Source organism: Alosa alosa, chromosome 13 (genome assembly GCF_017589495.1).
Source record: "Alosa alosa isolate M-15738 ecotype Scorff River chromosome 13, AALO_Geno_1.1, whole genome shotgun sequence".
In the NCBI taxonomy this organism is placed as follows: Eukaryota; Metazoa; Chordata; class Actinopteri; order Clupeiformes; family Clupeidae; genus Alosa; species Alosa alosa.
Genome location: NC_063201.1, coordinates 27,378,318 through 27,522,496, shown reverse-complemented (window position 1 = coordinate 27,522,496; position 144,179 = coordinate 27,378,318). Strand labels below are relative to the sequence as shown.

At 42.0% G+C, this 144,179-nt stretch overlaps 5 protein-coding genes and 2 long non-coding RNA genes across 9 annotated transcripts; 5 read left to right on the top strand and 2 right to left on the bottom strand.

The window, feature by feature from the left end:
• Positions 1-4,943: 4,943 nt before the first annotated feature.
• On the top strand, positions 4,944-13,594 carry LOC125306033 (C-type lectin domain family 4 member A-like). The gene is made up of 8 exons (XM_048261170.1): positions 4,944-5,360; positions 5,910-6,029; positions 9,650-9,766; positions 9,857-9,891; positions 10,000-10,180; positions 10,292-10,452; positions 11,159-11,274; positions 13,310-13,594. The coding sequence occupies exons 1-8, from the start codon at positions 5,294-5,296 to the stop codon at positions 13,446-13,448; spliced, it is 936 nt and encodes a 311-aa protein (XP_048117127.1). The 5' UTR covers positions 4,944-5,293; the 3' UTR covers positions 13,449-13,594.
• Positions 13,595-18,888: 5,294 nt separating this feature from the next.
• On the top strand, positions 18,889-24,467 carry LOC125306524. Its single transcript, XM_048261938.1, has 4 exons — positions 18,889-19,177; positions 23,438-23,554; positions 23,637-23,912; positions 24,454-24,467. Exons 1-4 carry the CDS (start codon positions 18,934-18,936, stop codon positions 24,465-24,467), a joined length of 651 nt encoding a protein of 216 aa, XP_048117895.1. The 5' UTR covers positions 18,889-18,933.
• A 23,913-nt stretch (positions 24,468-48,380) lies between these two features.
• gpatch4 (G patch domain containing 4) lies at positions 48,381-53,470 on the bottom strand. The gene is given in 8 exon segments (XM_048262077.1): positions 48,381-50,234; positions 50,237-50,470; positions 50,729-50,779; positions 50,873-50,985; positions 52,400-52,513; positions 52,680-52,772; positions 53,013-53,086; positions 53,197-53,470. Coding segments are annotated over 8 exon segments (1,488 nt in total). The 5' UTR covers positions 53,276-53,470; the 3' UTR covers positions 48,381-49,504.
• Positions 53,471-53,481: 11 nt separating this feature from the next.
• On the top strand, positions 53,482-55,491 carry LOC125306610. Its single transcript, XR_007195578.1, has 2 exons — positions 53,482-53,724; positions 54,638-55,491. It is a non-coding gene; the product is annotated as an uncharacterized LOC125306610 (long non-coding RNA).
• Positions 55,492-56,182: 691 nt separating this feature from the next.
• On the top strand, positions 56,183-90,903 carry pear1 (platelet endothelial aggregation receptor 1). 3 transcript variants are annotated; one of them, XM_048261544.1, is made up of 23 exons: positions 56,183-56,441; positions 75,382-75,492; positions 75,769-75,870; positions 76,179-76,279; positions 76,719-76,811; positions 79,194-79,440; positions 80,127-80,232; positions 80,450-80,586; positions 81,069-81,281; positions 83,187-83,361; positions 83,679-83,799; positions 84,507-84,670; positions 85,537-85,639; positions 85,810-85,956; positions 86,260-86,391; positions 86,570-86,698; positions 87,022-87,147; positions 87,323-87,532; positions 88,039-88,148; positions 88,649-88,775; positions 88,884-88,946; positions 89,569-89,808; positions 90,298-90,903. In XM_048261544.1, exons 2-23 carry the CDS (start codon positions 75,386-75,388, stop codon positions 90,438-90,440), a joined length of 3,096 nt encoding a protein of 1,031 aa, XP_048117501.1. In that variant the 5' UTR covers positions 56,183-56,441; positions 75,382-75,385; the 3' UTR covers positions 90,441-90,903. The 3 variants fall into 3 exon arrangements, with proteins under 3 accessions (XP_048117501.1, XP_048117503.1, XP_048117502.1); XM_048261546.1 differs by lacking the exon at positions 56,183-56,441 and adding an exon at positions 67,249-67,295; XM_048261545.1 differs by lacking the exon at positions 56,183-56,441 and adding an exon at positions 70,681-70,750.
• Positions 90,904-98,358: 7,455 nt separating this feature from the next.
• On the top strand, positions 98,359-100,203 carry LOC125306276. The gene is made up of 5 exons (XR_007195533.1): positions 98,359-98,469; positions 99,255-99,371; positions 99,505-99,604; positions 99,848-99,923; positions 100,047-100,203. It is a non-coding gene; the product is annotated as an uncharacterized LOC125306276 (long non-coding RNA).
• A 3,499-nt stretch (positions 100,204-103,702) lies between these two features.
• On the bottom strand, positions 103,703-130,410 carry lmna (lamin A). Its single transcript, XM_048261385.1, has 13 exons — positions 129,673-130,410; positions 128,270-128,651; positions 112,737-112,893; positions 111,940-112,065; positions 110,498-110,668; positions 110,049-110,174; positions 109,208-109,428; positions 108,226-108,511; positions 107,518-107,625; positions 107,290-107,409; positions 106,907-106,966; positions 106,338-106,538; positions 103,703-105,883 (listed from the first exon to the last, which is right to left on the bottom strand). The coding sequence occupies exons 2-13, from the start codon at positions 128,617-128,619 to the stop codon at positions 105,848-105,850; spliced, it is 1,962 nt and encodes a 653-aa protein (XP_048117342.1). The 5' UTR covers positions 128,620-128,651; positions 129,673-130,410; the 3' UTR covers positions 103,703-105,847.
• Positions 130,411-144,179: the final 13,769 nt, after the last annotated feature.

The following is a 144,179-nucleotide window of genomic DNA, read 5'->3' as shown; positions in this document are numbered from 1 at the left end:
TGTGTGTGTGTGTGTGTGTGTTTGTGTGTGGGTGGGTGTGTGTGTGTGTGCGTGCATGTGCTTGTGTGTTTGCCTGTTTATGTGCCTGTGTGTGTGCATGTGCATGCATGCGTATATATGTCTACTGTGTGAGTCATACGTAGGATTACTGTGAATGTATGTGTGTGCGTGTGTATCTGTTTATGCACATGTGTGCATTTGGAATGGGTTTACATGACTCCTGGAGGCAAACATACGCAAAAAATTGGTCATCCTAGGCCCTACGGTTCTCAAGATATTCATAGAAAACTGTGTCTGTCCTACCCTCCTTTCGGGGGGTCCAGTCCAGCGGGGGGGCTACAGATCAAAACGAAAAGCGATGGTTCCATGCTATCCATGTGGGGTTACATGCCCACCAAGTTTTGTGTACCCCAGTCTTTCAGTGTCCCGGGAATCCTTGTTGGTGTACGGTCACTAAATGTACACATAAATTATTTTATTGTAAGGCCCCCCATGAACGAAAGTCCATGAAACTTGGCATGCATTCGGAGGGTGTCATAATGATCCTACACTTTCAATTTCGTGCAGTTTTGACCATGTCAGCCAGAGATATTGTGATGAAAACACCTAATGTTTTGCTTTTTAATTTTTAACTAGGTGGCGCTATACATGAAATAAGTGGTAATGGGATAGGTTGACATGCCCCCTTAAGACCAACATACAAAAAAAAGGTGGACCTCCTAGGCCCTACAGTTCTTGAGATATTCACAGAAAACTGTCTCGCTTCGCTGCGCGGCGGTCATAATAATACAAGCAAACAAAACAGTAAAGATGTACCGCATAGCAGTACAAATATGACCGCCGCTCAGTCCTGTACATCCTCTCCGCGAAAAATAAATCACGCTTGTCAATTTGTCTCCATCTCCTACTCCTTCCCCTACTCTTACAACTTTTGTGTTTTATGTGAGTACCTGTGTGTGTGTGTGTGCATGCGTGTGAGTGTATGCGTGCCTGTATGTGTCTGTGCGTGTGTGAGTGAAAGCATGTGTGTCTATTAGAGTGTGGCTACCCGACCCGAGCCCGACGGGACCCGACAGGTCAGGTCGGGTTCGGACAAATATTTAGAAATTGTAGTCGGGTTCGGGTTCGGACACATGGGGGCGATATGCATTGGAAGCTTTACATTTAAATTTCCTTATTATGTTGGGTAACCAACAGGTCTGCTTTACATGCAAACGTTTGTTTTTTGGGAATAAAGTATAATGTAAAAAAGACCTAATAGCTTTCTTCCTGTGTGCAAGATTTGTTTATCGTGACAACGCATTTTAGGCATGCCGCCTGAAATGCACACGCGTTGTCACGACAACATAAACAAATGGTTATGCACATTTCGCACATATGCACAGTCTTGGGTGACGTTAAAAAAAGTTGTTAGCCTATCAGGAGATTTTAAGATTATTTGCGTTGCATAGGCTACTATGGTACTGTGGCTACTGTGGTAAAGACATAGGCTACCGGTAGGCTATAAGGTCGTCTCGTTCACTGGATGAGGATTTCCTCGAGTTGCCCCAATTAACGTCGATGCTGCATATGGATCAGTGACAGAGGCACTGTAGTTTCAAGGACTGTTGCAGTTTATTTCAAGACTTTTTGTCAACGGTAAGACAAGAATTCTATTTCAATAGGCTATGCTTGCTTGGGCCTCTTGTGTTAATGTGCACTGTGTGACCTGCCCGTTTAATGGGCTAAAAAGACAGGCTATCCACAAACGTGAACGTTTAATCACTAGCATGGGAATAACTGAGGCATCATCTGCGTCGGGCTCGGGTCGGGTTCGGACATAAAAATAAAAATGCCTGTCGGGTTCGGACGCAACTTTGTCGGACGCGGGCCGGGTTCGGACAGAAATTTGCGTCCCAATCCGCACTCTAGTGTCTATGCGTGTGGATGTGTGTGAGTGTGTGTGTGCATGCGTGTGTGTGTGTATGTATGTCAAATTGTCTCCATGTCCTAAAGAGCCTGACCAATATGGGGTTTTGAAGGCCAATAGCGATTTCAATATTTTAGTTTTTCAATCGATAAAAAGATCGCTAATTTTAAGTATTTCCGTCAAAAACACGTGAGATCAGTGTTGTAGTGACTTAATTTCAAGATGGCGCCGACCGGCAAACGACTCAAGGTATTGTCTGTATACAGTGTTTTTTAAGAAATCTACATTTACCATCAATGCCTTGTTTTATATGTTAGGACCATCACTATACTACCAAAGACGTGTCGGGCTACTTTGAGCTTTGTAAATGGTTTAAAATGAGCTATCTTTTTACCATGAGAAATGCCCTATCGCTACCAGTGTTAGCCCTTTGGAAGCATCGGTTAAAACAGACTAGTTTACAACGCATCAGATTAGCATTGTTTTGCTCCCCAACGAACGCTCAAACTCCTTATCATGCTAAGCATATCAAAAATCCATTTTACACCCGATTTCCCCTTTAACTAAAAGCTCTCATATACAGGTATGTTTTCAGGTCTTTTTAAAAGGTGTTTACAGAATTTGCCTGTTTGATGTACAGAAGCAGGGTGTTCCATAGCTTAGGTGCATAATGGATAAAAGCAGCTTCTCTTGTTGAGTGTCATAACAAAAATGTAGCCTAATGAGTAACATTCTCAGAGGGCTGTGTGTCCTACAGAGAAAGTACATGTTTCAGCTGAGGATGACATGATAAGATCCAGATCATGAGATTGGGGCAGCCGTGGCCTACTGGTTAGCGCATAGACTGTATATATAGAACTGGACAGTGTGCCGTCTGTTAAGAGTGATGCGAGCGTTAGTCCAGAGCCCCCTGGTGGCTGGCTGCAGTACAAAGTGTAACTCCGCCCATCCCCATGTATTTCAATGGCCAAGTAGCCAACTTTCCGTGTCACTTTTCTCACCTAAAACTATTTTTGTATCAACAACTTTTTATTCGAAAAAAATGTTTTCAAGATGCTTCAATACACACAATTTTTTCTTTTCTCGCTGAAATTATTTTTTTAATGTTATATTAACAAATCTAAAAGGGCGTGTTTACACCTATGATTGACAGCTGGCTGGCTGCAGACACGACGCTTTGTCCATTATGTTTTACCGTCTAGGCTGCAGACACTACCACGCCATCGCTCATTTATTTTAACGACACCTGATTTCGACACATAATCTAACCTAAATAAGTGATGCTGTTATTATCATTAGGCTATATCTTATCACAGTCTGACTAAATACATATTGATAGTCATACATTGTGTAGTTGTTTGTAAGAGACATTGTTGTTAGTCGTTACAGATTCTTTATGAAAAAAGATATGTGCTGTTCTTTCGTAGATGCTAAGTATATTAGCTCATAGCATGCTACATCATGCTAGCATTAGCCAGTTGATAGGTAAAGTAAAAGGGCTCTGCTATGACGTATAGTGACGTTAGCCATAGTCCCCATAATTTACAGTCCTACTTGTTTTAAATGGTTTAACGTAACCAGTGATTGCCGCCATCATCGTTGCAACTTCATTTGAATACACTTTGTCACTGGAGAAGGCGATGTTAAGTTTCATTAACGTTAACTCTTGCTTAGTTTTGCGAATGGCAATAAATGCCACCTAACCTGCTAGGTCGACAACCTCGGTATGCCCATTTATGAATCAGCCCGACAAATAACTTATGTTTTAGTGAACACATTATTGGACCATAGCTTAACGTGAGGTAGGATTCAAAGTTACAAATGGACAATTTGCTTAGTATGCTCATAACAGCGGTATCTGAAAATGCTGAGTTAAGGTATCGTTGTTGCGATTGCACTGCTGGAGAAGCATTTTGCATTGGTACGATTTGATCAGGTATTGCCAGTGATGTGTAAATCCTCCCATAGACGTACCCCATTTCAAAATAATACGTCTAAATTGAAAACTGTGACAACTCATTGATAGGCTCTCTCAATATGTCTGTAATCGTATGCCTCTACCACAGGCTTGCTAGTCTTTCACCAGAGAAGGTGCTCCATTATAAATCAAAAATGTAATACTGCAGCCTTCATGTCAGCTGTAAAAATATGAGAACATGGACCTACTACATCAGGATACTCTGTAAACATTTTACACATAATCAGGAAGCTACTTTGCTGTTCAGTGTCTGATGTGTTTAAAGTGGTACTACATTTAAAGAAACATTTTTATTATTTGTTTCAAGTGCATAAGAAAATACCACATTATGATGATGATGGTTATGGTTACCCTTAACAAATACAAAACAATATAATACTTAAAACAGGGATCAATCAATATTGTTGAATAATGAAATAAACAATGAGGGGGGAAAGCAATAATAAATAATAATGCCCATTCAATCAATAATATAATATCAAAAACATGGTAAGACTACATTAAGGAGAATATCAATAATAAAAAATGTAAAATTAATCAACAGCCTATAATGAAAATAAAACAGTACTACTGCATACAAACCATAATGTATAAGAAGTGCTTGAAAGACCAAAAACTATCACAAGAACGAAGAGCACTGGGTAACTCATTCCACCAACATGGAACCACTGAGGAAAAGAGTTTTGAATTTGACCTAGCGTTTAAGACTGAAGCTCATCAGAAGACCGCAGTGGGCGGTTGGGGATGTATATCTTGATCATTGAATTAAAATAACAAGGAGCAGATCCAGTCAGTGTCCTATAGGCTAAAGTGAGAGATTTAAATTTAATTCTGGCTACTGTAGGGAGCCAATGGAGAGTAACTAGGAGAGGAGTTACGATGTGTCCTCTTTGGCTGATTGAAGACCAGTCATGTTACAGCATTCTGAATGATATATCACACAAAAGAAATAAAAAAAAAACATTAGTGTGTGCTTCACCTCACTGTGTGTTTACTGTGTGCTGAGTGTGTTTCACTAATTCACGGATTGGGATAAATGCAGAGACCAAATTTCCCTCACAGGATCAAAAGAGTATACAGTATATACTTATACTATACTATACTAGAACAATGGAATAGTATTTGTCCATATATTTCATGAAATGCTGAATGGTAGATGCTGAATGGTAAATGTATGGAGGGGCGAAGTTAAATTATCTGTACAAATTTAATGAAATAACGCATTACTGAACCTTTGCACAAATCTAAGAAAAACAGACAGAGGGGAAACTCTCTTGTGACTCTTTTCAGACATCCTCTGATGCAAACAGATTTCCAGTATGTTGACACTTTTCTAATGTTCACATGGTTTAACTGCAATATGCTGTACTCTCATGTAACACTCTTTGACCTGCCAATGTCTGAGAATGATGGAAGAGGAGGTTTGCTACTCCAATGTGCTTTTCATCAAATCTAAAGAAGCCAAGCCAAGAGGTATGTCTTCTTCTCTGTTAGGTTTTGCTTAAAATCCACTGTAAAATGTCTGTAGCTTAACCAAATTGAGAAAGTGAAGAAATATATTTTCTATTTTTGTTCTATTATTACACTTCTATTAACATACATGTATTGGCCTCGATAATAAGTTAGATAAGTAGACTTCACACTGCCACAACTTTAAACCATTCAGGTTTTTGTCAGTGTCTGGTCAATTTGAAGACCATTACAGAAATCTACTTTGAAATATATTTCTAATTGCTAAACTGTTGCAGTCATGTTCATATATTCCAACGGTAGGCATAACAGACTTGAAACCTAAAGGAATGGTTTTCAAAAAGTTAGACTGGCTAACCACCGGCCAGGACTGTAGAACTAGCTGACCACGGGCCAACATTTATATTGCCATAAATTCAGAACTATGCAGACAAAGATCACCTAAACCACCTGCCTGAACAGAAACTTTAGGGGAATGTAATGTTAAAGAAATGTGTTTGTTCAAAATGAACTCATCTGTTTTCCACAACACAAATATTTTTGTATCTGAAGACGAACAGGATGCAGAACAAACTGTGTATGCAGAAGTCAAGAAAAAAGAAGTTCAAGCAGAGCCCAGCCCCATACCCAGTCCCAGCCCAGCCCCAGCTCCATACCCAGCCCCAGTAGCAGGTGAGATACACCACAGATCTCTGACAGTGAGAATTGTGGGCTTTGGCTTATTAGTGTATCTTTGATCATACATAAATGTATTATTATTGGGGGCCAAGCAGCGATACTGCGAAGGCACCCGTTGTGTTTTTATGTTTTCTTCCCTATTATTACGCTTCTGTCATTGAAGTTAATGGCAGTCCATAAAACATATTACCGTCTGGTAAAACGTTGTGAAATTTGGTACACTAATTAGTTTCATGCCGGCACCTCGAGCGCCACCAACAGGCCAAAGTTGGACGTGTGTTCACGGACGTAACTTTTGACCCGTTGACCCGATTATCAAAATGAGGTATCGTTGGAATCCTTGGACCAAGCCGAGTTCAACGCACCCTGTATTTTTGACTATGTTTAAATCACATCAAGTGTGATCATATCTCAATCGATCTTTTATTTTTGATGTGAAACTGAGGACCGCAAGTTCCATCCAGTTCATTCTAATGCGTGCATGCAAGGGCAGGGTGGGGAGGGACGGTCAGGGGCTATTATTGGAGGGCGGGCAGGCTGGCTGGGGGAGGGGGCGGCAACACTCAGCCCTGGTTCAGCCCCACAAAATCAGTTATGTTTTGATGTGAAACTTGACCTTGTAACTCAGCCAATCTTGGGTTGTTTGGCATGGAACTCGCTGTGATTGCTTAATGCTATACCAGTGTTTCCCATACATTGACTAATCTGTGGCAGGGCGCTATGAAATCAAAATCGACCGCCATAGATTAATATTCTATGTTATATTTAATTTAATTTAAATTAAATTAAATTAAATTAAATTAAATTAAATTAAAGATCAAATCCTTGCGTTGCCATTGAGCTGCGCTTTTTACACACACAGCCTTTCCTTACTCCGCCCCGCTCTCTCTCGTAGCCTGCTGCCCCTCCTCTGCATGTGCATTTAACAAAATATTCACGATTGTTGAAGGATTGTTGTTGCCACCTAGATCATTGCATAGAAGACGTCTGGCTAAATTGCTATCAAATCCGCTTAGCATCGTGACCATGCTGCGCAAATTTGTTCAAAACTGCTGCATTGAAGTTAACTCTGCTGCATTGAAGTTAAGGTCTTATCACAACATAGTAGGCTACATTGAAGAGACTAAACTAAGTTAAGTTATGCAATCAAGCAGTATCTCAAAGTTAACGTTAGAATACTGTTTGGATTTCGAATTTAGCATGCTTAGCCTACTTACAGCTGCTTGTCAATTTCTTTGTGAAGGGCTCATTTTATTGACTCTTGACACTGAATGTTTACAAAATCCCGATGTAAATGGAAAAGTGTTTTCCAAAATTCAAAAGTGCTTGTCCCAAGGAGAAGTACGAACCTTTATATTAACTATGTAGAAAACATTATGAATTGCATCCACACATCAGCAGCCTTTTAACTGTGTTACTCGTCAGGTCTTAAAGTGACAGGCACTCAATTAGACCTATACACTACCAAGACGATCTTAATACCCCCCCCCCCCCCCCCCACCCGTTGTCCAAGTCAGCCCGCCACAAATTGAATCCAATACTGGCCATAGGTCTGATGCCATTGAGGCCATAGGCCTATGCCCAGGCTTAATCCTATACACGCACTGTCGTAATTTTCACCATTCTTCAATATTAGGGGCAAGGCCACTTGGCCTTCAGTTGGGCATATTTGGTGGGGGGCACAAAGGCCACATGTCAGGGCACCAAGGCCAAAGTTAACTATACAGTGGCAGGCTATAAAAATGATCAAAGTTGTATTTAGCCTATTCACTGCAGTAGACCTGCATCACTGTATGAAACATTACACAAACATGAAACATGACATATTACATATAATTGTAAATCATCTGATCATCTAATAAAAACAGATATCTAGGCTATATATACAATTTATTTTATATTTGGCCTGCTATGAAATCATGTATTGAACAATTTAAATGTAGCACAGCTCAGCTTTAAGAAACTCAAATAGCCTAGATGCATGCTTAGCATTTTTTGATCATTAAGGCTACTTTCACAAACTCTTAGTCAGCTGTCCTCTGATTTATCAATATCTAGGCGATATTTGTAACATTTATTTTGTATTTGGCCCGTTATGAAATCATGTGGAACAATTTAAACACATTGTAAAACTTAAAGCCCAAATGTGGAGACATCCGTGCATGTTGAAATTTACTGCAAATTCAACTGGATTACTCTGAAACGGCTAACTGTACAGGGGACTGCTTTACACCTTTGTGTTCGGTAAGGTCTGCTGTTTATTCTGATATATGGTTTGTCATGTGTTAAAAGAAGAGATCATGGACGCAAAACCTTCAGTAGAATGTATGATTAAATTGAATTATATTATTTACTTTTCTCGCGAACCGTTCAACACAGCAATTATCGGCTAACATCGTTTAAAAGCTGAGAAAAAGCTCTTTCATGTGATACTTGTGATGTCTGTGTGATGAATAGGCTACTTCGGGAGTAGTTCAACTGAGAAGAATGGGTGAATTTGGACGCACTTTCTTGCGCTGTCACTTTCTCCACTGCGTAAAAGACTAAATTAATTTGCGCTGTGAATGCTAAGATTATGACAGGCCACAGGCTAAATAAAAATCGCTATCAGTAGGACACAAAGCAGAATATTGAAAGAAGGGGGCACCAAGGCCACCATGGCCTGTAAACCTATGATTTTCAAAGGGGCTCACGGCCAACGCAAGGGGCTACGACGGCCATGGCCGTCATGGCCGCCGTGAAATTCCTACCCTGCCTATGCCTATCATCTAAAAGTTTGGGACAACCAAAGCAGCAGTGCAATGTATTTAGAGTGTTGTGAGCAAATCCTTATTGTTAGTAAGTTACCATAACTGTGTTTTACTCAGCAAATCGCGACATAAACTCATTGGTTTATTTTTTCTTTTCTGTCCCTTTTTCGCGGGTTGGGCAGTAAAGTTATAATGCGCATAAGGTATGTATGTTGACCTAATTTGAGTCAGAGCCGCTTGTAAAGTAAAGGTAGGCCTATTTCTGTCCTTTCCAAACTGCGTTAAGATAGTGTGTTTAGCAACCAGAATTTAAAAAAAATCCCGGGAGAGAAATTGTAAACCTACAGCCAGGTAGAAACGTAACCTATACAGCCAGTGTTGAAAAGTTAGACGCTTTATGCAGTAGGCTATTTGATAAGGGATGACATGGGTAGGTTGACGTGATTAAGAGGGGGTTTCTGTTCCAGTTTATGTAAAGGTTTTTCTTATAGGCTCAATAAGGAGAGGCTAGCCTACATTTACCAAAAGCGCAAATTTGGTAAATAAGGTTGGGTATCATTTTTTATTTTTTTTTGGCTGGGGGGGTTGGGCCACGTATGGTGCGTACTATGGAATACAACCCTAGCTGCGCCCCTGTGCTTGGCCCCCCTCATTGCTGCTTGCAGCTATATTTATTCATATTATTATTATTATTATTATTATTATCATTATTATTATTGTCGTCGTTGTCATCATCATCATCATCATCATCTACTACTACCATTCTGTAGCAAAAGAAAATCTTCCCCTGTCCAGACACGTGTGGATAATGTCCATGACTCTGACTGGCCTTCAGAGGCCCATAATGACAGGCCAATGTTTTAGTCTCTACAGCAGATGACCCGTCTCTGCCTGGCCCTCACCGATACCGCTGTGCTGTGGTGGTCCTTTGCCTGCTGACTGCTGTCCTCCTCTCTGCCCTGGTGGCTTCACTTGTTTACTGTGAGTGTTTAAGTCCCAATGGGTTTCTCAGAATGAACAAAATGTGTCAGCGTCAGTACAATTTACATCTTGTTGTCCTTCTCTTCTCAGATCAGGGATATGTGTCTGAATATAACACACTCTTGGTGAGAGAGCTGCATCAGCTCAAAGACAATCACTTCTCTTTAATGACAGAGCTTACACTTGTACAAATGTACTATTCTAACCTGAGCAATTACAATGAAATGTTACAGACACGTTATGAAAACACAAGCGCTGCAAACCAGCATCTGCATTTAGAAATGTCTCAACTACAACAGGAGAAGAAATCACTGATGATGGAGTGGAACCATCTCAATCAGACCCTTGAGGTCATTTTCCATTTCAGTGATTTTCCAGTTGATGATTACTGTCCTATTAAAGATAATTCAACAGGTATACAGGAAGAAAGGCATCTTTGATCACACACTTCTTTATTTCACGTCTCTCTAGTATGGTTCAATGTGATGAATTCATGCAACTTTTGTTTGTCCTTTTAAACCACAGAAAGGAAGTGTAGTGAACATTGCAAAAAAGGATGGGTGTACTATCAATCAAGTTGTTACTTTTTCCACTACTCGTCCTACTGGAAAAACTGGGCAGAGAGTAAAACTGACTGCACTAACAGGGTGTCTTTTCTGGTGACAATAGACACATCAGAGGAACAGGTGAGACACAATAGAAAATAAGTTATTCTTGGAAATTAATTTAAAAGAGTAAGTCCAAGAGTTTAAACATGTGGTCTTAAAGACTGTAAATCTCTTAGTTCCAACAAAATGTATTTGGGATTCACTTGTTCTTGCTCATATGTATCTACACAAATGTGTCAGGTAGATGTTTCAGTTCCAACCATTCTGGAACCAGTTTATATTTAAGCAATAAACCCTGAGAGGCCGTAGATTCCAGTGATTTTAGGACAGCTAAGGGTCGTTGTTAGACACAACGTGAAGTGTTGATCCCGCCTTGGCTGTTCTAAAATCACTGGAACCTACGGACTCGAGTGGCTTATTGGTTGCCAAGCAACGTTGAGATGCAGCAACTCTAACTTTTGTATCAATTCATAGTATGATGCTGATAATGGAACCCTTTCAAGAGAGTTCCATTGTCAGCATCATAGTTGGCCCTACAAGGCTTCCGTTTTAACATTCCATATGTCATCTTAATGCAGAGGAAGTAGATTGGGAATCAAATAGAACGTTCAAGCATTGTTTTTGTTTACCTTATTGAAAGGGTCTATACTGAAATGTGGTCAAAGTGAAGGGTTGCACTGGGTTGTACAACGGCATCGACCGCTATTCAGCCAATCATAATAAGGACCGGAACTATCTGTTTTAGATGTATATCTGTCATTTATCTCATATTGTTGTGCTGTAGGCCTTCATCAATAATCACACAACGTATTACTATGATGAATGGCATGGATACTGGATTGGACTGAGCAAAATCCAAGGCCAATGGCAGTGGGTGAATGGCAGTGACCTCACTGGAGGGTAAGTCATAGGACAGTGGTGCTCTCTGAAGTGTGAGTTCCTTATTCAGATTCTGAAACAGTAAATAAGATCAGTGTTGAACAATTCATGTAAAAACTGATAATCAAAGATGGCTATCATTAGTTTGGTATAATTTTCAGGCCTGTCTATAACTTTTACAACATGTTTTAAAGGAGAATTCCGGTGTGATATTGACCTAAAGTGTATTAAAACATGATACCGAGTGTGAACGTATGTCTCATAGCCCATCTCGGCTTGTCCCCTGCACTCCAAAATCTGGCTTAGTTAGCCGATGCTACCAACAGCTTTTTCAATAGTGGTGCTTTTCGCATCGGCTAGCCATGCAAATAAATCACTGTTTTACACCCATTTACAAGGCTCAATGTATCTCCACACTTCACTGGTAGACTTCGAGGCCCCTGACATTTAAAACGAGACATTGAGAACTTTGAAAAGCACTGGTAGTTTACTTACAAGACGATTTATACAGACAGTATCTTCACAAAGTTTAGCGTTTGCAACCATCTTGAATTTAGTAATTCAAGATGGCTGCAAAACAACCATCTTGAATTTAAAGTTCTCAAAGAAAAAGTACTGAAACTCAGTACTTAAGTAAAAGTACAAATACACAGAGAAATATTTACTTTAGTAAAAGTAAAAGTACCACAATGACAACCCTACTTAAGTAAAAAAGTAAAAGTACCTGCTTTTAAATGTACTTTAAGTATTAAAAGTAAAAGTATTTGCATAATGATTTATTCTCTTAATATCTATATTCTAAAAGGAAAAATCAGTATGGGCTGTGGCATTTTAATCTAGTTAGTTTCTAAGCTAGTTTTAGGTTATACTCACTAGATAGTTTTTAAGTTAATGCAATTGTGCTTTTACCATCTGTGGCCCATTACATTCTGACCTACAATTCTAGAGACTGTAATTCTGGTTATCTACTAGGGTGATCTGCTGAGTAATATCATTAAGCAAAACACGAGGTGGATCGTAATGCCAATTATGCTGATTGAACAGAAAAGTTGCTGAGAAAGGTGTCTTTATGATTAAATTCAGTTTTACTTGGCGCAGACGATAGATATTGAATGAGCGCTGACGTTACGCCACAATTGTAGGCTATGCATCTTTATTTAATCACACACAATTAAGGAATATTTCCTAATCTGGAAAATGTTACGCCTTTTCCGCCACCGGTTCATTAATAGTCTACCATTCATTTGTGCCGCAAAATGATCAGACGCAGACAGAAGCATGGGCATAGCCTGTAACCGCTGATCCGCGGATAGCAATCTCATCGGAGAGGAGGCCCTAACGCTGCAGATAACAGACAGAGAAAGGCACAGAACACAGTTGCATGTACAGTGTAGCCATGGGTCTGGTGAATATAGCCTACCGAATGCAGATGGCTACAAGCTCACGCTTGCCTGGTCTAGACTAGAAGCTTATGTTTCTAAGAATGCACGTAAGCCCAGAATCTTTGGTAGCAACCCCGGTAAAACAAACGGTTTGTCAGAGAGAAAGAAAAACTGATCATAAAATGTATCGTAAAAGTAACGATGGTGTTGTAGAAATGTAGCGGAGTAAAAGTACAGATAATTGCTGTAAAATGTAACGGCTAAAAGTCAAAAGTATGCACTATAAATTTTACTTAAGTAAAGTACAAATACGTGGAAAATTTACTTAAGTACAGTAACGAAGTATTTGTACTTCGTTACATTCCACCACTGGTTCTCAATGTCTCGTTTTAAATGTCAGGGCCCTCGGAAGTCTATCAATGAAGTGTGGAGATACATTGAGCCTCGTAAATGGGTGTAAAACAGTGATTTATTTGCATGGCTAGCCCGATGCCGAAGCACCACTATTGAAAAAGCTGTTGGTAGCATCGGCTAACTAGCGCCAGATTTTGGAGTGCAGGGGACAAGCCGAGATGGGCTATGAGACATACGTTCACACTCGGTATCATGTTTCAATACACTTTAGGTCAATATCACACTGGAATTCTCCTTTAATTGATTGCTCATTTCCTCAGATACTGGATTAGTAATGGGAGTGAACACTGTGCATTGGCAATTCCTAGCACTGATCCTTTGAAGAGCTGGAGAGATGCCAACTGTAAAATGAAAAACAGATGGATCTGTGAGATGGAAGCTGCTACATGGCCTGACTGATTTTCAACGTGTTGCTGATTAGGATTCTGTAAACACTCAGCAGGATCATGTGTTGTCTTTGTGTGTGTCTCTCTTACACTGATTACAAGTTGATACTGTACCACACTTTCATACACGTCATACTAAAAGCCTAATGTTAACACCTATCTCTCCATTGGTCTTGTGTGTGCTTGCCAGACACCCACATTCCATTACTTGTGCTCAGTTCAGCATATTTGACTTCTTCCTTGCAAAGCGTTCTACCATTAACATTACATCTTTTAAAGGGAATCGCTCAATACTGTACAGTAGACAATGCAATCACTCTCCATATACAACACCATGTCTGGTCTCAAAGCAATCACGACAATACACAGTGGAACTCCAGGAGTTTCCAATACCATGCTTTGCCCCATTTCCTGTATTGCTTGTATTCGCCCAATGGCCACTTTTCTCTAACCTGACTCTCGCCAGATGAATTTCGTTCCGCCTAGCTCGGCCTAGCTCCACTCCATCCATCTGGGAACGTTTCCGTTGAGAGTGATTCTGGCACCAGATTGTATAGTAGAGCCAATAAGGACGCAGGGCGGGAGTTTCATAGATGTGACGTTGCGTAGAAGCGACTGTGAGACTGTTCTCAGCGTCACGGGTTGGCTTCCGATGTGAGTGGTTGAAGAAGCACGTCAATAGATGACGGACAAGTGGCTTATCCAATCATACGCAAGGATTTTTGATAAGGCCCAGCCTTCTGAAACACCACTCCAATGGATCGATCCCAGATGGATGAGTGGAGCTAGGCAGAACAAAATTCATCTGGCAAGAGTCAGGTTAACTTTTCTCTCCTTATTGCACAAACAAGATCTTGATGACCCAGATCTGTGGACTGTGACAGTCATCTGCTGGTCTCAGCATATTTTAACTCCTCAACAAATCTGGTCATTGATAACTCCAACATTCCCTTTCCATACAATTCTGCAGTACTTAGACAATGTGGCACGCCAAGCCATTTCCTAACTACATTATTAACAATTCTCTCAAATATTCCTGAGACCATCAATGCAAAACTTATTCCACCAGTTTTCCCCTCCTTATAGATACACCTGTACTTTTGCTAGGTTTCACTTTCATCCATGCCCATTTCAGACAGCCAACGGGTACATGGGACTGCTGTCGTAAGCAGGGGCGTAGCACAAGATCCTGGGCCCCTGCATAGGCAGTCCTGATGGGACCCCATGTTCCTCAACCCGGATGAAATAAAATATATTCCAGACTTTTTAAGGGCCCTCTCTCACCTTGGGCCCCTATAATCAGTAGTGGTTTTATACCCAGTCCGACGCCCATGGTCGTAAGTGTCATCATGTCATCCATATGGGTTCAGGTGGGAGGTAACCAGGTGCCTTCCTGCAGTCTTTCATCTCCAACAACCCATATTGATGCCCCACTTCCTGTGCCATGGTGAAAACCAGTAGTGAAATGGTACATCCAGCCATGATGCCAACCTGCAGATGCTGCCAGGATGTGGTATAGCCACTACTTGTGTTAAAGCACAATTGGATGTCCTCAAAAACTAAAGCCCATATATACACTATATGTAGTATATACTGTGACGGATACTGGCAGGTCTTAGACCCCGCCCTGTTTGGTGTGCCTGTGCTCTCTACCGCTCTCTCTTTCTCTATTCCTGTTGAGCAGGTGTTGGTGTTCAGGTGTAACTGATTGGCAGGACAATAAATCTCCTGCGTCTACAACAGCCAGCCTGGCTTCCTCCTCCTGGCATTTGGCTTTCGATGTCCTTCGTGGTTAAACCCCTAGACTGATTTTGCATGACACTTTTGGTTTCCTTCCATTATAGAGGGAGAGCAGCTTCACAGAAGAACTTCTGACGGCAAATTTGAGGAAAAGTTGGTAAACCACCCTTCTTACCTAATTTGAGGGTGCTGATTCTGAATATTTTGTTTACCAAGCTCAATTCTGAGTTCTAAGCCGCATAATCAGCATTTTAACATAAAATAGCGATTATTTTTGCTTATTTTTCCCTAAATTGGGTTGATTTCAAAAGTAATCACTAAAACCAAATAAAAGTGTTCTCTAAATACATGTTGGAGCATTAAAGAAGCCATACTATAGTTTATGAACGTATTTAATAAACTACAGTACATATGAAAGATAGCGGGGATAAGCCTAATGCAGAACTACATCTAGCGTCAGCAACAACCGTCAAGTAAAAAACATTTTACTTCTAGTAACACTGGATTTGGTATGTGTGCTTGCCTCTATACTAGAGCTTGATAATGTGCTCTTCTAATATGCCATTGTAATATGCTAATATGCCAGCTTCTAATATGCTTAGCAGCATCAGTTGTTGGTGATTATGACTTCGATACAATACCTGTCATAAATATCTGGATACTCGATACTGAAGCGATATCGAAATCCTAAAATATCTGGAAAAGAAAGGAGGCAGGCCTCCTCTAAGTGTATTGAGTCATTTGTGTTGAATTTGGTGCTTCTAAACTTCCTACATAATTATTATTTTTGTAGTCAGTCAGGAGTGAAAACGTAATTTTCAATTTTAGATAACCGGTTAATAATGGTATTTATCATTCTGATTAACCTTTGTTTGAATATTATTCAAAACTCCATAGGCTTGGAAAGTCACCTGCCCACACAGTGTTCCCCAGACCCCTTATAAGATGAATTTAGTCAGATGTTATGAATCGGTATCTTCCCAGCATAATTGGCTAGAACTACTAGTTGATATTAATATCCAACACTATGTATGTAGTCTAAATTACTGAAACAATTTGTGAAATAAGATACCAGAGACACTAGGCAAATATTTAGGCCTGTCATGCTGGTAGCACCATACATAAGTTAGGCTATTACAAGGCTTAAAGCTATTATTAGGTCTTATAATATTATAAGACCTAATATTATATAGGTATTATAATATTATGATATCAAATAATGTTTTTGCTCAGAACGAACCTAAATGGAAATCAGTCCCCCTCAGTCCCTGATCTTTAGTGCCAAATTATGTTTTGCCATTCACAATTTAGGCTACTCACTCACTCACAAAGTGGTGAATAATGAAGTACATGTTTACTGTATTAAAGTACCTTTATAAATATACTATTAAGAAACGACCTCAAACACGAGTGAACAAGCAACATGTTCTTGAGGACACAAACTCCTGTGCTGGCCTCAGCTTGTTGGTTCATCTACCAGCAAATGATTGAAATCTATCCCCCAATGGAACTGGACGATTTAACTGGAATCTAAGCAATTCACTCATGAACAAAGCTTCATATGTGATGTGCTTTGACATCATCAAACGTCTAGTCTAGCCTACTCTGAGTAGGGTTTGTTTGAAAATAGTAGGCATGCCCTTATTATCTGACCTGACCATCGTCGAAAAATTCGATGAGACAGTCTTGCGGATGTAAATGACGTAGACTAACAGTGAGGTTGTTGCCGGGTTAACTGATTTATGGACTGACTATGGGTCAAACTTACCACTTCATTGTAGGCCTACAGACTTGACACATAGTTGCATGCACTGTGCAATCTGCTGCCAATGGTGAAATTTCGCGGGGGTCACTGCGCTGATGGTGATGGGTGAAACCATTGTGAGGGAGCGGGGGATTCTAAATCGGCGATTTCTGTTTGAGAGGAGTTTGGTGCGGGTTTCACACCTTCTCACAGTCCAACATGTATGAACATAAAATATACTTAAAAAAATATTATCTGATTTATAAATGGGGTGGCAACAGGGGTGGCAGTTGCCACCCTTTGCCACCCCGTAGATCCGCGCATGTGAGCATCTATTACCAGTGTTGAATGAGCAGTTTTTGCAGTGATCACTACCAGAGAATGTCTAATAAAGGGAGAACTGCCACTCTCAGAAAACTTCCGGTTTCTGAACTGGTAGCAGTTCCTCCTGTGGTTCCACATGAGGGCGCTCGTCCACGAGTGCAGAATACATGGAGGTCTATGGAGCTGTACCCCTCAAAATCCACTTTTCTCAGGTTATACTTTTTTTTCCAAGTAATTTGAATATTGTATTCGAAAGGGGAGGCAAAGAAAATACACTTGGTTGAGTATTATATTTTTTAAAGTCACTTAATTGTTCTAAAAAGCCTTTCAAACGTGTCAATGACGTCATTCATTAGCACAATGCTAGCGTGTTATGGGCAACAACGACCCAACCTGTAAGAAATCAAAAGGACATAAGTACTCGTTCATTTAACTTTTGACTTATAACCCATGTTGAAGTTATACAAACTACAATCAAATCTGAGATTTGTCAAGACAATCAGGTGAAAGAGACAAATTTAGCCGTCTAGCTCCATTGACTCCCATTCATTCTGCACTCATGGCGATCGCCCCCAGTGGAACTCTGGTGGAACTGCAACCAAAATTCAGTACAATGGGACTTAATACGGAGTGGCCAGGCTCTCCGTAGACAGGCTCTGTCACTACTGAACATTCCACATTGCTAGACAGCACTTGAGTGAGGATGACTTATTTCCACTTCACAAATAACCTGCAATAGCTACAGTATAGGGACATTAATACAAGGATACAATGAAGTTTATTGTCACATGCATATAGTTCCTGGAAGTAAGAAATGCAGTGAAATTATGTAATGCAGTGAAATTATGTAAAATAATAAAATAATCAGTTCATAGCTGAGGATTTGTCCTAGGTCCACTTCCCTTTCAGCATCATATGCAGTAATGATGCACTGGAGAATGTTTGTTTTTGTTACACTATAAAGGATATCTTGTCTAAATTAATTTTTATTTTTATTTGCAAATAATGCAATCTCCATCACTCTTCAGCAACCCTCAAACATGCACACTCTTCCATTTTTTTGCATGGCTGGGATTTGAATGATAGGAAAGAGCACCAGTGAGATTTTTTAACTAGGCAAGCACAGTCGCCTTTACAGTAAAAAAAAATACAGTGTAAATCCTCTGTAAAGACTGACAACTGTTCATAATAGTTAGTGACAAAGTACTTTCTACAGAAAAATGAGCAGTCACCTACTATTCTATCAATTTATTATCAAGGAATCTATTTTGCTTCTAAACGTCATACTGAATTTTAGCTATTATTTAAATTTATATTTTAATTTTAGCTTATTTTCATTTGCTACTTGAGGGTCATTGGGGTAATTCGTGTCCTGTTCCACAACATATCTGATACATAAAGAGTATATTAATGCCTTATTTTTTGCAATTCCTATGATATCTGATGGCAAAACCAAAAAGTATGTGAATTATGCTAATTATGGTAATTAGCAAGCTTAAAACTCAAAATTGAGCTTGGTAAACAAAATATTTGAATTCAGCACCCTCAAATTGTGTGAAATAGCTCCTTTACCGACTTTTCCTCAAATTAGCCAACATGACTTTTTCTGAACGTTTGTTAGCTATCTGCTCTCCCTCTATCAGGAGAGGTGTCTTTAGAAGGGGAACCATCAATAAGCCGACCACAAACCATGGCCTGGTACCCGGTCGCAATCACTCCACTCGTCCACCAGAACCAGCCCACTGGCCATACCCACACCACCACTTCAGTTGGATCAAACTCGGAAAGTGGCCTGCTGACCACAATCAGTGGAGTAGACCCAACAGCACAGGCACCACGCCCGTTGGCTGAAGAGTTGGCAAAGGATCCAGAGCACCGAATACAGCCTGAAACCATGTCCTGTCCGCCAAGCTCCCCTAATATGAGTCCAACAGGTAAGGCAGTAAGGCGGTGACAAAGATCCACCAGGGGGCAGCCCCCAGTAAGGTATGGGTACCCATAAACAGTGGTCGGGACAACCACCAGAAAAGTGGGGGGGAAATGTCACAGGTGACTTAGTTCCTTGTTGCCATATTAGCAAAGACATTAGGGCCTTATTGTGTGCAGTGTATGATGTGTTGTGTTTAGTGTGTGTGTAAGCATATTTTTCCACCCTGATTTGTAGTGATTGTTTCACTGTGTGCATCAATTGTAGTGGGTTTTCTTGTTACTATTGATTTTCTTCTGCCCTATTGACTTTTGGACATCTGATCACGAACAAACCTGGCAACATACTTCCTGTTTTTCCCCATGACCATATTTGGACTGTCTCCTCCCCTGCTATTGTGACTTAAGTGTTCCAATTGAACTCCAACTCCAATTGCTCCACCTCTCTGCCCATATTTGGACCATACTTCCTGTCATTGACTGTTCATAGATAATTGCCTCCACATGCTTGCAATTAGCAGTTAATGGCCTAATACTGGCCATGCCCTGGTTAAGGGGTATAAAAGCCCGTTTCTGTGAGGAGAAGAGGAGGCTCTGCTGGCTCAAGAGTCCCACTTGGTTGCACTGTAGCTGAATGCCACGCTCGCTATGGCAGCTTAAAGGGCCGGCCGCGTGCGTGCGTCGCGTCGCGGCGCGTCGCGTCGCGCGCGTCGCGTCGTCGCGTCGCGTCGCGTCGCGTCGCGTCGCGTCGCGTCGCGTCGCGGCGCGTCGCGTCGTGCCCTTGAACCTCACTCAACACTCGCTATTATTGTCTCCTCTGCCCCTCCACCTCGTGGTCCCCGAGTCCAACGCACCCACGACAACTGCCGTGACCCCCTGGACGTGCCCACTTGACTACTTGGAGAGAGGACAGCCGGAGTGAGCTACAGAGGAGCCACTCCCACCATTGTAATTTGCTGCCGCTAGGGGCGCGTCTAGATTTCTAGGCTAATTTTACAGTGTTTGTAAGTCTTAATAAAGTGTATTTTTGTATGAAACTTGGCTGTCTGTTGGGTTTCTGCTGCTGGGCCAGTGCAATTGATGATTCAACCGTTGGCCACTAGGTGACAAAAGACACCACCACTGAATTGATTAAAGAATTCTCATTCTATTATTCTCTTTATTATTTCGTTACATCTAAGAAATCTCTTTGCTCTGAGTAAAACATTACTGTGTGAATTAACTTATCTTTTCCTCCAAAAATCTTAATGTAGCCCCTTGTTTTAATGTTACCATTTACTTTGAGGTCACCAGGTCCCATTGTCTGAAAAACACCCAAAACTAATACATTTCTATAGCTATTCTCCACTTTGGGGGTGGTGTTTTGGTGGTTGAAATTTTCACCCCATCCCAAAATTGATCACTTAGTCATCATGGATCACTATTCTCCAAACATGCACAACTCAGCTTAACCTTTATAAGGGCACACCTGGACAATAAATTTAGCTTTCGCTGGATTTTTTTGACCCAGGGACATTGCCTGAATGACACCATGTCCATTTCAATTGTGGGGGTGAGAAAATTATTATAGGGGGACCTGGTGACTTTCTCAAAGTAAACAGTAACACTAAAACAAGAGGCTACATTAAGATTAGGAGGAAAAGATCAGGCAGTGCCGAGAGACCTGCCCCATTAGTAAATAAGTTTGTTAGTAAGTATAGATACTCTTTTGATCCCGTGAGGGAATTTTGGTCTCCCAATCCGTGAATTAGTGAAGCACACAGAGCACACAGTGAGATGAAGCACACAATGAGCACACAGTGAGGTGGAGCACACAGTGAGGTGAAGCACACACTAACCCGGAGCAGTGAGCTGTCTGCTACAGCGGCGCTCGGGGATCAGTGAGGGGTTAGGTGCCTTACTCAAGGGCACTTCAGCCGTGGATGTGGGCATGGGAGAGCCCACATTTTTTCTACTGGTCGGGGATCGAACTGGCAAGCCCGAAGCTTGTCAAATTAAAAGATAGCTAGGCTATCTTAAAAAAAGTTGCATTGTTTGCATAATAAAATGTAATAAGGTAATCCCCAACAATGTAACTGTAATCTGATTACACATTTTTTTTATTGTAATCTGGGCTGATTATAGTTACTTGATTTTTGTAATCTGATTACGTAATCCAGATTACATGCAATCCGTTACTACCCAACCCTGCTGACAGGGGATGTCCTCAGGCTGCTGAGGGCCAGAGACAAAGCCTACAGAGCTGGGGATGAAGCTGGCATGAGAACAGCGAGAGCCAACCTGTCCCGTGGCATCAAGGAAGCAAAAAAGGAATACACTCACAAGATAACCACCCACTTCAAAGACAGCAGGAACGCACAAAGCCTATGGCAGGGCATTCAGGCCCTCACAGACTACAAGCCCGCGCCACAGAGCTGTGAGAGCAACATCCCTCTGCTCAACAATCTGAACCGCTTCTTTGCTCGCTTTGAAGCACAAAACAGCACTTGCCCACAGAAGACCCCTCCCCCTCCACACGAGCAGCCCCTGTGCCTCTCTGCCGACAGCGTGAAGAGGACACTTGCTGCTATCAACACCCGTAAGGCAACAGGCCCAGACAACATCCCTGGTCGTGCGCTGAAGGACTGTGCTGAGGAGCTTAAGGATGTCTTCACAGACATCTTTAACACTTCCCTGAAGCAAGTCATCGTCCCATCATGTTTCAAAGCTGCCACCATCATACCTGTGCCGAAGAAAACTGCTCCATCCTGCTTCAATGACTACCGCCCCGTGGCACTGACACCCATCATCATGAAGTGCTTTGAGCGGCTTGTCATGCCACACATCAAATCCACTCCCCCCTCCCCCACCCTGGACCCCTTCCAGTTTGCATACCGAGCCACGTTTGCATACCGAACGGTCCACAGAGGATGCAATCTGCTCTGCCCTCCATCCAGCCCTCACCCACCTGGAAAAAAGAGACTCATATGTGAGATTGCTGTTTATAGACTTCAGTTCTGCATTCAACACCATAATACCACAACAACTCATCTGCAAACTTAACAAACTGGGACTCAGTACCTACCTCTGCAACTGGTTACTGGACTTCCTCTGTCAGAGGCCTCAAGTAGTACGTGTTGGCAACAATATCTCAGCATCACACTGAACACGGGGGCCCCCCAATGCTGCGTGCTCAGTCCGCTGCTCTTCACCCTGCTGACGCATGACTGCACTGCAACCTACAGCAACAATCACTCTTCTTCCTGCAAAAACTCAGGCGAGCAAGTGCTCCACCAGCCATCATGACCACATTCTACCGAGGCACCATTGAGAGCATCCTCTCCAGCTGTATCGCTGTGTGGGGCGGAAGCTGCACTGAATACAACAGGAAAGCCCTGCAGCGCATAGTGAACACAGCTGGAAGGATTATTTGTGCTTCACTCCCCTCCCTGAAGGACATTTACACCACCCACCTCACCCGCAAGGTGACCACAATTGTGAGTGATGCAAGTCACCCCGCTCACAATTTGTTTGATCTACTGCCCTCTGGGAAGAGGTACAGAAGCCTGTGCTCCCGCACCACCAGACTCACCAACAGCTGAACTCTCTCCCCCCTCCACCCTTAGCTACATAACATCCTGGACTTTGGACCCACAATGGCTGACTTGCACTACTCCACTTGCACTACTCCACTTGTACACTTGCACACTTTGCAACTTGTTGTTGTTGTCCTGTTGTCCTGAAAACACAACACACTTCTGCTGCTCTTACATAACTTGCACCACTATGCCACTTGCTTACTTAGGTCAAACAGAACTACCTCAGCCATTTATTGGCCTGACTTTGCACTATTATATTGACTGTCTATGCACAATTGCACAATTTCAACCCAATTTTACTGCTCTTCTTTCTTCATTGTATGTGCCTTCTTATTTACTTTTTATTGTTTACTTGAATGTTATGTTTGTCTGTGGACTTAATTGGTAAAATATGTGAGAAACGTAATTTCGATCTCTTTGTACGTCTTGGCATGTGAAGAAATTGACAATAAAGCAGACTTTGGCGAAGGACGACTGTCCTGCTTTTAGAGACTCTTAATTGTCGAACTTTAATAAATTCTTTGTTTTAAACTATTCCGTGGGCCTCTGAATCTTATTGGTGGGTGTGGTCTGCTCCTCAGGGTAGTAGGTTGTGGTGGTCGCTCAATAGCGCCCCCGCCTTGGTCACACCTGTACAGACATGTGTGGAGGATAATGTATGTGGCCCATGATGACATGCCAGATCTGTAGTCTCCACAGCAGATGACCCGTCTCTGCCTGGCCCTCACCGATATCGCTGTGCCGTGGTGGTCCTTGGCCTGCTGACTGCTCTCCTCCTCTCTGCACTGGTGGCTTCACTTGTTTATTGTGAGTGTTCAAGTCCCTCACAATATCCTCGGAATAAACAAAATGTGTGTCACCACATTTCTTTCTGTCTTTCTCTTCTCAGATCATGGCTATGTGTCTAACACTATCGACAACAGATATATCACCTTAATGATCCACAATGCCAACCTGAGCAACTTCAATAAAATTGTACAGGCTCGTTATGACAACGCAAGTGCTGCAAACCAGCATCTGCATTCAGAAATGGTTTTACTGCAGGAGGAAAAGAAAACACTAACGATGGAAAGAGACCATCTCAATCGGACCCTTGAGTTTATTTTCCATTTCAGTGTTTTTCCAGTTGATGATTACTGTCCTGTCACAGATAATTCAACACAAGGTATACAAGAAGAAAGCCATCTTTTATAACACCCAACATACCAATATGCTTCAGTGGGATCAATTTCTTCAACCTTTCTTTGTCCTTCCTTTGACAGAAAGAAAGTGTGAATATTGCAAAGCAGGATGGGTATACTATCAATCAAGCTGTTATCTATTCATCTACTTAAGTGTTCAGCACTGGAAAACTTGGGACCAAAGTAAAACTGACTGCACTAACAGGGGGTCTCATCTGGTGACCATAGTAGAAGTAGAAGTTATTCTTGAAATTAAAATGTTTGTGTAGACTATACCGGTCACACACACACACACACACAAATGAACAATATTTAGCTTATGCTTTTATCCAAATCCTTATACAGAGAATAGCAGCAGTTGGACATTGGAAAAACCGTTGGGTTCCGGGTTCCTTATTCCTAATTCCTTATTACAAAATGACAAATATTTCTGGGCAGATGTTTCAATTCCAGTCAGCTCCTATACAGTCTATGTATTTCACCAGTAATTCTCTCATTTGTCTCATATCATATGGTGTGCTGTAGGCCTTCATCAGTAATCACACAGCATATACTTTGTATACATTGGGTTTATCTGCATTTGAACATATTTCTCTACACAAATATTTCTGGCCAGATGTTTCAATTCCAATTCCGGTACAGTCTAAATATGTATTTCACCAGTAATCATTTGTCTCATATGTTGTGCTGTAGGCCTTCATTAATAATCACACAACGTATTACTTTGACAAATGGCATGGATAGTGGGTTGGACTGAGAAAAATCCAAGGCCAATGGCAGTGGGTGGATGGCAGTGACCTCACTGGAGGAGGGTGAGTCATAATGCAGTGAGACAGACGTGTAAAAGTGTTGTTCACTCAGACTTAAAACGAGACCCTCGCATGTTCAGCAACACGAGCCCAAAGTGCTTTCATCAAACAATCAATTCAGCCACTTCAGAATACATAAAATCTAAGAGTGAATTCTGGATGAGTCCCACAGGTAATTGGGATGGTTCACATAACCAAGTATTTATCTGATGATTTACTTCAAAAATGTCAGACCAGCCCTCCTGGTCCTCCTGCACAATCTGAATCCGGTTGCTGGAGTTTCATTTCACTTCCCTAAAACAGAAACAGTTTCATATTAAAGAAGTGAGTTTGACAAATAAAAATAAAAATCAATCCATTCAGTAGCAAGTCGATTCATTACAATGGTCTAAAGCTGTTGTTCTCAACTGGTGTGTCGTGAGGCAAAGTGAGGGGCGCCATGGAATTTTGAGGAACACAATCTGTTTTGGGCTCATGAAATAGGCTAGAGTGGTATTTTTTAAAAACATCAATGGCACAGCTTAGTAATAAATTTAGCGGTTTCACGTATTCAGAGATTTACATCTTTTTCTTAATCTGGTCTTACTTTGATTTCCTGATATGAAACGGACGTCCATTTCACCAAAATAGTTTACTGCCGGTTGTTGGGATATGTTGTGATAGCTAAATTTGCCGATTTTTCACCTGCCTGCTCTAGCAACATAAAACACCCAACGATAATGCCCAGCAACCAATTTAAGGAGTGAGGACTCATTGACTCTCTGAGTGAGGATTTTGGTTTGACCTTTGGTGTGCCTTGGCCCAAAAAGGTTGAGAACCTCTTTTCTAAAGTTTCCACTCTGTTGGCCTGCAGCTGTTTAAGAAAAGAAAACCTGTTTCCCACATAAGTCAGACAGAATAATAAAGAGATGCCAACGTTATTTTACTTAAGGCCACAGCTCAATCAAGCCATTGTGTATCAACTTCAACAAATTTCAAGTATCCTGAAAAAGGCATTGTATACTGAATTAGAACTAACTAAATTAGTGGATTTCTTCCTAGAAATGTATTTCTCAGGAACACAGAAAACCAGTGCTCAACCATTAAGATGACAAAAAGCCTGTTATACAGTTAAATAATACAGTTAAAGTCTGCCAGACAAATTGGTCAAGCTCTGCTTAACTTCCTCTCACTCACTGCATCTGTATGATGTACAACAGAATCTATTGCATATGCTTGCATATTTTATACATTTTGTATACTAGTTTTGTAAATATCAGTGTTGAACAAAATAGCCAGAAAAACCCCATGCTACTGCGGTGTATGGTGCAGAATATACCTTTGATTTCAACGCTAATGTCACATCTGTTTTTATAGCCCAGTATGTGCAAAATGCTTCATGTCAGATGTTTTAGACAACTTCACTAGCTCAAAATAGAGAAGTTCAGAACTAGCACTGTTTTGTTTTTTGATGTTACCCAAAATCGCTTAGAGCACCTTTGATTATTGTATGCATCAACGCCCACTTACCTGAACTACATAATGGGGGGGAATAACAGAGTTCTGCCGGCATCCAATTTGTCTGATGAACAGCAGATTTGGGCTTTCTCTTTAACTCTTTTCACAGTTGTAAGCCTATTATTAGCTCAATGCAAGGAACATTTAAGATTCTTTAACTTGCAAGATTTGAGAAATGGAAGTTGTTTGCTACTCCAATGAGTGTTTCATCAAATCTGAAAAATCAGAGCCAAGAGGTGAATTCCTCATTCAGCTACTTCTATTAAGTTTTGCATCAGTGGTTTTACTTGAAATGTATTGTAGTATTATCTGGGGTTCAATCCATGAGAGTGAGAGAATGAGAGATCGACAGTTTGTTATTTGATTATATTAAACTATTGATGTCATTACATTCATTAATATTTGTTTTTTAGTGGGTGGTCAATTGAAAAACATTAATGTATCTCCTATAGTCACCATTACAGCAAACTACTTTTTTTCAAATCTGTAATTTGTATCTTTTGAACTGTAACAAAACCTTTGTGGTCATGTTAGTATTTTCCTGTGTCATAAAATGGGTATATAGTGTTTCAATCACTCAGATGTGTAGAGAATGGATTTCAGATACTGTGCCTCAAAGACCACATTAACTGCCTGTCGGTGGAATGGGGATAACTTTAGGAGAGTGTTTAAAATGCTAAATCTAAACAGGCTTATCTTCTCCCCATGACATGACATTTTATTTTTGAAGAGGAACTAAATGCAGAAGACAATGTGTATGCGGAAGTAAAAGAAAATGAAGTGAAAGCAGAGCCCAGCCCAGCAACAGGTGAGTTCCACAACAGCTGCCTCTCTTAGGCCTTCTCCAGAGAACCGGTTCCGTTCTGGTTCACACACTCCAGATGTTGAACCGTTTGGAGCATTTTGACCAAAGATAAATTGGTTCGAAACCTGAAAAGTTGGTTCGGAGCTGGAAGCAGAAAATGCTTGTTTTTACCTGTGAACCGAAGTGGATGCGTCATTCGACAGGGCAGTTATGCACGCTACACCCTTTTGCTGATGACGCATCCTTGGTCCGGTTCTAAACTGGTGGAAATGCAGGCTGGTTCACTAGATAGAACCAAGGTTCTATGAATTCTGAACGTTTAAGAACCAGCTCTCTGTTGGTCGAAAAACGCCCTCTGATGAGAGTGAGAGTTCTTAGCTTCTATATGTATAAACAACTTCAAGTAAATGTAAGAGTCCTTGTACAGACGTGTGTGGAGGATAATGTATGACTTTGAGTGGCCCTCAATGGCCCATAATGACATGCCGGATCTGTAGTCTCCACAGCAGATGACCTGTCTCTGCCTGGTCCTCACCGATATCGCTGTGCTGTGGTGGTCCTTGGCCTGCTGACTGCTCTCCTCCTCTCTGCCCTGGTGGCTTCACTTGTTTATTGTGTTCAAATCCCAATTAGTTTATCCTCAGAATAAACAAAATGTACCAGCGTCACCACATTTGACATGTTTTTGTGTTTCTCCTCTCAGATCAGGGCTATGTGTCTGAGTCTAACCCACTCTTGGTGAGAGAGCTGCATCAGGTCAAAGATAAATACACCAACTTAATGACCCACTATGTCAACCTGAGCAACTTCAATAAAATTGTACAGGCTCATTATGACAACGCAAGTGCTGCAAACCAGCATCTGCATTCAGAAATTGTTTTACTGCAGGAGGAAAAGAAAACACTGATGAGGGATCGGGACCATCTCAATCAGACCCTTGAAGTCATTTTCAGAGGTGGACGAAGTACACAAGTCCTTTAAGTGAAAGCATAGATACACCATGTCAAATATTACTTCAAGTGAGAAGTTGCTAAGTCAGATTTTTACTAAATTGAAGTACACAAGTACTTGCTTTAAAAAAAAACTAGTGTTACAAAACCTGATAACTCAATTATGATTAGATTATTTATCGTTTAATAATGTAGGCTAGAGATCTAGCTATGTGGTGAATGTCAGGTTATCGTCTAATTTCTCGACTTTTCTGACTCGCTTTGAATCGCCTTTGACTAGTCAGACTGGCAGCCTATAGGTTTGTTTTAGGACATGTACAGGCATGCTCAAACATGTCCTTAAACAACCCTTAACGTTCGTTTTTAAAACTGTGCAACTCACCGAGTGGTTAGTGGTGTTCGTTGATTTTCCAAAACAAGTAGTGTAGCGAAATACAGTTTCTGTTGTGTTTTATTTGGCATTTTGTAAAATCCCATTGATTTCTGTTGGAAGACTCATTGCACGTTGATATTACTGCGCCACCTTTTATGCTTCAGGCTCAAATATTAAGCGGAAGTTTATATGTGGTTGTGAGGTGTCTGAAAAAATAGTTCCACAATAGCAAATAAGACGGCTGGAAATCATACATTGCGCCGCTATATTTGATTTTAATAATGAACGAGCACCACTAACCACTCGGTGAGTTGCACTGTTCTGAAAACGAACGTTAAAGGGACACCAGGCAAGCCTGATGCTTTTTCTCTACGAAACTCCCCCTTCGCTCAGTCTGAAGCTCTTTTCCTTTTCTTTGCATCTTCCGTCAAGGGTTTTCGCTGCTTTTTCGCAAGCGGGATATTCTTCTTACAGGCAGTAGGGGCGGGCGAGAGAGTCTTCATTCGCCCTGTAATGAGTCATTTAACCATATACCGACTTACGAAGATGATTAATTAACACGAAAACGTTGCCTGGTGTCCCTTTAAGGGTTGTTTTAGGATATGTTTGAGCATGCCTGTAGGCAGCCACTCTGACTAGTCAAAGGCGATTCAAAACGAGTCAGAAAAGTCGAGACAGGACCAATCGTCAAAATTTCAGTGTCCACCACTCTAGTTCATCCAAAACCACGGTTGTCAAACTGGGGTACGTGGACTGATTTCAGGGGGTACGCGAAAAAATATCTAAGTCATATGCCTTTTCAAACGTTTTCTCTATCCCACATTGGTAACTTAACTTCCGCATTTGCACTGCCCATTAAAAGCGTATTTTCTCCGCATTAACAAAATATTCGAGAGTGGAGACAGAGAGGGTAAAACGAGGGTAGCACCCGATGCGCAATGGACGCACTGTATTATTCATAGGGAAGCGCTCATGTCAAGGCAGCTTAGTTGAGAAGCCCCTGGCTGCAGCTTGCAGATCGAGGCTGGGCTCAATGTGGGGCGGAGCGCAACGTTGAGCTCAGCCCACCTTCAGCACGTCTTCTGAGAAGCCCCTGGCTGCAGCTTGCAGATCGGGGCTGGGCTCAATGTGGGGCGGAGTGCCACAACGTTGAGCTCAGCCCACCTTCAGCACGTCTTCTCACGTTGACCATGTCCGTAGGGCCTACCTGGTTTCCTACAAGTTATTATGACCGCCGCGCAGCGAAGCGGCGGTCATATAGGTTTAGTCAGTTTTTTTTTTTTTTTTTCTTTTTCGCATGTCCAAATTTCCGTCAAGGATTCCCGGGACACTGAAAGACCGGGATATGGATAGCATGGAACAATCGTTTTTCGTTTTGATCTGTAGCCCCCCCGCTGGACTGCACCCCCCGAAAGGAGGGTAGGGCAGACACAGTTTTCTGTGAATATCTCGAGAACCGTAAGGTTTAGGAGGACCATTTTTTTTTGTATGTTGATATCAAGGGGCCATGTCAACCCATTCCATAACCACTCATTTCATGTATAGCACCACCTAGTTAAACACAAAAAAGTAAAAATGAGGTGTTGTAATCGCAGGTATCTGTGACCTAACATAGTCAAAACTGCACGAAATTGGAAGTGTAGGATCATTATGACACCCTCTGAATGCACGCCAAGTTTAGGTGGAATTCCGTTCATGGGGGCCACACAATAAATTAATTTATGTTACTATACACCAACTGGCCTGTAGGTGGCCGGAGACAGTTTTCTGTGAATATCTCGAGAACCGTAGGGCCTAGGAGGTCCACCTTTTTTTTGTATGTTGGTCTTAAGGGGGCATGTCAACCCATCCCATTACCACTTATTTCATGTATAGCGCCACCTAGTTAAAAATTAAGCAAAAAAGCAAAAAATTAGGTGTTTTCATCACAATATCTCTGGCTGACATGGTCAAAACTGCACGAAATTGAAAGTGTAGGATCATTATGACACCCTCCGAATGCATGTCAAGTTTTGTGAACTTTCGTTCATGGGGGGCCTTACAATAAAATTATTTATGTGTACATTTAGTGACCGTACACCAACAAGGATTCCCAGGACATTGAAAGACCGGGGTACACGAAACTTGGTGGGCATGTAACCCCACATGGATAGCATGGAACCATCGTTTTTTGCTTTGATCTGTAGCCCTCCCGCTGTACTGGACCCCCCGAAAGGAGGGTAGGGCAGACACAGTTTTCTGTGAATATCTTGAGAACCGTAGGGTTCAATGACCAATTTTTTTCTGTATGTTTGCCTCCAGGGGTCATGTTAACCCATTCCATGTGCACACATGTGCATAAACAGATACACACGCACACACATACATTCACAGTAATCATAATTATGACACATACTCACACAGTAGACATATGTATGCGCATGCATGCACATGCACAAACACACATACGCAGGCAAACACACAAGCACGCACACACACACACACACACACACACACACAACACATAAACATGTACATCGCACACATGCACACAATTCAAGAATGTCTCAGAATTATGAACAGGCAAGATGGGGTGGGGTTGTATAAAATTAATTTTACATGTGAAATCTATGAACTAATCATGTTTTGGTACTTGTTGTCTAGCAGATACCAGTGAGAATTGAGTGTGGATAATGCAATTTAGTGAGACAGTTAGAATCATATAGGCCTTTCAGCGGATCTACATGGAGGATGTTATGTGGAAGAATTTGTTGTCACCTTCATAACCACAGCCAATTCAGCCAAGTTCAAATTGAACTATTGAAAAAAATAACTTCTGGAGTGAAAGATAGTCTATATTGCATTTAAAGAATCAAATGTGACCCTGAAGGCGAAACCAGTCGCTTTGGTAAAATGAAAAAAATTAAGCTGAACGTGAACGGCCATAAACTAAGCTTTCCAACGATAGGCTATATATATCAAGGGCATTGCTAAAAGTATCGCTAAGATAACCGCATCCAAAGTTGGCATGGTTCTCCTGTCACAATACACCAGAAAAGGAGATAATCACCGGTTTAAGTAAATTGTGACGTGTGATAGTGTGAGGGCACAGCTATTATTAGCCTTACGGTAGCGTGACTTTGAAGCGGATGACTGACTATGCCGTTTCAACCGTGCAATGAGTTTTTTTCAGCCCCCTAGTAAAGTTAATACCCGGGACGGTCATAAGGTGTCACTATAGAATATAATTAATGTATTTCGGGGGAAGTAAGGGAAGAGGAAGTTCTGTGTACACAGATTGTGTATACTTTTAAAATGCGCTACGTCAATGGAAAACCTCTCCTGGTCGCCAGGATATTTCTAAAAGTTTGTGCTTTTGACAGTTCGTGCCCTGAAAGGCAAGTCTTTCACATTCATATTCGGTTACATCTGCCAAGAACGATAGAGAGCTGACACGTTGAGTAACGAGTAATGAGTAGCCTAATGAGTAAATTAGCTCTACCGTGAAAACCTTACAGCGGCGTGGACAAAGGGGAATGACTGCTATGTTGAATCTTCACCTAAATAAAGTCAGGGTTTAACAGTCAAAACATATGTATTCTGTCAAATTTGTTCACAATATAAAAGTGTAGGCTTCTGTCGAATTATGTGAAAAGGTAAAATTTGACATTTTACCCGTACGTTTCGTGGACTTTCTCAAAATAGCACCGTGCGTAAAGCGACTGGTTTCGCCTTGCAGGGTCACAAATGTGGTTAAAAGTAACAAGTACTTCATTCTCATATTTCAAATATAGCGGAGTCAAAAGTACAGTAATTGTCTTTCAAATGTAGCGGAGTGAAAGTCACAAGTTTCCAAAAATATTAATAAAGTACAGATACTCAAAAATCATACTTAAGTACAGTAATCAAGTAAATATACTTAATTACTGTCCATCCAGTTCAGTGTTTTTCCAGTTGATTATTACTGCCCTGTCACAGATAATGCAACACAAGGTACACAGAAATAAAGGCATCGTTCATAACAAGCCTCTCTTATGTGGTTCAGTGTGATCAATCTGTTCAACTTTTCTTTGTCTTTTTATACAGAAAGAAAGTGTGAATATTGCAAAGCAGGATGGGTATACTATCAATCAAGCTGTTACCTATTCTACTATCGTGAGAACTGGAAAACTTGGGGCCACAGTAAAACTGACTGTACTAACAGGGGGTCTCATCTGGTGATCATAGACACAGCTGAGGAACAGGTAAGGTAGAAAAGAAGCTATTCTGTCACACACAGAGAGACACACACACACAATGAACAATATTTTGCTTGTGCTTTTATCAAAATCAGTATACAGAGACAGCAGCAGTTGTAAATTGACTGGGTTGGCTGCTTAGTCTTCTTTTAAAGACTCAAAATTCCTTACCACAAAAACAAATTTGGGTTTATCTGCACTTGAACATATTTCACTACACAAATATTTCTGGGCAGATGTTTCAATTCCAATTCCAATACAGTCTAAATAAATATTTCACCAGTATCATTGTGCTGTAGGCCTTCATCAATAAACACACAGCGTCGTACTATGACATATGGCATGGATACTGGATTGGACTGAGCAAAATCCAAGGCCAATGGCAGTGGGTGGATGGAAGTGACCTAACTGGAGGGTGAGTTCTAATGCAGGGACATGTGGTGCACACACAGATGTGTAAAAGTGTCGTTCACTCAGACTTGAAATGAGACCCCCGCATGTTCAGCAACATGTGAGCCCAAAGTGCTTTCAATCAAACAATCAATTCATCCACTTCAGAATACATACAATCATAAGAGGGAATTCTGGATGAGTCCCACAGGTAATTGGGATGGTTCACATAACCAAGTATTTATCTGATGATTTACTTCAAAAATGTCAGACCAGCCCTCCTGGTCCTCCTGCACAATCTGAATCCGGTTGCTGGAGTTTCATTTCACTTCCTTAACATGGCTATCTAGAAAGGGACGAGGGAATGTAGTCAGCTGACAGCTCTTTTGTTTTCAGCCTAGTCACTGATGTTTACTGCATACTTCATTTACTCTTTCAGGAACTGGATTAGTATGGGGATCAACAAACCTTGTGTGACATCAATGCCTAGCACTGACCCCTCCAAGAGTTGGACGGCCAACGAGTGTGCGATGACACAGATGGATCTGTGAAATGGAAGCTGCTTTAAAGCCTGAGTGAATTCAAAGATGCTGCTTAGGAATCTAAACATTTGCAAAAATAATGTATAGTGATTTAAAACATCTGTAAAGACGATGTGAGTTTTTTGTGCATAAATCTATAATCAACTTGTTTCTGTTTATATTTCATATTAAAGAGGTGAGTTTGACAGATCAAAATAAAAATCAATCCATTCAACAGCAAGTCGATTTATTTCAATGGTCTAAAGCCGTGGTTCTCAACTGGTGTTTCGTGAGGCAGTAAAGGGTGCCGTGGAATTTTGAGGAACACAATCTGTTTTGGGCTCATGAAATAGGCTAGAGTGGTATTTTTTAAAAACATCAATGGCACAGCTTAGTAATAAATTTAGCGGTTTCACGTATTCAGAGATTTACATCTTTTTCTTAATCTGGTCTTACTTTGATTTCCTGATGTGAAACGGAGATTCAATTCGTCAAAATAATTTACTGCTGGTTGTTAGGATATGTTGTGATTGCCTGCCTGCTCTAGCAACAAAAAAAATGTCTAACAACCAACAATAATGTCTACCAATTTCAGAGCCGGACAGTAACGGAGTACATTTACTTGAGTACAATTTTGAGGGATCTGTACTTTACTCGAGTATCATTTTTGGGGAGTACTCATGACTTTACTCAAGTACATTTGAGAGGCAAATATTGTACTCTTTACTCCACTACATTTCTATCCATAACCGTGAGTTTCCTTCTAAAAAAAAGGAAAAAAGAAAAATCTCGGAAATCCTCAATTTGTTGTTTCCCTCTCAAACGTGATTGGATTGTGCAGGCGCCACTGATTGGGACAGCCTATCAGCAATCACCTTCAACTTTCCACCAAAGTCAACTCCATGGTCAGATTTAGATAAGAGATGAAACCATGGACGAAACAATGGATGAAGACGCAGCAGGTCCATCCCGGGAATGTGCCAACCTGTGGCCACACCTCGCCAGACTATTTCAATTTTCTGAACAAGTTAATGATAGTTTTAGCTTCAAGTGTGTCTGTATTTTAAATACATGTATTAGAAATACTGCCCATCCCTGGCAACATGGTAAAAAGATGAAAATGACTTGATTTTACTTTCAATTCCTTTTACATTCTCCAAGGTATTAACATTAACATTTTTCATAACTCCATGTAGGTTGTTTCTGTAAATGTAAGCACTGTGGCAGTAGTAATGCAATATTTAGAAAATGTAGGCTACTCTTGTACTCTTACAAGGATACAAGGAAGTTTATTGTCACATGCATATAGTTACTGGAAGTAAGAAATGCAGTGAAATTATGTCTGGTGTCAGCCTATTTGTGCATTAATGGGGGGAGGATTGGGATTGGGTGGGGGGCACCAACAAGGAGCACCCAAGAGCAACAGGGGCAAGGAAAAACTCCCTTACCAAGGAAGAAACCTTGAGCAGATCCACGGCTCAAGGGGCTAACCCAACTGCCAGGGGTCTTGGTGTGTGTGTTGGGGGGATGACAGGGGAGATGGGATAGTGTGCTGTGTATGTGGGGAGAGGGCAGTGTGCAATATGTGTGTTTGAGAAGCTTCCTCCTGAGACAATGTGCTGTGTATTGGGGCAGTGTGCTGTAAGTATGTTGGGGATGTGTGTTGGAGAAGCTTCCTGATGAATAATGTGCTGTGTATGTATGGGGGGGGGGGCAGGGACTTACTATTGCAAGCAGAGTACTGTATGTAATGTATGTGAGTGATGACAGTGAAGATGTGTGTGTGGGCGGGAGGGGAGTGGAGCAGTGACTGTGTGTGTGTGTGTGTGTAGTGTGTGTGTGTGGGTAGGTGGGGGCAGTGTGCTGTAAGTATGTAGAGGATGTGTGTTGGAGAAGATCCTGAAGACAATGTGCTGTGTATGTGGGGGTGGGCAGTGTGCAGCAAGTATGTAGAGGAGGCTTACTGTAGCAAGCAGTGTGCTGTATGTATGTGAAGTGATGACAGTGATGATGTAAGTGTGTGTGTGTTGGGGGGCAACAAGACTGGCTAGGCAATCAAGGACATGGGTAGATGGAGGAGAAATCAAAAATAATAAATAAAAAGTGTGCAAAAGTTGGAGAAAGTGTGTGTGTGTGTGTGTGTGTGTGTGTGTGTGTGTGTGTGTGTGTGTGTTTTGGCGTGTGATGAAATAAGAAAAATAAATAAAAGGTCTGTAGCATAGGGAGAGGGATGTAAAAGTGCTAAAAGTCTTGTAGGTGTGTGTGTGTGTGTGTGTGTGTGGGGTCATGAGTGCTGAGGGAGGAATGAGTGCAAAGTCAGTATAGTGTGAGTTCAGAGTTCGGATGGCCTGGGGATAAAAACTTCTCCTGAGTCTCTCAGTTCTGGCTTTGTGACTACATAGGCGTCTTCTTGATTTCAGCGGTAGGAATAATCCATTGTTAGGATGAGAAGAGTCCTTCTTGAGTCCTTGTATCTTTTGGGCTCTTAGGAGTACTCTGAAGGCCATGCAACTTGGAAAAGGCGACCAGGAGGACATTCGAAGCGGCCGGTGCCAGCTGGTATACAGGAGTCCTGAATCATGGCTTCTTCACAAGCAATGGCGAGATAAGTTGGCCACCAAGGTTTTCCAAGACGTTTTGGGAATTATAGTGGATGAGGTTCATCTCACGTACAAATGGTAAGTACGTTTTATCGATAAAGTAAATATTCAACAAATCTGAACTGAATGATGTTGGGGAGCCTACGTTACAACAAACGGCTCTGATGTTATATAGTTTTATAGGGTCTGATGTTGCATTACAGCAGTGACATCACAGAATAATTAACTAATGGATAGTTTGATCAGACCTAAAAAAATTGTTGTAGAATGGGTTGTGCTATTTCTGTATTCCTTGATGTTGTCACATTGGTTATGTTTTTACATTTAAATGTATGCTGATGTCTAGAGGGGAAAGGCTGCTAGAGGAGAGAAGGCCTTCAGAGAGAGTTTTGCCAGGCTGGGAGAACTGTGATCCATCATAAAACAGGGTGAATATGGAAGTTGTGAGACCCATGCGCATGATCCTATATCCAGCCTAGTATAATAGAAAAGAACACTAAGGCTTATATGTAAATATATGTCAAGGCTTATATGTGGCTGGTCAGTGGCGTGCACAGACATTTTGGGGGCAGGTGCTCAGGAGGGGGGAGGGGGGGCACTTTTTAGCGCACGTGGAACACTTAATTATAAAAAAAAATTACACGCACATGTTGAATGAAATTTGACTTGTGCTGCAATTAGTAAATTAATATACCATTAAGACAATAAAGAGACCAACATGTGTTAATTTATGTTGCCTAATAAAACCTATACAACAGAAAACGTTCGTCTTAACACATAGATTTACAATTGCAAACTCTACCGAAATTATTTGTAGCCTAGGCCTATGTGGTCGTCCTCACGTTATCTGTCATTGACTTGGGCTACAGCGTAAAAGTTTATCAGGTGACCAGTCGGCTAAAAATGCTTAGTTGTTTGATGCTGTATGAGACATTTTCCTGCACAACAAAATTTTTACACGTTGGGCTTAGAGGGCAAACTGTACGATTTTACTTGATCTGTAAGACAATAAAGAGACTAAACAGTACGAAAAGGAGTTATAGTGGGCTGTTGTCTGTTGTTGGCTGTTGACTGTTGTCATTACATGAATGCAGATGCAGATGGGCATTTTTCACAGGTAATGGGAACTTCCCGTTTCTTCTGTCACAAATGAATGTGTTAATACATGTTGCCTAACAAAACATATACAACAGAAAACGTTCTTCTTAACACATACATTTGCAAAATCTACCGAAATTATTTGTATGTGGTCGTCACGTTATCTGTCATTGATTTGGGCTACAGCGTAAAACTTTATCTAGCTTCATCTAACTAGTTTATCAGGTGACCAGTCGGCAAAAATGCTTGTTTGGTGCTGAATGAGACATTTTACTGCACAACAAAATTATTACATTTTGGGCTTAGAGGGCAAACTGTAAGATTTTGCTTGATCTGTATGTTACCTGGCTGATGGGGCACGGGAGAAGCAGCCTGTCAGCGACCATGCCTGCTAGCTGAAGACGCTTACTGAACTGCTATGGTGCTGCGCATCTGGCGTGCCCTGCGCGCGACCGCGCGAGTTCACGTGACAAAGGAAGAGAGATGGGCTGGTCGGGTGTGCGCAAGGAGGTGGCTCATTTCGGTGCATTGTTTCAGTCGTTTTTAATGTCTCAGGTTTTCAAAAGATCATTTCAAAACCGACCTCAGTAAAATCTTCATAATATTAATAATTGAAAAAAAAAAAAAAAAAATCAAAAGGGCATTTTCGTTGATAAAGGGCAAAATTCCTAGTGCTTTAGCACCACCTAGCGTCTATGTATGCACGTCTATGTGGCTGGTGCAATAACCACTGAATACTTATTTGTTATCAATATCACCCCTCTCCTCAAGAAAGGTTCCAACTTGTTTACCTGCCTTTCTCTGATAAACACATGGTGCTGTGCTAAAATTAACTCAATTCTTTACTGACAATGGCTTCGGTTGATACACCAAGAACAATGATTTTCTATCATTAACTAAAAATCTGTTTTGTTACATTTCTGAACTCTTATCAATACAATAATCTATAATGCCAATGTATTTTAGGTGTTAATGCACTTGTCTTTGTCCTCCAGGTCCACCTATTCTGGCCTTGACAGCAACAGTGGACCTGGATTCCAGAGCAATTATCAAAAGACAGTTGCATTTGGAGAATGCCACTCAGGTTACCATAAGTCCAAACAGAACGAATATTCGGCTTGGACTGACTACAGTGTCTTCAGATACTATGGACTGTCTGAAGTGGGTTGTGAGGAAACTCAAAGAGAACGACCCGAGAATGTCGCCAGTAATAATCTACTGCCGTACACTGACGACTTGCGGAAAGGTCTTCTGTCACCTAAAAGAGGAACTTGGTGAGGACTGCTGGGTTGATAGGGATCCAGAACACAGGGTAGGAAATATGCTTATCGGTATGTTTCATAGCCAAACATTTGCCCATCACAAGAGTAGAGTACTCGCTTCATTAGGCGGTGATGGTGCTTGCAGAGTGGTTGTAGCCACCACAGCTCTTGGAATGGGACTGAATTTTCCAAACATATCCCATGTCGTAATGTAGTATGTCTTACCTGAGGATATGGAGGCCCTTGTACAGGAGGTTGGCAGGGCTGGGCAAGATGGGTCTCCGTCACATGCCATTATTTACACATTAAAGCAGCAAACCCAAATGGATGAGGGTGTGAAAACATTGTTAAAAGAGGGCACCACTAGCTGCCTTAGGAAGGTGTTATACTCCCACTTTGAGCACCACACTGAAAGTGTTCTACCAGGACATTTGTGCTGCTCATACTGCCACTCAGTTTGTTTGTACAGCTCTGCTGGTTGTGACAGGGCAATACCTGAATATGAACTGTCTCAACACGACGTTTTATGCCACAGTGAAAAGCAGGGAAGTTACAGAGGATCAAAAAGAGTTGATTAGAGATCTTTGGTACAGGTACAAGGTCAGCTTAGTCCAGAACATTCATCTGTACACTAACAGCACAGATTGCACTGGTTTTTAGTAACGAGCTGATCGGCTGTGTACTTGAGCGCAGTGCAGAAATATTTGATCTTACTTTCATAATGGAGAACTTATCCGTGTTTAGTAAAAGGATATATACTTTTTATACTTTTTTGATCCCGTGAGGAAAATTTGGTCTCTGCATTTAACCCAATCGGTGAATTAGTGAAACACACTGCACACAGTGAACACACAGTGAGGTGAAGCACACACTAATCCCGGCGCAGTGAGCTGCCTGCTTTAACGGCGGCGCTCGGGGAGCAGTGAGGGGTTAGGTGCTTTGCTCAAGGGCACTACAGCCGCGGCCCACTTAGAATCTGGGTTTTCACTTCTGAGGAGTTCAGACTGATGCCTAAAAGCAGTATATACATTTGTAAATAGTTGTACATACCACTGACTTATTTTTGAAATTACTGCCTGAATGCTCCCCAAACGTATGTCACATCACTGCATATAAATAAAGTCTGAGTTTGATATATTTGCAATTCTTGTCAAAGTGTTGTTTTTTTTTTTCACATTTCCACCTGTAAGAAATCAATTTCTCTAGTTCTTTGTTTTTATGGCAGGCCAGACGGTTTGGCGCCAGGTGAGGTGTGAAACTAGCCTGACGAGCCAGACCCCCGCTAGGGTGCCAGTCCTCACTGGGATAGGAATTTGATTTTGCCACATTTAATAAAAACAACGGAATCAGAAATGAGCATTAATACTTGTGGTGTGAACCCAGCCTAATTCATGCACAACACAACAGTAAAACTGCACACACTCTAACAGCTGGGGTTGTTATTAAAAGCGGCTACTTGAGCTTCCCGACAGAAGATGCTCCTCTAGTACTGTCCTAGGGTGGCCGTATACGTCCGGATTTAGGCCGGACAGTCAGGATTTTAAACGCCCTGTCCGGCGTCCGGCGCAACCTCACTCCTTTTTGGAGTTGCGCGGGGCTTAGATTCTTTGCTAGGACGCAGCATAGCATTTCTCAAATGCAGAGACTGTTGGTCAAATTATGCCCGGTGCTTTTTTTGCTGCGCAATTTATGAAGGAACCACTGACCGACATAAAAAATAAAACAAACGTTTTCGCAATCAGAAGGAAATACACGTTAAGTTGATCTGTTTGCATTTCTCCAGCGTGTGTTACTGTCTGACCTAGCATACTCAACAGGGAAGTGAATACCCTGATCTGTCTGCAGCTTGCTTGCCAGCCTTATCCAGTACTTCACAGAAGTTGTGAAATATAACCGTATATTCCGTTTTTTGAATGTCGGCGACTGGCTACATAAAGAAAACGCATCTGTCCATGCGAGGCACATAGTAAATGATATAAAGTAGGCATATTAAAATATTGAATATACCTTAGTCTACCTTTGAAAAAAATATTGAAGGGAATCTAATCCAGTACACGTCTTTGGCAAGTAGCCTAGGCTACTACAGACACAGGTGAAGAACAGTCAGTCTCAACCAGTAGCACAACCAGATATGTACAGCCAGCTTCAAAAGCAACCAGCCCAGACCCTAAAATTCCCCAAAAACCTGTATTTGGTAACTTCTGTAGACACCCAAAATGGGGTGGGATGATTGGGAGCACTGGGGTGTCAGGTGGGACTATAAAAAAAGGTTACATTTTGGAGGGCCCCTTAGGAGGGCCCCTTAGCCGGATTTTGCTTAGGGGCCCATGGAGGTCTGAACCGGCACTGGTTGTAGCAAAGCTCCACTTTAACCTGGAAGAGTTGACCCTAGAGGTGTTGTCTTCTGAGCTGCTGCAGAGGGTGAAGGTGGTTTGATGTGTGAAGTTATGAAGATACTGTGTTGCAGCAAAGACCATAAAAGGAGATTCTGAGCGTGACATCCTTCCTGGTTCTTGATAATAACATAAGCACAGAAGTCAACATCCATGGAAATGTTTGTGCAGATAATACTGAGAGCCACAAAGGTAGGGAACTATTTTATGGTTTAAAAAAGTTAATGTTTATTTTTATCTTGAAACATGTACACTTGATACATTATTTGGAAAACAATGAGCTGAAAAGCAGTTCGGCTAACCAATGTCGTCTCTATTGCAGGAAAAAAATTGCGAGCAGCCTGATACCCAAATTAAATGCTCGGCGGGCCAGATTAAAGTGTTTGGTGGCGGGCCGCAGTTTGCCCACCCCTGTGATAGACTGTTGTCTATCAGCTAGTTCCTCCTCTTCAGTTCCTCTTCAGATAAAATGAACTGGGCAGAGATGGGAAGTAACGAAGTAAAAATACTTTGTTACTGTACTCAAGTAGATTTTTCAGGTATTTTTACTTTACTTTACTTTATTTACTATTTACTATTTTACTCCTTACATTTTAACCACGAAATATTAACCTTACACCTGTAAACTTTTTTTACTTTTTACTCCTTACATTTTAAAATATAGTTTACTTGACACTCATTTTATGCAAGAATATCAGTGTGGAAATGTAATTTGTTACTGTTTTTTAGATGTTAAGCTATAAAACTCCTTGTAACAACCTTTTAACTTCAACAAAAGAATATTAACACGAAACTCCTTACATTTTACAAAACTGGCTTGTTACTTTAATTTTAAATAATTTCAGTGGAGTTACCTTTATTATTTTTCACGTCATCAATAGCGGATGGGAATATAGGCTAGGCCTATAAAAACTAACAGGTTAAGGTTATAAACTAATTTTACAGTGTAGCACAAACTTCAGCAATTCAAATATAGTTTACTTGATTGTTTACTTTTCTACCTCAAAATGAAGTAACACTCATTTTATGCAAGTATTCTCAACAAAAGACAAAACCTGAATTCTACTTACTAGAACATTTTAAGTAAGTAAAACTGTTATGTTTTACAGTGTGGAAATGTAATTTGTTACTGTTTTAAGTTACAAGTTGTGTGTTCAATGCAATCATACATCTGATTCTGTGAAGCTTCATTGTTTAACACTACCCTTAAATTATGTAGGCTATATGAATTTCTTTGAATTTCATTGAATTTCAATTCTACTTCCTTTAATTCAAATTCGAATTGTAATTCTACATCCTGTTTTTGACCCTAATTCGAATTCAATTCAAATTCAAGAATTGAATTGGAATTTAGGAGTCATTTTCAATTCAATTCTTCAATAGTGCACAAGCCTCGTGTGGGGTGTAATGTTGTGTGTGTTGGTGGGGAAAGAAGGGATAGTGTATAAGAACTAATTCCCTTTAATGTCTTTCAGTAACCTATAGGTTATATAGGCCTACTTGTGCATGGATATGACTTGACGTTTTGTAGCCTAAATTTCCTAAATGTCAGTCTACAATCTTTTATCTTTACCAGGAGAACCCTTCCGAGATAGAACCCTTTCGACACACTACTTTCGAGATCAACCACCACTCCTGCCATAGGCCTAGACCTCTGAAGTTCGCCTACAAAAAAGCAGCCATCTTTGACATCCGGTATGTGGTGATTTTTCCTATGGGAAAATAACATGGGGATTTTGAATTATCGCATCTTTTAAACTCTCGCGGGGATGAGAAAAAATCTGAAATGCAGACGTTTTCCTGAACACACTTTTGTCCTCTGCCTTCAAGTGGATACTGTGATCGTAAAGCGGCACACTTAGATTATTGCTACCCCAGAGCTAACTTGCAATGCAACTTGCCATAGGTAGTTAGCTTCAATTAACAACTGGATCTCTTATATGGACAAAGATGGCCGTTTTGGTTCTTTTTTGTACACTGATAAAAATATTGATCCTGATCTACTTAAAAAAGGAAAGGCAACTTTTTGCATCAGATTAATATGTAGTTAAAGCAAGGCTGGTCTTTGTATAGGCTACTTAATTTCTTGTGTGTAAGAAATGAGTTTTGTAAGTAAAGTCAAAATTAATTTATCAAGTAAATTCAACTTAATCTTTCAAGTAAAGTCAACTTTGTTTTGTAAATGACTGAACCTAATTTTATGAGTAAATTCTACTTAATTAAACTAAGTTGACTTTACTTGCAAAGTTAAGTAGACTTTACTTCCAAAACTCATGTCTTACATTCAAGAAATTAAGTAGCCTATACAAAGACTAGCCTTGCATTATATATAATCATCTGATGCAAAAGTTGCCTTACCTTTTTAAGTAGATCAGGCACAATATTTTGTATCATGTTGGTCTACTTAAAAACTTAAGTATGTGTCATCTATGTGTTTGAAAAGACAATCCTCTTATCACATGTCAAGATATGCTGCCGTGGAGTAGTGTAGACCATACTGATAAAAAGACAGGAGCTGCAATGATTAGTTGATTGATCAATTAGTTGCTAACAACTACATAATTTTCACTGGTCTTCCCAAAAACATCTAAAGAATCACTCATACAGAACTCTGTAGACTTTTAACTAAGACCAAGAAGATGTTGGCTGAACTGCACTGGCTCCCTGTTTCCCATAGAATTTATTTTAAGGTTATGTTAATTACTTACAAAGCTCTGAATGGCATAGCACCTTCATATATCTCTGAGCTTTTAATATCTTATCAACCACTAAAGAAACTTAGATCATCCAATTCTAATCTTTTAATTGTACCCAAAGTGCTCCACAAGCAAAGTGGATCATCCATTAGTTCAATTAGTTGATCAAGATCTGAATATGAAATATATGAAATATGAAATATATTGAATCAGACCAATTGGGTGGAATCTCCGTGAGGAATCTGGTCGGCAACAACTGTATGTTTAGGTTTGTTCTGTAGGTAGGTTAGGTTGCTGTTTTTCCTCCTAAATCTCTTGGCTAAAATAGACATTTTCTTCAGAATAATTACGAGTGGATAGCCTATTTATGATGACTTTTTGAAGAGGCCAAAAGCCAAAACACAAAGTTATCAGACTAAACAAAACAGAAACTTTCCTGTTCTCATACAGCAAGCGTCTGAATGAGGAAGACAAACATCAACATTTTTATCCAAACTTTAATGCGCAGCCTACACATTTGACTTTCAAAATCATATTTCTAGGTCGTTTTACAGTAAGATATGTCTATGAGGGATAGATAAGAGGTACAGAAATGTGTTTGTGGTGAAATTAGAAAATGCATTATTTTGTCATTATTCGACCCTCTCTGCATTCAAATCGCTATATATCTCAAAATGGATTTCCGCGACACTAAACTCATTTCATCGTGGCACGTCTCATATGTTAATGCACACAAAATCCCAAATAGCTCACTTCCTGTTGGTCGTGGCTAATGCATTGTACATATGACAGTTGTTGATATACACACCTACCAAAATTAGCTGAAAGTACATGCCAACCACGGGATGAGTCACATAAAGGGGCGAGTCCCTGGACCACGCCCAGGGCCAAGCCTTTGTCCCTGAGTAGCGGGCACAATGACTGACATGTGTACCAAATTTCATTTCTCAACCATGGAAACCTCCTCAAAAAAGGCAAAGTCAGGCCCCTGAAAAAAAGAATAATAATCCTTACAAAGACAATAGGGCTTCGCACCTCGGTGCGCAAGGCCTTCCTGGTCCTGCACCGTCGGTGCTCAGGCCCAAAAAATGAACTTCAAGATGGTCTATCGCATAATTGCATTTAAAGAATCAAATGTTGTTAACAGTAACGGGTACTTCATGCTCATATTTCAAATGTAGCGGAGTCAAAAGTACAGTATTTGTCTTTCAAATGTAGTGAAGTAAAAGTCACAAGTTTCCAAAAATATTAATACTGAAGTAAATTATAGATACTCAAAAATCATACTTAAGTACAGTAATCAAGTAAATGTACTTAGTTACTATCCATCTCTGGTCATTTTCCAGTTCAGTGTTTCTCCAGTTGATGATTACTGTCCTGTCACAGATAATGCAACACAATGTACACAGAAATAAAGGCATCGTTCATAACAAGCCTCTCTAATGTGGTTCAGTGTGATCAATCTGTTCAACTTTTTTTGTCTTTTTAAACAGAAAAGAAAGTGTGAATATTGCAAAGCAGGATGGGTATATTATCAATCAAGCTGTTACCTATTCTACTATTGTGAGAACTGGAAAACTTGGGGCCAAAGTAAAACTGATTGCACTAACAGGGGGTCTCATCTGGTGATCATAGACACAGCAGAGGAACAGGTAAGATAGAAAAGAAGCTATTCTGTCACACACACACACACACACACACACAAAATGAACAATATTTTGCTTATGATTTTATCAAAATCAGTAGAGACAGCAGAAGTTGTAAATTGACTGGGTTGGCTGCTTAGTCTTCTTTTAAAGACTCAAAATTCCTTACCACAAAAACAAATATGTCTTTATCTGCACTTGAACATATTTCTCTACACGAATATTTCTGGGCAGATGTTTCAATTCCAATTCGGTACAGTCTAAATATGTATTTCACCAGTAATCATTTGTCTCATATGTTGTGCTGTAGGCCTTCATTAATAATCACACAACATATTACCTTGACAAATGGCATGGATACTGGATTGGACTGAGCAAAATCTAAGGCCAATGGCAGTGGGTGGATGGCAGTGACCTCACTGGAGGGTGAGTCATAATGCAGTGAGATGTGGTGCACACACAGACGTGTAAAAGTGTTGTTCACTCAGACTTGAAATGAGACCCCCGCATTTTCATGTGAACTCAAAGTGCTTTCATTAAACAATCAATTCATCCACGTCAGAATACATAAAATCATAAGAGTGAATTCTGGATGGCTCACATAACCAAGCATTTATCTGATGATTTACTTCAGACCAGGCGGAGGGTCACCCTCCTGGTTCTCCTGCACAATCTGGATCCGGTTGTTTGAGTTTGGTTTCACTTCCTTAACATGGCAACATCTAGATAGGAACAAGGGAATGTAGTCACATGACTGCTGTTTTGTTTTCAGAGTAGTCACTGATGTTTACTGCATATTTAACCAATAATTTATTCTTTCAGGAACTGGATTAGTATGGGGAGTGATTGTGTGACATCATTGCCTAGCACCAGGGCCGGCCCGAGGCATAAGCGAACTAAGCGGCTGCTTGGGGCCCCCAATCGAGTTTCTTTTACATAATAAATAACATAAACAAGTGACATCAATGAATGAATAAACGAAACAATTAATAATTCAAAACAAGAAAATTCTGATTTCATGATCAATATGCCTGCCTACCTCTACTGTGTCTGCCAGCCTTTGAGTCAGCGCATAAACTAGACACCTCGGTGCATAGACAATTCGTGCAGACACTGCATCAAGTTCAAAAATCGGAAGAGATGGTAATGTTAAGAAAAGTCACAAAAAAGGACGTATCCCTCTGGTGCCAAAAACAGAAAGAAGAAAGAAGAAAATGACAGAGGAGAAAAACGAGCAAGATACAGGTATGTTTGCATGATTATTTACAGTAGGCTATGTTTTGTGCTTTAGGTAGCTAGCTAGCTGTCATGATCTAATATAAGCCATCACCAGAGCTAAATCCCTGCCATCAACAGAGAAATGTCTCCCATTAATATATATTTATCTAGGTGTATTTCAGATGTCAAGGATATTGGGATTGTTTTGGATGTTCAATCAAGCATGTACCCTAGCCATAGGTGGGCTTATGTTGTAAATTAAAGTTAGCTAGCTGACTGAAGTGGACATTAGCACTACAGTAGCTACATGAAAACAGACTGAAGGCAAATTTACCACAGAGGGATTGTTTCTGATTTCGCACCTGAAAGTGTTGATAGTTTATTACTGTTCTATAATATGTGACATAGTGGTAAGTCTGATAGCAACAGCAGGCTAAGCCCAGGCTCCCAGTCCCAACCCACTGACTAGCGCGACTCTGGGCATCGGTAACGTTCCAGCTTCATAGGCAAAGATGGAACAGTACGTGCGTTCTGCTCTAAGATCTTTGGTGAGAGATGGTAGTGTTTGAGAAAATATACCATGTTTGGTGGGGAGATTTCTGTGATGGAAATAAACTTACATTTGATTAAGATAGTGGCAAGTGATGTGGCGGTGCTACCTAATATTTAGGCTGCAGTAGATCACCATGTTAAGCGTTACTTTTGATTATGCCTCATTTGCCAATAGAATATGAATTGTTACATGTGGAATTGCTTGTTGATGAGTGTAAGTAATGATAGCAAAATAAACTCATTCTGCTCGATCAAATATGCACTTATGCAATATTTTTTTTTTTTTTCAGAGACACTGTTGAAGTACTTTGGAGCACATCTCTACCACTACTTAACTCTACCTCATCAAGTGTCTGCCTCCACGGCTGATGACACAGAAGGTGAGGTTTTCTTGATGGCAAATGGTTACATAGCCTGTTAATATGACATGACACATTTAACATAGTTTTTGTTTTATTTATTTATGTATTTATTTAATCATTGCAGGTTAGTCCACTGCAGAGCTGCAGATACCTGAAAAGCCAGGAACGAAGTAGGAATAAGTATCTATTCTTTGGGACATTTTATTTTGTCATTATTATTAATGTTTGTCTATTTTGGTTTTATTTTGTAGTTGAAGATTGATCATTTAATGCACATTTGTTGGTTGTTCTGCAAATCTGTTGAAAAAACAAGTCATTAAGCGGATGTACTTGTTTACAACAAATACAAATGCTGTTGTATTTTGTTATGTCAATTCAACTTCAGTAAACCACCCTTAGTGCTTCACTTTGAATATGAATGTTTCAAATAAATCTGTGATTTTAGTACCCTCTAAGATTAAAAGGTGACAGGGTTGGTGTAAATAACTAATACATTGGTTTACCAAGCACATGGGGCCAGAAGTGTAGAGCGGAGCCCCAAAACATTTTTGGCATGTCAGCAAGGATGGATTACTGAATGAGCCTACCAAGTCCTTATGCATCTGTGTCCAGGGGGACAGTAGTTCATAATCAGTCACTGTATTAACACATAACCTCACTGTATTAATTTACAATATGACATTATAGTGTGAAGTTGTCAATTATCACCAAGCACAGGTGACTCTGCGTTGTGGGAGGGGGCCCCCAAATCAAATTCTGCTTAGGGCCCCCAAAAGGCTCGGGCCGGCACTGCCTAGCACTGACCCCTCCAAGAGTTGGATGGCCTTTGAGTGTTCGATGAAACACAGATGGATCTGTGAAATGGAAGCTGCTATATAGCCTGAGTGAATTCAAAGATGCTGTTGCTTAGGAATCTAAACATTTGCAAAAATAATGTGTAGTGATTTAAAACATCTGTAAAGATGATGTGAGTTGTTTGTGCAAAATTCTATAACCAACTTGTTTCTGTGCATATTTCATACTAAAGAAGTGAGTTTGACAGATCAAAATAAAAATCAATCCATTCAATAGCAAATTGATTTATTTCAATGGTCTAAAGCCGTGGTTCTCAACTGATGTGTCGTGAGGTAAAGTGAGGGGCGCTGTGGAATTTTGAGGAACACAATCTGTTTTTAAAACATCAATGGCACAGCTTAGTAAGTTGAAATGGTTTTACACATTCAGAGATTTACATCTTTTTTCTGGTCTTACTTTGATTTCATAATGTGAAGCGGAGATCCATTTCGCCCGATAATTTACTGCTGGTTGTTAGGATATGTTGTGATTGCCTGCTTACTCTAGCAATAAAAAAATGTCTAACAACCAACAATAATGTCTAACAACCAATTTAAGGAGTGAGGACTATTTGACTCTCTGAGTGAGGATTTTGGTACGATCATTGGTGTGCCTTGGTCCTAAAAACATTGAGAACCTCTGTTGTAAAGTTTCCACCCTGTTGGCCTGCAGCTCTTTAAGAAAAGAAATGCTGTTTCTCACATAAGTCAGACAGAATAATAAAGAGATGTCAACATTATTTTACTTAAGGCCACAGCTAAATCAAGCCATTTTGTACCAGTATCAACACATGTCAAGTATCCTGGAAAAGGCATTGTACACTGAATTAGAACTAAAATAGTGGACTTCTTCCTATGATTATATTTCTCAGGAACACCAAAAACCAGTGCTTCTATCAGTTCTGACAAATTACTAGAATTCATCATGATTTCACAAATCAATACATGGATCAACTCATAGGAGTGCAGAAGCTTGACGTAACGTCATGTTGTAGTAATGTGGTGTTGTCCAGAGGCCGTTTTCAAATCGAGAACACATTCAATATATTTATAACATCTTAATATCTGGGCATAAGCAGAAAATATCATGACTGTCCAACAAAGGCATTAAAAATAGTTTTCAATTAATCGTTCACCAAATAATACCTAGCAACACTAAGGCACTTCATTGAGAGCAGTCCAGTCATCTGTACAATTTATGAGCGATAATCCATTAAATAGTCCATGACTGACACCTCCCCTCAATACCATAAAAGGCCTTGATGGAGGCCACTAATTGGTGCAAATGCACTGCACTGTGGCTACAATAAGAACAAGGGCTATTTATCAGAAATCAGCAGTCACTTGCAAGATTTTATCTTTCCTCTTTCCCTTTTTTTCCCCTTTTTTTACTATTAGTGGAGTCGCCATGAGGAAATCCATGTTCATTTTCACTGTCCGTTTTTCTTTTCTTCGCTTTGCTCTTCCTATTTGTTTTCTCTTCTCCTTCCTTGACGTCTGGAACCTGCTCTCTGGGTTCGTTTTGTGTCCCTTCCTCATAGAGTGAGGGAACATCCTCTTTGGTCTTCAAGGATTTCTTCTGCTTCTTCTTCTTATTATTATTTTTTGAGTCCACATCTATGCATAGTTGCAGATCTACAGTACATTGTTCCTCAACTTCTGCAATGACCTCGCAGCTTTCTTCACACTCATGTGTTGCGTCTGTATGGTGTCCATTTGCAGCAGCATCTCCTACCCCTGATAAGTTCTTCTTTGAGCGCTTCTTCTTCAAAGCCTTTTTAAGTTCACCATCTGCGTCTACAGGCTGATCAGCTATGGCCTCTTCTGTTGACGCAACATTGATGGCGTCTCTGAAGTCCTCCTGGCACTCGTTCTTGTTTGATTCCTCCATTTCCTGGTTGCTGGGCTGCTGCTTCTTCTTCTTCTTCTTCTTTGACTGGGTGTCGTCAGTGTTCTGGTCCTCCAGAGAAGCTTCCACAGGGGTTTTTGCTGCATCTGTGTCTCCTCGCTCTTTGGAACTTTTCTTCTTTTTCTTCTTCTGTCTCCTGCCATAGTCAGTGACCTCAGAGGCATCTATATCTCCATCTGTAACACCGTTCTGGATCTCTTCAGTCTCAATGCTCTTTTGCTTGTCTTTCTTGCGCTTGGCCTTTTAGTGACACTGTCTACATTGCTGGGGCTCTGGGTAGCTGGGGCAGTAGTAGCTTCAGTGCAAGGGCCCACTGATGATTCCTTCTTGCCGTACTTGGCCATAAACTCCCGCTCTTGCTGCTCCAGTCTCGCTAGTTTGGCACTCATGGTGAGCCCGTGTCTGGCTCCCCTGTGGAAAGTTGTGGAGATGTGAGCAAAAGCACATACCTGGCCTTAGATGACAAACTGTCTTGATAATTTAAACCTTCTTATTTCACAATAATCTTGTAAAGTAAAAGTTTGATGTATGACCATTACAAGATTTTCACACAGCACAACACTCAGCACCATCGATAGAACCTTCCACTAGGCCAATACACAACTGGTAGAGTAACTATCAACTTGCCATTGTCTTGGTTGGAACACAAATGTCATAGTGCAAACTTACTTGTGAGCAGTCCTTCCTCCACAAACTTTTAGCAGTTCAGCATCAGACAAGCTATGAAATTGGAGGGAGAGAGAGAGCCATTAAGAGGGGTTTGTTCCAACAGAGTCTCACAATGATGCTGTCCCCACAGGGTCTAATTCTTACTTGGTGGCAGAGGAGAGGTCGAGTTTCTGGTCTTCGTCCTCAGAGTCACTGCTATCATCTGAACTTGATGCTTTTTGCTCAGGCTGCTCTTGTCCACACAGAAGAGTAGCTGACTAAGAGACAAACACAACAATAATAATACATTACATTGTGTACTAGTAAATATCAGGATGCCAGTACATATACTGCCATTACAAAAACCTTGGCTGTGGTAGTGTAGTGGTTAAGGAGCTGGGCTAGTGTGCAGTAGCCTGAAAGTTGTTGGTTCAATTCCCAGCTTCCACCGTTGTGCCCTTGAGCAAGGCACTTAACCCCAAGTTGCTCCTGGGACAATGTAATCCCTTGTATTATAGCTGACATATGTAAGTCACTTTTGTCAAAAAGTGTCTGCTAAATGTAATGTAATGTAATGTAATGTAAAAACGGTCCATACGCTGAACAAAATTTCAGTAGGGTAGGAAGGCAGGGTAAGTGATGCTGGAAAACGTTGCTTTAAGGGGTTTTTTTTATTAGCAGACACTTTTTTCCAAAGCAGCGTATGTTATATTCAACCCAAACAAAGACCAAACAAAACACATTAGAGAGGTAGCTCACTCCTCCCTTCAGTGCTCTCCCAAGAAACTCCACACTCCACTCCAAACAGTGTTCTGCTATTGTCTGGGGGTCCGGCCGCCCCCACTTTGCTTGTTTCAAGTTGCCCTGGCTCTGAGAGGGGCAGTTTTTTTAGTGTTTTCACACTGCAAAAACTACTTATCTAATAAAATCTAACCAAGTGCGTTTTTTGTTGTAATTTGTTGTGCGTTGAGTAAATGTCTTGATAAGACTCCTTAAAATAAGTCAAAGTCTTCTTAAATGAAGTCAAAAAGATCTTTCACAAGAGTTCTAGTAAGTCTCTTTATATTAAAAACAATACCAGATAGATTATTTGATCATATACTTTAAAGGCACACTATGCAGGTTTTTTAGCTTAATATGCAAGTTTTTTAGCTTAATTTACCTTCATTTAACAGCTTCAGAGTCATTGGAATGGTTATATGACTTTTTTCGGATTGAATGGTGGCCGTCTCGCTTCCCCCTAGCGCCTATGAGCGGAAAAACCACCCTTGCAACTGTGGGCCGGCGGGCCGACGGCCTCAGTGTCAGGAAGTATAACGAGTGTAACAAATTGCTTTACTGCATTCAAATACACATACACACCAGGCACCGGCTAGAAAAAGGTAGCGATGGAGTTTCTCAGACATTCGTCATGACAGAGCCAGCGAAAAAGAAGCAAAAACCAAGAAAACAGTAAGGACATGGCCAATACTGCATAGTTTACCTTTAAGATAAATAACACTTGGCTAGATTTTATTTTTTGCAGTGCAGAGAATGGATAGCTAGTGGATTGCGAATAGATATTAGATATTCTATGATGTAACTTAAACAGCACCTTACTTGTCACCAACAACAAAGACATCAATATCAAATCAAGTCCATTAACTGTCAACTTTCTTCCAGCAGTCCTTTTGACAATCACTGTTGCTTTACCTTGACAAAGCAACCATACTGCATGCCTTTGGTCAGCTTGGCTTTGAGTGGGCGTTTGTTGGAGATCATCCCATTCTCTTCTTCATCATTAACTTTCTTCATCGAAATCCCATCCTGGTCCATATTCAAAACAAAACACAAGGTATGGGAAATTCTCAAAGACGGATATTGCAGGTAATTAAAACCACTTTCCAGTAAAAGGTGGACATACAAAATGATGTAGGGCCTACAATGAATTAAAATTCAGAAGTAGTGGGAGATGCACTCTCTAAATACATACCTGACCATCTTCAACTGACAAATTTGAAGAAGCTTTATTGAAGACATGGTCCCACCAATTGAAGGTAAACTGTTCACCGAGCTTATGACCAACCTGAAAAGATTGGATAAGTGACATCACCCAATTTTTTTACCCAATTGTTTCTAACCACATTACTGTCTGTAATTATTCGATCAAGCTATTTAATCTGGTGAATTAGTATGTCAGCCCTGAAATTCTTTACAAGTATCGTTACCCAAGAATTTAGACACATACCCTGTTAAATGATATTGTTGTGCATTTGTATGTCGCTTTGGACAAAAGCGTCTGTCAAATCCCATAACCATAACATACCCCTCCTTTGTCGCATTTCACTTTGACTTTGATTGGTTCAGACCTTCCATCTTCGTGGCGTCCCAAACCTTTCCCTACAAGGTAAACAAGAGAACAGATTGTGTACATGCATACATACAAACATTATTGAAGAAATTATCTGAGATAATCCTATCTTTAGCTAGGGTATGCTATCCGGTGATACCTGGTTGCCAACCATGGCGAAGCATTTGCTGCTCTGCAAACGTCAGTCCACGGCTTTTCTCCGATATTGCTTCTGCCATGTTTTAAAAATCGCACGTGTCCTTGTGATTAAATAGTGAAATAACACACTAAAATCCAAAACCTGTCAATCTAACGCATCACGATAAAGGTACATGTATGATCCATGTGTACATAGAACTTCAGTATTCAAGACACGAGTTAGCTACGGAAGCAGACATGACACCGGATATGTCGTCACCGTAACAAACAAGTCCCTCCCCAAATCCAGTTAAACAGCACATCTCTGTTTATTAGTGTTTTTGAAAGAAGAGCATTTACTACTTGTCTTTATAGATAGGCCTACCGGCCTGCTGTAACTTTTTAAAAACACTGTTTTCCCAGTAGAGCTATTAGTAGGCCTGTTAAATGTTATCGTGTTGGACTAGCCTATTGTAGCCTAGACCTATCCAATGAACAGACAGAGGAACTGCATCAATTTCAGATGAGCAAATAATTGACTTTTATTACAGTAAAATTAAACGTCTTGACATCAACTGCATGACTGCTTATTTGCCACTAGATGCCATTGTATCAAAACTGGCAACCTTTAGTTGCCTCCCAATTTGCTGAGGGGGCAAAACGGAGAAACCTAACCTGTCTTTGTAAGCTGTCTTTTAATACACGATTTCACTTAATTTAAAAAAAATGCCTTTGTCATTTGCCAAAACTAGATGTCATTTATAATGGGTATCAAAATGTTCTGCCTAAAAATTAGCCCCTGAGTTCAAATTTTAGTAGTTAAATTGGTCTGTTTTTGCCAGCTGAACACTGCATGACTGCTTATTTGCCACTAGATGTCATTGTATCTTCAAAAGTGCACACTAGTGCTCTCAAAAAGTGCACTAGCCATATATTATATTGGGTATAGGCCTACCTACGCGTAACGAATGTTCTCAATTTCCAAATAGCCTAGGTCTAGTCTACTAGGTCTAGTCTAGTCTAATAAACTTCCTTGTATCCTTGTATCCTTGTATCCTTGTCTAGATTAGCCTAGACTGCATTTCTGCAGCTATGCCAGCATGTTAATTAGCCTAACTGGAGAGAGACCTGGCTGAACTATTTTGTTTAGTTATTATTTAGGCAGTTCTAGTGTGTGCATAAACATGTCTGTGGATCTTCAGTGTGCATAGGGGAGGGTGACACCCTTAGATAGTGTGACCTGGGGGAGGTGTGAACAGTGTTCTGGTACCTGGGGGGGGGGGGGAGTTAGGTGAAAATGCAGTGTGTGTTTGTGTGTGTGTGTGTGTGTGTGTGTAAAAGAGAGAGCAGGGGGAGGTGTGACCTGAGTACACACATTTATATCATTTGTATAAGTTGTTGGGAAGGGTTTTCATATACTTTAGTGGGTCTGAGCCTAACTTCCACCTGTACAATTGTTTCAGTGACAGCGATGAAGACTGGGCTCCGCCAAGCAAAAAAACAAGAGCTGAGGATCCTGTGTCTGTCTGAGGAAGAGGAGCCGGTGGCCGAGACCAGTGGGACAAGAAAAGGAAAGGGTGCTGCAAGAAGCAGGGGGAGAGGCAGAGGAAGAGGGAGAGGCCAAGGCAGTGGAAGAGGGTGCTCCCGCAGGAGACAGGAGAGCGGAGACGCAGAACCATGGCTTATGTTAATTAGCCTAACTGGAGAGAGACCTGGCTTAGTCTACCATTCATGAGGTCGCTGAACCGAAATTCGTGCTGGCCGATTGACATTAGGCCTGGGTGAAGACTATGAAAATAGATTAATATTACAGGATCTCTAGGCTTACTGGACGGAAACCATGTTTTCTTCAGGGGTGTCAAACTCATTAGCCTAGGTAGCCTAGGTAATTTTTTGGGATGTGACCTCGTGGAGGGCCGTCATTGTCATGGTCATTTTATTTTTTCTTCACGGGTGTCAGACTGTTATTTGATGATATCACTTATGGGCAATAATTAAGTACAAATAATGCACTGCTGTCATATACTGCTCTTTCTTTCTTTAAATACCCTACTTCCATGTTAGTTTTCCCCCTTCTTCCTTCCTGAGGATGGTTTGTAGTGCTAGGTTTATTTTTAAGTCATCATATCATAGAGATGTTGCTTATAACATATTGGATATCTTTTTTCTAATTTTCTCTTCCTACCCAAAACATCTGGGGGCCGTATGAAACCTGCTGGTGGGCCTGATCTGGCCCCCAGGCCTTATGTTTGACACCCCTGCTCCCCTTAAAATGAGCTGTATATCCTAAATAAAATACTGTCATTTCTCTGTGCAATTCTGGCCTATTATGCATCCTCATGTCATGAGGTGAATTATATTTCATGTCTGTGTGCCATACAATCTACCAAGCGCACAGTATTAAGCCGCTTAACTAGAAACTAGCAGGGGTCTAGTTTCCTCAAGTTGTTGTAGGTTTAGGCTACTCAAGACACACATGTCGTAGGTTTAGGCTAGCCTATAGAAAACACAATGCCTGAACCCGGTCCTGGCAGAAAAAAAAAAACGCTTAGACCTATCCCGTTAACAGCGCTTGTTTATCTGGAAACCATTCTACCTCTGTCACGTATTTCATCAACAAGGCTACCCATGCCACAAGTTACAGTCATCACACATAAGTCATGTGCATGGCCGCATGGGTTTGTTAGAATGAAATCTGCATGTTTCTAAACCGGTATACCCCGGGCAGTTTTGAGTGCGCTTTGATGATGGTTATGCAATGGATTTTTTTTATGACGATTATTGCTCTATCATTCCAAGTTATTTTTAATGTTTGCCACGGAGCAATGCAATTAATTAGCATGCTTATTTTTTGTTTGTTTAATAGTATGATCTAGCCTATGCAAGGGACGGGGGTTCTCTATCAGTGGTCACTTTCAAGGCTAGCGTAACCGAAGGAAGTCTGATGTGAAAACGGAGAAAACTTGCATAGGCAAAGGGGAGGAGGCGTTCTACCCAAACATCTTTCCTGTCACAATTTTACTTCCCCTTGAAACAGGGAGAGCGCTGCCAAAGTTAGAAAGCTTATACGTGAAAGGCTTCTCTGAGCCTTTGTATGTTCATTTTTGATGATGACGTTCGGAATGTCTTTGGATTGTGTTTTTTATTAATTGCTATAAGTCGCGCTTAACAGCAACAGTAAAGACGTCGTTCTGGAAATTTCATTGGAGTGAGGAAACAATAGAATACAGTTACGGAGAGTAATCAGTAAAGCAGATGCTCCTTGAGGTAAGGGACTTTTTTTTCTGGGACTATCATTTCGAAAACTATTCCTTCTTCTTCTTCTTCTTCTTTTTAGTTGGAAGGATCACGATCGTTAGCTACATATCATAAACATGACCGCACTTTACTTTTCCGAGACATTGCGCATACAGCTGTCCCTCAGTATAGACCTTTTTGTTTGTATTTCTTAGTCTTAAAATGAGATGCATATCCTAAATAAAATACTGTCATTTTTTCTGTGCCATTCTGGCATAATGCATCCTCATGTCATGAGGTGATTTATATGCCATGTCTGTGTGCCACCAAGCGCGCAGTATTAAGCTGCTTAAAAGAGACGCCATTAAGTGATGGTCAGTGTCAATGTCTGGATGTGCCAGGTCATTCCAATCAGCTATCAATTTGAGTGTCTTGGACACCATTAAATTTATTGGAATGACAGGGCATTGGTGCACGTTGGCCTATTGTTGTGCGTCAGGGATGGATAGCCTCCACATCTTCTCAATATATTGTAAAGGTGTTTTCATGGGCAATTAACTGACCTTCAGGTTTTGGAAGGGCCAGCATATTTGGTAGATTAGACATACTTGTGTCAGGAAAGTGACAAGGAGTTTTAACCATGTGACAGTTTTCTGAGTGAGTCACTGTAATCCTGTTTGTGAAAGTCAGCCCCAATCTAAAATCTGGAACTAAACCAGTTTGTCACAGTGTGCATTTGCAGTTTCTGAGTTGGTTAATCTTCAGAGAAACATCAGAACTATATTGTGGACCTCTCTGACTGACTGTATAGGGCTGTGGTGTGTGTTATAGAGGAAAGGTTTGTAGGCCTACTTCATTTTCATGTTTTAATGTAAAAACGTTATACAATTTGTCCCCTTGGAATTATATGGCTCTATGCTGCATTTTTGTCAAAATGGAGTGATTAACATATTTATTCTGTGACAACTTCAGTGTTTCTTGAAGTTGTATGCATTTTTGGACATTATATCTAAATACTTGTTCTTATCAATATAACTCTATGGAATTCTAAAACTCAATATCTCAGAACTGCTACTAGAATGCAGAACCTTATAATTTCAAGGGGACAAATTATTTGTAATATCAATACCAAGGACTCTTGAGTTATAAATAATACATAGAACTCAAATTGTTTCGGTTCATATGTTCTTTTTATGAGGTACACAGTGCACAGCCAGATTGTTTTTACGTGTTAACCTGAGTGGTAAATGCTTTTAAGGGGAACTGATAATGGACAGCCTAAAACGTTCTAAAGAGTGGGCCTTCCTAAGCCGTGTCATAAATGATGCTTTCGGGTGCGCTGCTAACACTTCTCAGTCCTTGAAATATTTTTGGCTCTGTCAAGCCACACAATTATGTATGTCAGTAGGGTAGGCTTGTGAATGAACTTGTCTGGGAAATTAGATCTCATCATTGGCAGCACATAAAACAGCGGTGGTCTTGGAAGGAAGGGATAACTTAAGTGCTTCACTCACATAGTGAGCAGTTCTCACCTAAAAGCACCTTGCTGTTGTGCTCACCAGAAAAGGGTCCCGTGTGTATCCTGTGATGGCTTCTCTATTGTCTTTAAGATGTATTGAACCTTTGATCCATGACAGATCCTGATCTTTAATAGTTATGGCATGGCCCCTATATTGTTCTCTGTGTGTAGTCAGCATATTCTCATAGGTAGGCTACTGATCGAATTTTCTCTCCTTTAAGAAATGGGAATTGTCCTCTTGGGACATGTAACTCATGGACATTAAAGTGACATTGATTTTTATCTTAGGCAAACAGCAAACAGGCAAACAGAGTCTATTTTACCTCATGCCCCAGGCTGAGGAGCCAGCAGCCTGAAAACGTTATTCTGTGGTGTACTTAACAGACGAGGGGCAGTATTTAATATTCCTGCCACGTGCTTATATAAGTCTTTGAAACACATGTGTGCGGCAGCCACGCAGATAATTTAGAGCAGATCCGGCTGGAGTCAGGCTGTGGGGTTTGGGGGTTTTGATTTTCTCCTCTTTCTCATCTCTTTCTCTTCTCTTCTCTCTCTCTCTCACTCTCTCTCTAGCTGCCTCTCTCATTGTTCCACTCGGTCTCTCACTCTCTGGAGTTAGGTCGCAGGGTTTAGGGTTTCTCTCTCCTTACTCTCTCCCTTCTGTCTCTGTCTCTCTCCCCCTCTCTCTTTCTCTCTCGGTCCTCCCTCTCTCTGCGCCACAGTAGATTCTGGCACGACCCGTGCTCAAATAAGCGTTTACAAAGTCAGTGTGGCGAGAGGAGAAGAGGAGAGTGGTGGGATTGGGGGATCGGAGGGGCCAGAGTGACCGCACAGTACTTGTGCTGTGGCGAGGGTCTTTCCTGCCGTTTGCTTGTGTTTTCTCATTGGATTGCATTTTGCGGGGTGCACTGGAGACATCTGCAATTAAAATGTGTGCGCACGGGTGCCGCCAAGTCCTGACTGTGCCCCGCACACTCTCTTTACTGGAACACTGAGAAACCTTATATTTTTGTGTGGTAAAAAACAATGTCTATCTCATTTTTGTTTTTCATTTCAGGGAATAACAGTCAGCACAAGATTAGTAGTTTTTGCTCTTGTTTTCTTAACAGAGTGACCAAAGCCGAATTGGCAGAGGTCTTTTTATGTTGCCTTGGAGATGGGTGATGAAGTCATTTTCGACATCAATACTGCATGATACTCCCCCTTAGCACAGTTGCACCTTGACACTTCAATGCTAAATCATGAAGCATTTTTTTGCTCTCTCTCAATACTATCCTCCCTTAGTCTCAGATGTTTCCATTTTCCAGACCAGGAAATAAAAAAGTGAGAGTCAGCCGGTGTGTGAGCGGAAACAGAGAGTGGAAAAGTCTCATCGTCTCGTTTCCAAAACAATAGACAAGATTGAAGATGGAAAATGAGTAAATACACACGATCCCAGTAGAGTTGTAGCTGGCATATTTGGCTATAAAATGTGTGTGTGTGTGTGCGTGTGCGTGCATTTGTATGTGTGTTGTGTTTAACCTGGCTGCATACAGATGGATTTCCACCTTGCTGCTGTTTACTGCTCAGAGGAAAAGGACAATGGGATGCAGACCTGGCTTCTCTGTCAAGATGTTTCCTATTGGCTCCCTATTGTGTGTTCCAGGAGGGCCTCGGGTGCAGCATGCCAGGGCCCGAGAGGGGAGGAAGAAATGAGAAGTGCAGTTGTTTTTGTCGAGACTAGGTCATTGCAGATCTGCTGTGGTCATTAGAGAAAGGCATAGACTCATAGGTTTGTTGTATTACCCTATTGGTAATACGTTTATAGCGTCATTAAGTTGTGTAGTAGCATAATTAAACTGTGCATTCAAAAAGAAATTAGGATATATTCATGATATACTGTATACAATTTAGTTTAATTGCAATATATTGATTTTCTGGGCTTAATAGTTTGCTTGTTATAAAGATACGGGGATTCGGTATAGTTCACTAAGTGAAGCCCAGTAGCTCAAAATGGTTTGTAGTGAGAAGTGAAAACCTTTTCTTGAGAAGTGTCTTCAGCAGGGAAGTATCCATTCTTCTATTTACTTTTCCTCTTTGGTCGGGGTCGGGGGGGGGGGGTCGTCCAAACAGGACAGGTTCCTGACCATTCTTCTTCTCTCTGCCTGCTTCTGTGTTTTGCCCAGGACATCCTTTGTGTGGCATCTGGCTGGCAGTGCTGTTGCCCCCTACTCTGCCTTCCTGTTATTTCTGTCTGTGAGAGGCTGTCCACAGGCTAGGGGGCTCTAGGAAAGCAACTTGTTGCACACACAGGAACAGCTTTTAAGCTATTTTTTCTTTCACTGAAGTAACTGACCTCTGAGTGCAGTCTGAGCAAAGTTGCATCACAACTGATACTGGTTGGGGCTAAAAACTATACATTCAGACTCCTGTTTATGTTATGGAAACTCTTGTTTCCGTAGCTACGCACCGTGGACAATGACAACACAATGTGGTAGCACCTCTGTTCTCTGCAAAGTGAACTCATGACCCTGGTGTGTCCAGTTATGTAACTGCAATTGAGGTGCACACGTTCATCCTTATTCTCTATATAGTGCATAATGATCTGGCTGGAGTTGGAGCTCTATTGGAGTCAACGGGGCCGTTTGGAACCTTTTCGAGAAGTCACCTTCTTCAGGTTAGACAAAGTGCACCAAGTGTTTTGTTTAAGAATTTTCCAAGGTCAGGGGGAGCGATGTCCTCCTTTTCTTTCCAGATGTGTTGATTAAAGCCACATCTGGTGATATTTTTTTTTTTGCCGTGTGTCAAAAAATGTTTTATAAAAAAAAAGCGCATTGCATTAATACGCTACAGATTTCCTGCTCACCCTCCAGAAAAGCAGCACACCGTAGGATGCCAGGCCAGTAAATCAGCGGGGTTTAACACGGGAAGAATTTACGGGCCGGGAATGGGATGGAGACTCTATAAAGTCAGAGAGGGGACTGATACTGTGTGGTACCAGAGGTACTCCCCATGCCCCCAAGAAGGGCTCACCCTCGTTCACCCTCAAAAACCATCCAGTGATAAATGACACACTTAAAAGGCTTATCGAGGATGAGACATCCTAATCAAATTGAGTACATGCCAAATGCTGTTTTTGGCACGAAAGAAATTAACCCGTCAATCTTAAAGATATGCGAAGTGAAGTGAAGTGTATGTGCAGAAATGCTTTAAGAGGGCAGTTTCAGCTTTCATATGCCCTCTGTGTCCATGGGTGAAACAATGCTTTGTGTTGTCCTTTGTTTCTGTGGGGTTTGGCTATCCATTTGTAAGGCCTCTTGGCTTCAAAAATGGGTTAGTTTCTAAGGTAGATTCCCATGGGAGACACCTATTGCTATACAGCAAACAGGAAGCATGGCATAGACATAGGGCCAATAAAAAAGCAATAACACAAAAAAACAAACAAATAAAAACACATTCAAGCATGACAAACAGCCTAAATGAGTTTTGGGCTGTATTAAGGGCTGCTAATAAACTTACCAGCCAAGAGAGTGTTTTTCATTCAAACCAGATGTTTCCACTAGATTTTTTTTTTTTTTCCCCCAACTTGTGCTCTCTCTTCTATAGCGTGTTCGTGGCATGCCAACGCCTATAATGCAAAAAGTCTCATCACTTGTCCATCATTTGAGGCCAGTGATATGCCTGTCGGCTTACAGAGGAGCTGGGGTTTGCATGCAGGCACGCTGCATGCGCCGAGAGCGAGCCATGTGTTCTGAGTCCACACCCAGCCTCCCGAGTGGTCTCCGCAGAAAGTGAAATTTGCTGGGGAGCTGTTGAGCTCAGAGGCACTTGCATCGTCCGTACCACATTTGGGTCGACCTGCGGCCATTTCCCAATCCCACCTCACCTCTCTTTCCCACTTGCTCTTCACTGTCCTATTTGAACAAAGGCAAAATGACAAAAATATATTTTGCAAAGCTTTTCAAACTTGGAATGAGGGGGATATTCAGACCACCCCCTATTCACACACACACACACACACACACACACACACACACACACACACACACACACTTTTGTGTAGGTCCCTCTGTCCCCACCCACAGTGTTCAGCTGGTTTTCTTTGTAGACGTTTCTGTGCAAAGCTTGGAGGAGTAACTGAGCAGGGTAGAGAGAGACATGTTTGCAGCAGTAGTATCGCATCTATAACTTTTCATATGCTCATGTTTTAAATGCATCGATTGCTTGACTAAACTGCTTTTGGTTTGTCAACACATTTTCTGTTGGCATCTACTCATGGGAACCTATAGAAACATAACCTATGTAATATAAAGTGTTGACTCAGCATTGTGCTCCATGGTCGGATGAACGCTGCATCGTATGCTTTGCTATTGAGAGGGAGAGCTTGAGTTCTAATTGAATGCATCTCCAGGACAACTTCCATGACCTCATTCAGCTCTTGTGTATTTTGGTGGAGCTCAGAGAGGGAATCAAGTCTCCAATCGGTCATACTTGGCAGCGGCTGGTTATGTCTCTCCAGCATTTGGAGTTTTTTTCTACATTTCTGGCCTGACCTGGTAAAGATGCCAAGAAAAGATCCAATAGCTCTCTACGGTGTTTGACTGAGTTTGTAGTTTGCTCCATGACCCTGTAGATCTATGTCAAGGGGAGGGGTGTCCATACACTCTTGTGTATTTTGGTGGAGCTCAGAGAGGGAATCAAGTCTCCAATCGGTCATACTTGGCAGCGGCTGGTTATGTCTCTCCAGCATTTGGAGTTTTTTTCTACATTTCTGGCCTGACCTGGTAAAGATGCCAAGAAAAGATCCAATAGCTCTCTACGGTGTTTGACTGAGTTTGTAGTTTGCTCCATGACCCTGTAGATCTATGTCAAGGGGAGGGGTGTCCAGGCCTGCGTTGAAGGAGACATATGGCACCCATGGATATAGTACATTTTTCAACTTAACAAGCAGCACTTTCACAGACAAAAAAAGGACAAAAAAGGCCTCACATCTGGTCTGTTTTGACATTCCAGGTGGTTGAAGTCTCCACAAATATAAGGTCCTTTAAACCAGACACTGAATTTACAGTCTGTCATAATCATACTATAGTCTAGCTACCATATTTGGACAAACAGGGAGCTTTTGATGTCATATACTTTCCCCAGAGGCACATGGGGACTGCCTAAATTTTACTGGCTGTCCAGTTTGTTTTGGATTGTGTTGTCATTGTGAAATGAGTCATAAATGATAAGCCAAGAAGCGTTCTGTGGTGAGTGACCTCAGCCTGCCACGACAGCGTGACTCAGGGACGCGTGTGAATTTACTAGTCCGATAAGAGAGAGCTCGCCCCTTGGGCTTCCTGTTCCCTTCCTCCCTCTACTCCCTCTTCTCCTCTTCCTCCTCCAGTGGCTTCTGGGCGGACCGGTGCGCAGGAAGAGGAGACGTGGAAGTGTGTCCGTTCTGATAAGCATCTGATGATTCAGGCCCGTAGCTCAGTGACTGTTGCCATTGGCATTTCAGTGGAATTTTTCTAGATTACATTATTATGTACGGTAGTCCAAGAAACTCTTGTATTTTAAGTCATTTGTCTGAAACAGAATATACTGCAGTTCTGAGGCTCTGCGTTGCAGTTCGCTGAGAGTTGGCCGTGTTAGCTTAAGGGCTTTCACCTCTGCACTTATTTTACTGCCTAAATATGTGGCCAAGTAAGGTCTGGTGTGCAGAGGAACTCATTTCAAGTCACTTCATCTGCCTATAGTAGGTGAGCATCTTACTGTTGTGGCTGTAGAGGTGAACACTGCAGAGGAAGGCAAAGGCTGTAGGGCCTCTGGTGTCAGCTGTGCTGGTCTCTCCTGAACGCCTGGGGTCTCCAGTAGCTTTTCATCATCAGCACCATGCATCACATCAGGGCTCTGCTCAATCAGATTATCATGACGTGGCAAAATGTGTCGTTACAATGATCTCATGAAGTCATGTCGGAAATATAATATTATGCTGACGTTATACTCAAGCTCTGAGGCACTTCACTAACATGTGTCACAGCATCTTGGTTCTTCAGAATCTTGCCATCATAAATGCCTGTCCTTTCCTCAGAGTAACTGCCCTGAAATGAAGACATTTCTTTAAGATATACAGGAAGGTTTGAGTCAGCCTATCACTTAATTCGACAACCAAATCAGAAAAAGTTGGGATGTTGTGTAAAATGCAAATAAAAACAGAATGTGATAATACACAAGTCTTGTAAACCCATATTTATCAGCAAAAAGGACATAGACAACATATCAAATGTTGAAAATTTTGACTATTTCATGGAAAATATATGATCATTTTGAATTTCATGCCAGCAACATGTCTAAAAAAAAGTTGGGACAGGAAATGTTTACCTCTGTAAATGTTTAGGAACTGAGAAGACCAGTTGCTAAAGTTTTGTGGATTAGATATTGTCCCATTCCTGCCTGATATGGGATTTCAGTTGCTCTACAGTATGAGTTATTCTTAATCATGTTTTTCATGATGCATCTAATTTGACAGATCTGGACTGCAGACAGGCCATTTTAGCATCTGTACTTTTCCTCTATGGAGAAATACTGTTTAAATATGTGCATAATTAATGTTGTCATTGTTTTGAAATATTCAATGTCTTCCCTGAAAAAAAAACATTGTCTGGATGACAGTATATGTTGCTCAAAACCTGTATACATCATTCAGAATTGATTGTGCTTTGCCAGATGTGCAAGATGCCAATGCTGTAGGCACTGATGCACCTCCACACTGTCATAGATGTTGGGTCTCGAAGTGAGCACTTAAACAAGTTGGATAGGTTGGATACTTGGTTAGGCCCTCTCCTCTTTAGCCCAGATGAGTCCATGATTTCCAAAAAGAATTGCACATTTTGATTGGTCTAACCACAGGACATTCCATGTTACCTGAATCCATTTTAAACAAGCTCAGACCCAGATAAGACAGTGGTATTTCTGTATCATATCTAAATACAATTTTGGCTGTTGCATGGTTAAGTTTACACTAGCATTTCTGAATTGAGTATCAAACTGTACCCATAGACAATGGTTATCAGAGGTTTTCCTGAGCCCATACAATGACTTTCTTTACAGTCTGGTTTTAATGCAGTGACATCTGAGGTCCAAAAGACCACGTCTATGCAATATTTTTCAGCTCTATCCTTAGTTTGCAAAGATTTCTCTGGATTCTCTCAATATTTTAATGATATTGTGTACTGTAGATGATTAACTCCCCAAATACTTCACAATTTCATGTTAAGAAGCATTAAAATTACATTGTTTTCACCATTTGTCCACACAGGTTTACACAGAGTGATGAATACCCCTACATCTTTATTTAAGAGACTCTGGCTCTCTGGGATGTTATTTTTCATACCCAATCATTTTGCCAGTTACCATAATTAGTTGTGAAACATTCCTCCTTTTGTTTTCTTTATCATTAACAACCTTTCCAGCATTATGTTACCCCAGTCCCAACTTTTTTTAAATGTGTTGCTGCTATCAAATTCAAAATGAACATATATTTTCCATGAAATAGTCAAATTTGTAACTTTCAACATTTGATATGTTGGCTGTGTCCTTTTGGCAACTAAATATGAGTTTATGATATTTGCAGATTATTATATTCTGTTTTATTTTTCGCATTTTACACAATGTCCCAACTTTTTCTGATTTGGGGTTGTACAATTCACCAAAATAGACAAAAAGCAGAAAACCTTTTGATATATATATTTTTAAACAACTTGCCACAATCATACCTGAGGTCAGAACCCTGGTGTTCTGTTGAGTGCAGTCATTAAGGCAACCTTAGGGTGCGTTTGTCTCAAGATTGCCTTTCTCCTCTGGTGTGTTATTTGAAGCTACATCCTCAGTAGCGCCAACGCCAGTGTCAGTATGGTTTATGTCTTTCCCAATAGATGTGCCTTTGAAGTTGCTGCAGAAGTCAATCGAACACCGGTGCAAGCTAGCTTGATTGACCTAATATGATGATGATTATAGTGTGATCTAATATAATGATACAATGGCCAAAAGAAAGTCTATGATAGGAACTGAATTGATTTTCAGTTAATATCTGAAAAAGTATAAATTGCACAAAAATGGAACCGGAGCATTGCTTTGCACCCTCTGTAATAAGAAGTCAATGAATAACAATATAGTGCATTGCTTTGCATGCACTGTAATTACTTTGAGATAATATTGACTGAGTCATTAAATTACAACCCTTTCTTCTGTGATTCAAATGCTTGCCAGTCACCACAGAGTTCTTTTGCCTTTGCACACAAAAGACTTAAGTTATGCGATCCCTCCACTTAAATGTAATTTGCATGAAGTCTGAAGAATGACCAGAGAGGATGAAAAACATTTACAATGTTAGTCTATTCCAGACCATCTGAACTGGACTTTATGTAGGCTATCAAACCCGATGGCATGGTTCATGGCACTGATATTGTAGACTGTAACGAGCCTCAGTTGTTCGGCTTCTCTATACCTCTATGCTCTTCTGATTTCCTACAATGCATTGGTGTGATACAGCTTCCATGGACTCCCTTTGAGTCCAGACCTATACATCACCATCTTCAGCTTCAGCATCCATCAACCCGCACTGTAAACAGACAGAAAGCCTATATTTTTCTGGTGAAAGTTTTTTTGGGGGGGAAAAAAGAATGTCCTATGTGCCCGTGCTTGTTGGTGTCCGCAGAAATTACGACACATGTAATTATGGTCATGTCCTCCTTAGAGGCTCAAACCTCACTTGGGCCACCCCACTACATGTGCACGCCTTGTACAGTAAGCCTGGTTGTGTGACGAATGAGGTTATGAAAGCAGAGGTGTTCTTGCGGTGAGTGCATGGGTATATGTGCATGTGTGTATGTGCATGTGTGTCTGGTTTGCTACTTTGTGTGTCCGTGTCTGCGGCTCTTCAGGGTACGACCCACGTGCACGGGTGTGTGTGGGTGGGTGCCATTATGTTGACACAGGAACGCGTGTTTGTGTTTGTGGGGGGCCCTCGCACTTCGAGGCCACAGACAGCCGCAGTCATTCTGTCTGTGGTCATGGTTTCAAGTGCAGAGGAAAAACAAGCAGTCACCAGCTCTGAGCCACACACATGAAGTCTTTTTTCTCTCTCTCTCTCTCTCTCTCTCTCTCTCTCTCTCTCTCTCTCTTTCTCTTTCTCTCTCTATTTCTCTTTCTCATTCTCTTTCTCTCTTCTCTCTCTCTCTGCTGCAGCAAGAGACTGAAAGGCCAGAGAAAACCGGAGACGGCGCTCCACAGGGACGCAGTTAATCTCCAAGCACACGCTCATGAGTGTGGTTCTGATAGGAAGCACATCTGTTTTCACCTGTCTAGAATTACCAAAGATGGCTAGGAAATTAAAGTCTCTCTGTGTGAGTGTCTTGGCGATATTCTTGCACTTATTTTCTTTCAAAACAAACAAACACACACTCACACACACACACACACACACACACACACACACACACACACACACACACACACACACACTCACACACACACACACACACACACACACTCACACACACACTAACACACACACACACACACACACACACACACACACACACACACACACACACACACACACACACACACACACACACACACACACACACACACAGCTGTAGCTCCATAGACTCATACGTGGACCTGTGCAGCCTCTTTCCCTGTTCAGTTTTGGCGGCTCAGTCCGATGTGACGTAAGCCTGCCGCTCCAAGCTCCTGGACTGGACACAAAGGGCCAGGCCCAGCACATCGGCGTGCAGGCGTCCAACACAAACACTCCTCCACCACCACACAGCGCTGAGCGTCCGGGCCCGGGACACAGCCGGGCGGTTTGGGAGGAACTGAGAGAGCGGGGAGGAAAGGTGTGGTCGTGTGTAAAAAGTCAGAATCCAGATCGCAAAAACGTGCTCTCGGGGCTTTGATGTGCCGCCTGTTGCAACAGCAGAGAGGGGCGACCTGGCCTCCACGCGCTGAGTGAACGAGAGAGGGAGGGAGAGAGAGAGAGGAATGGGGAGGGAGGGAGGGAGGGATGGAGAGAGAGGAATGGGGAGGGAGGGAGAGAGGGGTGGAGAGAGAGAGAGAGGGAGCGTGTGGCTATGTACTCCTGAGGGAGAGAGGCCGAGAGAAGCAGCCATGGTGTAGAGGAGGAAGGGCAGCACATATCCTGTTATTTTGTTTAAACTGCATACAGTTCAGGGCCCTGTGTGTGTGTGTGAAAGAGAGACAGAAAGAGTGTGTGTGCATATATCTGTGTGTATGTGTGCAGGCCTCTGTGTGTGTGTGTGTGTGTGTGTGTGTGTGTGTGTGTGTGACAAGCTGCCAAGTGGCGAATGACATAAAGTTGCTTTTATTGGTTTTTCCATTGCTGCAACCCCCAATTAATGGTCCATGAGAGCTCGGTACCAAACCCCCGACTCCACCATGGTTTGTCTGCCTCAGCTGGTCAAGTCACATGAAGCTGCAGCCCAGTTTTGTCAAGAAGTTTATAACCAAATCCAACCCAGGGCAGTCATTAGACAGGGTTCATCTGATGAAATAAACATGTTCACAGATGTCTATAATGGACCAGATAAACATATGACCGCATACGTTTTGGTCTTCTTTGGTTTTTTCATCATGCATTTGGTACTTTATAGATTATTGAATATTTCATAACAGATTTAAAAATACTTCTGGAATGTCACTTACTTTTGCTGGAACCTTCAAAACTCTGTGTAGAACTTCATGATGAACCTTTTTGGTCAGTTAGATCCATTTCATAGTATTAATGGCCCTTTTTAGCCATGGGAAACCTTTGATCAGCTATGGATCCTTTATATGAAAAAGAACCTCAAGCATTTCAAGGTCCCATAATGCTCCCTTATCAAGCGGACTGCACCTTTAAGTAGCATATCATGTTTTTTTATTTTCTACCTGTTTTTTTTAACTGCAGAACAGAAGGCTTGCGCAAGCAGAAAATGCCCACATATAAATCACAGGGGTGAAGGTGTTTTGCCTGGTGCGGGGGACTGTTTTGGGGTTGGGAGGCGATGTCATCCCATAAATCCCTGAGCTGATGGAAGAAGACTGGCCTCGGGACTCACTCAGCAGAGCAACGCGCTTCCAGAAAGGGAAAAAAGAGAGTGAGTGAGAGAGAGAGAAAGAGAGGGAGGAAGAACTCCCTGTCCGGCATCTCCCTTCTCGCTCCTTCATCATCGTTTTGTCATGCGGGTCACAGGGGACGCATCACAAACACACAACCTGCCAAGTCAGATTTCCACCACTGTCCACTTACAGTCAGGGATCAGGGGATCGGGGAGTACTTAAGGACCATCCTGAATATATGGCCTGTTGCTCACACACATATGCACACACACACATATGCACAAACACACACACACACACACACACACACACACACACACACACACACACACACACACACACACACACACACACACATGGGCATGCACTGTCAAAAATTTGCTGTTTGTTTTATGTTCCACTGTTCCCCAATAGCCCCAACTTTCATAGGATGAGTAAACAAGTCTTATTTCATGCATAAATGATAGAATAACAGCGCAGGGCTGCACTTCTCTTTAGCAGAGCATGTAATCTTCACCGTGCGTCAGAAACCAAGACTGCACTGTTGTTTTTGTTGTTTTTTTATGTCTTAAATATCAAACCATATAAGTTGGAAATATTGGGTGTGGTGTGTACCACCAAATCATGAGATGCAGGCTCGTTGACCCCAAACTTGGGTAACCCCCCTTCCCCCAACACACACACACACACACACCCCACCACACACCCCCAACCATACACCCCCACCCTTTCAGTCCCCCTCTCAGCCCCAAACCACTGTGTGGTGTGTGAAGTAGTGTGTCTATGTTTGTGTGTGTGTGTGTGTGTGTGTGTGAAGTGGTGTGAGTGTGTGTGTGTGTGTGTGTTACAGTGAGTCGGCAGAGCCTGGCAGACAGGCTGCGGTGGAGGAGCTGAATGTGCAGTTTGGGCTCAGGGCAGAGGAGCCCCAAAACCCCCAGAGGTGGAGGAGGAGGAGAGGGGGAAGATTACAAGCCGTTTCTCTGCTTTACAGGAACCAGGCTTAGGGCTTTATTAGCACTCTGCTGTGCAAGTCGCCGACAGAGCTGTGGTTTTCCAAATGACTCAAGTGAGTCCTCCTCTTAACGGCCACACATTTAGTCATAGCAGATGAGTAAGTGTTACTGTAAGGGGTATGATATGGTTCTGTCATTGGTTGCAATGCTTGAGATCGACTATTTTGGATCATTCAAAGTATGACATTTCTTTTAGATGGCCAGGACCCTATTTGTCCCCTCTTTGTCCCAAGTACTTCCCCAAGGAACTCTAAAATGGTCCCTTAGTGGACAATAATTTTTCCAAATGGCACGCATACCTCTCTCTGTCCCCATGTGAAAGCCTGTGCTTTTTGGCCCTTCTCATGGTAACCATCTGAAACCAAAAGGCTTTCAAGGGACCCTGCACATAGGGACTAATAAGAACCTGTAGCTGGCTAATGCGCCTTCTGTAGCTTTCTTTAGTGTTTGGTTTGCTGGTAAAACGCTTTGGGGTGCTGCAGCCACTGCTCCGCCTGTAGTGAGTTATGCAACGGTCATCAGTCATCAAGTTCGGCCAGCTGTTGTGTGATGTCTCCCTGCATCCATCCACCTCCATATATTATGCTTACATGCTGTTGGGCTCTCTGGAAGATGGACCCCTTAAGCATTCCAACATGACCTGTGCGTGAGTCTACAGGGGAATGAAATAAAAACATTACAATCGATCCAGTACTGGCCAGATCGGTCGGTAAGAGTCCAAGGTGAGGATTTGATACCAGTGCGCTTTCTTTCTTTTTTTTTAAGCTTTTTTGAAAACATGGCAACCCTTGAGTCCCAATAGAGAACACAAGGTTCACTTGGCACCTCAGCATTTGTATGTCCTTAGCACACACCCCTCTCTCCATTTTTCTCTCTCTCCTCTCTCTCTCTCTTTTTTCTTCTCTCTGTCCCCAATCCATGGCCAACTTGTTTTTTTTTTCTTTTTCTCCCCCCTTTTATTTTCCTGGTCTGCACAATCCCCAGTTCCAAAGAGTGAGCAATATTTTCTACCTCAATTAGCCATCCAACCTCAGAGAGAGAGTTTGAGAGAGCGAAGGAGAGAGGGTTTGAGAGAGAGAGAGAGAGAGAGAGAGAGAGTAGGGGGGGAGAAAAGAGAAAAGCAGCAACTTGATCAGTGCCATGTGCTGCGTGTTTGCCATGTGCTGCGTGTAGGATTTCTTTCTATACAACGACATTAAGAAAGGAAATAGAAAAAAAGGATCCCTTCTCTTCTCCTCTGCGCTCGTCTCTTCAGGAGATCATTATTCTGTTATAACACAGACCACTCACCATGCAAAAATAGGTTTACTGGAACACTGTAACTCGTGTGGATTTGCAATTTCCAGTGCCTTGAACTTTTGCATTTATATTAGTGCCACATTAGTTTCTGACAATGGCACTGAGTTGGGACAGTGCATAACCTGAGCTTGGGCTGCCGCTCCACCAATCCTTCAAACACAGTATTTCTTCCCACACTTTTTAGTTTTGATGTAAGATTTTAGCTGTAAAATGAATCAATAGGACCTAGGGTTATTTTGTTTGCTTTTTACGTTGAGAAACAGTAGGCATGATCAAGTCACCCATAAAAGTTTTTCGAGTCATCCCTGCGAACAGACTGTGCTTAATATGGGCAAAAGATCAAGGTTCCTCGCCTCGAGCTAAACAATGATACTTCATGTGTGCATTGGGAGGGGACATTAGCATGGCGAGTATGACAATAACAGAAGTGTCAGAGAGAACTCCAGCATTCCACCAAAACAAAGTGAAGGGGGGTTTGAAACTATGGCTGGAAAGGCCTTCCATCTGTTTCCATTTGTCCCCCGTTCCGAGTCTTCATCTGGTTCTGGAAAAAGCGTTGCGAGGCCTTTTAAATTGATTGAGCGCTCTGGGTTGCTGGGGTCTGTGTTCACTTTTGGGCCCCTTCCCTTCAGTTTTGAGAGTGCCTGACATTCGTCAGCTGAGACTGGCTGAGACCAGTGAGTCAGTGAGTATCTTAGCATTCTGCTAAAAATATCCACTTTCTCAGTATGGGACTCATTTTCCAGCCTAAAGAGCAAACACACGTTGATGAGGGAACTGGCAAATGTGGCCATAAATCTGTGTGTGTGTGCGTGTGTGTGTGTGTGTGTGTGTGTGTGTGTGTTTGTGTGCACATGTCTTTCTAGCTTTGTTGTGTGAGAGCATTTGTTTATTATGTGAATATGTGAAGATGGTTGTCCTTTGTGTGTGTGTGTGTTTGTTTATATGTGTTTATGTTCGTGACTGACAGAGTTGTGTGTCTGCAATTGAGTGTGTGTGTGTGTGGTTGTCTTTGTGTGTGTGTCTGTGTGTGTGCATTTGTGTGTGTGTGTGTGTGTGTGTGGGGGTGTGAGAGAGCACACACGTCTATCTAGCTTTGTTGTGTGAGAGCATTTTTTGTACATGTGAATATGTGTAGATGCTTGTCCTTTGTGTATTTGTGTTTGTTTATGTTTGTGACTGACAGAGTTGTGTGCTTGCAATTGAGTGTGTGTACTGTACTCTATGTGTGTGTGCGTGCGTCGCGTCGTCGCGTCGTCTTTCATTCGTTCCTCGTCGTGTGTCTCGTGTGTGTCTGTGTGTATATGTGTGTATGTGTGTGTGTGTCTAATTCTTTTTCTTGCTACTCCTCCCCCCTGTTGACAGTGCCACATGAAAGCTGGACAGGCATCGGGTACAACTGTCTGCAGCGCTCATTAAATCCAAACCCAGAATGTTCATTTGTGAGCCGTCGCCGCCACCACGCACGCCAGAGAATTCCAGACACCTCGTTGACTTGGTGTCAGTAACATTGTCTCATGCCTAATGGTTCTTGTTCTATGAGTATTCTCTCTACTCTGCCGACTTACAATCTAGACATTAAAGGAGTACCGTCACACCGGTGTGACGGGAATGTTGGGAAATGAACGTTCTAAAGAATATCTGGGTTCATTGAATTCAACATAGAATTTTAGAACCTTCAATTGTTGCGGAACTTAGAATGTTCAAAAACCTACACCTTTAAGGGTTAAGCTGGCATCTGACATCACTACACCAACACTATAGTTGGGGCTAGTTTCGCCAGCATTACTGCATACAGGAAATGGGCCATTAGGTGGACGGACTGGGGCTAGCACCTGAAAGCATGTGTTGATTAGAGAGGATAATCTGGTGGATGAAGGAGGGGATTTGTCAAAAATGTTTGTCAAGTGAAGTTCACGAAACACCACAGTAAGAACCCATATTTACCGTAAAACAGCATGACAGTCACCCCACGCTATAACCATTAACCATGTAAGTGATGTGTCAGCTTTTAAGAATCTCTTTGTGGTTAGGGTTCTTTTTCCCTAACGAAGCTCTGTGTGTGTGCATTTGTGTGTGCGCATGTATGGGTGTGTGTGTGTGTGTGACTGAGTGTGTACTTGCGTGCATGTGTGGCATATGTGTGTGTGTGTGTGTGTGTGTGTGTGTGTTTGTGTGTGTGGTATATGTGTGTGTGTGTGTGTGTGATGCGCCCCAGAGGGAGAGAACCTAATTAAACTATTTACCCCAGTCCTATGAAGTGACTGGTAGGGCCCTATAGCCTTCCTTAATGAAAACCGTCTGTCTTCTCCTATAAACGTCTGTTTTTGTGGGGTTCCTTTCTTTTCTGACATTATTTTCTTGCAGGCCTTAAAGGCGCTCTTTGCCAGAGCGCATTTGACGAAAGGAGAGCTTTGAAACTGATAACATCTTTAAGGCACCAATCTGGGTTTAGAGCTCCTCTCCAGACCTCGTTTGATTCACTGTTTGGCTGTGAGCCGGTGCTACAGAGCTTGAACTCCAATACGCATGTACTCTGTTGTACTTTAAAGAAACCCGTCCTGAATTCAGACAACTACTGCGATTCTTCAATACTGTGGTTGTAAGTCGGTATCTTTAAAGAGATTGGGGGGCTGATGGTGTTGATAGTGCCACTCACTGTGAACTTCTGTTCTGTCGTGGGAGAACTGTGAAAACAAGTGCTGCACGACAGTCGCGGTGACGTAGTTGACGTAGTTTGGTGGCGCACCGCTGTGTTCCCACGGCCGAGGAAAAGCTCCCCGCATGGCCGCGGCCCGGTCCCGAGCTGACCAGCTCTTAAAGGCCGCCTTCCGCAGAGGATAGGCTCTCCATGGGAGCCAGGGGCTGCCCCCTTCCTATCGGGCCGTCCCTCGGGGCGCCGGTCAGATTAAAACCAGATGTCCCTGATGTGTGTGTTTGTGTGTGTGTGTGTGTGTGTGTGTGTGTGTGTGTGTGTGTGTGTGTGTGTGTGTGTGTGTGTGTGTGTGAGGAGAGAGAGAGGGAGAGTATTTAGTGTTTGTTTGTATCCTTTTATAGTGTGTTTAAATCTGCATTGTTTGTGTTTGTGTGCTTGCGTGTGTATGTATGCTCATAATTCATGTGTGCATTTTGAGTGGCTATGTTTGTGTGTGTGTGTGTGTGTGTGTGGTTGTCTGTCTGTCTGTCTGTCTGCCTCTGTCATTCCGTGTGTGTGTGTGTGTGTGTGTGTGTGTGTGTGACATGGCTGTTGCGTGAGAGCATGGAGACCTTATGCTGATTAATAGTAGGATAGAAGCGCAGACAGACACATTCTTCACCCGGTGTCGCTTCTCTAGAATTCCTCCATTTTACGCTCCATATGTGGAAAAAGCTCTCTCCACTGTGGCTGTGTCAATTTCATGTTGGACCACAGGACATAGCATTAGCCATATTCAATAGCAGATAGACTGCAAAAAGAGAAAAAGTAACTTTTGCTATTTTACAGTCGCTTGGCAATTGCTGTAAATGTCACTAAAATTACCACTTTGAAGTGCCCCAATAAATATATTGAATGACCTCACAGTCCTGAGCTTAATGCTGTATGATTTGACAGCAGACATTTCACAGATGTGGAGTTATGAACGTTGTTTGTGACAATAATCATTGGATTGTCTGCAGTGAGAACACATTAAAAGCAATGCAGTGTAGTCTGCCCAGATCCCCCCCAACAGTCTTTGAAAACAAATGCAGAGTTATTATCACTCTCTGGCTTGCAATAGACAACAGTGAATTCCAAATTTCGCCTGGGCAATAGATAATGCAGTGTCCCCATTGAACTTGGGATGACCTAATTATGAATGCTATGAATGATATTCCAGAGATGGCCGGACCATTCCGTGGAGGCATTTACTTGCCAGGCTTAAGAAAGGGGACATTTTGAAAAGCTGTTTTCAATCATGTGTTCCCCTTTTCTCTCCTCTCTCTCTCTCTCTCTCTCTCCCTCTTTCTCTCTCTCCCTCTCTCCCTCTCCCTCTCTCTCTCTCTCTCTCTTTTCTCTCTCTGTCCTCCTTTGTAGCACCATGATGTCAGCACATCTCTGTGTGGTCCTTTTTGTCCTCGGCTCTCTGTGTGATCTTGCACAGCCTTTAAATCCACGGGATCCCAACGTATGCAGCTTATGGGAGAGGTAAGCTCAACAAGCCGCCGGTTCCAAGATCTCCTCAAATGGCTGCATTCCCTGTTGATCTGTAATTCTAGAACAACAACTGTGTTTGCTTCTTTCACCACCTATTTAACTTGAGTAATATTATATGTCCCTATTCAGTAATACAGCATCTTGATGACTCTGCATTGATTTGATGCAGTTGCATTGTGCTGTACAGATGGTCCTCGGAAGGCTTCATGCTCTCTAATGGTGTCTTGATGACATGTGTTTGATTTCTTGCTTTTGTCCCAACTGCAGTTTCACCACATCTGTGAAGGAGTCGTACGCCCACCCATACGACCAGGTGTCTGAGGAGTCATGCTCAGAGCCTTGGAATGCCAACAAGTGCACCAGACACAAGTAAGACCCTCCCTTTCATGGCATCCATAAGGGGGCAGACTCTTTGTTTTCAGACCAGGTGTGTGGTAGAAAACAGACAACAGTGAAAGTTATTTCCAAGTCTTATCATACCATTACCCCCCTGTCATTTCCATCAGTAAAAAGGGCAGCCACTTGTTTATGAGATAAATGGCTGTTGAAAGAAGCAAGTGTACCTGTAAAAAAGGTACTCAAAGTTAGAGATCTTCAAAGCAGCATTTTGGTGTTGCTGAAGTACAGGCATATGTCAACACAAAAAATCATTCTTTTTTGCTTTTCATTCTCCTCAGGATAACATACAAGACAGCCTACAGGCAGGCAGTGAAGACAGATTACAGACGAAGGTACCAGTGCTGTCCAGGCTTCTACGAGAGCAGAGACAAATGTGTCCGTAAGTGTCATCAAACACTTCCGTCAGTGCAGAAATTAGGTATAATTTGTAGGGGTGGAAATCTGAGATAATGACATTTGAAGACAGGGTTCATTGCTGGAGTGCGAAATAGATTTGATTTTGAATTGAATTGTACGATTCGATTAGCATTGAGAGGATTTCCACTTGGTAGACCTCTCTGTGCTGTAAGGGTTGGCGCTCATGGGAATCTTAGAGCCGATGAGGCTAGATGGCATGCGTCCTTAGCCTGACCATGCCAAGCGCTGACCACGTGCTTGTTTACTCAGTTTTACACATAAATGTCCTCTCCAATAAATCACACCCATGACTCTCCATGTTGTCTCATTTCTCCACATCTGTGTGTGTGTGTTTCTCTCTGTGTGTTTCTGTATGTGTGTGTGTGTGTGTGTGTGTGTGTGTGTGTCTCTCTCTCTGCCAGCTCGCTGCACCAGGGAGTGTGTGCACGGCCGCTGCATGGCCCCGGACCGCTGCCAGTGCGAGGGCGGCTGGCGCGGCGACGACTGCTCCAGCGGTGAGTCCAGATCCCGCTCCCACTCGCTCCCTACGCTCGCTCCCCCTGGCCAGACACCTCTCACTCTCCCAGCGCACACTCCGCACAAAGGGCCCATTCATGCAGCCGCACACACACACGAGACAGAGGAGAGCGCTGCCCAACAGCCGCTCGTGTTATTAAAGCCACTTGCCGAGGAGGCAACCCCGCATTACGGCCTGCAAACCCCCTCGCTCCGTCGTTGTTATGTGGACAGTAATTGAACTTCAGCGTCAAGTCAAACACCCGCGGTGGGTTTGCATAAACAGAGCTGTGCAATGGAAGAGTGCAGATACTGTATGTAGCATAAGCAAAGGGGGTGCGCGATGGGTTGAGATGACATGGGGGAAAGGAAATGGAAAATTGTGCAGCTTTTTTGCCTCGGGTTGGTAAGTGCATTGTTGGCTGCTGTCATCAGCCCTTTCCGGAGCCCATGTAATTGGAGGGGGCTGGACTGACACTTCTCGTATGTGGGATCATGTGAGGTACCAGTGGGGTGGCGGACTGCGGAAGAGTGCAGCCATATGCTCTGTCTTAGCACCCCACCGAGAGGCTTTGCTGAGGGGAAGATGATAGGGTGAAGGTGGTTGTGGAGGAGGAGGAGGGGAAGGGGGTAGGAGTCGAGTCAAGGCCTCCACCACAAGCCAGAGAATGCGCTAGGGAGAAGGGAGGAATTTTCCCACATGCTCCAAGCAACTCGGTGCACCGTGGAAACCTGGCGTTTTCAGACCCTTCATTATCTCGTCACGTAGACGAACGGTGGAAAGCACATCCTAACACAAACATCAGACGAAAGATTGGAGCTGTGGGTGTGGAGGCTGTGGTGGGGTGGGTGGGGGAAGGTGACGGGTGACAGGGCGCCGGGTCTGACACTATCACCAGACCCGGCGCCCTGTCACTGGTAAGGGCTTTACTGAGATTAGTCTCAACACCCATAGTCAAGTCGAGCCACAGAGAATAGACTATCAGAGATTCTGATCCGTGGCGTGAATCGGCGGAACATCTGCACACATATGCGTTCCAGTTGATTTGGAGCAGTCGCCACGAAGACCAGAGGAGCCGAAAGCGACACGCGCCAAGAACTGGGTGACAGCTCTGGCTCCGTCAACCTCTCGGCGCGCGCGTCCCACGAGAGCAATTCTTTGTACTCCTCGCTGCCTCCTCCAAAAATTGGCCTTTTTTGGAGCCCATTTTTCTCCAAAAAAAAAAGAAAAAAAAGCAGCTCATGAGTTCTCCGGCCGTATTCTGGGAACCAGATGACTTTCGGGTCAGCAGCAGACTTGGACTGAGCTGCTTGCTCGCTCCTAAAAGCTGCACACATTTGAGTTTGGACCCTCTTTGGTTAACATGTTCTTAACACAGCATGCATGTCAGTGTTTGTTTTTTAGGGCCAAGCCTCCCGGCCTTGAAGCCCCTTCATGGAGGAGTCCTGTGTAAACAGCGTCTTGCTCCAGCTCAGTCCTCCATAACGTGGTCGTGTGACGCACGCTCGGAGCACCATCACATTTATTTGTTCACGTAGCTCACACGCTCATAACCGTTTGGCCCGTCCTAAATAAGACATTCATCCTGACCAAAAAGAAAACAGCAAGATTTGGGCTGATAAAGCACATCTTTCCTGGAGTTAGATCAGAAGAAAACAGCAGGGCTGACCTATGTGTAGCCCCTGACTAACTCATTCATCACCGCAGGCCACTGAATAACAGTTAGCATTCAGCAGGATTGGGAGAAAGAGTGAAGGCGTGTGATTGAAGAGGATAGCAAGAGATCAGATGTCCCCTCTCACTCGGTTTTGGGAGGTAAGAGGCTGGGGGTGTCTGGTTGAGGGAGGTGATGAGACCTGCAAGAGAGAGAGAGAGAGAGAGAGAGAGAGAGAGTGTGTGTCTTTGTGATGGCTGCCCGTTGACCCAGGCACAGCAGATCCTCACATTATCATCATCCGTCTAGACGAGAGGATGATTGAAATCCAATCTTGTGCGTCCGTCCGTCGCAAGAGCCGTGTTGCTTTATTTCCCCCAGTCCGCACTCCAGCAGCTGTAAAATTCCCGATTTGAACCTCATCTGTCTTGTTAGCCCCATGCAAATCACGCTGTCAATTGGCCCGCAGCGCAGGTAACGCGATCTAGAGCAGCTGAAGAACACAGACGTGTATGGGGGGGGGGGGAGGGTTGCTTTCAAACAAATTCATGACTACACACACACAGAGACAAAAGAAGGGGAGAGATAGAGAGATGGAGAGATGTTGAGTTCTTCTCTTGGGAGATGAATCCCAAACACTCCACTGATGTTCTCTGTTAGCGTTCTGACCTCCCAAAATGGAACGCTGTGTAAAGGTTGTCACCTGTTGATTTGTTTGCTGTGCAGCTTGCGATGACCAGCACTGGGGCCCTGGCTGCACCAGGACCTGCAAGTGTGCCAACGAAGGTCAGTGCAGTCCCTCCACAGGCTCCTGCAAGTGTCCGCCAGGCTACACCGGCTCTCAGTGCAAGGTGGCCTGCCCTTCCACAACGTTTGGCCCAGGCTGCAAAGAGTCCTGCAAGTGCGGAACAGGAGGCACCTGCGACAAAGTGACGGGAGAGTGTGTGTGCAACGAAGGTTTCACTGGCACTCTGTGAGTAGAAAGACATCTGGCAATGTGTGTGTGTGTGTGTGTGTGTGTGTGTGTGTGTGTGTGTGTGTGTGTGTGTGTGTGTGTGTGTCGTGTGTGTGTGTGCGTGTTAAATGATGTAGTTATCTAGAACATACATATTGTTCACTAAAAGTGCCATAACCTGGCATAAAAAGTATAATGGTTTTAAAGGTGCAGTCCTTGATTTTAAACTGTCTTTGTGTGTGCTCAAATAAATCTTGCTGTTTGTACACAGTCCTGGTGATATGAATGGGAAGCAAATAAAGGAACTCAGACCAAGTAGTAAACTTTTCCAGCTAATCAAGAATGTACCTACAGGAGCACTGAATAGAGGGTGTATTTGATTGGCTATCGAGTCAAACATCTTTCACCAGGGTTGTGGACAGGTGGTGCAGTATGAACTGTATAAGACATATAGTGCAGTGTAGACAGTAGTATACAGTCAAGAAAGTGGTATGGTTTACAGTAACATAAATTAAATATAAATATAAATGTGTGCAATGTATTAGCAGTAGCCTTATAAAAGCAGATTAGATATGGATATTTAGTATGAACAATGTATGAACAACATGGACAGATATGTGCAGTGTAGTAGCAGTAACTGTACAGTGTAGTACAGTGTAGCTGTAGACAGAGGTAATATGATAACATTTTGAAATGTTCCACAGCTGTGAAAAAGCTTGCCCCAAGTCACGCTGTCCTCGGCGATGTCCTTGTCAAAATGGCGGTTTCTGTCAGGGTAATGGCGTCTGCATCTGCCCCCCAGGATGGACAGTAAGAAATCCAACGCGTCATCCACATAACATTTATTACTTGGATCCGGAGGGAAAAGCAGACTTTAACTATCTTTTTTCTCTCTATCTTTCTTCTTCTTTTGTCTTCTTTTTTCTTCTTCTTCTTCTACTTCTTGTTCTTCTTCTTCTACTTCCTCTTCTTCTTCTTCTTGTTCTTGTTCTTGTTCTTCTTCTTCTTCCTGCCTTCCTCTGTCCAGGGAGTCGTTTGTACAGAGCGTTGTGCAGAGGGCCGCTATGGGGCTAACTGTGCCCATGAGTGTGTGTGTCACAATGGCGGCCACTGCGATCCAGAGACTGGCCAGTGTGTGTGTACTGCTGGCTTCACTGGGGAAAGGTTTGTAGCCTTTATCATTTATTTACTCGACTCGACTCAGTCCTGAGTGCCTCAATTATCTCAGTTGTGAATATGTATGCCGTTTAAGAGACTGTACCCCGATCATGGATAATATGTCCCTGTGGCAACACCTCAAACATAATGAAATGGACTGGGGGGTAACTAGTTACATATAACAGAGTTATGTAATTAAATTACAAAATAGACGTGATCATAATCAGTTGCAGTTTCTTAAAAACTCATGTAAATACAGGTACTAATCAAAATCTTGGTGAATACCAATGAGGTAAATTACATTGGAATATATTCATCTCTGTAAAAAGCTTTAAATTAATTTCTGTCTGCTCTCATTTATCAAAAAATAAGCAAAAGTGATCAGTGACACTACTTTGAGGAAGTAATGAAATAAATTAGTTTGAATTGTAACATATCTCAAAATATCCAATGTCTTTATCTGTAACGTGAGAGTGTTTGACCTGCAGGTGTAATGAGGAGTGTCCCGTGGGCAGCTACGGTGAGGAGTGTAAAGGTGTGTGTGACTGTGCCAACGGCGCCCGCTGCTACAACATCCACGGGGGCTGCCTGTGTGAGCCAGGCTTCAGGGGCCCGCACTGCCGGGAGAGGATGTGTGCTGACGGGGCCTTTGGGATGCACTGCGAACAGCGCTGTCTCTGCCACTCGCCACAGACTATCAGGTGTGCTACACACGGAACATCTCACACGCACGCACAGGCACACACACACACACACACACACACACACACAGGGCTGGTGAAGGCTAAACGCAAGTAAATGAGTTTATCCACCTCTCACAAAAACAACTTTTAACATTCAAAAAATCATGTTGTATTATCCACATTCACAATATGTACCCTCATCAACACTCTATGAACCATATAATAGCACTGGCATTGTTATAAACATTGGACAATAACCTCCACCATCATAAAACATGTTCCAAATGCCTTTTTAAAAATCTGATACCCCATGACGCAGTCCGCTTTACCGTGATCACAGAATTCCCAATTACCACTACATCCCTGCACACACACACACATACACATACACACACACACACACACACATGCACATGCACACACTCTCTTTCTCTCTCTATCTGTGTGTCTGCTGTTCACCACAAATACTTCACACATTACATCACATTACTATACACACACACACACACACACACACACACACACACACACACACACACACACACACACTGAAAGAGAAAATACTGCTCTCTGACAGAGACAGATGAACAATTCTAGTACATCTGCTCATCCAGTTCCTTGCTGTTCTCCAAAGACTCAAACGTAAAGGTCTAGTGTCTTAGTGCTCTTCTCTTGTACTCAGAGGCATTCTCTCCATCTCAGGATTGTTTTATGGGTCCACTCTGGTTTCCCCATTGAACTTTTGCAGACACTTGTTCTCACGTGTTGAAGCCAAAAGATGAGCTAAAGCATACTTTTTGGGGTAAAAACAAAGAAGAAGGACCTCTGAATGCCAGTTGGAGCTTTTGCTCCTGCCTTTGGTTCTACCCAGATCGATAGCAGTTTGATTTATTTGTGTTTGGCATCAAATTCTCTAGGCAACAGCACCATGTAGCTTGTCCCAGAAACTTTTTATTTTGCGGTCAGGTGGAACCATATCAAGTCCCACGCAGAGGCTGTGGAAGTTTGAAATTTATAGGATTTGAAAATGAGAAGTGATTGGCTTGAAGCAGCTTAAAATCCTGGAGAAATGTCATGACTGTCTTTTTCCCAACATTTTTAGTTATTTAGTCAACACTCACATGTGTTGGATTCATACTTCAGTGGAACCTGTAACCTTGGTGACATCATCTAATAAAGAAAGAGCACAACCCATGTTGATTGGTTGGATTACATGGCTCTAGGGATGGACAAAAAAGAGTCTCCAACCAATGATCACTATTCATTATGCATATTCTGCATATTCTGGCTACACGTCTTTGTTAAGTCCAGTTTTTTTTAAGCAAGGACCTGTACACTGATGATATAGTGCAGTGACTTTTTACTCTCTTATATGTCCATATTTATTCTATGCTGGTCTCTAGACTTTATTCTTGCACTGTTGCACTGTTGGACTTACTCATTTGCACCATCACCATGACACTCACTCTCACAGAGCCCTTACTATGCACAGAGAATCACAGGCTCAGTCCCTGCCTCAGTCATTGCAAACGCCTCATGCTTAATCACCCCTAAGCACACTATGTGGATACTGTTTTAGACTTGATTTAGATTTAGTGTTATTTACATGTAGTATAATTTGTATTTTATTATATTCTTTATATTCTACTGTCCTTATTGCTTAGTTGTGTTTTTATGTTATATACTTTTATTACTTTTTCTGCTGTTAGTGCATGTTGTGTGTGATGTCTGTATGCTACTGAGACCTTGAATTTCCCCTTGGGGATCAATATCTATTGATATTATCTATCTAAGTATCTATCTATCTATCTATCTATCTATCTATCTATCTATCTATTTCCTCCAAATGCACAGCTAATCACTAATGTCTGTCATTAAGTATGTGCTTGATGGTGTCATGTTGTCTTCCTCTGCTCGTGTCAGCTGTCACCCACTCAAAGGAGAGTGCACGTGTGAGCCAGGCTGGGCTGGGCTCTACTGCAACGAGACTTGTGCACACGGTTACTATGGCAACGGATGTCTGGAACCCTGCCTGTGTGTGAATGGAGGGGTGTGTGACAGTGTGACTGGCCAATGTCACTGCACACCTGGTTACACTGTAAGTAGTTGGTGCATTACTAATAAAACAGTGGCAGCCAGAGTACAAAGACGCTTTTCTGTTAGAAATGTTTATATGCCATGTTGATGCTGTTAATGTTTTCGTATATTTGTGCCTTGTGCTGATTTATTTTTAATTGCCTTGATTTATGAAACAATTCCAACAAGTGTTATTCAGCTAGTCTTCCATACAGGAGTATTTAACCTAGCTGAATGAAGCTGTTGTTTGCAAGTCCTCTTATTTTGATTGTGAAAACAGTCATGAATGGCTGAGATGGATCAGTTCTTCTGATGCGTGTTCTCGTGTTTGCCCTGTAGGGGGAGCACTGCGAGAACTACTGTGAGAGTGGCATGTTTGGAAAGGGCTGCTCCTCTGCCTGCACTTGCACCAACTCCATTGCCTGCTCCCCCATAGATGGCACCTGCTACTGCAAAGAAGGTGAGTTAGTGAGCCTGTCTCTCTGATACCTATAAGTATTAGTCTGGAACTGTCTGTTGATTTGTAGTAGGGCCTACATCTGCATTTGGATCCATAATACGTAGAGCTCTAATTTAATTGTTAGGCGAAGTGCAAAGTCAGTCTATGAGCAAAGTCTTGTGCATGAACTAAAAGCATCATGTAGCATGCGACAACTTTTAGCTGACCCTGTGCTGTTTGTGCTTAAGACCTCTTAAGACCTTCTCATGGTATGAAATGTGCAAATAGAGTTTGCATAGTTATTAAATAAGCTTTAGTTAGCATTTAGGCTTTGCACTTTGACTAGTATGTAAATTAGGGCCCATGGAGTGAGTTGTAAAACAGCCAGGAGTACTCTAAATGAGCAAGTTGATGATTTGCCACCTACCTATTGGTTAGAGCAGTAATTTTGCATTCTGCACAAGCTTGTTGTTAAGAGCATGTCCTCTTAGTATCCTTAAAACAATTGTGATTGTGCCAATGGGGTGTGGTGCTACAACATTCATGTTGGCAACATGCCCCCCTGGTCTAACTGTTGGTTGTGACTTTGGCTACTTTTAGTGGATTGGTCTTGGGTTGAACCAGATCTCTTTAGCACCTTACATTTCCCCCTTTATATGCACTTGCCATATCTGCAATGATTATATGATTTGAGACTCTTCTCCCATGCCCTCGTGGTTCCGGCTTAGGGTGGACTGGAGTGGACTGCTCAAAACCCTGCTCTCCTGGGATGTGGGGCCCAGGCTGCAACGCCACCTGTCGCTGTGGTAACGGTGCATCGTGTGACCCAGCGGACGGATCGTGCACCTGCACGGCGGGCTGGCAGGGCCCCCACTGTGATCAGCCATGTCCGGTAAGGCCAGTGCCAAGGGACAAAGCTATTTCCATAGAACATATTTTTTCCATTTGTTTAATTTGTTTAAATGTCACATATGTTGTTTTTTTTATCTGAAGTGATACACTGTGTATTAAGATAGGCCCACATGCATCTCAAAATTAGTTTCAGCTTGAAATTATTTCAACAGTAATCTCATTTTAAACACGTGGATAATTGCAGTTGAAGATTTGTAGCCTTTCAAGACATTTTATAAGAAATAAAGATTGAGGGTGACAGTTTAATGTCATCATTTTCCAAAAGTTGTTTGCCGATCTGTTAAGAAAACGCAAGTTGACAGCCAGCTGTCTTCGACTCTTCACAACTGGTTCCAGTTAAATATGCTCTGAACAAAATCAAATTCTAACAAAAGCTCTGTAGGCCAGAAAAGCTTTCTTTCTATACCTCATCATGCATTGAAAGAGCTTTTAATGTCGACCTTGTTTACTTACTGCCGTGTGTTTAGTTTGTGGGGAAATCAAGCTGATTAAGGTCGTCTTGGTTGTATATTAAATAGCCCACCACAAGCTGTTTCAGCTAATGGTGCAGCAGAGACACATGGGCCACATTGGTTCCCAACAACAAAACAAAACAAAAAAAAGAAAGAGAAAAAGAATTCCCTGGAGCAAGGGTATGTTATTGCTAAGTAAACAAGGCACTAAGAAAAATGATGATGATGGAAACCATCTAAAACCTCATAACGTAAACCACTTCTCATAATTACTTGTCATTAATGCTAATAAATCCAAAGGAAATATTTTCAACCACATGTACTGTCACGACTTGTGCCGAAATGTCACCACCACATGGTTGTTTTCTTCTGCGTTCTCCACTCCAACAAACAGATCGGCACCTTTGGACCAGGATGTTTGAAGAAATGCGACTGTCTCCACGACGACGGCTGTCACCCTGTGACTGGGCAGTGCCTGTGTCTCCCTGGCTGGACAGGTAGGCTAACATTAGAGGGTTAGCAACTAAGATGCCCAAGACATTTTCCATCCTCTCACTAGTCTGGAAATAGTTTTTAGAGGACAAAACTGACTGACCCCGGCCAATACCTCCTCCACTTCCCCACCCGCCATTCCATTGCCCCTCCTTTCCCTCCGTCTGTCTCGCAGGACCTCGCTGTGCCCAGCCTTGTCCAGACGGGACCTGGGGCTCTCACTGCAACCAGAGCTGCTCCTGCCTGAATGGCGCCACCTGTCTGTCACACAGTGGTATCTGCGTGTGTAAAGCTGGATACTTGGGTCCCCAGTGTCAGCATGGTGAGTTTTGTAAGCTGCAGTCGGATAAAACAAAGGCACTAACCACAGAGGTGGCCAAGGCACTCATCTTGCAGTAGTTTTTCTGAACAGCCTGTCTATCAGTCAGTTACATACTGTAACACCTTGTGTGGACATTTTGAAAGTGTTTGAAAGTGTTTTCTCTGTGTCTTTCACCATGCAATGAACTCTGGTAGGAACCCACTACTCAATTTAGAGTAGAAAGAGTGTTTTGTCTATCTGCTCCTGTCTGTCTGTCAGTCTGTCTCACTCTCTGCCACATGTCTCTCTCTCACTCACTCTTAGTGTGCAACGCAGGCATGTATGGAGAGAGATGTAGCAGGAAGTGCCCCGCGTGTGTCCACTCCTCGCCCTGTCACCACATCACAGGCCAATGTCAGTGTCACGCGGGCTACACAGGGGACCTCTGCAGCCAAGGTCAGCCACACATCCACTTCACTCATATACAGTACCTCGGGAGATATAGAATGTGTTGCAGGACATGTTTTTTGATTTAATATATCATGATACTTTCATGTGCCTAAAGAATGTTCCTGTCAGTTAAATGGGACATCTTTAAAACGTGTGTGTGTGTGTTTGTGTGTATGCCCTGCAGTTTGCCCCATTGGCTCCTTTGGGGAGCAGTGCAAAGGTGAATGCCGCTGCGCCAATAACTCCACATGCCATCACCACGATGGCTCCTGCCACTGTCCTCCTGGACTGACCGGCTCTGACTGCTCTCTACGTGAGTTTTTCACTCCCACAGATGTCTGCCTTATTTACCTTTTTTATTTCAATATCGCTGTGGTACCTGCCATGCAGAATACCTACTGTCCAATCTGACTACGCCACCCCCTGGTAAAGGGCAGGAGGAACCCTAAGCCTTCTCAGTGTGCAGTGTGGCTAGTTCAATATGTTCCCCGCAAAGGGACAATTGACAGAGGCATGTATGTGGATAAATATATCAAATTTATTACAAAATAGTTTGTAATCACATACCCAGAGTCTTGAACATTAAAATGGATAATTATGGAGTAGCTAGTGACTGGTCTGTCTGTCCGTTTACAGCATGTCCAGCTGGCTTGTTCGGCCCAAACTGTGCCAAGACCTGCTCCTGTGGCCCACACTTCCTGTGTGACCCCTCCAACGGAGAGTGTGTGTGTGAGCCGGGCTCCGGGGTCGACTGTACTCAAGGTGCGCTCTCTTCCGAAATAATAAACTCCTGTGTATCAATAATCTAAACAAAACAATCAAAACATATCCTAATTGGACAGCTTGTTGATGTCCTTAACACCATTACAACCCAGTTCAGCGTGATCTCTTACTTTAACTGTCTCTTTCTGCACTTTGGCCCTCCTTCCATCCCCAGACCGTTTCGGGAGCACGATGGTGCCCGTGTCCCCAGTGGAGCGTGACTCGTGGGGGGCCATTGCAGGGATCGTGGTGCTGGTCATCCTGGTGGTGCTCCTGCTGGCGTTGCTTCTACTCTACCGGCAGCGGCAGAAGGACAAACAGAACCACACGCCGACCGTCTCCTTCTCCTCCACGCGCACCGTCAACTCCGAATACGCCGTGCCAGGTACTCTACAGAGAGAGAGACCTTCCACCACACTGAACCACTACTCAACACTTTTGTACCAGTAATCACTAACTGAAGGCTTAAATATGCGTGGTGTGGGTGGGGGAATCGGGGAATTAAAGCCAGTTTAAACCCTTTTGATCATACTTCAGGACAAAGCTATTGAGAAAATACTTCTTTATACCGTTGTTTCAGATTTGAAATTTTAGTTATACTACAGTTTGTAGAAAAACACGGCAGAGATTATCGTATAACACATTGGGCCGGATCAATTCATTTATTAATCAATTAGTTAACTAATAAATTAATTCATTATTTTGGTGATCTGTTAATTGGTTTGTCATTTTTTAAGGAAAGTACCATAAAATTATTCAATCTTGTTTTTTTTGGAATTTCATCGATAAAAATAAAAAACGAATCGGCTAATCAGGAAAATAATCTACAGATGAAAATAATTTCTAGTTGAAGCCCTGTAACACATAGCAGAAATATTTTCTTGGCCACAGACATCCCCCATAGCTACCACCACTACTACTCCAACCCCAGCTACCACACCCTGACCCAGAACAGGCCACCGCTACCCCACGTGCCCAACAACCAGGACCGCTACATCAAGGCAAGTATCCACCGCCAGCCACACATCTAAGCAGCTACCCTCCACAGTTATGGGCACCCTCAGGAAAGATGTAATAAAATATCTAATTCTTTATGAGGATTTTTTTTCTTCTCAGAATAAATTTGCTTCCCTTCAATTTTGGATTTTTCCTCGTAGTTTTCCAAAAGATGTTTTTATTCTTTTCACCAGAGGGCAATAAATGTGGAGAGTGCTGTATTTCATGTTTAACCACGTATGTTGATTAGGTCCAGATTTGTGTCTTGTGGTGAGTGAAAAATAGCTTTATCAATTTGACATTTTAAGACAACCAGGAGTGAAACAAATGTTATGCTGTTTTAAAAAATTGGCATTTTTCTCCTTCAGATCAGGAAAAGCTATGACAGAAATGTATTTAGACCTAGAATATTCATGTGGTAAAATGCTTTTTTACCGGGTAAGTGTCAAAAGTTGTTGCTAAGCAAAAACTTTAGTTGCGGTGTCTGTTGATGTGTGATCCACAGAACACCAACAACCAGCTGTTCTGTAGCGTGAAGAACAAGGAGCGGGAGAGGCGAGGTCTCTTTGGGCTGGAGAGCAACGCTACTCTACCTGCTGACTGGAAGCACCAGGAGCCTCCAAAAGACCACGGTGAGTACCCACACACTACTATTCTATCTGAACATTTGAGTGTAATCCTCTATGGCCCAGATGTCATCCTCTGTGTAACAAAAAAATATGTGATTTTGTGCTTTTTAGGAGCTTTTGGAATTGACCGGAGTTACAGCTATAGTGCCAGCCTTGGGAAATATTACAACAAAGGTACAACCTGGTCTTTGATTCTGTTATGACATTTAATGTATGAACTTGCAATTTGAGATGAAAGATGACTCATATCAGGCAGTGAAGCCAACCCCCACTAATAAAGCCCCTGAATTTCTATGAACATTCATTCATCAAGTCATGAGGGGAAAGGTAACAGGACGCTGAAGGTGACTGAAGGCATATGTATAATTAATAGTCATTCTCTCGAAATCAAATGCATGACCAAGGCACTGAAAGCACATGTTTGTACCAGTCAAGCTGCAGGACCATTTGAAGTCAGAATTAAGCACAGCAGTCAAAACTATAGTGTATCCTACATCAATGGACACAATGCATGGACACAATACATGGACAAAATGGTATCCAATATATGCCTTTGTAGCCAGAGTGTGCAAAATTTTATTTTTATTCTTAAGTTTATCACCAGAGGTCGGCACCTAGTGTTTTGGTGCTCTCTGTCTATACTCCTTTATCCAGTCAAGCTTGTGCACTTTAAGGTGTTTAATGCCTTTTGTAATTAGGTTTTATTCAAACAATGTATCACAGAAATATTTGTTATTCTTGTCATGACCTAAACAGTATTGGCTCTAATTAAACATGTTTTTTTGTGTGTGTGCAGAGCTAAAGGACTCATGTGCTGCCGCGAGCAGCAGCTCTCTGAACAGCGAGAACCCCTATGCCACCATCAAAGACCTGCCAGGCCTGCCGCCGTGCCCCCCCGAGTGCAGCTACATGGAGATGAAGGCGGCGCTGCCCATGCCCAGAGAGAGGAGCTACACCGAGATCAGCCCCCCAATGCTGGGGCCTGCCGCCGCCTCCGCCGCTGGTGCTGGTGCTGCCTCCACTTCCACACGTAGAGGTACCACACTAGTCTACCCCTCCACCTCTTAGGAGTGATCCATCAGTAGGAGCCAATGACTTACAGTCATGCTCATGTTGGGGTTGATGATACAACAGCCATGAAAGCTATATATTACGCCCACGTAATATAAGAAAGGCTGTTGTTCAATGTTAGAACATAGGTATCATCCCCAGGCTGAGGCTGGTGGTACTTTTTGGAATGCTGTATAGATTACTATTGAATTGGTAATAAATGGATGATAATATAACTCGGTAACAGTGTGTGAGGTTTTGGTAAAACATGGCAAACCTAGGTTTCAGCAACACATGAAATGTGAGATGTGAGATGTGAGTTTCAGTGTGAATCTGTGTGTTCCAAAGTATACAGAAGCAATAGTTGTGTAAAATGTAATATTGTTGCTCATACAGGACTAGATCATGCTCATAACCTCATTTCCTGGTCTTAACTGTCATGTTTCACTGTATGATTTCTCCCATCGTCTCACAGAACGCTGTTCCCTTGGCAACGTCCCTGAGCAGGAGCCTCAGAACCATTATGACATGCCCACCAACAGCCACATCCCAGGCCATTACGACCTGCCCCCAGTCCGCCGACCCCCTTCCCCGTCACCACGAAGAGTGCATTACTGACCCTCCACCCCCACACAGCGCTCCAGCCCACATAACAGGAACCCAGCGAGAGTGGAGCAATGCACAAGGACAATGACAACAAAATCAGACTGCCCTCAAGTTTCTTAGAAAGTGGCACAACAACGCCACCTACTGGATCTTCCACTCATTTTCTTTTTTTCAAGTGACCCATCCAGGACAACGCTGAGGGAATGTGACTGATTGGATGATATTCTTTATGTTTACATGTTTTTGAAGCTTGTTTTGTTTGTGTCTTCAGCTTCAAAGTATCAAGGTTATATTGTAATATAGCTAAACACTGCCATTACTTTATGTAAATAGTATCCACCAGAAGTCTAGTGGGAAGGAAAGGGTTTGATTCACAGCTGAGATGGAGCCCTTGATTGGAAAGTCCACCATTGATGAATGTAATTACCACTTCTTTTGTATATAATGTAAATAATAAAGTTGAGCTTTGTATGCAGTCCTGTGTATGTTCTTGCAGGTAGTTGCCTTTGTCTAAGGAATAAGTCAAGACAGCAACAGAGTGTTATTTTTTATTAACCTATAAGTTACTCTGAATGTCACATTTGATTATTTTGAATCATAAAACCACATCATACCAGTGATTTACAAAATAGAAAGTTTGGCATGACTTAAATAAGAAAAATGCGCTTCTTGATTGACTTTTTTGGAAGATCAGTAAAAAGATTATTATAATAGTCTAACCTATTTGAAATTAAATCATGGATAAACCTCTCAGCATTTTACTGTATGGCTAAAGTCAGAGATGCAATTAGCAATTAGAAGCAAAATTATTTGTTTTAGGCGCACAGGTAGGTCTGATACATGGTAGGACTTATACATCCTGATCCCAGCTTTCCCACCTCTGTCTAAGGTCAAGAAAGCTGTTTTGGTCACCATGCGTGCTGTTTAAAACGTGAATGTTTATGGTATTTACTTATGATGCTCAATTATGGCAAAAGTCATTATCACGATTATTTTGTTCAATATTGAGATCACTATTATTAAACATAATTACTCAGTGATTTGGGAACTATCATCCATTTTCAAAACTTAAATGTTTTACATTTTTTAATTGAATTTCAAATATCCAAGTGCCTCAGGTTCGAGTCCTGATGTAAAAAAGGGGGAAACTACTAGTCAGGGTAAAGAAGTGAGTATGGATATCCGATTCTCCAATGCCATAATGACCACAATAAAATCACTCTCCCCTCTGCTCTCAAAATAAGGCAATCTTAGCCTCAGGATGCCAAAGGCTGTTGCCATTAATACAGTGCCTATACACAGTATAAATAGTGCCATTAATACAGTGCCTATACACAGTATTCACCCCCCCTTGCATATATGATGTGGTTTGTGGGCAGCCGTGGCCTACTGGTTAGCGCTTCGGACTTGGAACCGGAGGGTTGCTGGTTCGAACCCCGACCAGTAGGAAGCGGCTGAAGTGCCCTTGAGCAAAACAAGCGATTACGTCTTCATTTCTCTCCCCATTAAGCTCTCTTCCTGCTTCCATTGGCTCTACCATAACACGGCCTACTCTTTCATCACAGTCTATTTCTCATCTTTCATTAGATACTGACATTTTGTATGCTTCTATGATAACTTGTGAGAATTAGGCTACAGTGCTTTGAGAACCATAAAATTCATCATGATAACATTTGGATCTGGCTTTCCCTGTCTAGCTGGTCGTGTGTTCGACAATTGATCCGAATCTGAGAAGCCCCTACCTTACTGAGGTTGAGTAAGAGAGTGAGGAGAGAGGTGGCAGGGCATCGGACTGGAACTCTCTCTTTTGTATCAGTCAGTCATTAGGCTACTTTTTAAAATGTGTTGAAGAACAAATTCTTATCTTGTTTGAGAAATTCCCCTAACATAACAGGCCTAAAATATCTGGTGATTTATTTATTAGCCTATATCTTACAGAGTCTAAATGATATACAGAGCTGATATTATCTCTGAAAATGATAGGCCTGGACCTCTAGATTACAGACCTAGCCTATTTATCAACTTTCACCAAAATACAGAGGCCAATTATAATAGTAGTGGTTAAGTAATGGTTAGGAGCTGGGCTAACATGCGGTAGCCAGAAAAGTTGTGGGTTCAATTCCCAGCTTCCACCGTTGTGCCCTTGAGCAAGGCACTTAACCCCGAGTTGCTCCGGGGACAATTGCCCTTGTAATATATTTGACATATGCAGCCATAGAGTCGTTTCGGATTAAAGCAGTGGTTCTCCATTTTTTTTGGCCATTACCCACTTTTTCCGTCAAGCTCCATCTGATATCATCAGCCCAGCAAAATGGCAATGTTAAAATGTTATTTTTGTATTGTTGAAGACTCACCAATTCCATTCTACAAAGGCAAAGTAGTAGACCAGTCTTTATATGCTTGTCCATGTTCCAGATCACATTGATTGCAGCCTATGTTACTGTAAAGAGCCCTCTCACCAATTTTGAGTTTAAAGATGTTCAGTAGTTGGAACTGGATAACCTCACAAGTTGCAACCTCCCGTAGCCTCATCTTTGTTGCATGATTTCCTTTTTAAAGTTTCTTATACTAAAAGAAGATACACAATGACAAGCCAGTTGGGGTCTGCCACTCTCTTTGTCTCTCTCCTGTGTGCGCAAGATGCGTTCCCAATTAAGTTGAGTAAATAAAGTTAGTAAAGTATCTACCAAACCTGATACAGGTGGCCTTTGCTTACATTTCACAGCTGGTTGTTGCCCACCACAAAAGACTGGGAGACCGGCCTTCAGATGGCTATCCACATGAGTTACACACCACCTTGTGGATGCACATGTTGCACTCACTGTTCACGCAAGTGCTCTGAGCTGCCTGCAGGGGGAGACAAAGTGCAGATTTGGCCAGGTGATCTAGCTGAGCTGCTCAGATAGATATGTGGATGGATGGATGAATGGATAAATGGATGGATGGATGGATGGATGTGAACTTGCCCAGCTGGGACATTTAGTGAAGTGGCTGGTGTATTGACCAGTGCTGTTATCATTTATATAATGCTTATGGGAGCACTATTCTTAATATTTTGTACCGCTGTAACTTACACCTGGCTAGATTTGCAAAATTTGCAAACCCACTCCATAAACTGTAAAATGTGTTTTTATAGGCTATGTTCCTCTTTGAAAAGTGGAACCGTGACTTAAGGAACCAATGCATTCACACACTGCATTAAACTCTAACTTACCATGAGAGGAAGTAATCAGGAAGTATCTAATAGCTAAACTAAGCCAAAATTATAAATCTGATGCTACAGTAGGCCTACACCCATTTTAGAAATGTATTTTCTTCAACCTCGTGCTCAATCTTCAGGTTGGCTAGTTCCGGCTAGTTAGCTACATTGGGATAACACGGCAGAAGAGGATGGAGAGGCTAACTTGGGAGGAAACAAAAAATGCCATCAGGAGGTCAGATGACAAGATTGTAGGCCTACTTCGCCATCCAAGGCTGTTCACCTCTACGGAGTGGGTAGATGATATGCGGCGGTGGCCTCCCATATCGTGAGATATATTATAGAGACAGAGTGGCCATTCTCAGCACAGTATGTCAATTGTCGTAAGGGTCATTCCACGTCAATTCAACCAGGACCCACGCACTTAGGTCTCAAAACATTCTGAAAAAATTACCAGGTAATGGTAATTACCAGGTATGTTACCCAGACACACTGTAAAATTACTTGTATGTAAGATGAATACTTTCCAAGGTAGGCCTACAGCCATACAGCCAGTTTTACGGTACAGTACATGTACAGTAGGAGGCTCAAATTTTGCATGCTGGTACATAAATAGGAATAGTATGTAGCAAAATCGTCACATTTGGTCTGGATGAACCTCAAAGTTCAGAGAAGGGTGTGGATGAAGAGTTGAAGAAGATAAAGAAACAAAAAAAGAACAACACCAAACAGAGGCCACATAGCATGAGTCAAAGGAAGTCATTTTAAAAGAGTCAAAAAGTCAAAAGGACTAAATCACAATTCTAAGAATTCTTACTGGTCCTAATCAGGCAAATAGTCATTCACATCCTCAAGGCCACTTTGTTGTGGCAAAATAAAAGAGCTTCATCCTACTATCCCCATCTTCATGTGGAGGGTGACTCACCTCTCCATTGGCACCAGGGATGTAGTGGTAAAATAAGAGGTGGATAAACTATGAATTCTGTGATCTTGGTGAGGTGGACTGCGCCATGCGGTATCCGATTTTTAAAAAAGGCATTCAGAACATGTTTGATGATGGCCGAGGTGATTATCCAATGTGTATAACAATACCAGTGGTTCCTAGAGTGTTGATGAGATATTGTGAATGTGGATAATACAGTGTGATTGTTTTGAATAATAGTTGCAATTGGTGAATAAACTCTTTTGAGGGGTGGATAAACTCTAATAACCTGGATAATATAAATCAAAAACATATTTTTACACATGTATAGGTCTACTGCAGAACCTGTAAAAGTGAAAAAGTAATATGCCATAGTCACAGTAAAGTCAGTGAATGTGACATGCAATGACGCCCATCTTGGTTTAAGCATGGCAAAGGGACTCACCTGGTCAGCCTTGTTGCTCAGGCGGACAAACTTGCTGTCCAGGTCCACGCTGGCAGAGGCCTGCTGGGTGATGCGTGTGTGGGTAACGGTTCCGCACATCATGCTGGAAGCCTTGCTGTCTGTGTCATTCAGACATTTTACAGAAATGTTAATGAATCTGTGTTGTCCTTATAAATGAATGAATGAATGAAATGTCCGATTTAAGTATCACTGACTCAGCACTTGTGTGAGTGTACACTGGTGTGTTAAATACACTGACTCAGCACTTGTGTGAGTGTACACTGGTTTGTTAAGTACACTGACTCAGCACTTGTGTGAGTGTACATTGGTGTGTGTTAAGTACACTGACTCAGCACTTGTGTGACTGTACACTGGTGTGTTAAGTACACTGACTCAGCACTTGTGTGAGTGTACACTGGTGTGTGTTAAGTACACTGACTCAGCACTTGTGTGAGTGTACACTGGTGTGTTAAGTACACTGACTCAGCACTTGTGTGAGTGTACACTGGTGTGTGTTAAGTACACTGACTCAGCACTTGTGTGAGTGTACACTGGTGTGTGTTCAGTACACTGACTGGAGTGAAGAGTGAGAGGGAGGGTCAGCTAGAAGAGAGCTATAGAGGCCATCAGGTGGCTATTCCGCAGACTAGCAAGCGTTCCCAGGCTGCCACACACACACACACACACACACACACACACACACACACACACACACACACACACACACACACACACACACACACACACACACAGTCTCACTACAGACAAAGACATTTCTCACTACAGGCACGGATCAAATGTAGCCACAGTATATGTTTACTTTAAGTAACTCCAGATATGTACCAGGGATTTAAAAGCACTGGCATGAACCTCAGATGAACCATAGGTATTAATCAGTGGAAACAAATATCCTACTAAAAGTTATTGTCTTGGAAATACTGTCCACTTATCGAATCCAAATTAGCAAATAATCACTTAACTATTTGCTAATTAGCACTCTAGAACAAGGCGTCCGAAAGAGACAATGCAGACAGGAGATCTCTGAAGACTGTTGATCTTTATTCACCGTAATGCAGTGATAGTCCAGCCTAAATGATGTCCAGACCAGTCGTCAAGCAATAGGGTGAGGTGAGATGTCATCAGCGGGCGCCCCCCGATGAGATCTGACTTAAAGATGGCTGCACCCTATATTTTATACCCCTTAACCTTAGAGAAGTGTCCTCTCCTCGCGCCATTCTCGAAAGACATCTTTTGGCCAATCAGCATCTGATGGAAATCTCATAATAACTGCAGTAATATTAAAGTGTATAAAACCATTCATGCATCCTTTAAAGGAACCATATGGAAGATTGTGGCCAAAACTGGTACTGCAATCACTTTCAAATTACTGTAGAGCGGTATATCCCCTCCCCCTATCCCCTGACTTGAGGTTGCCAACCCGAATGCCGAAACATTATTGACTTTGTGATTAGTAGATAGGTGGAGGGTGGCGCATCAGGCCAAAACACAACATGACATGACAAAACACAACTTCAACATCAGTTGAGGGCTGCAACTTCACTTTTTAAATGACAATATCCTGGCCGGACTACTGTTGTCAGTGATATAAGTATTTAAAATGAACAAGACTTCTTAATGTCAGTGACATATCAGAGCCATTTTATGATTAATTGAAATACATTTCTTACATATGGTTCCTTTAAGTCATAGAAAAACACGACATTATGTTATAGGCTACTATACCATGTGGTTAAGTTACCCTGTGAGTAGACCACTGATCACCTTGAGGTTGAAGGTCTTTTTGGTCTCCTCTTTGACCTGCTCCTGGAACTGTGCATGCAACTCACCCAGGGCCTCAGGCAGGTTGCTCTCAGTCTCAACCATAGTAGGCTAAAGCAAAGAAATGTCTCTTGGCATTTGGAAAACAGTTACAAAAACATTTCTGCATCTATCCAATGGTATTTTTAAACATAGGCCTACTTCCTCTTGGTGTGGCAGCTACTCATTGACATTTCAATGCTTTAAATATTCAAGAGATATTAAAAATCTTGAACTTGGAGGTTTTACTTTATTAGTTTTAAAGATGAAAAATGGCTAACACACCCGGGAGCTAAAGACGGCCTAACGAGGTTAGCAAAATAGAAAATTGTTCCAATGTTCACAACAATTAAAATGCTTAGATTTCACTGGGTGAAAAGGCTCTGAATCAGGGGATATACTGACCGGATATTTTTTATGACATGCAGCATATCAGGAGCATCTTTGATCATATCCTGAGTTTTTAAGAATCAGTGAAAATATTGATTTATTTTGACTCCTGATATGCCAATGAGATATCAGGGGTATGCATACCAAAATCACAAGTCACACACACCATTTCTGGATATCTTTGGGTAGGTCTCCATCCTTGGATAGGCTTAGGCTATCATATTAGATAGCCTAGGCGCAAGATCTGCCTAATTAAGTCACGCATGCCCTACGCCCAAAACCATAAAAACATCATAAAAAAACACCATAAAACATCACTGATAAGCTATTTGCCGTTTGATTTCTATCTAATTTCGGGACATTCAAAAATAGACTATTTACAGTGTAAAGACTACCTTTTTCAGGTCAAGGCTAGCCTACTTACCTTATTATTTTGGTTATGGTTCAATTTCAATGATATCTTTGAGATTTTATAGTTGCTATAGTCTGTAGGTCTAGCCTACTTTTTATGTATAATATGCATGAGATCTGTTGGAGGAATAAAGTCCACATTTTAAATTATCTGCTTTCCCCTTGTCCCCAATGCTGTCTGCCAAAACGAATTCGGTTCAGCTGGAGTTGCCACATAACAACAATACAAAGTTAAATTTAACAGTAGCCTAAACAATTTGAAGTAGGCCTACATTAAGAAGAATAGCAATAATAAACAACAATTCAATCAATAGCCTATAGTGAAAATAAATACATACTATATGCTACAAACCATAACACATAAGAAAGGCTTATTAAACTTGTTAAAGTTGAGCATCTATTATTTCATACTATTTTAACATTACAAGCTTCCTTGTGGGCCAACGTAACAATGGATCAATCATGTTGTAACTTGTCTATAAAACGTGGGTGACTGATAAACCAATGTTGATTTAATTAAGGAACAAGGCTTCAAATGAAATTGACGTCAAACTATATGAGAACCAATAATGTTAATAATCAGAATAGTAGTAATAGCCCACTTGGCTACTATGTTTTGACACTTCTACAAAATCAGTTTGGTAGTCATTTTAATGTAACTATACAGGCCTAATAATTTCCACGATTTCTTATGCTTTGCCTCTCGATAAGCGCATGCGCACACACAGCATACCCATCCCCCACCCCTGACTGACTTTTCAACGAACTCCTTGACACTGGTGGTGACTTCAACCGTCACTTTTCTGTCATGCATCTGACTGCAAGCTGTACAAACTCTGCCGTCATCATATCCAAGGTAAGAACTACAGTACTTTTGTATGCCAATTGAAAACTGGAATTAATTAGGAAAATACTGTTTTTAGCATTAATGTTAACCAAAACCGTTTGTTAACCGTCATGTTAGAATCAGCTAACGTTAAAGTTTGCTAGCTTGCGAGCTAACATCGCTAACGTTAGCTGCTAGCTGTTAATGTCAACTTTTCCAATAACTAACTTTACCATTGTGTGGAATATCTGGAATGGTAGTAATATCATATTCAACAATAAGTCTGTCTGAGATTTCGTTATGGATGTAAAGTTTTAGTTTGAATGAAATGGCCAAGGCTATCAGGCACGAGTAGGTTAGCTAACCTAGTGCTAGCTATAACTTCTAGAAGCTACATTTATAGTGGCTGCTAATGACTATGCAGGCTAACGTGAACAGGGGTTGACGTACCCTCAATATGATGCCGACAAGTGAAGGGATCTTTAGTTTGTGAAGGGTAACGTATAGTGTTATATTAAGTCATCCTTACACCAGAAGACTTGACCAGGTTTGGGTAAGATTATTGAAAGATTGTAGTCTTTTGAGTAAAGCTTGAAAGCCAAATCTTGTCAAAGGTTTCTGATGTATGGGTAGCATTAGGCAAAATGTTCTTCATTTCATAGCCCTTATTTGGTTGTACCTGACTTGTGCCAAGGCATGTGTTTATTTAAGGTGCATGTGAGGGCATTAGTGCTTCAGTGATAGTCTTTTCACGTTATGTGTAAGCTTATTTTGCAATTTATTAATCTTAATTTCCCTCTGTTCTCTGTTTGCAGGCAGTGAGTTGTGAGGACTGCTTCCCTGAGAACACTGAGTGCATTCTGAAATATTCCAAATGTGTGCCACTTCCATACAAAAGAAGTTTCAATCCCGCAAGAGAGTTCACTCACCAGGTAGAGACAGACAGACAGACACACACACGTAGAATAGCAAATAACATTATAATTTGTGTGCATGTATTTGTGTCTGTTGCTGTGTTTAGTTTATCCCCTTTTTTCATGTGTCTGTTTGTTGTTATGACTGTAGTGGGCTCCATCAACAGACCAGGGCAAAGTCGGTCTGTCCTGCTACTACTACATGCTACTTGACTATGTCTGGAAGCCATGGCTGCTGCCCTCAACATGCTGTAAGTGTTTGTGTGTTTTGAATGAGGGCTATGTCACTGTGCACACTCTAATTTGTTTGACAAATGTGCAATGTAATGCATTAATACAGGAACTAATCATCATTATTGTCGTTTTTAATAATAGTCTTGAATTTTGAAGTTTAGCCATGTTTACCATTATGTTGGTGGTAATGTAAATAATGTGTTGTATATGCCAAACTGAGCATAATCATAATTTAGTTAAATCTTATTTTCTATTTACAGAAACTGAAACCCTCACAAATAAACTGATATCAATAATTAACATTGATGGTGATGGTGGCAAGGGTGCCTTCATAAGGTAATTATAATTTTTGTTTGAACACCTGATTGACTTACCAACTTATTTTTTAATGTTTGATTTTTATCTTAATCAACAATAACATAATGTATAGCAATTGCTGTTTTTTTTTTTTTTTTTTAGGTGCCATCCAGCAAGTCCCAGCCTGGAGCCAGAGGCTGGCACTGCACGTCAGATGGGGGAGGATCTATGTTAGGCATCAGAAAGGTGGTTTAAGCAAGAAGGAAAGAGCTTCTGCAGACAGTGTTGCAATTAGGTATGATACTTTTGGAAATTGATCTTAATGCCTTAATAAAAAAAAAATAGGAAAAATCCAACCTTTAAGGACAGCAATGAATAATGTATCGTAAATAAATAAGTGTTCCTTAAAGGTTGGATTTTCTCATTTTTTTTTATTAAGGCATTAAGATCAGATGGTTTTTAAATGTATGTGTATGCTAAGGTTATGTAAACTTATGAGCACAACTGTAATCCATTACTTCTAACTATTGCACCTGACGTCTAGGCTGCTATTGTGGGTTTGCTTTTATTTGTCACACATGCTGAGTTAATTATATTCACGGACAGGGTCAATTGTAACATATACTTTCTTTCTCTTTTTACAGACATCTGACTTTTACTGCCAAAGGGACCATCAGAGCACCTCTCCCTACCATCTATACCAGAAGAGTACGGACAAGGGCCCAAAATGTTTTAAAGGACGTTGCACGCCCAGACCATGGACTGTTTAAACCACTGTGGTCAAGCAGAAGTCTCTGTTCTCACTCGAGGCAGGTCATTGAGAGGGGGCGAGTGTCTGCGTAAGCCCCCTACTGCAGACGAGAAAGCCATGTTGATTTGAATATTGATTGATAAATACAATAAAGGCCATGTAACAAATTTTATTGCCTGTCGTACAGTATATGAATTTTCATGGTAAAGTAAAATAAGTCATTGGGATTTAGCAGGTGTAAGTAAATAATGTAATTAAGTGTATGTAAAATTAATGTGAAATATTATTTAAGTTAAAGATGCACAATAAGCTCAGTGATGGTTATGTACTATCTCACATTTAAAACCATTACATAAATCACCATATATAAATCACATGATTAATTTTAAAAATAAAGGCATAAAGCCTATCGAAAAGCAAATAAAGGCATACACATAAATGCCTGCAAAATTAGCTGTGTCTGGCAGTAGATGGGCTGTAAATGCGTAGTCCCATGTTTGACATCAGGGGGTATATGGGAACAAGAACAAGAGGTGTCCGGTGTCATATAAGTAGCTAATACTTGAAACATGGATCATATCAGGTGAGAATATGAAGTCTGGATATCTTGCATGTCGTTGCAGTCCCATTCAGGACTTTTGATATGTTCCTGATATGGCAATTGGCACTAAAATATCAGGAGCATATCAACCAATATATTTCCTGATATTACACATCAGGAAATATATCACTATGAATATTCCCTGATTCAGAGCCTTTTCACCCAGTGTTTGTTTCCTCCAAATACCTTAATTAGACAGCAAAAATGTGATATTAACTCAATATGAGAAATAATTGTACTTGATAACTTCTTCCATTAGGCAGGCATACAGTTAATAATTTTCACATGATTTCGAGATTAGCCTTGTGTGACAAAACCTTACCTGAAGCTTGTGAATCCCGCTTTAGCTACTTGGCTGACTGTGTGAGGTAGACACTGGTGTTTTGCCTAAATTTGGACATAATAATACATTTTCATTATCTTCTTTATTTCTTCATTTTTAAGAGTTTGGCAATGTGGTTTATGATGGGCAAAATGTGTGCAGTTAGCTATGTCAACTGTACAGAACCCATAGATAGGCCTAGGCCTAATCTAAATGTACATTGTAAATGTAGACCTAGACTTTAACTACAGTTTTTTCAGTTGGTGAAGTATGGACAGTGACACCATTTTTGCCATTTTACTTCTGTAGTTTACAAAACCAGGATGAATATGAAATGAAGCAATCAAGATGTGCTTAAAGCCTGGCTTTCATCTTTAATTTTAAGGGTTTTAGGGAAAACATAACTATATGTGGTGATATTTAATGCTTTTATGAAAACCCATCACAGTCAATGACTGCATGAAGTCCACAACCAGTAGACATCACCAAACATTAAGTTTCCTCCCACAAGATGCTTTGCCAGGCCTTGACTGAAGCTTTTGGTCTTTCAACTTCAATTTGTCTTCAGTAGCCTAAGTGAAAAGCATGGAAAACATGCTCATTTGGATTCAGTTCAACTTGGCCATTGAAGAATATTCAATTTATTTACCTTGAGAAACTCTTTGGTTGTTTTATAAACCACACCAGTGCATACAAATGACACTCGTCACATTTTGATCTTGATAAAATCTTGATATTAGCCTAACCTTTAAATCTTGACACAAACATCTATGTCCCATGATCCAAAAAGCATCACTGTTTGATTGCAGGGGGGGTAATAACGGCACATCATTTCCCTGATAGGCTATGACAGAACTGTTGTTCAACAAAATAATCATTGATGGCACAGGACAATCCTAACAAACTTTATTTTACATTTTATACTACACAGTAAATGTTGCCTTGACTACGTGGACAGGATTTATTGTCTAACATTACTGTCAATCAAAAGTGCATTCAGCATTTTGTCCACAACTCAATTCAGTGCACAAGACAAATCATGTTTTGTTTTCTTTTTACTGAGTTCCCTTCCATATTTTGTGGACACAATATGAAAGCCTTCATGTTCTTTTGTGAAAAAAGGGAGACATAGGTTAACAAATAGGCCTGTGTTAGGTCTCCTTGGTGCCGCTGTAAAAGAAAGCTTGAAAGCATCTAAAAGTAACAGCTGCAGCAAATTTAATAATGCTACTCACTACATGGCTATATCTATTTTCACACATTCATAATCTTGTTTCCTGGCCTTAACTGTCATATTTCACTGCATTATTCACCCATCTCACAGCATGCTGTTCTCTTGGCAACGTCCCTGAGCAGGAGCCTCAGAACCATTATGACATGCCCACCAACAGCCACATCCCAGGCCATTACGACCTGCCCCCAGTCCGCCGACCCCCTTCCCCGTCACCATAGAGAGTGCATTACTGACCCTCCACCCCCACACAGCGCTCCAGCCAACATAACAGGAACCCAGCGAGAGTGGAGCAATGCACAAGGACAATGACAACAAATGCACATGAGGACAATCAAGTTTTTAGATAGTGGCAGACTGATGCCACCTACTGGATATTCCATCCATTCATTTGTTCAAGTGAACCATCCCAGGCAATGCTGGGGACATGAGACCATTGCGATGATAAAAAAAAAAAAAAAGAAACATACAAGAAAATTATTGTAGGACTGCTAGGCTATATTTGCGTCCTAAGGGTTTATTTTCAAATTGTCAACTATTGTATTTTACTACAGCTAAAACTATTATGATTTGTCAATATTCACTATCCATTTTGATTCACAGCTATGCCATATAACCCTTGCCATTTTCTCCTATTTGAAATGTCCTCTTAAGTGATGAATGTAATCATTACTTTCTTTGTAAATAATGAGCAACGTTGTGCTTTATGAAGTCTTGTCTCCATCATAGTTGTATCATTGTTCAGATAACAAGGAAATAAGAAGCAATAGTTGTACTTGTAGGCCATATTAGTAAAACTATGATCCTTTCAGAAGCTGTATTTTTGTCCGTCATTCTCACGCTTTCATAATTTCATGTCTGATAAGTCATCAATGATAGTGGTCACAAAAAAAAGAAAGAAATGAAAGAGTTGTGAAATTTAATTAATTATTTATTATGCATTATTTATTTTCCTATAGATGATTGAACAGAACAGTGATTTACAAAAAAAAAAGTTTGGCATAGCTTGTTTCAAAAATATGAAATGAAAGCAACACAAATGCTCTAATCTTACAACATAGGGGAATGTAATCAGTTTTTTTCTAACATATATGTCTGACCGTTATTCTAACATGTTGATTAAAGATGTGCTGGTCTATCATTGAAACAATTTCAAAAACTGTGATTTAATTGATAGGAATTCAATTATAAGATGTCACTGGAAGCCTCAAGTCATTAATTTGAACATGAATATGAAATATACTCAAATTGTACACAATCACACAGTCATTGCACTGTGGATTCAAAAACACACAGAAAAAAAGTCCTACATCTTCTAGATGAAAAACTAAGCGTCTACACTACAAACACCAAACGTAGCTGTCATTATGAAAACAAAAATATGACAGAAAGAATACATGCCCAATCAAAAAAGATATGTGACCCCCTCCCTCCCCTACCCAAACCAAAGTTTCCACTAAGCTTAACTAAATGCAAAACATACAAAACAATAAAAAAAATATGTTCCTTAAACTAAAGAGCAGGAGAGAGGAGTGAACGGAGCACCATCAGCCACAGGTGACATTAGATGGGAAAGGCACGAGATACTGTGGGTCTGTGCCCAAACACAGTGGATTAACTGCATCGGTTGCAAAAAAACAAAACAATGAAACATAAAAATACTTGAGACTTCTTTGGCTTTACTCAGGTCATCAAGATGTGCAAAAAGATTATTACCCAGAGGAGTCTGTGGTATACCGATGTCTTTAGTCACTAGCCCCACTAGTCAGATCAGCCTGTGCTATGTTCAATATATTTAATTAAATCTCAATGTTTTAAAAAAAATAAATCTCAATAGGAAACAAAAATATATATTCTTTAAATTGTTCAAATAACGTTATACTCCAAATAGATCATATCTGGGTGTGGATATGTTTTTTTTTCACCTATCTGCAATCCAAAAATAATCTCAAAACAACTACCTGTAGTTGTATAACAGCTTTCTATAAAGTCTGTTTGATCAAAAATAAAAAACATACCATTTCCAGTCTATGCTGCCATATAATGTCCCACAGTTTCCCTTTATACATACACTTTAGTAAACATTACTCAATCTTTTGATCAAACAAAATATTCAATGTTTTCACTTTCCAAATGTATGGAAATGACAGAAATTGATACCTTGACACTGACAAACAACTTGAATTCAAAACTTCTCTTCTGTGTCTTTCTTAGATTCCTTTTTTCAGCAAACAATATTACATGACTTTGACAGAGTACCACATGTCTTTGGCAGTGTAGTAAAAATGAAAAACATAAACACCAAGGCCAAGGGGCTTAGGGCCCTCAAACGTCAAAGGCATACATTTGGTTCAGCTTGGTTTCTTGAACATGTAAACATCTCCCGAGTTAAAGTAGTTTGGTATTCACCAACAAATCCTTGTGATATTCCAAACTATAAAAGGAAAATTTGATAGGAATCAGGACCATACATCACATGAATCGGACACATCTTTGGCTCCAGAGTCGACTTATTGTAAATAAATGTAACAAAATCAGCCCAATTTCATCATGGAGGCCAAACTACTAAATCTTACGTTTCTGTTCGCGTTGCATGCCAGGTCAGTAAAGACCGGTCAGAAAACAGACAGGTCTACTGAGGCAGAGACCGGTTTCCAAAGCTGTGCGTGTAAAACTCTGACAGCCATATCATTCAACACCAGGAGGGAAACCCCTGCCGTGACTGTTTGTGGTGCCCAAACAACATCCTCTTCCACATGAAGCCTTACAAAAGCAAGCCCAGCTACCATGCAACACTTGAATAATACACACAAAATATATGAACTCAATGAACTTTTTAGTGTTATTCCCATTACAAAGCCCTTTGCCACATGCAAATCTAACCCACTACCCCACCCTATCGGTTACATTGTACAAAATAAGACTGATTCTTAAAAGTATATAAAAATGAACAAAGAAAAAAAAATAGAAAAATAACCCTCATAAGGGGATGGCTGTCTCCTAACAGCTGTGGATGGATGACTCATTGAGGGTCTGAGGGTCTTCGTCTGTGTCTAGTCTACATGATGGAGCAGTTCTCCGGCCGAGGGCCTCCCTGAAAGAAGACAGGGACAGAAAAGGCCAAGTCAAACCAAATGAATGAGACAGAGAACTGAAGATGCTTATGAAAAAAATAATAAATATTGTCTAGGTTATTTTTCTGGAGTGTCCAGGGTCACAAGTACAAATATGAAACATGGCTGAAATTTGACATGCATACATACAAGTGCAAGAGAAAAACTGGGGTCTCTCTTCATGTGTGTGTATGCAGCTGTGCATGTGTTTGTGTGCATGAGCTGAAGAAGCTATGATTCATGTAATATGTCTGTATGTAGTTGCACCATTTACAGAATAAGAAAACTACATGCGAAGAGAATCATTTTAATATTCAAATGTACCTTGTGTTAATTTTTTGTTTTTGAATTTAAACCAGGTCATCTACCAAACTTAATTAAACTGACATTAATTATATATGTATGTTTTTAAAGCACTCGTTGGCCTATACTTACATGCCGTGGCTGGTTGTTGCCTAGCACAAAAGACTGGGAGATCAGTCCCTCAGGCAGACCACCACCACTGCTGTAGGAGTGAGAGGAACCGGCCGACATGCAGCTGCCACTAGTTCTGTCCGATGGCTGACCGCAGGAGCCACACACGACTGTGCGGCTGCGCAGGTTGTACTCACTGTCCACGCAGGTGCTGTGCGCCGCCTGCAGGGGGAGACAAAGTACAGACTTCACCAGGAGGTCTTGCTGACCTGCTCCTCGTTCACGCTGGAGGTTCATCTCATATAAACTGATGTATAACCTTTCTCTCAGCTAAGTCATTTATATGAATATAAAGACTGTATATACCAACGTGCTGTTATCATTTACAATAATGTTTGGGACAATATTCTTAATATTTTGCAAATCTACCCAAGTCAACTCTTTCAAAATAATACATTGTAAATGCTCAAAGAGGAATGTGGAACAGTGAATAGAGCTTGGTCGTGGTCAGTACTTTTCATATTCAACTATTTAAAAAAGATCTGATATTGTATGTTCTTTAAAAAAAAAAAAAAAAGAATGAAAAATACCGTCTCGTCCTCCTCCTCATCCTGGAATAGAGTTCGTGTGACCTTCCTCATGGCCATTTCCTGTTTAATGGGGAGAGAGAGAGAGAGAGAGAGAGAGAGAGAGAGAGAGAGAGAGAGAGAGAGAGAGAGAGAGAGAGGAGAGAGAGAGAGAGAGAGAGAGAGAGATGAAGAAAGTGAAAAAGTATATGGGTAAATACACCATTAAAAAGGTTTGAAGTGAAATAAATTAACTTTCCTGGGTGATCTTAATCAGATAGAAAAAAAAAAATAGTAATTTACAGCCTTAGAAAAACATCTCATGGGAAAGGCAGTTGAAAGCAAAAGAGCAGAGAGCAGCTGCCGCCCGCCAACTGTCGCTCTCTCTCCGTCTCCCTGTGACTCACCTCTCCATTAGCATTAATGAGGGTGGTCTGGAACAGGTCTCCGCTGCCCCAGGAGTTCTGGGTCTTCCACACCAGGTCAGTGGGGGGGTTGTGGGAGCCGCCTCCGCTGGCTGCCCAGATCTGTTCATCCACAGAGGAGAAGAGTGAGCAATGACATTGTTTCAGAACCACCAAGGCATTGAGTTTTATTTTGGCGATGTAGATATACTAGTAAATAGGGAAACTTACAGTCACGGTTTGTCCGGCTTTGAGAGTGAATTTAGGGGGAAACTTGTAGACGATGGGAGCGCTGGAGCCAACCTGTCTCTTCACTTGCCAGTGGCCAAGCAGCTGGTCCTGTAGGTCAACACACACACACACACGATCACATTAGTTTTGACAACTCAACAGAGCAATGGGGCTGAACTGAATGTAACTGAAACTGCACAAGTATAGCTACAGGCAAATTGACACTGTTTTGAAAACAAAAAGGGAGATCGCACCAAATATTGTTTTTGTTATTACTGTTTACTGCACTTTCTATGTTGTTATTTACAGTAGTAAGTCAAAATCAATGTATAAGCCACAGCTAATATTTGGGAAATTACGGTACACTTCTCGGACAAGGCACTGTAAATACAAAATGACAGACACTGCATTCTAGTTTGATGGGATGGAGATCTGAGACTGAACACTGAAAATATTTCTTAATGGGGGAGTGTATGATCATAAACATTGGGGAAATTATTAACAGATTAATTGACAAATTGTAACATTAAGTTGATGAGGTTCTAAATGAAAAGCTCTTTTTAATGTCTTGATACATTTTCAGTTAATTGCAAAGACCGACAATAAAGTAAAAAAAGTGACACCAATATGAAGGTGTATATAGTATTGTGCCGATAGCAAAGTCAGTAATGACGACCATCTTGGCCACAGTGTGGGAGAGGAGCTCACCTGGTCAGCCTTGTTGCTCAGGCGGACAAACTTGCCGTCCAGGTCCACCTCGTCCACGGTGACGCGGCCGCTGGCGGAGGCCTGCTGGGCGATGCGCGTGCGGGTGACGGTTCCGCCCATCACGCTGGACGCCTCGCTGTCCGTGTCGTTCAGACGGCGCTTCTTGGCGCTGCCAGAGGAGTTACGGCTGCTGCTGCTCTGGACGATGGTGCGGGTGTGTGCGCCCGAGCCAGACGAGCGGGTGACGGTCACACGGGTGGGTGGCGGGCTGGGAGACAGGCGAAGCCTAGGGGGCCGAAATCAAACCATTTTAAACAGAGCTGATATGTTCTAACCTAATAAATGAATGTCATTGTTCTGCTACACAGAAAAAGGAGAAAAAGAGTACAAGGAACTCATGTCTATTTAAACAGGGCGTAATAGACTTTAGGAAGTGTGTTTGGTCCAAGTATTACAAAAACAGCCATTAGCACTTCACCATCAGTACTTCCCATGGGTGTCATGTTACATGTGTCTGTCCAAAACCTGTCTAAGATAGCATGTGGTGGCAGAAAGGCATCAAGGAATGTCCGAATCAAACATCTGTACAAAATTCTGCTTTCTAAGATACCTTCATTTTGCAGGCAACATGCATATATCTTTCCTGCTGCCTCCAGTATCCCATATTTTATTAAATTATGAAGTCAGCTGTCAGTATCTTGACAATGGTGTCCCAACAATTAATAAACGGACGGCAGAAATCACTAGCTTGCTAGCTTGCTAGGCCGTCCAAAGAAAAAGTTCACAGCTGGTACCTTGATGCCTGCTACGGCAAGTGACTTGTTAGACAGTTGAAGGCAGCGAGACAGCTGCCTCCCTGTTTTGGTCAGACCCCAATGTGTGTAACCCGCCTCTGTAGAGCATGCTGGACATCACTGTGTGCTGTACACTTGAGTACACTGTGAAGCATGTTGCCTGTGAAGAGCTTCAGTCTGTCCCTCACCTCTCCTCCTCTCCCTCCAGCAGCTTCCTGTAGGCTGCGATCTCCATGTCCAGGGCCAGTTTGATGTCCAGTAGCTCCTGGTATTCGTCCAGCTGCTCCTGCATGCGCTGCCTCATCTCCGCCATCTCCCGGTCCTTATCGCCCAAGCGTCTACGCATCATGTCCCGCTCACGGGACAGAGCCTCCTCCAGCTCCCGAATCTTGGCCTCGCGAGCTGCCAACTGCCAATATGAGAACATGCACTTGGACATCAATGGCACATCAGGCATTTAAACATGCATGAAAACAGACAGAAATCGTGGTTGCTCCAAATGTAGATTGTAGACAAACGCTACTGTAGAGTGTAAAATTGTATGTGACATTGTTATAGAAGTAATTGAAGCAGATTTGATACGGATATAATAACTACATTGAATCTATCTGTGATCAACAAGCAAGGACTAAACTCCAAAGGTGGAAGTATAAGTATAAGTATATATACTCTTTTGATCCCGTGATGGAAATTTGGTCTATGCATTTATTCCGATCCGTGAATTAGTGAAACACACTCAGCACACAGTGAACACACAGTGAGGTGAAGCACACACTAATCCCGGCGCAGTGAGCTGCCTGCAACAACATAGGCGCTCGGGGAGCAGTGAGGGGTTAGGTGCCTTGCTCAAGGGCACTTCAGCCGTGCCTACTGGTCGGGGTTCGAACCGGCAACCCTGCGGTTACAAGTCCGAAGCGCCAACCAGTAGGCCACGGCTGCCCCCAGACAGGCTTCCTGTAGAGTCAGATAAAAAGGCTGACAGAGGAAGAGAGCTAGAGAGAGAGAAGAAGTTGCAGAGGTGATGTTTACCGTCTTCTGCAGCTGGCTGAGCTGAGCGGACATTCCCTCCACCCGCACGCGCGTCTGCTGCAGTTCTTCATGGGCGGCGCCCACCAGGTGGCTGTTCCTGTCCGCAGACTGACGAGCGTTCTCCAGCTGGGAAGAACACGCACAAGATTCAAGAGAATGCTTTTATGCTATACAAATGCTATACACCAATAACAGAGGGTGCCAAAGAGTTTTCAAGAGGCATGTCTTACAACTCTGAACAGTCGTAAAAGGCCGACTTCAGAAAGTAAAATTACTGCCACATATTTGCTCCAACCATTCACTAAATCAGATGAGTGTAAGTAGGCCTACAACTACTCAGTCAGATAGATAGTACCTGTGTTAGGTGCACAGGTAAAACCAATACAGGACTTTCACTTTCTGAAACCAGACTTTTACACCTCTGCCTGCAACCAATGCGGTCTGCTCACCTTGGAGTTGAAGGTCTTCTCGATCTCCTCCTTGTAGATGCGGACCTGCTCCTCGTGCTGTCCGCGCAGCTCGGTCAGGGCATCAGCCAGCTTGCTCTCGTACTCCTGCTGTTTGCCACTGTCGATCTCCACCATGCGCGACTCGTAGCGACGTTTGGACTCGCGCAGCTCCTGTGGATTAGGGTAGTGGACAAAAACGTTCAGTTTTATTCAGATATGTAAAGACGGTGGAACATTACCAGCTCATCCTCAAAGTTAAAGCCACTCTGGTAGAAAGACTTCAGTGACATTTCTTCACCCCTTATTCCCCTCCATTCTGTCGGTCTTTCTGTCGATCAGCCTTTCAATTCGTTACATTGCTTATGCAGCCATTATTTTATTCAATTGGTTGTAGGCTCAGGGGACACGACGCTCTTACACCACATTTAACTTCTAAAACAAGTATTTCAGGCATGATTTACAAGACACAATTAATTTACTAGAGTTACTTTTGTGTATAAATTCCTCATAGACAGTAAAGGTATCTCTGTATCGGACACAGTGCATCCTATCTAATAGCGTTCAGGGGGTCCTAAACAAGCTGGGAATTTAGCTAGGCTATCTTACTTGTGTCTGTAACAGATGTGAGGAGTTCTTTGAAGCTCGGGGCACAACAAGGAAAATCCAAATAAATCCAGAAAAAAAGGATAACATCATTTTTTTTCCAGAGGGCAAACAATGTAAGTTGACATATATGGTATACATTCCCAGTCAATGTTCAATGCAATGGTCATCAGATCACTGTAAATCATTGTAATTGTCTGTTAACTTCTTTGGTATTTACCATGTGTTCTGGTAACTTGTAATGCCGTTCCCTCACATTTTCTAACATTACATCAATAAATGGTAACTAGTGGAGAGTGCATGTTGATTTGGTAATTTGATTGAAAACTGAATACCAGACAATTTAAGTAGGCCTACCTATCTGATCATGTGTGTTTGGATCACAGGCATATGACGACCTGTATAAACTGTTGTTCATTCATGGCTTCATAAAATATCAACATCCCATGTAGCTTTTAGAGTATTCAACCATTGGCTCAAGCAGTATGAAATAACTCAAAAGTAGAATTGCATAAGTGTAAAAGCTGAGACCTCCCACATAGCAAGCTGGTCTGAGGACAGATCTGGCATTCTTCCCAACCTCCAGTTTTGAGAATTTTGATCAAAACATATTTTGAAAACGATCATTGTTATTATCTTAATAATTTGGCAAGTTTAAAATATTAGGATGTCTAATATATTAGGATATCTAGAAGCTGGATTTCACTATCTGGGTTTTTGCTCACATTTTGGTCCCACTCACTTTAAAAATATCTCCTGTGCCCCTGGTAACAACAACAGCAACAACAATGATAATCAGATGCATGGGTGAGCCTTTAACCAGTGGCTCTTGAACTGACCTCAGAGTAGATGTTCTTCTGGAAGTCCAGCTCCTCCTTTAGGGTCTGAATGCGGTTCTCAGCATCCACCCGGCGAAGCATCTCGTCCTGCAGCTGCTTCTTGGCGTCGTTAAGGCTGCCGTCCAGCTATAAGGATATAAGGTATAAGGAACCACAGCACACCTGAGCCTTGGGTCTCTCACATTATGGTCTACACAACATATATTTTCTGTATATTTTGGGAGGATTTTTGCCTTTATCTAGATAATGTAGATCGACAGGAAGCAAGTGGGAAAGAGAGAGATGGGATCAGGAAATGACCAAGGTTGGATTCAAACCGACGCCCCTGTGAGCACCTGGACTGTCCACACAATATTTAAGGAACTATACTAAGGAACTTTCAGACTGAGGGTACAGTGTCGGAACTCATACAGGTCTTACTCTGAGTGCAAAATATTAAAGACTGGCATGGCATAAAACTATTTCATCAAACTTTATGACCATTTTCACAACAGTATTAAATACATTTTGCTTGACTACACTGAAACTCTTCCTAGAAGTTTAACAAGTGGCCAGCAGAGTTGACAACAGATCATTTCACCCATCCTGTGTGTATGCAGTCTGTGAAATGGCTGTAACACCAAAGAGAGTAATACGCCTTTTACTATACCATCAATATTAAACGTCCTTATGGAAAGGCCACTCATAAGGCTTAAGCCATCAAGTCATCAGTCATTGAATGAATATTTGTAATAAATTAAAGTTTTTTTTCTCATTCTGAATTTTATTTTCTCGATGAGCCAAAACAAATGTCCCACCTTAGCCAGCTGGGCCTTCAGTTCGCGGACCTCCACTTCCAAAGTGCGCTTCTCACTCAGGGCGGTGGACAATGAGGCATCCTTGGAATTGAGAAGAGCCTCCAGGTCCTTGAGGCGAGACAGAGCGGCCTCCAGGTCGGACTCCTTCTTCCCATTCCTGAGAGCAGACCAAAGAGAACCACGCTGGTCATTTGGAGGGTTTTTACCAAAAAGGCAATGAATAGACCAACATTTATTTGCAATTTGGTGGTCTTTATTGCGGAAAGCAAATGGATAGTGTGTTCATCTGATTGAGAATGAACCCCTACTTTTTCATGCTACCAGTTCTTACTAAGCAAATACAGCATTAGAATGAATATGGATATGCTGCAGACCTGAAGATCACCAAGATATTACAAAATTACACTAATTCAACTAGTTCAGAGGACCTATATGCAAGATAGCATACCAGATGTTCAGGAACAAGCGCTATACTGATTTACGCACATCCTTTATTGTTCTGTGTTCTAGAGGGAAACTGATATGCGCACAGCCCTTACTGTTCGGTGTTCTAGAGAGAGACTGATTTTTTCTGATGGGTTTACCACAGTGACCCATCTTGTAATAGGACCAGACAGTAGTAGTCTCGGTCGTCTCTCTCTCCCAGTTACTACACTGCTGTTAGTGTTTATCAGACCTACGTACATGTCGAACAGGAATCTGTCAACATAACTAAACAACATGTGCATTTGATTTCTTGGGGGGTGCAGGCGTTTACAAAAGGCGTTTGCAAAAATTCAAACTTCCACATTAACAACCTAGTGGAAAACAAGACACTACATTTTAAATCATGAGCATTCCATTTTTAATGCCCCAGAATTAAGTTGAAGTAGGAGATGGGAAAACCAGCTCCGAGGTATTACATGTAGCCTCCACAGTGCAGGGTTCTCCAACACTAATGACACTCATCTGGCAAAGGAGATGGCTTCCAGACCACTGCTGCTCCTGGCACAGCTCCTCAGACAATGGCAGGACCCGAATGTGTGCATTGATTCAATTACATAACACAAACAAACAAGAACCAGACAGTACATTTACGTATCGGTGATGCACACAGAGAGACGGCATACACACATCCGTATATATACACAAATGGTAAGAGGCCTCTTTTGTAGATCTCTCCCATCAATAAACCACCCAGTTGGATAGTGTTGAGAGAGCCTCACTAGCCTGGGGGCACTTCCTTTCCAATCCTCTCAGATTTCAAAAGACAGAAAAGGGCAGCTTCCCAACCATTGAACAATTTGCGAGGGAGGCAAATGATTTACAACCTACGGCTGCTTTTCAACCCTGCGAACATAGACTACCCTCTCTTCTACTCACCACTGCTGCTAACAGTACACTTTAGATATAGCTATACTGTGCTTGCTACATGTATAGATTAGCATAGCTAATGCATCTCCACAAAGTGAGGCCCAAGCCACCTTTGCAATAGTGGTGTGAGCAATGGCCCGTGTGGATAAGAACCAACATGAGTGACAGTTGTAAGGAGTGTCAGTGTCGCTGACTACAAGCAATGTGAGGAATGTTCATAAAGCTCGAGAGAGAGAGAGAGAGAGAGAGAGAGAGAGAGAGAGAGAGAGAGAGAGAGAGAGAGAGAGAGAGAGAGAGAGAGAGAGAGAGAGAGAGAGAGAGAGAGAGAGAGAGAGAGAGAGAGAGAGAGAGAGAGAGAAGCTTTTTGGGGCTCTTTGAGCTCTGGCATCTAGTCATCACTTCCCTGTGCTATACAATACTCCCACCCAGCAATGACAAACGCTACTGTGTGTCTCACCACATTCCTCTGAGATTAGGGAAAGGCTACAGACTTGAGGCTTTTTCAAATAAATTGACAAAGTTAGCCCGAAATTCTGGTAAGCTTGTTAGCATGACCAGGCATACCTGAACAATGACAAAGTGTGTAGCACACAAGGGGAATGTGCAAACATAGGCTAGTCCACCTTGGTTAAGTATTCCATTTTTCATATAGTAAGGCAGAAATCTGGATATTCATATGTAGTGGGAGGAATAGCATTCTTGTTTGTCCTCTGGGTATGAAGGTGCAGAAATACATGCGTCCACTGGGACTTAATGGCCAGTGTTAAAGCCGAGGGGAGCAGTGTGGGTGGCCATAGCTCAGCATCGCCCCAGTCCCACTAGCACTCCGGCAGGCCGGGAGAAGAACAATTCTTTATTAACCTATCGGGGCACAAAGTGTGTGTGTGTGTGTGTGTGTGTGTATATATGTGTGTGTGTGTGTGTGTCATACTGCATACGTGTCTGTGTGTGTGTGTGATCTATTTTTATCAGTGCTTACCATGGAAACAAATATTTACTGCATTAGTAATCCTTGCTTGAACACATTTAAGAAATAATTCGTTTTGGTCAGCAATTCCAAGACCACTCATCAGGAAGCCACATTGACTGAGGTGGACAATGGAAGGATGTGTCCCTGTGTGCTGTATAGGCTCAGCCTAATGCAACATCTGTCTCTGTGGAAAACACAAGTATTTTTATCCACTCCATCGGATAGGTGGGTTTCCAGTGCATTACACATAGCCGTGATATTTTCATCATAGTTTACATTATGACCCAACGCATTTTGAATCACTTGGCAGGATAAACGTGCAAATGGAACCATGTTTATCATAGAGGAAGCGGTAGGAGTGGGAGATGTTTATACTGCCGAATTACCAGTCCAGTGGATGAACAGTGGAAAGCGCACTTCACTGGTCCAGACCCAACTGAACCTGGTGCACTGCATGAAGTGGACGAGAGTGGACAGCAATACTTTTGAGGTTGGAGGACGGTGATGCTAATTTTAGGAGGGGGTGACGTATGAGAAACCAATGAGGTTTATTTTGAGGGAATGAAATCAAAGACGACACAAAATGTGTGATTTGTAAACAGCCACACAGCAATCAGATGCAGAGGGCAAAACAAAGTAATTGCAATAGCCTTGCACACCATACCACAAGTGGAGACAGTGAGACAGACTTGATATTTGTCTCATAAACACACAGGACCTCTGAAGCGAATCAATGCTGGGAAGTGAGGAGAAAAAGGGAGGAGAGTAGGTTGTGTGTGTGTGTGTGTGTGTGTGTGTGTGTGTGTGATGTGGAGATATTTCATGGCACAAAGAAAGCAGAGGGAGAAAGAGGAGGAAGACAGAAAAAAAAAGGTAGAATTCATCGGCCCCTTTGCCTCCAGCCTGCTATGACTCATAGCTATCTTTGTCCACTTCTGTGACGAAAATGGAAGCCACAGTTAAAAAAAAAGAAAGAGAAAGACAAGCAACAGCCTACAGTGTGTTTGCTGTAGCATTGCCATGGCGACAGGGTCCAGACTGTAGTTCTAGTGGAAACACTGGCGTGTCGCACTTCACTCGCGTTTCCAAGGATACAGACGCAGAGTAAAATGCAGAGGGACTTTTCCCTTCTGCAACTTCTGTTTTTTCTTTTCTATTCTCTCTCATATCGGTGACGTTGAGGCTAAAAAAAAGTATCCTTTCCATCCAGGAGGATCGACTATGGATGGAAAATCTGAAATGTCAGAGGCAGAAACAACCGCAACAGACCAAAAACTTGTATTTAACCCAAGGAGTGCTTATTATCCCAGTAAGTTCAAATTCCAAATGCTGGAGTCAGAGTTTATGAAAACCAGATCATGGCAACATTTTCAATCAAACAATATAATCTGATGACTCACACATCAGGCCTCTATTGAACAACATTTCCTAAACGTTCAAGCTCAACATTTAAAATGCAAGCGGACTTTAATTTTAGTTTTAAATACTGTTATTAAGAACATTAAGATCACCCACTGTTCTGCTAGTAAGGACAGTCACTCTGGGAACAGTTCTTTAGTTCTCTATTCCAGAATATTCTATACCATTTACAGGGCTTAAAGCAAGGAAGAGTTCTATACCTGAAGTTATCAGAAACTAGCTGAAACTAACTTGGAAGTTATTATTAGTAATTACAGCACTTCGGTCAACTGTTGCTGGCTTTTTTTTTCAAATCTTAAACAACTTGGCCCATGCCTGAATTCAGGTGCGGTACCAGAGAATTGTAAGTATTTCTACAACACATTTTACTTGCCAAAATAATGACAGTAACATGTCGAAAAAACCTGTGTTTAGTTATGGACATTCTCTGCATTCTGAAAAGGCAATCTACCTGCACACTAGGACAAGAAATAGCACTAAACCTGCAAATGCCAGAAGATTAATTCTATGAAGGCAGAGAAACAGTAACAAATCACCTGTGTCCAAAACACCCGTGTTCAGTCATAAACCATCACTTTTTGACATTCTCTGCATTCTGAAAAAGCAATCAACCTGCACACTAGGTCAAGATATAGCACTGAACCTGCAAATGCCAGAAGATTCATTTGTCATAACGCAAAAAAAAAATGGTATTTTGAATGATCCTTACAGTGAACAAAACATAGACATTTCAAGTCTAGTTACACATTGATTTAAACTAAGGTGTCCATTTAACTTTCACAGGCTACTAGTTGGAAAGAAGGCCTCTATGGCATATATTAGGTCATAAAAGTATTTACGTCCTCTCTTGCAGTGAATGGCTTGAGGCTCTTAGAGTGTAAGAGGCTCTTACAACATGTTCTGCGTTCTTTGGCCATCTAATGTCAGGCATATTATCTCCAGTAATGCTAGACCATGCAATAAAGCTACTTTAAAAGGCGCTCTACCTGAGGCACCAGGTGCTGGTCCACTCTAGCAACGATTACTACTGTTGCCACCCACACCCACGCAGCCTTGGCTTGCGAAACCATCTACTCTAGTCACGGATGCAGGACCGGCATGTGCACACACACACATACACACACACACACACAGGCATGCCTGCATGTGTGGGCACACAAGGGTGGGGACCCTTTGGTGAGTCACACTCCAAACAAGCTAAACTTTTCCAGAGAAATTAGCCAAGGGTCCCCCCCATTCCCTGATGGATGATTGTTTAAAGGTTTCCCTCTGAATGCACAGACTGCAGTTTGAGTCACGCTTGCATACCGAAGGAGCTTTCCAATGAATTGAAGTGGAAATGTATGTGTGTGTTGAAAGACTACATTTGTGCTCGGGAGAGAAAGGTAGTAGATTGCAGCTGTTCAGAGAGTGGATGTAGCACACAGAGCCCTATAGACACATAAACTACATATAACCCGATCACTCAGAATTACCCAAAAACACACTTTTCCAAACTTGGGAGTTGGGCTAGTACACACGTTTCAACAGTCCACTATGAATAAAAAAGATCAGCTCTCCCAACTCTCTCAGAGGGAACAGCTCTGTACTGCTGATCCTAAATGATTAACATCACATTTTGGATAACATGCAATAGGAATAAACTCTTCAATGAAATGTCTGAATACAGTAGTATGATGATGAAGCGTAAGGCAAGACCAGACTGCACCAGCCAGACTGAACACAGATGTGTGGTAGACAAACTTCCATTGTTGGAGTACCACAGAGGCATATGGTCTATTTCAATATGCTTTCAAAAAAAAGGACAAGAAATAAGACATGAAGTCCTTCCAGACACTTGCATAACATTTACAATGAAACAGAAAACACGAAAACACAAACACACACACACACAGAGGGAGAGAGAGAGACAAGCACAGACTGGCTTAGATGTATTCTTCTCCAGTTCTGTGGGGTTACGAGACAATAGAGATTGCTTGTTTAGTTGACTTGTTTTTGATACGAAAAATAACCAATCCCCAAGCGACACACAGCCAAAGCTACAGGGAAAGATCAAACACAAATCTGTCTGTTTTATATCCGTGAGCATGATGGAGGATTTCCTCTGTGCATTTCAGGAGTACTAGTGACTTAATAGTCCTGACTAGATTGGTCAAACTGATTTGGTGATTTATTTATATTTCAAAAGTGTGAAGCCAGTGGTAGCATGCCTTATTTGGGATTTCAGAACCCCATATTTATAGAGCTAATTTTTGAATGCATCATTGGTCTCTTGAGGTCTGAGAAGCAGTGCTTTCCATACACTCTGACAAGGTCAGATAACTGATTCAAAAGAGTTAATAAGAGATAGCCAAATCTTGTATTAACACTATCCAAATATAAGGCTGGAGCTACGCTAACACAAGAGCTGATTGAATGTGTACACCGTATACTGTACCGGTTGTTGGGTGTGGCACTTTCACACATCTTTCCTCTTTGTGTGAATTTCACAAACTTTGACAAACGCCTTGTGCTTTTCCTTTTATGTGCTTGCAAAAAAAAAAAAGATATATTTTTTATGAGCTCTTTTATGAGACTGGCCCGTGGAAGTGAATTGTAATTCACTGTGAATCATGCAGAGTGAAGGCTTTCCTTCCTTTTTTCCTCCTGTGCTAATGGATGTCCAGATGAGTAGCAAATGAGCATTCACGCTGCAAGGCCTGAATTTGCATTTGATGGGGAAATAAAACTCACGTTGCCAGCATTAAGCACCATAGTAACATTACATACCAGACGCATTTGAATCTAGTTTGTTAATCAAAACCATAGTCAAATCTTGATGAATCAGACAAGAAGTCAACTCATATACCGCAGGTCACTTTGGACAAAAGCATCTGCCAGAGACCATAAATATAAAACATAATTCATAACTGCCAAGCATGTCCAACAACATATACACCAATATAGAAAAATCCAAGACCAAAAGCACATGGTCCATCTGGAAATGAGCCTGCTTACTCTAATAACCAATCTGGCACAATTAGCATCTTGTACTTTATAATCACACTTTCTGGTCATATAAGTTACTGCATGTCGGAAGTGTAGCAACAGCTTTTGGGCACTTTGAGCATAGTGCTCCATGGAGGCCCCCTTTCCTGAACAGAGAGTTAACATATGAAGCCCCCTTCCCACAAACACACGGAGGCCCCAACCCCAATTCCGAAGCCCCTGGTGCACGCCATACCCTTCATGTACAGCAACAATAAACACCATCTGATTGGGGTTGTCAGGGAATGAAACACAGGCCAAGCCCAGGCACTCATCTACCCTCATGCATGCAGAGGGTTTGGAGCTGGGGGGCATGCAACATTAGGAGTGCTGGAGAAACACACACCAAAGCCTGTGGTGAGGAGCTGGAGGAGCTCTCTCACGCTAGGCTAGGCCACATGGGGCAGCCATGTGAGGAGCTGCAGAGAGAGCTGCCCTCTTTGAAGACAAAACACCAAACAGGGGTATATAATGAATGATGCCAGTGAAACTATGGGAATGCCAAAGATGTAGAGTCCTGTCATCAACATTGGATGTGGACTTAATGTTGTATCCTAATACAGAAGTCAGAAAAGCAAATAATGTCCCACATTAGGGTAATCCACCCCTATGCATGTAGATGTGCACTGCACTAACAGCGGTGTTACAATACCACACACACAGACACAGTGCAAAGCCAGACAAACACACACACACAGAAACACAGAGAGGCTCAGGTTTGGACATGATGGGCTTCAAAGTTACATTGTGACAATGGAACATAGCAATCAAAAGCCAGTAATAAAAGGACTACACAAGAAAACACCAGACTTCTAAATAATATCCCTGTTCAACTCTGGAAGAGTGTGTGAAGGACATGCATGAAGGACAGATGGGGATGGGGACTGACCCACAAAAGATTAAGGCAGTGTCTCCAACACACTTTCAAGTAGATTAGTGGACCATCGCAATGAAAAAGTGCATCAAAACCATAACTTTTTGTAAAACACCAATTCATTCTCATGCATTTGTGCAGAGCTGAAAGGGCACATAGAACACTACAAAGTCCCATTAAAGACATCTTGAGTTCATTCACTACATAAAAGATGCATCTACAAAACATAATAGAAATATATTTTTCATTCCCTGAAGAGGTACAACAATTACATAACGGAGGAAATGAGTCAAACGTGTCTCCATCAAACATCCAATCACAGCCGTCGTTTGTGTGTGTGTGTGTGTGTGTGTGTGTGTGTGTGTGTGTCCACACACAACACTACCATATTTAAGTGATTTACTTTCAGTGAGTGACTCATTAGTTCTTGGCCATAGTCTGGTTTGGAAAAGCCTTGACTGCCATGGAAACTCTGATCCACACCCACACACACACACACACACACACACACACACACACACTTTCCTACACACTGTGTGGTGCCCCTGGAACATAGGCATGGTGCGTGGATGGCCAAAACCTTCTCTTTCATTATCTTGACTCCCAGCTCGACGCCAACCAACAATAAGGCCTCTGTGGCCATCCAGCCAATTCACAATGCTCCCCACATCTGCTTTCCATCACTCCTGCATTTGTATGAGAGACTTTTGTGCGAGAGACTGTACGAGAGAGTACTGTACCTACGCGGCTTTGCCAATGAGGAAATGTGCCCATAAGGGCCTTATAGGTACCAGGAGGTGAAGCTTAACAAACGACAAGTTATTTCTGTCTTGATGACCATTAGAGTTAATTTGGAATGTATATGGTTCACGACACCTATAAAGAACAAAACCATTGCAGCGACCAAAACTGTGAATACAGTAGCAGTAATTCAAACCGCAATATACAGACATGAAACTATCCCCTGTAAATGAAACTATCCCCCAGCCAATATTACCAGTTACCATTTTTAAAAAAAGAAGCAGCGCAGGGGTTGTCTTGCCTGGACATCCAGAACCAAATCTAGAACGATTTAGGGTTTGGTTATGAGTAATGAAAATGGCCCAACTCGAGGGGCGGCACCAAGCATGCATTTGAAAATATCACTGCACACAATTGGATAACACTAAGACCAATGTTTACTGACTGATTCCAGACTTCGAAGTCTCAGCGCTGTCGGCATCTGTTTAGCTTGCCTCTGGCCCGCCTACATCAGATCCACCGATGTGATTGGTGCAGCTCGGCTGCAAGGGCATGGTTAATGAGCATCATTACTGATTGCCGGAGTGACTCGCTCTCGCGAGAACTCTAGATTTCCAGGGTAGGGGTTGTCCCCACCCAGCCCCCAAGACAGGTCCAGCATCACCCGAGACGGCCATGACACCGGACCCTGGCTGACGTTAGATGGGAGATTCCACAGGTTATGGGCTCCGAGGGACAACTAGAACACTGTGAAAGGATAACCGTTTCTCTCATACATTGTATTAGTCAAACAATGGCAACCTCAGTATCTTTTCCATTCTCTATAGAGATCCCAACACTGGTGTCTAAGAAAATGGTAGATGCATGTTTCCAGTATTTTATACGCTTTTTTTGGCAGAAATGGTCTTGGACACACAGGTGTGCTACCATATCTTTTATGGCAAAGAAATTCCTTAACCAAAGCTGCAACATCTCTTGCTTTAATTTACATTTACCATGGCCTGTGTCAGGAGTTCGGTAGCATATTGAGTCAGGTAAGGCCTGATCTGTCTTATGTTGTAAAGTGCGAAGCGACACGACCGGGCAACCGAGGCAATGTGATCAGAGAAAGTTAGTAGATTAGGTTAGTAGAGATGGGAGTCAATTTTGTTGTTGATGTCATGGTGTGTTGGTTTGGCTGGGAGGACCAGCAGTTTGGTTATTGAGAGCTCAGCTGGAGATGGTGTGCCTTTATCCATGTAGATAAGTTTGAAAGGCATTCAGAGATCCGTGCAGAGAGCAAGGGGTCGTCAGATGGAAATGACAGATAGAGATGTGTGCCATCTGCATAGCAGTGATACGAGATGCCATGTGAGCAGATAATCGGACCCAGGGAGGTGGTGTGTATAGCAAAGAGAAGGGGCCCAACACACGTACTTGTTTTGTCAATTCCTTCTGTTAGGGACATTAGAAAATAACTGTGCACAGCATCCCTCACAGGGGTCTTTGCTCTGGAGAATGTGCACAGTGAATAGAGTAATAAATAGATCATGATTAATGGATATGACTATGGACGGATATCACAATTTAAAATTAGATTGCTAATCTAACAGTAGAACAATGCATTTGATACTTGAATACCAGATCATTACAATGGTATGAAATTATACGTTAGCAGGAGACATAAGCTGACACCAGCTGACACCCCTCTTTCCACAAACAGGAAGCAGTGAGGACTTGATAAAGGAAATGTACTGTAATATACTGACATATCATAGAGTACAGCTGGCTGCAAGCCTATGAGAATTGTAATGTTCTGAGTATCCATAAAGGATACTGGTTTACTGAAAAAGAACATGACCCTCCAAACATTCTGTATTTCTTGAGAAGTTCTGGAGAACTTGCAGAATGTTGCACTGCATAATTTGATTTCATATCATAGCTATGCAGATGACACACAAATTTACTTAGCTCTATCACCAAACGACTATGGTCCTCTTGAATCTATGTGTCAGTGTATAGAACAAATCAAGACCTGGATGTCTCATTTTCATCAGCTGAACAAAGAAAAAACTGAAGTAATTATATTTGGTAAAAAGGAGGAAAGACTTAGGGTTGCCACTCTCCTTGACACAAAAGGGTTGAAGGCAAAGGATACTGTTAAAAATCTTGGTGTATTAATTGACAGTGATCTAAATTTCAACAGCCACATGAAAGCGATAACTAAATCAGCTTTTTACCACCTCAAAAATATTGCCAAACTCAGAGGGCTGATGTCAAAACATGACATAGAAAAACTCAGTCATGCATTTATCTCCAGCAGCGTTGATTACTGCAATGGACTGTTCATAGGCCTTCCTAAAAAGACTATTAAACAGCTTCAGGTGATACAAAATGCAGCAGTTAGGATTCTAACAAAAACTAAAAGAACTGACCACATTACTCCAATTCTTAAGTCCTTGCACTGGCTTCCAGTAAGTCACAGAATTGACTTTAAAGCACTATTGCTTATTTATAAATCAGTAAATGGAGCAGGACCTAAATACTTGTCAGACATGCTTCAGCAGTACACACCTTCTCGTCCTCTCAGGTCCCAGGTGAAAAACCTGCTAGTAAAACCTACAGTTAGAACTAAACATGGTGAAGCAGCTTTTAGCTGCTATGCGGCTCAGCTATGGAACCAACTTTCGGATGACATCAAAAAGGCCCCAACTGTAGCCAGTTTTAAATCTAGACTTAAGACTAAACTGTTCTCAGATGCTTTCTGCTAACTGTGCCGAGTTACAAATTCTGAATCTGCCTTGATAATTATTCTACCTTGTCTTTTATTACTTTTTTACTACTTTTGCCTTTATTTTTGCTTACTAATTATTCTTTATTTTTAAATGATTTTACCTTGTGTTTTATGTTTTCTGTTTTTTTATGATCTTTACCTTTTAACTATTCTTTGACTATATTGCCCTTCTATGCTTTTATTTGTTATTATTGTTTGGTTTTGTTTATGTAAAGCACATTGAATGACCTCTGTGTATGAAATGCGCTATTTAAATAAACTTGACTTGACTTGCATTGCGCAATAATTTAAGGGTAACTCAAAAAGTAATGCAAACAATTACAAAAGTATTACAAGGAAGCCTTAAAGTGCTTTTCAAATTACATAAAAGGTCCACACAGGAACGATGCAAGGAGAAAGGCGACATCAAGTCTTAGGAGACTGATGCAGTCAACATTTTTACTACTGAGGATTCATGAGTTATAGAAAATAATTTAGTGTGCTTTTAAATCATAAGAGTGGCATGGTGGCTGGATAAATCCAGTTCTAAGAGGCACCGCCTTCCTGTATTCACAATGCCGTCCCTGCATGCCAAGGGGTGTGGCAGGAGATGATATGCCATCTGAGCACAGGAAAATAAACATGTGGGCACTGCGCGCGCGCGCACACACACACACACAGACACAGACCAAAATCTACCTGAAGACTCCGTCCATAACACTCACACCTCCAAAACACGTGTTAGGACACTTTGACACGCTCATGAGTCCAGCATTATCTGAAGCATATTGCAGTGGCACAGCACAGCTGCACAAAGAGCACTTGCAGCGCTGGCAAACAGACCAGGAGAGTCTCCTCTTTTACCCCTTCCTTTTGTACCCCCAGGGCCAAGATCATACGTCCCACGGGAGTCTACTTCTGTGTAACACAAACCAACTTCTCAGTTCTGTAACTGGACTGGTGGGTTCATCCAACTAGAATAACACAGAGTTTCAGAGATCAAGCAGGCTTTTATCCTCCTTGTGGGTGATGACAGGAGGTTTACTGTACACAGCAGAATACCTTTCAGCTGCTCAGCCGGTGGGCTGAGTCTGTGCGTATGTGAGGGAGGGGGAGAGAGAGAGCGAGCGAGAGAGAGAGAACTGAATGTGTATGAGTGAGAGACAGAGTGTGTGTGTGTGTGTGCGTGTGTTTTAAAGGAGACAGCTCAGCCAGCCACCGGGGACATGCTCCAGCCGGCACGTGGGGTCCCGTTTCAGGCGACTCCAAAGAAGAGACAGGAGGGCGTCCCGGTAGCCATGATGTCGACAAACAGATGCACGTCTAAAATGGGCATGTGCCGACTCATGGTCGGAAGCACATGCGACCTGACCAGTTGCACACTCTGGCTATACACGCATCTGTCACACTCAGTCAGTCAGTCAGTCAGTTATTCATTCATTCACTCACTCATTTCACTCATTCATTCATTCATTTCATTCATTCAAGCAGTGCTGCTAAATCACAAGGCTCTCATACATGACGCAAGTGAATGGGAGCACTGTTGTTGTTGTTGTTCTGCCCTGACAAATGGTCAAATACGGTTGCTCTGCACCGGCCAACTGTACTGTTGCTCTGACTGGCCAACTGGGTCGAAAGGGATCAAACACAAAGTTACTGAAGACGACATAATGCTGTAGGGCAGGCATTCCAATCCAGCAGCCACTTTTTTTTACAGCTTGCATGAGATAGACTAACAATGTGTCGCGGCCAAGTATAATGGTGAAAGGAGTTGTGAATGAGTTACACATTTACAGTGTGACCAAAGGTGAGCTGTGCAAACATTTGAATTGCGCAAGGCATTCTGGGTGGCTTATCAGGCAAATTGCTATTTTACTCACACTTTTCATCACAGCTCCACCCATTAAAACACTTTTACCAGACATTGTGTAGCCTACACACACATCAAACATGCAAAACATTAACAGAGGAGACTCCGTGGCTGCTGGAAGCTAACGGGCTGCACCTCATAAAAAAAACTAGTGCAAAAGCAACACAGAGTTTCCAGGCACAGGGCTGGTGTCTGGCTCCAGATCATCTGACCATGGCAAGGCAATTCCCACACGGCCCTGAAAAGCATCTGACTCACTCGATCGTCAGTTCGAGAACCGCCGCCCCTTCACCGCTCCTCCCCCTCCCTTACACACCCATGGCAAGGCTACAGTGCTGCCATGGTAACCAAACACTCCCCTAACACACTGCCTGCTGCGACATCAGAGATGGATTCTCGCTGAGTCCTAAACCTCATAATTGAGTGATTTCCGGGACATGGAGCGTAGGGATTGATCTCTCCCTAGGAGACACCAACTTCCACTATCCGCTGGGGCTTCACTTCTAAAAGGGGAAAATCTAACTAAGCTTCTACTTAAACAGGAGCTATGTGTGAGAAAAGACTAGCAAAGACCAATACAGAGTTACTATGGGACCTCTTATTTACAGACAATCAGAATGTACAAAAGTAACCTCATGTTTCAAACAGTTAAGGTGTCAAACATCACATCAGAGGAAGATGATTACACAACATGACGTGCTTAAAACAGCAAACTTGGAATGGGACACACCTCCACACCAAAGCATTTGCTCTCCACTGCCCAACATACACACAGAGATAACCTTGAGAAACAATGTATGAACGTGCGAATGAATGAAGGGGCCCATGAGCTAACACCCAAAGCACACAGACTGAAGGTAAAGGCTCAGTGTTGACGTGCCTCCTCAGCAACTCTGAATAAGGAGTCATGGAGCCTTGTTTCAAGAGCTTTAAGGGAAAACGAGGAGATTAACATCTGAACACTGATTGCCTAACCAGCAACAAATGTCAATGAGATGCGCGCCTAGACAGTGTGTGTGGTAGGCTGCTTTTGGGTTTCGTTTTTCCTTGGTTACGGAAGCTATGCTGAGCTTCAAACCTGAAAGTTTGTTCGATTTGACCACAGCACCTCAATCACCCTCAATCACGCGGGCCACGTTCTACTTCCTGCCACGTTGTGAAGGGCTCAGCCAAAAGTTACATTGGAAAAGCCAAACAAGTCCCAGTGTCAGACAGAGAGGGAGTGCTGACGAAGTGTTAAACTTGTCATTACTCATTCCAGGTTACAGACTAGGTGTGGCCGCATGACTGGGCCTTCATGTCATCCATCTCCATGCCTTCAGGGGATCAGTGGTTCTACCTACCCACTACCCACACCGCCCTTTCTCTCTCACTCACACACACACACACACGGTTAGCTCCGTAATCTCTCCAACACAGCACAGCGTTGGCTAGTAGGTGTTATATACTGTTTATGTGCTGCTTGGCTTCTCGAGTGACAACAGCCAAGGCAGAAGTGCAGCAGAGTATCGCTTACTAAATGTAGTCTACTACTGCTGAACTGGCAGCAGAGGAGAAAGGCATGATGTAATTGTCATTAGATCGCTAAAGGCAACTGAGGTCTTACCGCATGTGGGGTTCCCATATATAGAAGGCTCTGATAAAAAGATCAGATGGATCCCATTTAATTTGACATTTTCCCAAATCTGTTGGTAACAGAGCGAAAATCTCTTCATGACAGGGTTTGGACGTTCTCCCATCATCAATACACTTTGATTTGGACTTTAATTAAACGTTGAAATTGAGGATAAGGGGAATGTAAACATTCCTGTAATGCTCTACTCCAGGAGAGTATGAGGAAACCCTCAGTCAAAAGCATGCGACCGCATTAACATTACAGCAGAGAGCTGTAAGTCTCTGCTGACAGTCCTGTTCCCCCGCGTACATGCACTCATCTTGAGGGTCGGGGTAATTACTTTAAAATGTCAGTCAGTTCAGATGGTATTATTGTTTTTGAAATGTCAAGTAAGTTATGAAGATAATAGAGGTAAGTGCCTACTGAGATCTTGCACGGTAACATTTCAATATCATTTTTGAGGTTCATTCAGAGTGCTTTTAGATTAAATAATGGACTAAACTACAGAAACCCCCTCTGCCTGGTCTACCATTCAAATGCCATACACAACATTCACGTTTGCTTCACACAAACTTCGTAATTTGACTTGTATACGGTGCCTGGTTCATAAAGTAATATTGATTAGAATGAAACAGATAATTTCTCCTCACTATAATCTTTTTTTCTCTTAAACCATTCTTAAAATTCCTGCTGGTGTATAGTTAATAAAAATGGTGCTCCAAATGTGTGAGTTTTGTTGATCTGAGTCTGATCTGGGGAAGTTACTTTGATTTAGAATTGTGTTCTGTTAATGCTTTTGAAATGGCCTCATAAGTCCCTTTCTATCCTCTATTTTCTTCGTCCAGGAATGTCAATAAAAACACTCTTCTCGTATCCCATCATGTCCAGTCTTGTCCAGTACAGTCCACTTACCTGGCCTTGAGGTCCTTGTACTCCTCCCTCACTTTGCTGAGCTCCAGCTGCAGCCGTGCGCGCTCCTTTGCCACAGAGTCCAGCGTCTTGCGGGCGTCGGCCAGCTCGTTCTCGTAGGCGGCCTTCATGCCGCCCAGCTCGCGGCTGACCTCCGACTCCGACTCGGTGATGCGCATGCGCAGGCCGGCGTTCTCGGACTCCAGCGAGCGCACCTTGTCGATGTAGGTGGCCAGGCGGTCGTTGAGGTTGCACAGGTCCTCCTTCTCCTGGAGGCGCGTGATGCGGTTGGGGGAGGCCGCGGCGCTCGCTGCCCCTCCACGGCTGCTGCGTTTCTGGGCTGGGGTCTCCATCGTTGGGGTTCGGAAAGACGGGTGGACTGAAGCTGGGGACAGCCGAGAGGCAGGGAGGAAGAGAGAGAGACATAGGGGTGTGAGGAGAGGACCGCTGCCTCATGTAACACATTGACACAGAGACTTGACTCTAAGAGCTGTAGCTGTCTAAATGACGAGGTAAATGACAGACCATGGAATAAATTCATCCAGAGAGACTCTCCTTATTCCTACTCCTACTCCAATCCTTTCCATCCACCCGTCCCTCCCTCCATCCCTCCCTACTCCAGTCCTCCTTTCCCATCCCTCCCTCCCTCTCTCCATTAAGGTCTCTTCCTGCTCTGCCATGCTCTGCCCAACCACACCCCAAAAGATGTGTGTATTTCAGTGAGGAGTCATCTCAGTTTACGCAAAAAGACACACTGTTTTCATTACCGCCTCACAAGAGTTGGGTAATAGACATTTATCATTTATTTCAAATGTTATGGTTTCCTAAGACTATGCTAATGACTTCACTTCATGCCATCTGCTGACTGGGAAAGGTTATGGATCCAGAGCTTACTCCTAAATACTGGCCACGAGGGCTACAAGCAGTTGAGCATTTTCACGGCCAGCTCAGCCTACTCTATCGTCACAACCCATTCATTTCTCAGCTGACATTCTGTATGCTTCCCAGATAAACTACTGGAATTAGGCTGCAGTGTCTTGAGTGGCTATCAACAACATAGGACTAAGACGAGATTTCAATCATGACGGCAGTGATAATGATAGCTGTAATCTGTATCAAGACATGGCAGTCATTCAAAAGACATTGCGTGGCGGGCATTGGATCACAGATACAACAGAATTAGAAAAAAGTATTCAGCATTTATAAGCAAAAAGAAACAAATGATAAAACACATTTCTATCTGAACCACACACTGCTTTACACATGCCAATGAGTTGCTCAAATTAAGCTCTAATTCAAACTCTGACAAACTATCAAGAAACTGCCAGCACAACACTCCCAAGACTTATAGGTAAAACTACTATAACAAACCACAAACTACAACAACACAAATAAAAGTTTTCTACCTGCTCTTTTAAATGCAAATGGTGGATCTGGCTTCCCCTGTCAGGCTGGTCGTGTCTGTCTGAGAGTTTGACTGGTCTCTGGAGTTGGGAGCAGTCTGTGAAGACTCAGGACAGGAATGCCGCCTCGCTCTGTGCTCCTCTGGCTTCTGCTCAGCACTGGCTGCCAGCTTTTCTCAGCCCCAGTTAATGTGCGGCAGAGCAAGCGAACAGAGAGAGAGAGAAAAAAAAAAAATGATAGAGGGAGGCGGGAGAGGAGAGGAGGAGCCGGGGTTGGACTCGAGCGGTCTGCCCACAAAGGCTGAGGGAGCTGCTCGTGCTCTACTCTCTGTTGCTCCCTTTCACTTTCTGCTCTCTGTCCCAGTCATCCTTTCAGTTTGCTGACGCACTACTGATCTCAAGTCCTAAGAAATCCCCCCACACTCCTAATATCCAGACTGAGCGATGAAGGTGATGGTGCTGTTTGCCATATCTGACAGCACTGATCTGCTTTAGAGAGCTGAGAATTTCCCCCTGAAAATGAGACACTCGGCCCTCTAGGCCACAGTGGCTTGGGCAAAGTCCCACACCAACCTTTTGTCATAAAAATGAAGAGAAATTACAGATTTACAACCTCGCCTATCGACCTCCGCTGTAGTATTCAAACAAGAATAAAGTCATCCTTGTCGGCTGCGGAGTCAGAGGAGGAAATTGTCTCTCCCCCAAGAAAACGGGAGACGTCCATCCCGTAGAGGGATGCACAAACCTGCGCTAATATTTATCACAAAGGGGTGGAGTTATGAAAAGTGCCTTGTCCAATCCCTTTATTCTACTGTGTGGGATTAGGCTGCGAGCGGGGCAACTCTGCCCTGGGTGAGGCAATGTTGGATGGGCACCCAACAACCATACTGCTGCCTATGCAGGACCAGGGCTGACTGGCTGGCTCGGCAGTCAAGCATGACCTTGGCCATGGAAGGAGAAAGGTAGGTAGGTAGAGAGAGGAGAGAGTAGAGAAGAGAGAGAGAGAGAGAGAGAGGGGGGGAGAGAGAGAGAGAGAGAGAGAGGGGGGGGAGAGAGGGGGGAGAGAGAGGGGGGAGAGAGAGGGGGGGAGAAAGAGAGAGAAGAAAGAGAGAGAAGAGACAAGAAAAGAAAAGAAAAGGAGAGAGAGAGAGAGAGAGAGAGAGAGCAACTGGGGACAGCTCACACCCCACCCCCAAACAAACAAAAAAAATGCTCTCTTGTACAAACAAATGTTTTTTCCCCACTTTCTCAGGCCCCTCCAACATTCCTGGTGACAATGCTGCTTTTTCACGAGACAGACATGTTTTTTTCCTCCCATCACCAAACCCCTCTTTGGCTGAACATTTGTTTCCTGCATGGCACTATCTGTAGGAAGCACATATGGCACGGCCACATACCTGCCTAGCCTACTAATCGAGTACATTCTTACAAGCAAACAAACAAAAAGTCATGGGAATCTAAAAAACTCACACACAGAGGACCTGTGAAATGTGGTATGACTGCAAACATGCAGCCTCTACCTATGACACAGGTTGCAATACATGACAGGCCGCTAATGGCATGTTACTCTAACAGCCCACAGGTTTGTCTTCCCCTGACTTCAAATGCATTCCAAGGATGCAGCAAAAACACAATCACTTCACGCAGCCTCTGTGTATTTTCTTTGGAAGTTTCCTTCACAGATTCAAAAAAGGTCTACCGGTGTGTGTTGGCTGACTTCTTTAACAAGTAACAAAACTTTTCACAGTAACAACAAAGCCAGTCTATATAAACTCAAATGTATCTCAAGTCATACACACTTAGAAAGGTGAAGGATAAACAAAATTGAGTGACAAAAGCCAAATACAGGTGTCATTAATCAAATCAGAACAGGCATGGCTTTGCAACAGATTGGCAATACTGCTGTGTCATTTGTTACAACATAGAGTTACAACCCAAACCAGCTGAAACTGGCTGCCACTGACATACACTGTTGAGGTTATTTACATGAAAGGCCACAGTGAGGATGGGCCCAGAGAAGAAATATTCTTACCTACATTCCTGAAAGAGCCACCCCATGTTTTGAGGCCTGCAAACATTGCTAAGATGTCTGTGCAGTTTGAGGCTCCAGGGCACGAGACGCTGCCCCCTGTGGCTAATATTCACACTGCATTACATTTTAGGGCTGGACTATTCTCTGACTTCAGAGGGAGATGTCAGGCTGGCAGTAGCAAGGTCAGTGTTGAGTATGAAGTAACAGAATATGTAACATGTAAAGCAGGCAGCACTGTATCAAAACAACAGTGGGACTGAAAGAGATTTTACATTTGTGACAATTGACAAATTCACAAATGCATTGCCTGATGGTAGGCTACAATATAACACGTGTTACAGTTTTTTTCAGTCGCTAACAAGCGTTTGTCTAACCAGTTGTCACATTTTCAAAACTCTAAACACAGTTAGCACAGCATCATCTTTTGTGGCCATACCATTCACACATTTCATGTCGTTTTCACACAATATGCAGTCAGTGAACACATTTCCACAATGCTTACATTTTCTTAACAGATAAGCTATACCTCCCAACAAAACTATGGATTGTTTTTGTAATATTTGCCCACAATAGCAAACACAATATTCCAAACCTTATCAGATGCGATGTTGATGAAAACATGTGGCCTAACCCTGAAGATCGCAGAGATTAGATACAGTAATTTTGTGTTTTTTTAGTTCCCCTCGCCCCCTTTTTATCTGGGCTTTTTGCTCTTGTGTGTTTCATGGATATTTTGTTCACTGTAAGCAATACTGTAAAACTTTTTCTGTTCTATCATACTGTAAACAGTATTTCTACTGTACCTCCTGTAGTAAACAGTAAAGGGAAAAAATGATTTGCTTTTTACTGGAATGCTTTTGAATGTGAACATTACATGTGGACATATACAGTTCCCAACCAAGAAATTTAGTGTAAAAACTGTGGATAGAGCATATTTTGCATGCAAATACCTGTAAAACTGAAACATAAAAGTCTATGCAGTTTTTGTAATGTCAACAATAGCCAGTATTTTGAAACCTGGTGTACTTTGATTGACTGCATGTACCTTGTGAAGTGAAAACAAGTGTTATTCTTTGACAGAATAATTTCCTTTTGAGTCAGATTTCCAGTGTTTTGGTAAAGTTAGTGTGTGCAGAGAAAGATGTGTTCTGTTTTGAAATGAAGAGTTAGTATATATTTAACAAAATGTGTTTTTGAGAAGGAAATTATCCATTTGGCCAATTGTGTTTTGTAGGTGTGAGTCTGTGTTAAGAGTTTAGAAAAAGTATCTGAAGTATGGGTACGCACTTGTTGGCGATTGAAAAAAAACTGTAATGCCATAATGGTACAATTATGCAACACTCTGTTTATGGTGATCAATTCTGCTGATAATGAATAATGACTGAGAAATGAGTCCTATAATATAATAGTCAAGCCGTCAGGATAAGGAAGTGTGATTAGTCAGGACAATAATATGCCTGTAGGCTAAATCCTATTTCGTTGAAACAGTGGTTGAAAATAGGCCTGCTTTTGATGCGGCTGGTAAAGTCTGTAACCTCCACACTGTTGCTGTGATTTTAATTACACAACGTTTCGACCAAAATTGGTCTTCGTCAGGTGTTAACAGAACCAAAGGGTGGGAGGGGATATATACACATGATCATAGGCATTGTCATTGGGGGCCAAGCGGCGAAGCTGCGAGGCAACCCGATTCTATGTGTCATTATTATTATAACGAAACGCTCATTTGCCATTGAACTATACAGTAAAAAGCTGGGAAATTTGGCACATTGATGGTACAGTCCTATGATTCATGTCACCAAGTTTCGTGTCAAGTGCTCTAGCGCCACCAATGTGTCAAAGTTTGCATTACATCTATATGCGCTTAACGTTTGAACCGTACACATTGAGGTATATGTGAAATCCTTGGATAAGGCCGAACTCAACACACCCCATGATGTCAATTTCCGCCATATTGGACCTTACGCCATATTGGATTTCATCAAAAACACTTAAAGGTTTTCACAGGTCATAAAGTTTATCCGATTTTCACGAAACTTGACACAGATGATCGTCAGACCATGACTCATAAATGCATTGCTTTTTGGAGCCATATTCAAAACCTGTCCCCCGTCACAACCGAAGCCGCCAAACAGGAAGTGGCCTCATAATTCAGCAACGCTTTAACATATAGAAACCAAAGTCGGTACATGGAGTCAGGACCCAATAAGGAGAAGGCTCAATAAATGTCATGACTTTTCACCACTATGGTGGCGCTATAATCACAGAAAGTAGACTTATATTTCAGCACACTTTCACGTAAAGAAACCAAACTTAGTATATGGACTTGGGACCCAATCCTGAGGACACTCAATAAAATTAGTGACCTTTTGACCACTAGGGGTGCTATAATTAGAAACACTTTCTCGTATTGACACCAAAATTAGTATGTGGACTCTTGACCAGAACCTGAGGATGCACAATACATTTGATGTGGGGGGTTTGTGTGTGTGTGGGGGGGAGGTTTATATGTGTGTATGGGGGGGTAATAGGGTAGCCTGATGAGCCAGACCCACATTAAAATGTAGGGTCTGGGCTCTCACTGTTCGCAGTGATCAGTCCGAGGGGCGGGATAATCGGTTGTCTTTCAAATTCCCTCTACACGCAATACGACAGCGATATGAGTCCCATGTGTTTTCCCACCAGCAGAGCTAGTTGGCTAGTTCAAACTTTTGCCAACTTAAAAAAAAAGCTTAACTCGTGTCACACTGTTCGCCAACAGCAACATCTATCTTCTTTGTTTTCAAGTAGCAGGGAATCCAAGCCAAACCGTTGCAACTCTGCCATCAATCATTATGTTAAGCCCGCCTAACGACTCTATACACGATTTGATTGGCCTGATAGAAGTTTAATTTTTCGAGCTCACAAGCCAACAGAGAGTTGCTAGACTAGCCCTGGCAGCAAATGTAATTTGCTGCCGCTAGGGTGCGTCTAGATTTCTAGGCTAGCAATAGGGTGTATGCAAGTAGCAAATGCAAAAAAGGGAGTGAAAAAAGAACAACCCTGATGAAGTGTAAGGTTGATGAGATTAGGTATAAGGAAGAGTATGACAGTTAAGCATTCTGATGGCTTGTGGATAGAAGCTGTCTCTGTGTATAATTGCGTTGCCATGACAACTTGCTCAACAGCTTGGCCCCCTCATTGCGGCTTGCAGCTATATTTGTCATTGTTCTTAGCTAACCAAGGAGTCAGTGACATCATGTAGAGCAATTAAGTACATCATCTCTTAAATATAAAGATGTACTGTATCTAAGACATCTTTACATTGTGTATATAAATACAAAGTTGTTGTACAATACAAATCTTGCTCACTGGATGAAAAAGCATCAAAATCCCCCCAAAGTCTGTTCAAGTGCTGCATGTCACATCCACCACAAAACAAAAGGCAAACAGTAAAACAAAATAAGAAAAGAAGAGAAGAAGACAAGTCTCCATACAAACTTTGGTGAACTAGGTTCACAGAGGAAGTTTAGGTACAACAGGCTATCATGTATATCACCAACTGTAAAGATAACAGTCAGAGACAACATAAACAGTCAGATACAGTATCATCTGGAATATTTCATAAAAATGGCTTCATCAAGATGCTTGTGGAGGTGCATGCATAGGTGGAAGTTGGAGGTGCATGCACTCTCTACAAAGTCTGTAACCTCACCTCAATCTATGTTAAAAACTACACCTAGATTTAATAAGGAAAAATTAGAGCAATGAAAATAAAAGGAAGTAGTAGTAGTAGAAGTAAGTTTTATTCTGTAGCAAAAAACAATCACTAAGGCTAGGTTCACACTACCAGGCCAATTACGATTTGTTTCACTTGATGTGACACACAGGGAAGTGCAGACATTTTGAAGGGCAAGGGCTCAAGTAAAAAAAGGACACTTCCATATTTTAAAAATGAAAACAAAACAAAATGCATTAAAACACATGGGTACAGTAATAAGTCTCTGACGTACTGATTAATCAAAATACCCTCACACTCATGCAAATGTTTAAAGGGACACCAGGCAAGCCTGATGCTTTTTCTCCCCCTCGCTCGGTCTGAAGCTCTTTTCCTTTTCTTTGCATCTTCCGTCAAGGGTTTTCGTTGCTTCTTCGCCGGCTCTGTCATTATACACACGTTTGCAACAATCGCTAGCGTTTTGTTAGCCTGCCTCTGTGATGTAAACTGATCCTGCTTCGGTCGGCGGGTACCATACACTGAACTTGCAAGTGGGATATTCTGCCTACAGGCAGTAGGGGCGGGCGAGAGAGTGTTAATTCGCCCTGTAATGAGTCATTTAACTATATACCGACTTACGAAGATGAGTAATTAACACGAAAACGTTGCCTGGTGTCCCTTTAATAGGCTACTCAAAATAGTTCTACAAATGAATCTGTTCATAGAGACTAGGGATGCACGATATATCGGCGGCCGATATATTATTGGCGATAAGTGAAAAAATGAAAATATTATTATCGGTCTGATAAAAGAATTCTGGCCGATAATTTGGGCCGATATTTTTTAAAGTCCTAATTTAGGCCTACGTAAGGTCCATCTGGCTAACTGAGCTACTTGAGCTTGGTTGGCTATACTTTTTCCTCAATATAATGTCAGCGGTGTGAATGTATTTCACCACTCTAACAAAATCTGTGGATATGCGTTCATTTGGGAATCTGTGCATCTCAAAATCCTCTCCTGAATGATCCGCCATTTAACCTTACCAGAGCGGAGCTCAGCCCTATCTAGAGTCGTCTTGTGCTGATGCGTTTGCACTTTACCACGCTGGTCGGGGAAACAAATAAACTCGTTAGTGGGACGAGTACATAAGTAGGCCTAGTTCTAAGTTGTGTTTTAGTATTATATTTGCATTACTTTAGCTTGGGTTTTGTATTATTACCTAGAAATACGCTAACCATTCCTGGTTCAGTTCCAGACAGGTCATCATAATAAGTTATTAAAACCTTCGGGGCTAACCCCTTTCATTTCTGCTGCAGCAGGTTGTGCGCAACAGAGTAGACGGACATCATGGGCGGATTATGATCTTTCGGGCCCCTGGGCCCAGATGTATTAAGGGCCCCCCATTTATTGTCGTATATGTGGGAGGGGGGGTTTGGGGATCCTCCCCCAGAAATTTTTTAATTTGTTTGATGTGATTTCCTGTATTCTGGTGCATTTTGGGGATGGCCAATACTAAATTCAATCAGATTCATAGACTACATCCTGATTTGTTGATATTGAGGCAATAATTCCATGCAAAGGCTTGGGCTTCAGGGCCCCCTGACACCTTGGGCCCCTGGGCCTGGGCCAGAGCAGGTCCCGTGCAGTAATCCATCCCTGACGGACATAAGATACAGTCTGAGGAGTTGCAGCTTTATTCAGTTACCCGCAGTTGAAACGAAAAAGTTTCCCTCACAAACTCTGATTTGGTCGCTATACAGTAGCTTATTCCCAGCTGAGCCGTTTATGAGTGTTTAGTCCTAAATGAAAACTATTCATACTCTCTAGCCACTCACTCGCAATTCACTGACGTCAGGTTCACTTAAAGGGGCCACACACACTGTAGGGCTAGGCTACTGTTATGTTGACTGCTGTACTATTGAGGACTATTATGAGTTCTGTCCATCATTTGGTGGTAGGTAAAATTACTGCAATAAAATTATGCTTATTAAATGCTTTCCCCAAATCACTTTTCTCAATTTTTTTTTAAGAGTAATATTATCGGTTATCGTATCGGTATCGGCCACAACAAACCAATAAATATCGGTTTTCGTTATCGGCCCTAAAATTCCATATCGGTGCATCTCTAATAGAGACACAAAGGTCTGACTATTATACATTCCCCTCTTTCACAATTGGGGAAGGCTGTCTGTATCATACATTGATGAATCTATTGGCAAAAAACAAACTAGAAAAAATAGGCATAGTTATTTGATATAATTATACATTTATAAAGTTATATAATTATATATTTGATATAGTTATTTAATATATTAAATAAGCCTATAATCGAAATGATGCAATTAAGGCAGGAGATTAGCAACTGTCCATAAGCAACTGATAAATCTCAAATGTTGGGCTGTGCATTGTTGCATTGCTTAAAGAAAACGTGCATCTTCTAATGTGTGAGCATTTGGCAAATTTCAGCCAATGTCACTATATGTGATGTGAACAGTTTCTGAGAATGATGTATGTGACATCTGTCAGGCAACGTTTGTGACATCTATCAGGCAACGTATGCGAAAACGTAGCCTATGTGTTGTTGACCTATATTGCGGTTGCGGATGGAAACAGCGACTTTCAAGAAGTATAGGCCTACGTGACATTTGTGGTTTCAGACCATAAAAGTCTAGGTGTAGATCTGAGCTGAAGACTGTCACCAGTCCTCACTGGGATAGGAATCTGATTTTGCCACATTTAATAAAAACACCGGAATCAGAAATGAGCATTAATACTTGTGGTGTGAACCTAGCCTAATTCATGCACAACACCACCAACTGAATCCTGGGTTTGTCTGATTAAATACTCTCATTGTTTTTAATTAATGAATCCCACTGTGCTATCTCCCACTGAAAACAAAGTCTTTGTTGGAACAATCATATCAGATTTGTTTTCCCTCTCACACCTGCTCTGAGCTTTCTCTCTTGTGATACCATAAACAGCTTTGTCACACACCTGTCACTGACTCAGTCCAAGGCAGCACACCAAGCAGGAGACAACTGCCCCTGTTCAATAGACCACTGTCTGCCCTGTGGTCAGTCCTCATTATTAATTGCAAAATTATGCTCTATGGGTGAGGGAAGTGTACATTAATGATGGGGCATTGGCTGTAGCTTTTATCTCTTCTTAATTCTGCAGGTGTCACCTTTGTAGTCACCTTTGTTTAAACCTGTTTAAATGTAGGCCTAATGAATTGATTTCACATATGTATTTTTTACTTTTTTATGTGTTACTATTTGTTAATTTGTTTGGTTAAGCCGTTATATCTGTGACTGTGGAGCATTTTGGATTGTACTCTGCATCAAAAAATGTGCTACATAAATAAAAGACAAAGGCAAGAGAAGGTGTGTGCTTGTAGTTTGAGCTTAGCAAACACTCTCAAGTGATACTCGCAGTGTGTTGCTAGCAAAGATTTTAGGCTGTTTTTGTTTTTCTTTCAATGTTATTACCTAAATATGTCTACTGAAGTTTTGAGTGATCAGGTATTGCCCACTCATAAACAAAACATTAGACATTCATATTATTTTGTTTATTCAGGTAATCATTTTTGGCATTTGATAGAGCAGCATGTTGCTTGAATTATCACTAGAATGATTTCTAGGCAGCTGGGTTAACACTTCTGACCACTCATCCCACTACAAATGCATTGTAGCATATTTGCATTGTTCATCTGTAGTGGCGAGTGTCATCAGGAACCATGACCTGAACTCTCTTGAATATACAGTATGTGGGTTTATATTCCAAGTAGTTGCTATATATGGTGGTAACTTCAGCCATGAAGATAGATAAGGTGCACAAGGTAGCTTGACACCATTGCACGATGTTGTTCTTTGAATGTGTGTTTGCATTCTGACTCATACAGAGGTCATACAGCATCATACTCCATGGAAACCATTAACCAAATGGCTGATTGCCACCTGGGTATGCTGGAAGGTTCCTATTCATGAGTCCAAATAATTCAGGGATGTCTCACTAAGAAGGTTAAAAACCTCTACATCGTAATTGTGGGTTGTCTGCCATAAACCATTCTCCCTAAATGGCCAGATGCAACACCCTTATTTGCTGTCTGTACACGCTCATTCCGCGGTAAGACACAGAAGTGATTTAATAACATCTGGAAATGGTTTAAAATTGAACAAACTTGTTCATCCAGCCAATACTCTGCCCTCTGGTGGCTGATCACGTCCACCCAAAGACACACTGTAAATGCTGTGCTCTCTATCATTTCTGTGACACAAACCATCCAAGCAGTGAATCACAGAGTGTATGGATGACTGACAACACAGACTTGTGTCCATAGGCTATGCAGCACTGATTTCCTCTCACTGAGCCCACATTATATTTTACCAATTACAAGCAATTGATCCTCCACAGGAGGTCAAGCCATGCATCTAAAATCTGTCTGTTAACCTTAACCGACTACTACAGTTGGGATTAACACATGAATTATATCCCTCTCGCAAGAATATGACACTCCAGCTTTCTATCCAACTCTGAATACTGTATGCTGGTTAGGCTACTCTATTTTTTTTTTTTTTGCAGGCAAACTAAATAATTATTTTGGTGTTTGTGTGGGTGTGTGTTTATGTGTGTTTAAGTCTATGAACATGAAGAAATACAATATCTGGGTTACACATGTGACAACATGATCAGTCTGATTTGCACTGATGTCAGTGGACTCAGTTGCATTAGCACACAGTCACTACCGTTTTTTTTTTTTTTTGTTGTTGTTACAAAAAAAATCCTTTCACCATTTCATCAGCTCCACAAAGTCCACACTGCATAAGCCAACTTCAAAAGCATTCGCAATTATGACTAACTGATTTAAAATCTACCCTTGTTTGTTTACTATCTTATCTTTAGTAGCCTACATCCTAAATATGTTCACAAATGCAGTGTAGATTATCAGTGTTTGAAAAACACTCTAAATCTTGAGAATATCCCACAAAATCAATCATTACCCGCCCTTCCATATAACTACAGTTTAGACAATCTTTATCATGATACTACCAGTAAAATATCATCCTCCGATGACCCGCACCAGCAACCTGTTTCCTGGATTCAAAGAGAGGCCACCTGGCTGTCTAGCTTTTTCATTGTCTTTCGGCAATGTCTGGTGTTCAAATGCAGAGGAATGGCGCCCCCGTGCGGACAATACATGTCGACACGGCTGTTTTCAAAGATCATCTGCCTTCCCGGATTTTACTGGTGCAATTGACTTGACTGATTCACACTTAGGGAAGCACAAGTGGGCTATACAGGCATTTCTTTACTTATTCATTTATTTTTTCTTTCATCAAATTTAAGGGTCTTAGTGTCGGCGCCTCTAGTTTGGCAATATAATTTGTTTAATTGATATTAATTTATATTGACATTTAATGTCAATGTAAAGGTATTGATATATGTAGAGGTATCACATTGTTCTGAGCTTGCTTACTTGTAATGAGAGGTATTAACTGAATCATCACCTGAGGTGTGTCACTCTACTCTAAAATGCTTAGATACTGATTGGTAGTCCAGAAGGGGGGAGGGGTGTGTGTGTAAAAGAGAGAGGGAGGGAGGGAGGGAGAGAAGGGGGGAAAGATGACCTAATAGTCAGGAAAAGTGATGAAGTCATAGCCACCTGACTCATATTCCCAGATGAGGGGAGTATTACCACTCCCTATGCAATTGGCTGTGTGTGTGTGTGTGTGTGTGTGTGTGTGAGTGTGCAAGTGTGCTTGTGTGTGTGTGTGCTTGTGTGTGCTTGTGTGTGTGTGTGTGTGTGTGTGTGTGTGTGTGTGCATGCAATGGAGGAATATGTTATTATATATGTATGTGTGTGTGTTTCTTTTTTTTGGGGGGGTCCAATTAATTTCCAACCACGCCACACATCAAAGAAATCAAATGAAGCCCAAATGATGTCAGTCTGTATTCAAACAATCTGTCAATAATCAAACCCCACCCAAGGCCATTCTGCATGGAAAAGCATAGTTTCTATTCTTCTACAAAAAAAATCATGATTGATTTAGATTTTACACCAACAATGAAAATTGTGCTAAAACTGCATTTTTTGTGTAAAAGGGTTCACACACACACATAATTATAAATGTCCATGTGAATGTAGTGGTCAGTATGTGATGTTCTCTAATATCACCACCACACAAGAGTCAGTTCATTCCATCCCTGGTAAACTAAACTACACTCAATTGTCTAGTTTGAAAAAAACCCTGCTACTGGGGCCAAAATACTTATGCTAATACTATGACTGCTTTTGGACCCCTACTTAAGCTCTTACATACAGCGCTGGCTGCTGATCCTCTATTCACAAAAAAATCCACAAAAATGCAACCGCAAAACTGCAAATGCAATTTTTCTCCAGCAAGGCATCATGGCTGCTGAGAGCTGGACTGTTGAGTCACACTGACCTCACTGGGAGACAATTTGCCCAAGAAACCAAAAGGACTGCATACCCCACCAGGAAGACTCGCGATCAGAGCCACGCTCAAACTTCAAACATAAACACACTCAAACAGTGTGTTTATGGTTGACTAGCATGATATGACGGGTAACTATCAGTCAAACAACGTGAAATATGTGTAAGGACACAACACAAAGGTGGCTCTGTGAGAGATGTGGATCTGAAACCTCTCCAAAGCCTCGGCCACCAAGGGGCCCAGAGAGCAAGAGGCAGATGGATCGCACAAGCAGATGGTCCAAATAATAGGGTGTTGTGGAGGGAGAAAAAAAGGGAGAAAAAAAAGTGGGCTCAAAGTAAGCCCAAGGGAGAGAGTTGGAGCAATAGAGAGAGTGGCAAGAGGTTGAGAGAAAGAGAGAGAGAGAGAGAGAGAGAGAGAGAAAGAGAGAGAGAGTTTGGAATTGGACACGCACCGAAACACATGAAAACACACACAGCCACACACAGACAGCACCCATACACCCACACCCACTCCCACACAGACAGATGGTAGAGCACAGGAAACAGTATCCGTTATCCATCGCCTCTATCGATCCGGGCCTCGGACTCCCCAGCAGACACCATTAGTAGTGGCAGATGACCTTTTGGCCACGCCGACTCTGTCACCAAGAAGATGCCCCATCTCCTGCCTCTTCAGCCCATCATGTTGGTCGGGGGGGCAGTCACTCTTGTCCAGTATCCTGGAGCCACTCTCTCTTTCTGTGTCCTCCACCTCCCATCTTGTCGGCTGGCAGCCTGCTGTGGTCACTTGTCAGAGTGCGATGTGGAGGGCCGGTGGTTTTAATCCCTGCCGTCCGTGCACGGGGCATCATTGATTCTCCCTGGAGTAGCAGGCTACTCAGGCACACTGCAGGGGATCCCCGGGCCTGATTAGCGAGCAGGCGGACATGTCTAGACGACGATTATGTGCACCTGAGCTGCCCACTGCTATGACATCATTCTGCTGCGCCCTTGTAGCATCGGGCCTTTGTGATCGTTGTCACAAATATTTCTTCAGTCATTGTTGAGTAGCCAGCCATGCTATTCTGTGAGTTATAGATCAATAATGGAACTGTCTAAATACTAAGACAGTGGCATGACATAAACTTATCTGAGGAGGACCTGTAATAGTCTGTAAAACAGGCAGCAACTGTCAGGATTTTTTTCTTTCTGATCTGGTTCTGAAGGCCTACTACGAATTAGGCCATTGAATAAACTTTCTGAGACTTGCATGAATAGACCACAGTATCAACAATGGCATGGACAGGTGCACTAATGGCACAATAATGACCAGCAGCACAGATTCTAGAAGCCCAAGCTGGACACTCAACAAAGCACAGTTGTTGCCAGACATATGACTGCTATTGTTGCTGGACGGGTAACCCAATTACGCTGTTTGGAGAGACCATGTTGGTGCTGATAAGTGATTAATTGAACACACCCAGTGGGGTTCAAGCCCCAGATTATCTGGCTGAGCCACCAGGACCAAACACAGACCCATGAGGGCATCCACACTAGCCCAGCATTCAGCTGTAAACTAACTCAGTGATTCAGATTCACCTCAATACAGTGATGAGAAGGGAGAGTATGAGGACACTGGTTTCCCATGCAGAAAAATCTAAGTCTAAGGCCTACATGTAAATAATTAAAAAAAAACATGTTTCAACTGTGAAATATTGACAACCACTTATAAAAAAGCTTTTGTCTCTGGTGAAGTAAATATTTGAAATAATAATAAAAAATAATATTCTACTAATAATAATGCACTGCTGTATGTACACACATACATTAATCCATATACGATAATAATAATCATAATAATCATAATAATAATAATATACTGTACATGAGCCTCCAGACATGGCTTTTTGAGATATTGACGTGTTAGAGGCAAACTGCTCTTTGTTCAGGCTTTGCTCACGATGCTGTAAAGGCTCCGGTTACAGATTTTTTTTCAGTTTTTTTTTAAGGATCAGTGAGTAGCCTACTGCAGCAAAGCACATGCTCTGCGACGCCCGTGTGACAGCTCTCCTTCTTCTCCTTCTTCTGCTCGTGGGCTCTCTCTTAGCTACCAGCCTGTCATCCCCTGCGCCACGGCGGCCAAAACAACAGTGACCTGCTGCAACCCACAGCGAAAGGGGTGGGCGGACCCGACAAAATATGTCACTTTTCAGTCTCAACAACCATGTGGCACCCCAAAAACGAAAGGCACGTCCGGGTTGTGGGGGGAGCATATTGTATGACTGAAGCATTTTGTTATTTTCATGGCATGCAGTAGCCTATGTGCTAAACGCTGTGTCCAGGAC

Coding starts and splice junctions, on each gene's coding strand:
- pear1 (XM_048261544.1), top strand. CDS start 75,386: ATGATGTCAGCACATCTCTGTGTGGTCCTTTTTGTCCTCGGCTCTCTG. Junction 79,441..80,126: donor GAAGGTTTCACTGGCACTCT/GTGAGTAGAAAG, acceptor AATGTTCCACAG/CTGTGAAAAAGCTTGCCCCA. Junction 84,671..85,536: donor ACTGTGATCAGCCATGTCCG/GTAAGGCCAGTG, acceptor TCCAACAAACAG/ATCGGCACCTTTGGACCAGG.
- lmna (XM_048261385.1), bottom strand. CDS start 128,619: ATGGAGACCCCAGCCCAGAAACGCAGCAGCCGTGGAGGGGCAGCGAGC. Junction 106,967..107,289: donor TCATTAATGCTAATGGAGAG/GTGAGTCACAGG, acceptor CCCATTAAACAG/GAAATGGCCATGAGGAAGGT. Junction 106,539..106,906: donor ATGAGGAGGAGGACGAGACG/GTATTTTTCATT, acceptor CTCCCCCTGCAG/GCGGCGCACAGCACCTGCGT.
- LOC125306524 (XM_048261938.1), top strand. CDS start 18,934: ATGGCCTGGTACCCGGTCGCAATCACTCCACTCGTCCACCAGAACCAG. Junction 19,178..23,437: donor CCCTAATATGAGTCCAACAG/GTAAGGCAGTAA, acceptor CCAGATCTGTAG/TCTCCACAGCAGATGACCCG. Junction 23,555..23,636: donor GGTGGCTTCACTTGTTTATT/GTGAGTGTTCAA, acceptor TTCTCTTCTCAG/ATCATGGCTATGTGTCTAAC.
- LOC125306033 (XM_048261170.1), top strand. CDS start 5,294: ATGATGGAAGAGGAGGTTTGCTACTCCAATGTGCTTTTCATCAAATCT. Junction 6,030..9,649: donor ATACCCAGCCCCAGTAGCAG/GTGAGATACACC, acceptor CCAATGTTTTAG/TCTCTACAGCAGATGACCCG. Junction 9,892..9,999: donor CTGAATATAACACACTCTTG/GTGAGAGAGCTG, acceptor GAAATGTTACAG/ACACGTTATGAAAACACAAG.